This window comes from Lygodium microphyllum, chromosome 14 (genome assembly GCF_053477565.2).
Source record: "Lygodium microphyllum isolate KBCC chromosome 14, Lygodium_microphyllum_v1.1.10, whole genome shotgun sequence".
In the NCBI taxonomy this organism is placed as follows: domain Eukaryota; kingdom Viridiplantae; phylum Streptophyta; class Polypodiopsida; order Schizaeales; family Lygodiaceae; genus Lygodium; species Lygodium microphyllum.
This window is the reverse complement of record NC_141148.1, coordinates 14,628,523-14,770,934: the sequence shown is the minus strand read 5'-3', so window position 1 is coordinate 14,770,934 and position 142,412 is coordinate 14,628,523. Positions and strand designations below refer to the sequence as shown.

The 142,412-nt window shown below is 42.6% G+C and overlaps 3 protein-coding genes across 4 annotated transcripts; 2 read left to right on the top strand and 1 right to left on the bottom strand.

The window, feature by feature from the left end:
• The first annotated feature begins 24,819 nt into the window (after positions 1–24,819).
• LOC148025344 (uncharacterized) lies at positions 24,820–81,238 on the top strand. The gene is made up of 7 exons (XM_087692384.1): positions 24,820–25,211; positions 60,985–61,011; positions 61,169–61,267; positions 61,432–61,555; positions 80,123–80,477; positions 80,607–80,661; positions 80,755–81,238. Exons 1-7 carry the CDS (start codon positions 25,086–25,088, stop codon positions 80,827–80,829), a joined length of 861 nt encoding a protein of 286 aa, XP_087548510.1. The 5' UTR covers positions 24,820–25,085; the 3' UTR covers positions 80,830–81,238.
• On the top strand, positions 61,819–62,608 carry LOC148025345 (uncharacterized). The gene is made up of 3 exons (XM_087692385.1): positions 61,819–61,974; positions 62,110–62,136; positions 62,279–62,608. The coding sequence occupies exons 1-3, from the start codon at positions 61,885–61,887 to the stop codon at positions 62,507–62,509; spliced, it is 348 nt and encodes a 115-aa protein (XP_087548511.1). The 5' UTR covers positions 61,819–61,884; the 3' UTR covers positions 62,510–62,608.
• A 2,214-nt stretch (positions 81,239–83,452) lies between the features above and the next one.
• LOC148025343 (1-acyl-sn-glycerol-3-phosphate acyltransferase) lies at positions 83,453–85,184 on the bottom strand. 2 transcript variants are annotated; one of them, XM_087692381.1, is made up of 3 exons: positions 84,607–85,184; positions 84,193–84,228; positions 83,453–84,090 (listed from the first exon to the last, which is right to left on the bottom strand). In XM_087692381.1, the coding sequence occupies exons 1-3, from the start codon at positions 85,031–85,033 to the stop codon at positions 83,915–83,917; spliced, it is 639 nt and encodes a 212-aa protein (XP_087548507.1). In that variant the 5' UTR covers positions 85,034–85,184; the 3' UTR covers positions 83,453–83,914. The 2 variants fall into 2 exon arrangements, with proteins under 2 accessions (XP_087548507.1, XP_087548508.1); XM_087692382.1 differs by having other exon boundaries at positions 84,193–84,210; positions 84,607–85,180.
• Between the last annotated feature and the right edge of the window lie 57,228 nt (positions 85,185–142,412).

Here is a 142,412-nt window from a genome sequence, read left to right as displayed (position 1 = left end):
CCTATTCCATTCCCGTTATTCCATATCATGAAATGACAAAATTTTGATTAAGCCATGCATATCACACATTGATTGTTAGAAAACTAGCATTGCCATGTATATTCCGACCGACGAAAAAGGTCGAAGCCGGATGAGATAGCAAGACAAAAGAGAGGTGACCCTCTCTTGCTATTTAAGACTCCGTAGGGGTGTACAACTTGGGTCGTAAGAAACTTTGCACACCTTTCGGAGTTTTAGAGCCCATTTAGGTGCCCGTCATGCCCTTTTATCCCTCACCATAGGTGGTGGACCACAGAAGACCACTTGGGAAAGAGTGGATGAAGATTTGAAGACTAGCGGTACCAAACAAGGCAGTTTGTGACATCCTTGAAATATATACAGGTCTTTCCAACAGGTACCTATCAATTGCAGGTGTTTCTTGGATACCTACAAGTGCCCTACATCCCATCATTGATCTGTTAGTTGTTTCGGGGATCTACAAGTACTACAGGACCCATTTCAGGGTGAAACATGGTTTCCACAGGGTGTTTATAGGTTGCAGGAATTCATAGGACAGGTTCAGAGTTTCTATTGTAGGAATTTCTGTCACGATCTGATTTGGGAGCTTGATAGCTACATTTGAAGAGGGGATATCAAACTTCGATTTGAATAAAAAAATTCAGTAATCAGACTCCGGGAGCAAAAGTTATATCAAATTTTCTGACAGGGGGTCTAGTGGGACTGCACTTAGACAAGCTGATAGGGGTGCATTGTTTGAGTTCATTTTACCCATGTAACCTATTGCAAGCTGAGATCTTGCTAAATCAGGAGTATCCCTACTATATAAGCTTCCTTTGGATCAAGAAACCATTGGCATTGGTGAAATACTAAGCAAGTTATTGACAGTTTTCTTCCCCACAGTCATCTTTGACAGCACCTATCCATAATGGCCAAAAACAAAAGAAAAGATCAAGTCATGGAGACCATTCAAGAAGACATAAGAGAATATATCAATGATCAAAACAAGACAAATGAATCCCTCAATCATGATCAACAAGATAACATTGTAAGCATTGGTAATGCTCATAGTGCACTAGTGGGTAATGATGGAAATCCCTTGTCTCACGAACCTTTTGAAGACTCTATGCTTTCAAGAGAGATGTGTATGCTAAACATTAGAATGCATGATCATTATGAGCAACTATCCAAATCCTTGGAAAAGGGTTAGAACACATCCAACAAAGTGGACGAAGGACTTCAGTATAGTTGGTCAAGTTTATGAAGAGTGGATTTGAAGATGTAGTAGCAGCTATCGAGGACTTGAAGACTCAAACCACATCCTAAAGTGGACAACCAACAATCAAACCACTGCCATGCGTTCGACACTCGGACCTATGACCTCATCCGATTTTGGAAATTGGATGCTCGGACATACCTTGTCCGATTTAAAAAATTGGACATACTCAAATCGAACATCCCATAATTGGACATGAAAATCGGATCATTCAGAATTAGATAGCTAAATCAAACACCTGTCAAATCGACCATTCGATTCTTGGAATCAAACATTGCAGAATCGAACCAGATTTTGAGACATCAAAATTGTCAAATTTTGTGTATTCGGGTCAACGAAGAGTGCAACTTGCAACACGAGAATTCACCAAAATCCTTACAAGAAAATCTAACCCTAGAAATCACAACAGCCAAATGACTAATAACAATTCTGACACTCATATCACTGTATTCGACATGCTTAGAACTGTAGGCTAACCAGCAGACCCCAATTTGACCTTGAATGAGCTAAACAATAAAACAGAGACCCTAATCACCAATAAGAACGGCCAAGTGGAATCAATAAATAAGATTTTGGTAAACGTCCTAACCAAGGTAGTCTTTGCTTCATGCAACGACTGGGATAACAAGCTAATGGCAGCCTTATGGGCCTATCAGACAGCCTATAAAATGGTTGTGGGACAAACTCCCTTGAGGTTGACCTACGGAATGAGGCAATTCTACCTGTAGAATTCTTCGTTTCTAGCTTAAGAATTGCTATTCAAGAGAGATGGGAGGGAAAGAATGCATGGATGGAATGTCTAGTTGAGCTAGAATGCTTATTGAAAACTCGACTTCTAGCCACCCACACGCTAATCTATGAAAAGGCATGACGCAAGAGCTAGTTTGACAAGCACATCAAACAGCAAGATTTCAAACAAAAATACTTAGCATTGTCGTACTCGGTCAAGGATCGATCAAGGGACATAAGCAAAAAATGAAGTTTAGGGGGTTAGGAACTTTCAGAGTTCGCACCATAAGCTAAATCGATAATGTAGAACTAGAAACCCTAGAAGGTGAGGGCATAGGCTTCTTCAATGGTAGCCACGTAAAGAAGTACTACCCTCCCACACATCCACTACATGAACCCCTAATGCTAGAAGCCCTTCTCAATGCACGAGTAGCCACCATTACGGAGATTGAAGATGCGAATGAGGAAGCCATAGCTCCGACTTACCTACGCATTACCATTACAGCCCAACAAACACATGCCATTGATGCATTGATTGATGAGGGCACTGACTTTAATATCTTGACTCATGATCATTGGACTTAAATTGGCAAATCACAGTTACAACACACTAATGCTAAAATCAGCCCATTTGGGGGCCGATCATATGCTCTTATGGGAAAGTGCAAAGTTGTAGTCTTTATCGAGTCTAAAAGCTTGCCCATGATCTTTTATGTGCTACCAAACACGAAAGATGCAGGCACGAAATTGTTGTTACGACAAACCTTTAAGAAGCAATCCCACTGTAATGTCGACTACCAATCATAGTGAATTCACCTGGCCATCAGCAACATCCAAATCGTCATAGCCTTCAGCAAGGGCTACATGGCTCCATCACAGTCCGCAAAGCCATTAGTTAGAGAAACCCACCATCAAGGCTAAGGAGGGGGGTCATGATTCATCACCACTTGCCAAACCTTAGCACCAGCAAAAAGTCAACCACAAATCTAAAACCATTGAACACCAGTTCAGATGGTACCAAAACATCCAAGATCGTCACCTAGGAGCACCCAACCATGAGCTCGCAAGGCTAGGAACCTTCTGTCAAAACCTAGGAGGCCTAGAAGAAACTATATGCATCGAGGAATGGTCAAGTTGCGAAGGGTCCCCAAGATCTTATTGCAAGCACAAGGCTATTACGAGGGTAATACTTGGGTTCGGGTACCTAAAGCCAAGATGGCCATGGACACTACTCAAATGCCACTCTCAAGCTTGACCACACGAAGCATCAAGACAAATTAAGCATCCACGCCACAAAAGTCTCTAGCTGCAGGGCCCATTGCCCCTCCAAAACCTAAATCCATCGAGACTCAACAAGTTTATCAACCCAAACCCTAGCCCGCTACTCCTAAATTGCCTCAACCTTGCCCTGCTAGTACCCCAACCGTCGCCCAAGCATCTAGTAGGGCGCCACCCACCGCACTTGCCACGCCTAGTGCACCAAGGCCACAACCCCAGCTAGAACCGCAACCTACCGGCCTTAGACCCTCTTACCAACAGAGATCCATTCTAACCTTGGTTGCTGACTTAGCTAGGAATACATGCGACAACTCGGTTGCTTGCCTTAGGCGCTAGGATGCCACATTTACCAGGCTTGCTAAAAGTTATGATTAATTAAACTTAGGTCTTTTAGACAAGCCTTTAGGAATGACAATGTGAACGCTACCTTGCTCATGGGAGGAATCTGAATTTATATTTGTCAAAGCTTCCTAGGTAGCCAAGGAACTCATTGCCACCGAGCTTTCCATTGAACAAGCATGCAACCAATGCCTTATTACATCTTATGACAAGAGCAAAGTCCTTGCCACACAGACCAGGAAATTGAGAAGTTGAAGCATCTCACTGACAATGACTCCTGTTTCTTACGCAAATGGTATGCTCTTTGCCTTCAATGGGAACTATAAGGATGCCAAGTCATGACAAATGCTAAACAAAGATGCGCAATCAAAACCTCAAAGTATGACCCGACATATGTAGCTCTAACTTCCTATATGGTGTTGACCACCGTTTGTAATCGACCCCTTGAGGACCACATCAGAGGGCATCCCTATTTAGATCAAATCCTCACAAAAGAGGAGCTCCATATTGCTGGTAGATTCGACTCCGGTGATTTTCTTCTTGATGTTCTCACTTACATCACACAAGTAGGCATCAAACCCTACGACATGGATACAACCCCAATTTTATCCTTGGCTCATGCAAAAGTAAGCACATTAACCATACGCGGAACGCCCTTAACCCATAATCCTAAGAAGGCTTCTTCTTATTTCCTCAGGGGAAGGAGGTATGGTGGAAATAAGAATAAAATCCAAAAGCAAAGGAAAATAAATCAAAACCAAGTCATGGTTAAGAAAAAGGGTCATAAAATTTGGAATGTATGGATTGCTTGAGGGAGAAGTTTAATTCTATAATTAAGCATTTCAATTCGTAAAGCATGTAATCTTTTTCCTCTGCAAATAATTGTTTTGAAAAGCACTAATGGTGAACATGGCTTCATGACAAGCACCCAGCATGGCAGGTCAAGAGGAAGCCAACAAATTGTCATTTTCAAAAGAAGATCAGGCAAAATATGGCCTTACCATGGAAATAAAGGGCCTTTAACCAATTCAAGTTCAGGCATGCCTTGAACTTGGGGGATGTTGCCATGGAGGAGCAAGCAGTGAAACAGATTGTCGAACAATGCTATTTGCAAAAGCACATGGAGGCAATTGACCAATCCGATGACTACGAGAAGTGTGCAGAATTCCTCCGGACCTTTGGTAGGAACCACGGCACCATGATAGTGTGAGAAAGAGAAACTACCTGCCAAGTCTAGATCAAGTTAACCCTAGAGTTTGTGGAGAAAGCATTGGGCCTAGCCAACAAGGTGAAAAGGTGACCGAAGAGAGATGTGTATGCTATGTTAGGAATGGACAAGGTGATGGTCCACACAAATGATGGCATTAGGTTGGCACACATCCCCAACCCCAAAATCAAGCTCCAGGTCAAAATGATGCACGCATTGTTCTCTAGCCATATGTACAACTCAATAACAGAGCTGAATCAACGTGCCTATGTTGGAGAGCATTGCAGCAAGATCCCTTAACAAAGTGAACCAAAATGGCTTTGTGCGAAAGACCATTGAGTCTTCAACAAAAGAACTAGCAACAAGAGAAAGACATGCAAGAGGAAAGTCCCCTACTACCAATGCAAAAATAAAAGTGTCATCCTCAAAGGCCTCTACCATCAAATTCGGTGGGGTTTTGACAGCTATAATAAGGGAAGCATTGGGACAAGGTGAAGGAGGAGAAGGAAGTCGGAGAAACACCAGAGAGGTCACCTCCTCACCATACCTCACCACAAACAGTAGCCACACTCCAGTGAAAGAATGACAAGTGATGATGAGGAAGGAGAATAAGAAATGCAAAGTAGCCAACAAAAATCCAAAAAGCCAAAGAATAAGGATTCACAAGAGAAGGCCGAGGAGGAAAGTAGGAAAAAAGAAAAAGCAGACTTATAAAAAGCTAAAAGAGAGTCTAAGAAGAAAGAGGAAGAGAGGAAGAAGAGAGAAAAGGAGGAGTCAGAGAGGTTGAAAGAAGAATTAAGAAAATTTGAGGAGGAGATAAAAAGAAAGGCAGTTGAAGAAGAGGAAGAGTTGAAAAGGAAGGAAGACGAAGAATATGGCTCTGGCAACACATCTCTCTATAGAGCAACATTGCAGACAGGACGAGCCGAGTGCCATGAGCCCACCGTCTAGAGATGAAGGCCTAGGCTCAAGCATGCAAGCGCTAGAGATCATGCCATCCGTAGTGAAAGAAGGCAAGGGCAAGACCCTAATCGATACCATCCCTACTCTCCTAGTACCCGCCACCCCCACAATCATATCTGCGGCCAAAGTGGATGCTAGCAACCTCATGCGCTGGGTACATTACTTTGTTAATAAGGAAATGGCCCAAGGGATGGGAGAGGCACCCTCATAATAGGAACTAAAAGACCAATGGCAACTAGCAGATGGTGAGTCTAGGCATGATTCCAAGAGGCGGAAGGTGGAAACCTCCACAACCTCCATTCCCATGATAGAGCTACCACCTATGCAAACTATGATGAATACATCAAGGAGCTTCTCTCGTAGCTAGAGAAGGCAAAGGAAGATAAGAAGATAGCAATGGCTGAACTAGAGGTAGAAAAGGAGGCCATGGCTGTGTTCCAATATAGAGAAAACTTGTGAAGTAGCCATGTGCCAAAGGGAGATAAGTGAGTTGAAGGAGCAGTTGCAAGCCAAGGATGAATTAGAAACTGATTGGCAGGTAAGGCTGGATGAAGAGACTCAAGCCCTAGTGAGCCTATGACGCCATAATGACGAGCTCATAAAGATTTATGAAAACCTGCAAGGGGAGATGGAAAAGGTCCATAAAGCCATAGAAGAGTTGGAGGAGGCAAGAGAGGAAAGGGCACGAAGGTAGCGAGAAGAGGTAGAGAATTTGAAAAAAGAGGTAACCTCGAAGCAGGAGGAGCAACGGAGGCTGAAAAGAGAGATTGAAGATCAAGTGCAGAGGTTGATGATATTGGCTCAAAGGTAAGGAGAAAGCTTTGAGGAAATGAAGAAGAGAGTAGAGGACTGGGTGAACCACAATGAGAGAAGAGTCAAAGCTTTGGCACGCCGTCTGGCTCATGTGGAAAAGGACAAAGTGCTAGCTGAGAGGAAGGGAAGGTCATTGACTCCATAAAGAAGAAGTTGGGGATTGCATGCAGGTCCCTAAGAAGAGGCCTGCAGATACCAGCGCAATGCGTGGGTGTCCGCCTTGGCCTTGAGGAGCAAAGAAACTATATATTGCAAGGAGGCTTGACCCCACAAGAAGTTGATGCACTAGGGTTCGTTGAGGGGGCACAACAAGAAGACTAGCAAGGAGAAGAGGCTAGAACAAGCTTTGACATGGGACCTCATGAAGAAGAACTTATCCCACAACCTCCTTCCCCATGCCTAGAAAAATAGTAGCAGCATCATCATGTAGACACCTTTGCTGAGAGAAAGCGGAGCTTAAGAGGAAGAGACAATAGATGGTGGAGTAAGCAAAGCAAAGATTGAATGCCAATCTAGCACTGGTACCAACCGCACCTATCCCACCAAGCCGAGATGACTGCCCAATAATCTTTAATGCCAAACTTGTGATTTGGGAGCAACAAGAGACCACTAGGGGGCCCTTTGACTTTAATTTCTGATTCCCCATCAAGTTGCACAGAGAGTACTGCCAGTCAAGGTGGTAGAGGAGGTAACTAATGTTGGAAGTGGGCTAGGAGACAAATGGACCTTAAGGATAGAGCACAATCCCACCCTATGGGGGACTGAGGACACAGATTTTTGGTAGGATAAAGTTTTTGAAGTGCCCAGGGCTGTGAAGGGCTATGAATGCCAACCCACATAGAGGAGGCACATCTCTTATGTAAACATAGATGCCTAGATGGCTTTTTGTAACACCCTACCCTTTGAGAGGAATAACCTTCATGCCATACTTGAGAAGGGTAGGAGTGAATTTTAACCCAAGAATCCACGACCATAACTTGCAAAGTATTGTTACGGTGGATTATAGTAGCTTCTCCATGATACTATTCAATGTGCAGTGGTTCAAAGTGGTACTTGGAGGAGCTGGAGCAACAGTTCGACGAGGTCCATCTGGATTTCTCGGAATAGATTCCGAAAAAAAATGGACGGATTTGCGCAACACCTTTGTGTTGCCGGCCCATTGTGAACAGGTGCATGGACTCATTTGTTTACTAATTGTATTACGACATGGTTTATGTCACAATGGTTTGAACTCTCTTGTGCGTGTTTGTGAATAGGTAATCTTCTATCCAAACCCCTGACAACCTCGATGGTGGTATGTTATACCTTCAACTCCCTGAAGCGCGAGAGTATATGATCAAAGCGATGTTCTAAGCATAGATGAAGATAATATGCAAATAGAGGGGTTGATATTGCAAGGGGTGGAGGCCGTCGAAAGCTTGGAGCCAGCATCGGCCTTAACAATGATGGAAATACAGGAGTCCAAGAATTCTTTGAGAACGAGGTGGACTCATTCTTTTGTGGTGACATGTCTATCGACTTTCCAGTGTATGTAGAGTTGTGTCGAGAGATTAACATGGGACCATAGGATACTTCATACTTGGAGCATCCACTTACTCAATTCGTTGACCAATCACTTATAAGGGTACATAAGATATGCATTTTAAGTGAGATTTTTTTAAATAATTTATATTATTGTGCTTTGTATGATTTAAATTGAGTATTTTAACATCATTTTTTGTCTGTGTAGGTGACATTTTCAGGATGAGTCGAGGGATAAGCGATGAGGAGTTACAAGACATCTTCACACGCATGTCTCCAAACCAGATCACAGGATTCAGAGATATGGCAGACTAGGAGCTGTCTCGGTCTTCATCAAGGCGCTCTGCTAGATCTACTTCAACGTGATCGAATGCTTCGGCTTCGAGCAGAGGAGCTTGACTCTCACGACTTGGGCCAAAGGGAGAGAGTGCTTCGGGGTCAGGGGGATGCTGCAGAGATACAGAGGCAGTGAGCCTGCAATCGACACGGGATATAGGTGCGACTCCTCACTCTTGTGGCCCTTCCAGGGAGCATGGCTCAGGCTCAGGTGGATGATGCGGAGGCATGGACACAGTGTCTCCATCTCATCGTTCTGTTGGAGTTGCGTCACCTCAGGGATTTGTCACACCTGTGGGGACGGGAGGAGGGTGATGGCTCGCATGAGAGAGTTGTGCCAACAAGTTTTTCAGCACAATGTCTTGGATCATTGGAAGAACATACCGGAGGGGAGCAAGGACTACATAGTAGCATCCTTGCACGAGGAGTTTCCTGTGCCAACCTCAGTAGATAGATTCTCTACGAGCTGGATGATGGATTGTATGCGTGCATACATGTCACATAGACGATCCGATGCACGCAAGGCAATCAAGAGTAGGGCTGCAAAGCCCGAGTGGTTAGATGTAGACGACTGGCACTGACTGAGGGAGGAGGCTACAGATTCTCCAAGATGTTGGAGTTAGTAGCGCGAGGCGGTGAGGGCACGACTTGAGGCCGGAGTGGTCCATCATCTTGGGAGTGGCGGCCACATGACATATTTGGAGGACTTTGTAAGTTTTTCTTTTGTTTTACTTGTTTATTGTTTTGTAATATTCTTTGTACTGACAATCATGTTTCTAACAGTTAGCATTTTATTTTCTTTGCAGCACTCTATTACAAATCACGATCCGATTGGCCTTGAGACTCGATATGCAGAGAGGCATGGTCTCACTTCATTGATCAACCAATTGTATAGATGCGGCTGCCCTGTAAGTCACTCATCTTTCTTGTCCGTAGTTACCATGTTTAATTAGAATGCATTATTGTATGGTGGACTGATGTGTTGTCTCTTTTTCTGCAGAGTCCGTTCAATGCTCCTTTGCGGCGAGATGAGCTTTCGGGGAACGAACATATGTAGCTCGCCCTTGGATCCCTAGAGCTCACACACCTTTATTTTTGAGTCACGTGATCTATGTAGACATTTTCTATGTATTAACGATATCTTGTCACGATTGTACCAATCGCTTATTATGCGATTATATATTTATTTCATGTATCAGTGTTATGATTTCAGTATACATTGTTTTTGTTTGCAAGTGCATTGTACATAGTGCAGAAACTATTTTGTATGGCTCTAATAGCTCCCCTGCCACAATTTTTTTTCCTTATTACCGTCGCTATTAGCATCGCAAATTTTATTGCTCGCATCGTTATTGGTGTTGTTATTTACATCGCAAACCGTCACTATCAGCGTCGGTATTAGCGTCGCAAATATTGACGCTGATAGCGACGGTGATACCGACTGTTCTATGGCGTCGCCAATAATGACGCTTTTTGCGACGACGGGGGCAAATTTTATTATTTGCATTTTCGTCGCTTTAAACATCGGTATAAGGCCTATATCTTGTAGTGTTATCAATGTAGCAGGACATTCATCCACTCAAGATATTGAAAAATACAACCATTGATATGATGCACATTTACTATTTTATTTTAAAAAATTCTTTGATAATTTCTACTCTTAAAAAATTACTCGTAAAAATTGTCATAAATAAAAAAGACTTATATTCTCTCAGTTAATTTCATTAATTACTAAAGTCATTAACTTACTAAACCATAAGAAAAAATGTATTAAAAATTATTTAATTTTAATAAATTTATAGTAAAAATTTTAGATTTAGCATACATATATATCGCACATTTATAATTAATTAAGTAAAAATTAAAAGAGACTTTAAATAATAAGATAAGTTATAATAAAATAGAATGAATAATCAAAACTTAGTTTTTTGAAAAAAGGTGAGAGGAAGGTTTGCATTTTCTACAATAGAAGGATGGACCATCTGGAAGCACTTAAAATCTAGGATAAGCGTGGTCTCACCCTATTTTGTGAAGTCAAGTTTCTAGTTTCCCAAAACTTTGCTATATGTGCAAGCAATGTTGTCACTTTGCTCATGCATGCCCACAAAAGCAAAAAGTTAATGTCGTGTCCTCTGTAGATAATGGGTCTTCTACTATAGCTCAATGAGCTGAGAAGTCTATAGAGAAGAATGAAGTTAAGAAGGCTGATTAGTCTTCTATTGCTTTCTTGCAAAAGAGCATGGCAAGAGGCTTAAGTAGTAGCGAGGAAAAGAATAAAAATGCTAAACGAAATGGGGGTAAAGCTCTTGCTACAATTAATCCCAATAGAATCGAGGAGGCAAAGAGTGATGGCAAGAATGCTAGCAAGGAAAATATCCCTCTAGGTATAGGTTGGCATAAGGTGGAGAGAAATAAGTTAGGTAAGGTTTCTATTAAGTAGCTAGCAGGAGCAATCAATCCTTTATTAAGATTTTTGCTCCTTTAGGCAACCTAGCAAAAGCACGAGCCTCTCAAAAAAGTATCCATTCTCTCCTAGAACACTAGAGGGATGTGTTCCAAGGAAGATCTTGAGGTGAACTCTTTGATCAAATGTTGCAAAGCAAATATTGTATGATTTTAGGAAACTAAGTTAGGCCCTAATACACTCATGGAGTGTGGTATAGAGGGTTAATCTTTTTACTAATGACATTTTGTGTGGTAAGGGTGGCATGTTAGTAGCAACTAAAGAGAACCTTGGTCCATGTTTAATTCTAAAGGATCATGAAAGATCAATACTACGGATCAAAATTAGAGTGAATGATGGTCTCTTGGGTTGCATTGATATGTATGCTCCTAATGTGTCCCACTTATGTGAGCAAAAGTAGCAAGCATTAAGCGATCAACCTCTAGGCAAATCAACCATCTTCTTTGGTGGCCACCGAGAACATGACTCCAAGTGGAAGATAGATCACATGGTAATGGAGGCATGATTGAATCAAAGAGAGAAGCTTAGGAAACCCTCACTAAGCACTTTTAGTTGATTGATGATGCTACGACCTCTCCTAATGGCATAGGTAGAAGCATATATTGGCATAGCAAGTATCTTGATCCAATCTAATGAGGCACTAGGATGGACAAGTTCTATTTCAACAATGAGGCACAGTGGATGTACCGAGATCAAATTATTGGATATTATCATACATCCTATTGTCTGATCATGTATAAGTGATGATCACCTATAACCTAGTATGCAGTAACAGAACATCAAAAGGGCCACCACCCTCCATGTTGAGTACTGTTGAGTTAGTTGCAATGGAGCTTCTATATAGAGATGCAGGTTGAGAGAGAGAAGAGACAAAGACACAAGATTTGTGGTACTGAAGAGTGTACCTCAATAATGATTTTAGATAGATATATGTACTATGTACAACCTGGCCCTTATGGGCAGACACAAGCACTGCCCTTTATCCCAACAACCTCCCCCCTAAAGGCAATGTGCCAAAAGGTAGAGGAAAAGAACCAACTAAGTCTAAGTATGTACAAAGCTGAAGAGACTATACCTATCCAATACCCCATCATCTACCAGCAATGGACAAACCTCTCTATTGGAAGACCTTTTATGAGAACATCTGTAGGGTTATCATCAATGTGCATCTTGACTAGCACAATGGTCTTGCTGTCAAGTACCTCTCTGATGAAATAATACTTCACATGTATGTGTTTTGTCTTTGCATGAAAGACAGGATTTCGTGCTAACATGACATCACTCTGACTATCATAGTGGAGGACAAGAACCTCAGTAATCCCAAGTTCAGCAACCAAACATGACAACCATAAGACCTCTTTGCATGCCTCAATAGTGGCAGCCACATACTCTGCCTTCGTAGTAGACAGTGCAACACACTTTTGCAGCCTAGATATCGAAGAGACAAATCCCCCTATGAAGATAAACACGTACCCTACTGTGCCCTTGAGGTATCTCATAATACCTTTCACTGCTTCCTAATGCTTCTTGCCAAGGTTTGCCATGTACCTTCTAACCACTCCCATTGCAAAGGCGATGTCAAGTGTAGCAACCATAGCATACATCAAACTGCCAACAACTGAAGCGAATCTTGGCCATTTCTTCCTTCTCGTCATCAGATGTAGGGTTGTCCTTTGCATTGAGTTTCATATATGGAGGCAATGGAACTCCGATTGCTTTCCCCCCTCCATATTGAAACGTTGCAAAATCTTGGATACATACTCCTACTGAGATAGATAGAGTAACCCCTTCAATCTATCTCTGAGTATCCGCATCCCAAGAATGTGATTGGCATCACCAAGATCCTTCATGTCAAAGCTGGCATGAAGACTTTGCTTCAATGAATCCAAGGCATGAGTATCTCTACCCAGCAATCAACATGTCATCAACATACAAAACCAAGATAATCAAGCTGCCATCTGTTGCCTTCTTAGTGTACAAGGAGTGAGTAACTTGACTTCTTTGAAAGCCCTAAGACTACATGAAAGTATCAAACTTATGATATCATTCCCTTGGTGCTTTTTTTAGTCCATAAAACTCCATTTGAGCTTACAGACCATCTTCTCCTTGCCCTTAGCAACAAAACTCTTAGGCTGTTGCATATATATGTCCTCATGCAGATCACCATGTAAGGAATGTAGTCTTTACATCCATATGTATGAGTCCCATATCTTTAGCTACAACCAAGCCCAAAATGGTTCTTAGATTAGTCATCTTGACTACGGGAGAGAAGATATTGTCAAAGTCAATTCCATGTTCCTGCTTGTATCCCTTTGCAACCAACTGTGCTTTGTACTTTGGCAAAGAACTAGAAGTGACCTTCATCTTGTAAACCCACTTGCATGGAAGGGTTTGCTGCCCTTTAGGTAGCTGCACCAAGTCCCAAGTAGAATTCTTTTCAAGAGATTCTATCTCTGACAGCATGACCTTGAATCACTTCTTGGTGTCGGGTCTAGTAATTGCTTCGTTGAAGCACGACGGTTCACCACAATCCGTCAACATGACATAATTTGTAGCATACTCTGTGCATCAAGAATAAACCTATTTGGCTACCTTGAAGGTCGGGTTGACCTACGTAGTGAAGGTTCTGCATTTACTGGTTGTTAGGGCAAATTTGGATTTACAAGTTGCTATCCTAAAATATGGGCCTATAATTCTGCATGTACAAGTTGTTGTCTTGAAATACGAGCTTGTAATTCTGCATGTACATGTTGCTGTCTTGAAATTCTAGCATGCTGTCTTGATTGTTCAGGCTATTCTAACTGCATGTTTTCAGGTTGAAACTGTGGTGTATCATGGACAATACTTTGCTAGTCATTTCAAGCACCATTTCCTGCATTTTCAAGAGTATTCACAGTAAATATACGTTGTTGTCCACTGGGTACAAATGGTTGTCTAAAAGGTACATCCTCCCTAAAAGCAACCCTCTTGACTTCCTCAGTCTTCTCGGGCTGCTTATGCATGCAATCTTCACGGAAAATGATGTCATCGATGTGCACTATCTTTCTTTTCTCAAGCTTCCAAAGTCTATACCCCATCTCACCCTCGTCATTGTATCCTAGGAATATGCATTTACAGGACTTTGGTTCCAGTTTGTTGCATTCTTCTTTTTGTATGTGCACAAAAGCCTTGCAGCCAAACACTCGCAAATGAGCATAAAAAGGTGGCTTGCGTGACCACTCATCCTGAGGGACTCTCCCTCCTAAAGACCTGTTTCGTGACCTGTTAATCAGATGAATGGCTGTCATAACAGCCTTTGCCCAAAAGCCATGGGGTAATGCAGCATGAGACAACATCGTCGTACATACCTTATCATGTATGGTCCGATTCATGCACTTTGCAACTCCATTTTGGGGTGGATTATGAGGGGCAATGAGCTCCCTCTTTATCCCCTTATTGTCACAAAATGCGTGAAAGGATTTGGACACATATTCCCCACCGTTGTGAGAGCGAAGACACAAGTGTCTTATCAATCTGGTTCTCAACCAATGCCAATAATTTTTGAAACCTGTCAAGCACTTCTTCCTTGCTACGAATAAGGTAAACCCATAACTTCCGAGTAGCATCATCGACAAATGTGACAAAGTATTTCTTTCGTCCTAGAGATAACCCTGCCATCTGACATACATTAGAATGTACTAACTCTAAAGGCAAAGATTTTAGTGAAAATATACTTTTTGTAAGATATCTGTGCACTTACAGATCTTCCATTTTCCATCACCAAAGGTGGTATAAAAACCATCATCATCTAGCTGATCAGTACTAATCAAGCTCTTCTTGAGTTGTGGTACATGCCTTACATTTTGAAGAGTGAAGACAAATCCATGCTGAAATTGCAGTTGCACACTGCCAATGCCTGCAATGTCACATGCATAATTGTCCCCAAGATGGACAACACCATGTGGACCTCCTGTATAGTTTGTAAACCACTCACAGTGAGGGGTGACATGAAAAGAGACACCTGAATCCAAAATCCAAGTGTGCATGCCATCATCCATGTCGGCTATCAAAGCATGTGCATTAAAACATGAAGAGATGAAGAGTGTATCATTTCCACCGTCGCTCTCATGGCTAACTATATTCACCTCTTCGATCTTTGCACTGCTCTTCTTAGTAGGCTGACTCTCTTTCTTCTCTTCCTTGTTGTCATCCGTTTTCTTACTCTTCCCTTTCTCTTTCTTCCATTTATAGCAATCACATTTGAAGTGACCCTTCTCGCCGTAATGATGGCATTCAACATCCTTATTATGTGATTTATTGCATCCCTTGCTATCAGATTTGCCTTTCTAATGTGATCTGCCTCTAGTATGCAAAGCATTGAAAGACTTATTGGATGCATTGTTCTTTCAATTCATTTCTTCCATGAGTAGAGCACTCTCTACATTAGCATACAAAAGCATAGCATTAGAATTGCTCATAGTAGTCCTAAAGGTATCCTAGCTCTTTGGCAGAGTGCAAATCAAGAATGTAGCTTCGAACTCATCATCAATATTGAACTTCAAAGCAGCAAGCTGGCTGAAAATGGAGTTAAACTCACTAAGGTGAGTAGACATTGCAATATCCTCTTTCATACACAAATGTATGAGTTTCTTCAGCTAGTAGACTTTGCTTGCAACACTCTTCTGGGCATACAATTCTTCCACTCACTTCCAAATGTCATAAGAAATATCCAACACTTCAATGTTAAACAACAATGCATCAGAAATCGATAGCTCAATGGTTGAGCAAGCAAGCTCATTCAACTCATCCCATTCGTCCTGCTCTACATCAATTGGTTTTGTTCCCTTTACTTTAATCGGCCTTGCTTACTTCTTTTGCAACAAGATATTATAGCATTGCTTTTGCCAAAGTGCAAAGTTGTTTGCTTCTTCAAGCTTCTTGATATGCATAATATGATTGTCACTTCTGCTAGCCATGATTCACATCCAAATAACCGTATGACAATAAATGACAGCTAATGCCAAGCAATGGAAGCTCCAAAATCCACTCTGTAGTATGTTAGGAATATCCCTAGGTATGTAGGAGCAAGAACATACATCAATTTGTTGCCCAAAATGCCTCAAAAAGCATTCAATGACAATAATCATACCAATATTCTGACAAAAATAGAGTAAAGTCTTGAAATTCTTGACAATACAGGTGGCTGTCTTATAATTCAGGAGTGTAGCCCTAACATTCAGGAAAAATCTGCCGTGAAAATTCAAAATTGAAATAACCTCTCAAACGACTGAGATTGAGCTCAAAAGATCATGCAAAGCTGCTCAAAACATCACCATAATATTCTTGCATAGAAACATATCAAATTTCTTATCAATGAGGTATGATGTCCTGAATATGTAAGAAATTGTCCTGAATGTACAACAATAGAATTGTAGGTAAAGTTTATAAAAAAATGAGCTTTAATCACTGTTCAAAAGCATTCTGGAATCAAATCAAAGCATGTAACATCAACCATAAGCATGAATATATGATTTAGAATGCTCGAGACCAAGTCGAAGGAAGACATAATGCATATGCAACCAAAATGTCATTCAGTCCTATTATTCCAGCAACCAAATCTATGTCAAAACCAAGCAAAATGATGACTCTAATCACCCCAAAATGATCTATAATCATGGACATAACATGTCCAAGTCATGTAGCACCAAATGGACATTAGATAGTCATCACATAAGTGAATCCTAAGCATTATTTACTCAAGAAATAGTTGCTGCCCTATTTTTACCCACAAATATGTTTGAAAAATGAGCCAAATCCTTGCCAAGATTAGCTCAAAATGGCCTCAAGTCAATGCCACATGGTTTTTGTGACGACACTCCCCTGGTGCCATCCTAGGGTAGGCAACGCCCACCCCGTGGAGCCTGCCTCATGAGGGATCACCCTCTTATCGTAGCCCCACAAGAGTGCGGAAGCGTTTTTGGAGGTAACACGGAACGCGACACAGAAGTTGAAGGTAACACGTAACGGGCAAGGTAACACGACATGGAAATGAGGTAACTCGATATGTATATTATGAAGTGCAACGGAGGCACAAGAATAATTATAAGAAGCCAAAAAGGCTTGAGGGACAAGAAATCACAGATAGAGGGTGGACACTATCAACATGCATACCACGACGCCATCATGTGGGTGAGGGAGGAGTACTACCCTCATACACACCTCTCCTTAAAAGAATGACGTCCTCGTCAAAGTGTGCAAATGGAGGCACTTGCACCAAGAGCGGTGTGCTGAGACTCAAAACTTCGGGGGTCTAAACATGTCTCACTATCAAGATAGCCAGTGTCTACCCGCTAGACCTAACCTATGACCACAAACTTGGGGGTCTTTGTCGACTCAAGATCAAGCTGACCAATGTCTTCCCACTAGGTGCCATGCCCACTGACTCAATTACATGTGTGGAAACATGGTCTTGTTGACTCAAAGATGATCATCCACTGACTCAATTTACACTTGTGGAATGATCCCAACCTGGTTGACTAGGAAGAGAAGTAATATTGGAAACACTTCAATTCAACCATTTGTTGATGAGATTTACAATCACAGAATGGAGAATAACCAAGTTAAGACAAGTTGTGTTCACTTGAAATAACTGAAGGTCCTGACAGTATGAGTGTGCAGAAACTGTCAGTGGACTGAAGAGGCAAGGCGTATAACTCAGCTGGGAGTGTGCCACGCCATGAATGCGAGGGCCCATGAAGAGGCGCCCTTAGTTTGATGGCCCCAATTGGCCAAATCTGTCAATCCAGTCTGAATGTGGATGCGCGAGGTGCACTTTGATGGTGCACCTCCCCTTAAAAGAATTTGGGCCAAGTAAGCCCAAGCTTTCTGATTATGGCCCCAATTGGCCTGATCATTCAAGCCTTGAATCATCTGGAAAAGAAGGCCCCAATTGGCATGATCTGTCAATCCTTGCTTAAGATAGTAGGTGCGTTGTGATGACACACCTCCCCTTGAAAACAGTTGGGCCAAGTAAGCCCAATATTTTCGAGTATGCCGCCGTCTTGCGAAGGTGGCATTTTTGGTGGCGCATAAAGCACCCAATAAAGGAGGGATAAGTGTTCCTTTATACTCGTGGCAACGCGAGTGTCTAGCACTCGTCCTGGCGACTACAACGCCAAGTAAACGAGAAGCAGCCGTTCTTTTATACTCGTGGCGACACGAGTTTGCAGCTCTTGTGATGACGCCTCCAGCGCCAAGTGAAATAGAACTAGCCGTTCCTTTATACTTGTGGCGACGCGAGTTTCCAATCCGTATAATGACGCATAAAGCGCCAAGTGAAGAGGAACTAGCCATTCTTTTATACTCGTGGGGCGACGCGAGTGTTGGACTGCTCTCCTGGCAGCTTGCAAATAAGCCATTCTTTTATACTCCTGGCGACGGGAGATCTTTATCCTTCGAAGTTGTACTCTATTCAAGTACCAAATAGTAACCAGATAAATGGCCTTTCGTTTAGGCTCCTAGCACAGGGAGCTTGGTATCTTTTCAGGCTGAACCTGAGAAGTGCCCATTTCTTTATTCTCCTGCGGCAAGGAGTCTTCAAAAGAACAAGTGCCCGTTCCTTTATTCTCCCGCGGCAAGGAGTCTTTGACAGAAAGTTTATCCCAATGGGCCGTTTCTTTATCCTCCTCGCACTAGGAGTCTTCAACATAATGTGAAGCAAGGTTGGCCGTTTCTTTATCCTCCTGGCACATGGAGTCTTGATCCATCGTAACATTCTTTCTGGCCATTCCTTTATTCTCCTGGCTCAAGGAGTCTTTGAAAAGATCATCAATAAGCATAGCCATTCGTTTACCCTCCCGGTGCAAGGAGTCTTCGAAAAGATAATCAATATGCATAGCCATTGCTTTATCCTCCCGGCAGAAGGAGTCTTCATTTTGACGTGTGGCCATTCGTTTACCCTCCCAGCGCAAGGAGCGTTCGAAAATATGATCAATTTGCATAGCCATTCCTTTATCCTCCCGGCGCAAGGAGTCTTCAACAAAATTTGTGGCCGTTCGTTTATCCTCCTGGCAAAAGGAGTCTTCAACACAAAGTGTTACCGTTCGTTTATCCTCCCGGCATAAGGAGTCTTCCACATAATCTGTGGCCGTTTGTTTATCCTCCCGGCTAAAGGAGTCTTCTACATAAACTCTCGCCTTTCGTTTATCCTCCCGGCATAAGGAGTCTTCGACATCCAGGATGGTCGTTTGTTTATTCTCATGGCTAAAGGAGTCTTCACGATAAGATGTCACCGTTTGTTTATCCTCCCGGCCAAAGGAGTCTTCAAATATTTGCACATGGTGGATGGCCCTATCTTTATCCTCCTGGGTCAAGGAGTCAAGGAATGTGTTCACAATATCTTGTATGGCCCTTTCTTTATCCTCCTGGGTCACGGAGTCTTCAATACTGCCATTATTTGTATGTAACATGTCGGCTTCTGCCTCATACTCGTCAAACACGATCATGACCTTCGGCAGCTTAACGATACCATAGGGAGGGTCACCAATCCGCGAACTTGCATCCGGCTCCATCTGGTCCCTTTTTCCCTTGAGGGCTTCACCCCATCGCAGCATAACCTGGTTCATGTCGGTCTTCTTCGACTTTGGATTTTCAGTATCCCATAAGTGATCTTCAAAATTGTCATAATCTGAACTTGGGGGCTCGGTTTCTGCCTTCACCTCTTCAAACCTGACTATGGCCTCGGGCAGCTTTATGGGATGATCAGCAACCCGCAAGTTCGAACTCAACTCCGTCTGAGGGCTTGTTCCCTTCAGGGTGTCAGCCCCTTTGAGCATAACCTTCGCCATGTCATTCTGTTGTGAAGAAATACAGACCGCTCTCCCTTGCTGAACATTGTCTTGATGATCTGCTTCTGACTTGACTTCTCTGTTGTAAGATCTGCATTCTACTATGCTTCGTCTTGTTCTACTTGTACTGCTTCTTCTGCCACATTGGACTCCGAAGAGTCATATTTGTACTCGCTGGAAACATAATCGCTTGAGCTCGAACTCGGATATTGACGATATGGTTTAACTTCATCCTGACTTCTGGCCGTTCGTTTATTCTCCCGGCTCCAGGAGTCTTCACTCTGTGATCTGGCCATTCGTTTATCCTCCCGACTCCAGGAGTCTTCAAAAATGTCATAGTGGAATATGGCCATTCGTTTATCCTCCCAACTCCAGGAGTCTTAATAGAGAAATTGGTCATGCGAGTTCGAACTCAACTCCATGCCATAGGGGGGGGGAAATTGATTGGGCTTGGGCTAAAATTGCCTCATCCACGATATTGCATTGTTCCAGTATCAATCCATCTGATAATAGATGCGACTCTAAGGTCGTCTTTTCTTCAGCACATTCTTCTATCAAGACATCATGAAACAAATAACTAGGCCCAAAGGCCATTGGTAAGCATACTAGAGCTTGACTGGCCACAGTTTCCTTTATACTCACCCGTGCCACCACGAGTTCTTCACGCTGCTCTTCTGTATCTGAATCCGACCCAGAGATCGCTTGCCATTCTTGATATTCTTCAATAAGCACTCCATCTACCATGTAACTAGGCATACTGGCCCCTTGTATGTATAATGGAGGCTTCTGGGCCACGTTTCATTTATACTCGCCCGTGCCGTTACGAGTTCTTCATACTGATCCTTCATATATGACTCACTACCCACTACTGATTCATCCTGACCCAATGGTTGCTCATAATGTCGTTGATCACTTACTTCTGTGGTATGGCTATCCTGTGTGTTTTGATCATAAATTGAGTCGTCACGCCAGCTTTCTGCTCTCCAATAATACTGCTCATAGTCTGCTTCTTCTTGACTAACCCTTTGCTCATCTTCAGCATGGGAATCTGTATATACTGAATGCATACTACCAGGCTGTAATTGGACGGTATCCTGAGTTTGTCGATTGTGTGCTGCCAACGCTTGGTTCATCCTTTCTACCATCTGAGGTAGTATTCTTTGTTATTCGGGAGTTAATTGGCCATGTGATATCATCTGTTCGGCCATAGCTATGTGGCATTCTGTTGCAGATAAAAATTCTTGATCATTCAAGAGATCTTCTACACCGCTATCACTTTCTGTCTCCAAATCTGTATGTGACTTATGCATAGCAGCACACTGCCCTTCTGACTGACTTTCTGACTCGTATTCACTATCAGAGGGGTAGCCTTGAACACCTGCTGGAGCCTGGCGTACTGGGGTTGTGTCAATTTGCCGCTTCTCATCTGGCATACCCCCTTGTGCAATGATGTCACCGTACTCTTCTGTCATAAACATTTTCAATTTGCGCTCCACCATCGCGAGGTCGAATGCAAGCTTCTTCTTGTGCTCTTCAGACCACTCGACCATGTTATCATTGACTTCTTCAAGCTTGATTTTGAGGTATATCTGCTGTTGCTTAACAAGCTTCAACTGACTGTGTAGATCTACTTCTTCATTCTCCGAAAAATGATAGCCACCTTGCAACCACTTTACTTTTGTGGCCTAGAGAACTCTTCTTTCATCTTCAAAATCAAATCATTGAGCCAAAATTTTATATTTTTTGGCATAAAAATCTTCAATTCGCCGTTTTTTTGGCCTCAATATGAGTTTTATCTCCTTCTTTCTGCTCATTTTCCATTTTTTCACATAAAAATCCTTAATTTGCCGTTTTTCGGCCTCATTTTTGGACCAGTGAGTCAAAATCTTGTGTTTTTCAGCATAAAACTGCTCATTTTGCTGTTTTTTGGCCTCTTTTTGGGGCCTATCTACACTTTCGTGCTCATTTTTCACTTTTTCAGCACCTTTCTTCTTTTTACCCGTCCTACTTTGCCCAGGCTCACTCACACGGGGGTCATTACGCACCAGCCGAGGAGTTTGCTCTGATACCAAGTGTGACGACACTCCCCTGGTGCCGTCCTAGGGTAGGCAACGCCCACCCCGTGGAGCCCGCCTCATGAGGGATCACCCTCTAATCGGTAGCCCCACAACAGTGCGGAAGCGTTTTTGGAGGTAACACGGAACGCGACATGGAATGCGTCATGGAAAGCTGAAGGTAACACGTAACGGGCAAGGTAACACGACACGGAAATGAGGTAACTCGATATGTATATTATGAAGTGCAATGGAGGCACAAGAATAATTACAAGAAGCCAAAAAGGCTTGAGGGACGAGAAATCACAAATAGAGGGTGGACACTATCAACGTGCATACCACGACGCTATCATGTGGGTAAGGGAGGAGTACTACCCTCATAGTTCCCAAAGCATCCAGCATTAAGATACATCCAAATAGCTATCATATGAGCATCAATCTCAAGAGAGTAGATGTTGCCTTGTTTATTACATATTTGAATACTGTGTATTTCAGACTTGAAGCTGAATGTATATCAGTCCCAAGTGTGATACTACACTTCAATGCTCAATGCTAAGCATTAGATGCAAAGTTTGGTGTACAACCATTATGCCAAATGAAGAGGAGCAGGATGTAGGTCCTGAGCATGATGAAAACGAGATCTGCATACCCACGTTGATGGTGCCTTTAGCCTTGAAGAGATTGGAATGTTGGTCTAGGTGTTGGAGATGATGGGGAGGGTCCCCAAGTGGCCAATGATGGCTGCCAACAAGCTCAAATGAGGAGGGAAGCTTCAAACTTCAAGAATAAGCTTCAAACCTTGTTGCCCTTTCTGCAAACTCTTCACAATGAACTCTTCTTCAACTTCAAGCTCTTGCACTTGAAGAAATGCCGAGCTCCTGATTGCTTGAACCAAGCTCTGATACCACTTTTTTGAGTTAGCTGCAATGGAGCTTTTGTGTAGAGATGTAGGTTGAGAGAGAGAAGAGACAAAGACACAAGATTTGTGGTACTGAAGAGTGTACCTCAATAATGATTTTCAATAGGTATATGTACTATGTACAACCTAGCCCTTATGGGTGGACACGAGTGCATTGCCCTTTATCCCAACAAGTACAAGCTTCTGAAGGCATGAAAAATACTTAGCTGGAGTCACGATGGCATGGGAAAGCCAATGATAGACCATGTAAGAAATTGGGAAGCATGCATTAATAATATCAGTTGCTTCAACAAACAAAATGGAAGAAAGCAGGCCCAACAAGGGTGTAAACAGCTTGAATTGGCTTAATAATGCATGACTAATTCGCTTGAGTCTCTATGGCACTCTCCTAGTGATGTTATAGTATGCATGATATTGAAGGCTTAATAAAGAGCTATGAATAGCACAAGATTGCTACTCTTCAAGTGCAAATCAAATCTGGAAGATTGATAACAAGGGAGTTCCCATTTGTAGTGTATCTTGCCTCTCTCAAAATGAAGCAAAAGATGGAGGCACTATTCATGATCAAAGATGAGGAAGTGAGGGTAATCATAGATGAAGATGGCATCACTGCTATATTTCAAAACAATCTCTTAGCCATTGTGAGCAAATGGTTTGATGGGGACACTTAATATCTTCCAAAGGTGTAGTCCTTTCTGGATTGTATGGAAGAGGAGGTAGATACTGACATGGTTTTGAGCCTTCTTCATCCATTCTTGGAAGAGAAACTATACAATATAGCCAAAATAATAAAGAAAGGTAAGGCCCCTAGCCCAAATGACCTTTCCATTGAGCTTTATTTGTGTATCTAGGATGTTGTTTTGGGGATCTCTTGAATCATTTTTGAGCAACAAGGCTCCATGTCTCCATCTCCAAATGAGGGAGCAATCAAACTCATTCCCAAGGGAATGTAGAAGAGGAGCCCTAGCCAATGTCACCCTTTGACCATGGTGAATGCCTCGTGCAAACTTATGACTAAAACATTGGCCATTAGGGCTAAATTTGTTATTGCCAAGCTTGTAAACAACAGGCGGTATGGGATTGTGCAACAAAGGAATATCCACAATGCCATTATGAATGATATTTTTGGTATGGATTTTGCATTGGCCAACAAGTAGGATAGCTTACTTATCAACATGGACCTGGAAAAGACTTATGATTTAGTTTACTAGGCATTTATAATTGCTGTATTGGACAATTGTGGATTCAATCAAATGTTTCATAGCATGATTGGTGCCCTGTTCTTGAATGCTTCAACTTGTATTTCTATTAATGGGTACTATTTTGGAAGATGTGAATTGAGGCGCAACATTAGGCAAAGGTGCCCAATTGTTCTCTATTGTTTCCTTTGGTAACACACTAGCTACTTTGTAATGTGGATGCTGCTATAAGAAGGGGTGCCATCAAGCCACTTGTGCTCCCAGATCGACAATATTTTTGTATTCAAATGTTTGCAGATGATAACTCTAGTGTTATTAAAGCAGAACTTGAGTCTATCAAGAGCATACTACAAACGTATGAAGAATGTGCAATGCTTTTTTGGCTCCAAGATAAGTAAGACAAAAATCAACCTCTTTTATCTATACGGACAAGAAGTTGACAACCAAATATCAAATTTGTAAATTTAGAAATATTTCCCTTATATGTTCCTTTCGTGGAAGAGACAAGGAAAATGTGATGTAGCTATTTTGGGATTGCATTGAGTTGTAGGCTTTACGGAACAAAGTTACAAGTGGCACGAGAAGAGTTAACATTCATGCTATGAACTGAAACAACTATTACTAGGGGATAGAGGCAATATGAAAGAAATATCAAAGAGAATTTGAGAGCACTCATAGCCCAAGAGACATGGTTTGTTAGGAATGAGGTTGTTCATGGAGGTGCCAACCAACTAAAAAGGGTCTTAGCAGCTCATAGCAAAGAGGTATTTGCAATAGCACAAGCTTTGCTTAAGAAAACGTCAAAAATAAAAAGAGGCCTTCAAGCCCATTAGTAAGCTCTTCAAGCAGCTTATCTATTAATAAACTTCAAAAGTACAACGATCTTCAAAGTTCACAGATCTAAAGGGGGGCGAAATATCAACTGACGTGCCCCTCTTATGCAATTTTGCTTTTATTTCGTAATAAATGCATTGGCAGCACAGGATTGTCTTAAGGGAAGACCCTGCAAATCGCCATTGAAGCGTGCAAGGAATGGGCAGGGGAGCTGTTGGTCGGGACAAACGAAAGCCCCTTCTCTGCCCATAGGGATTGACGCCTTTTGTTCTGGGTTTCTCGAGGAGATTGCTACAGGTCACTAAACTCATGCTTCTGCGCAAGCCCAACAATGCTTGGCTTGACAATTGGGTCCCCTGCTTCCTTCAAAAGTCACGCGTTCTTCGGTTTAAAAGCAGCATTCTTCCACGCCTCTGCTATCTGCGAGCAGAAATGGGCAGCGAGATTCAGAAAAACTGTATGCTTTTTATGCTCGTTTGGCAAAATTAGTTTGCTTTCCTACCTTCTCACTTTCTTGGTGAATTGTGGTTTCTTTTAATCCTTTGTCATTGAATCAAGCCGAAAAGCTGTATCTTATTTTATTTAATTTCGTAGCAGCTTGTGTATCAAGGCAGCATGCCTAACTTGCAAAACAGTATCCAAGAAACCCATGTTGACAACCAGTATCACTTCAGGACCACTTACAGCTGCTCTCCATCGTACATTATGGGCTGCAAATCTCATTGGGCTAATACTGCAAAGCAAGAGTGTGCCCTGGGTTTGTAGTGGGTCTTTTCCGAGGCTTATAAACTAGCAAGTACATATTCCACTTGGATTGACCCCAGGGTAGCATCTGATGCTAGAATTATCAGCCGTTCAGAGGAGGTGCAACATCCTTGGTCATTGACGATAGGGGTCTGCAGCATTGGCCTCTAGGCCACTAGGTGTGATCAATACTAAAGGTCAGGGTGGTTAAGCAGCTTGTTTAAGTAGCACCTTGGACTTTAGTTGGTGATCCCATTTAGATTCCTGGATGGTGTTACTGGGAGCACATGCTTAGTTGATCTTCTAGTTGTGAGCCGTGTCCTGGAGTCAATGTGGGATGTTATAGAGTGCTGACAACTTTTAGTCAGTTTACATTCATTTTTGTCCAACATTGCCAATGTGTTATGCCTGAACATTTTTGGTGCACACTTATGATTTTCTGTGCGTAGACTCCAAGGCTATTGTATGCTTGCCCCTTTGATTGCATGTGCTATGCCTGAGCGCTTTTGGTCTCACACTTACGATTTTCTACGTATAGATCCAAAGGCTATGTATTCTTGCCCCTTTGGCTGCCCCATCACTTTGGTGCACCCTCATTAACACCAATGCCCGGATTTACATGCACACTACAGTTCTTGGGTTCATGTCAGTGTTTCTTCTGCTGTTGCACTGTGTGAGATGGTACTACAGCAAATAGTATCCTTGCCAAAACTCACATTTTACTTGCTGCTGTTGCTGTGTTTTAGGCTCAAAAAGATGCATTACACATTAGATCTTCATTAGCTCTTTAAAACAGCCCAAAAACATACGGATTACCAAAGTTTCTGTGTTCACAAGCCCAAACCCTAATTTCAGGAGGTCCACATCTACAATAGAAAGTTACCCAGCCACTCAGTTCATTCCATTTTTGCAGGTTCACTCATCTGACTCCAGCTGCCTTGTCTTCTATAGTGGTTGGCAACCTGCATCTTGCTGCTTCCCAGCCATTTGGCACCCTCTCTACCACTGCGTTTACAGCTGCAGCAGGTCACCTTGCTGCCCAGCTCTTCCCAAATCTGTTTTCAGCCTCCATTTGCTGTTGCAGGAGGCTTCCCAGCATCAGATTTGTCTCCTTGAGCCGTTGCTCAGCTGCATACTGCTGCATGTGACTAGCTAGTACACTGCTGCGTTTATTAGTTCTAGCCCTCCACACTGCTGCGCTTTAATTTCCAGCTTGCTGCCCTTACATTTTCAGCATCATCTCAGCTCTTAACTCTTCAATGGAAGAAGATGATGAGGGCAATCGGCCACATAGGGTGTGGGTGGAAAGGGCCCTCCACGGATGCACTATGTGCACGAGAGCTTCGAAAGAAAAAGGCATCTATAAAGGCTCAATCGGAGCCCTTGAAGGAGACATGGGTGAAATATGAATGCACAATTTTATGTGATGAATGGTCAAATATGGATAGAAGGAATGTATATAATGTTTTGGTGTTTGCACGCAAAGGCACTGTATTCATTAAGGCCATTGATATCTTTGTCTTAGATCTTACCATCATATGAGCTTTTATTTGGGAGGGTCATTGTGGAGATAGGAGTTCAAAATGTGGTGTAGAGGTGGTTACAGAAAACGGAAGCAATTGTGTGCTGATGGAACGTATGCTTGAGAATGAGTTTTCCAACATCTAGTATGGACTCCATGTGTATCATATTGCCTTGACTTGCTCATTGAAGATGCCTGGCAAATATCTTGGGTGGATGACATTTTCAAGACACCAATAAGCACGGTAAGATTTGTGAAGAAGAGGCCACGCGTCACTAGTATGTTTCGAGCCAATAGCACACTTGAGCTGTTGAAGCTCTTTGCCACTAGATTTTCTTATATGTTTATTGTATTGGAGAGGTTGATATGGACTATCCAAATTTGATATGGACCATGTATGTCAGGAGTGCTCACATGGGATAAAAACAATGAGGATTGGTGGATTGAGGTAGATACATTGGTGAAGAGTCTCACTCCTATTTATAGTCTTGTGCATCATTAATATAGAGGGAAGTACTTTGGGCCTTCTATACGAGTATATGAATAAAATTAGCAAGACCTTGTTTCGTAACAACTTCTTACCGTAAGACAAATAAGTTACTATTTAACTTTTACATATATAATATGAATAATTGTTTAGTGTTAACGACTTATTAATGATTATTTTAACTTATTTTATCTATGATTCATTATTTATCGCTCTCAAGGATTGATGAGATATATGTAGTATGGAATGTATGATGGGATTGGTCCCATAAACCAATTCATGCTGTTGCATATGTATTGCATGCCCTTTGGCGCAATGAAGAGCAATACAGTTAGAGGAGGGCTTTGTGAAGTATATGACGTGTTGTACGGGGGATAATCTAGATATGGTGAAAAGAGTAGAGGATGATTTGTTAGTATTTTGCAATCATTCTCTTTATTTTGGTTGACTTATAGCTAAGCTTTGAGACGTAACTTCAGCCTATCTCTTGGTGTAAGAAGTACGACAGTTGTGTTCCTACTTTGATATGTGAGTCATGACTTTTATGTTTTTATAATCTAATGCATTATACAATTTAGGTTCTATAATCTATTGTCCACTTAAATGTTGATTTTGTAGCTTGTCTATTACCTAACCTCAATATTTTAAATTTGAATAGAAATTCATTGTTATTTGTGTTCTCTCGAAAGATTATAGTTTAGGGCTTGTCGGGAGGAATTGGAATACATGGGTTCTTTTCCACACCGAAAAAAGAGACAAGCTTGGAATAGCCCAGTTAGTGTATTTGGTATTTTATCATTACAATTTTCAGTTTCTTGAGAGTACAACTCTGTTTCCTAAGTCTTCATAAGTAATTAATTATATTATGTATAATGCAAGTTTTTAATCTTGTCATTGCTTGAAAGTTGGATTGTAAGTTGTAACATGTATGAATAATGAATATATTGAAACTTATTTTATATATTTTATAAGTAAATGTTGATAAAATTGATATAGAGAAGGTGCGTGACATCATGGAGATAGCACAGGAGGAGCGAGATATCTACTCTATGCTCTATAAGAAGTTATCAGCATTAATCTGTGAGACTCGGTGCATAGAGGAGAGCTAAAGCGATTAGAGCGAGAGCCACGTGGTTGTGTAACACAAATAGAGTCAGAGCCAGAGTCAGAGGTTGAGGTTGAGACTACTTCATCGTCTTCTTGATCAAGGTTCTTGGAGTCGAATGAGGAGATGGTGTACGGATCCTTGGAATCTGGATGAGTCACGACTTATAAACTTTGGAGATTGGAGTCATGGTATCTTAGGAGTCAATTTAGCATTGCAAATACCAATCACTAGTGGCATTATACATGCTCATGATGGTATCATGATTATTTATTGATGTTGATACTTAGTAATTATTAGTATTCACTAGACTTTAGAAAGATTATTAACATGATAGAGTTACATGCATTTTAATTTTATTTATTATGCAACTTGGTTTCATTGTTCTTGATGTCAGTCTAGTCCAGATCCCATAACAAAGGTTAACTATAAAATCCATAGCAATGCTCTGAGGCTTATCAAGTATAGGCAAAGGATGCAACAACAAGCCAGAAAACTTTTACCTATCATACTTGACCTTATGGCACACAATGCATAGCAATTCTTTGCCAAGGCTTATCAAGTATAGGCAAAGGATGCAACAAGAAGCCTGGAAACTTCTACCTATTACACTTGACCTTATGACACACAGTGCATGTGTGAACAAACTGCTCTATATCATATCTCAAAGTTGGACAATAGAAAAAGTTCATTGCCTTCATCGTGGTATCAATGCCTTTATGCCCTATACATGGTGAAGCCTGACTCTCTTATCATCACTTTTGGCTTTAACTCCTTTGCGAAATATAATTGCCCATGCATCATGAGAAATCTATCCCTAAGCATAAAATGCTCATGTCTTTGGTCATTGCAAAGTTGATCATATATACTGATGTTTAAATCAGCAGCGTATTAATCTTTGATGGCATCCAACTTAGTGTGATATGCCATGGTATTTCTTTCTCATAAACTTACAAATTGTTTTTAGCACCATGGAAAACACGGCTCTCATAGGCCACAATACGATGATCTTGCATTAAACAATCCCAATGCTGTTACCACATGGATCACATTGCACTCCAGAAGGCTTTCTGAGATGAGGCAGCACTAACCGCGGATCCAAAGTCATATTTTCTTTTAGATTTTCAAATGCCGAAATTTCCATTGTTGTTCATTTGAAAGTCACTCCCCTTTTTTTGCAAAGCATGCAATGAAGATGTAATTTTAGCAAAATTGTGAATGTGTCATGCGCAATAAGGACATATCCAAAAAACTAAGAACCTCATGTACATTTTGTAAATGTGGCCAGACTATATTGCCTTTACCTTTGTGGGATCCATCTGTATCCCATTGGCTGATACAATTATTGAGAAACCAATTTATTAAATACATTTTCCCTATTTCATTTCTATTTTTATTTCCATTTAGAGCCCCAAAAAGGCTTTATTTGGATCATTATTTAGTGTTAGACCACCACCCGAGAGAGCAAGGAGGCTAGTTGAGAGACTTTAGTGGCACCACTCTGGACAAAATTATCCTTATAATATGGCATTGGCTTTTCTCATTCTTCATTCCACACATTCACTCCTTTCGACACTATCACTCTTACATATTCTTCTTTCCTTTCTCCATCCTCTCCACTGCCATTCACACCCCCCAAGGAGGACATTACGGTTCGTGGCTTCTACATCTATCTTCACTTGGTGTTTGATAGCTTGCATCATTTGGCATCAGCTCTCGTCACTTGGCATTATCATTAGACTTTCGTTTGCAACAGATTCAGGCCGTTTATAGTAGATTATATCCTCTTTATTAGCCCTACATCAGATATCTACATTTTTGTTTTTTCTTCACTCTTGAAGGGCTGCCCAAAAGTCGCATATTTGTAGCTACTACACAAAGAGATCTTCATTAGATTTTCTTGCGTTTGCTTCTCCATGTGGCTGCCCACTAGTCGCCTTGATAGAAGCCATCATCTTGGAGAGTCTTCTATATATCTTTTATGTTTGACAGTTTTTGAGGATTATATTTTGCTCCCTCTATAGTTGGTTGTTCTTTTCTTTACCATTCAAGATTACTTTTCATATCATAGTGTTAGAGGACTATATTTCACTCCCTTCACTGTGGAGAATCTCTATAGATGCTGCCACCCGATCTAGACAGGACAGTGCAATTATCTTCAAAGCTTTGTCTCCATTGTATCAGCTTGATTTACTCAGCATGTTTTAGTGATTCATCATTCATAATCTTTTTCTTCACAATAGTCATATTTTGACATGGTATCAAAGCGTGCTTGTTATTTTGACATGGTATTAAAGCCAGAGGCGCTTAAAGAGCCAAGAAGATTCTCCGCATTTGAGCAGGTAAAGACAGGTTGTGAGAGTGGCAATATCTTTTGATTATCCCCCCATTTCCACTGCATCATCGAGAGTTATAACTTATCCTTCTCATCTTTTCCTATTGCAACAAGAATGGTCATATCATCGAAGACTTAACGTCTTCAGCTTGCCACACCATTGGAGCACATGCGTCTTCCACCAGGCACTCCTTGTGCTACATCGCCTTTTTGGGCCACAAAGATCGTTCTGTATAGGCTATTAGAGTATTATGCTTAAGGCAATAAGGTGCATCTGATGTGCACTAAGTCCTTATGAGCGAAAGGAGGATCACTAGGCACCATGATTTCCTGGGGACTGCTGCAATGCACCATAGAGGTTTCTCTCCACCTATTTTTAGGCCCAATGGCTTCCACGGCCATGACTTATGGTTCTGGGGTTTGGTCTAGCGAGAGACAATGATTGTTGAATATTGTCTTCTTATTAGTCCACTTGTAGTTAGTCTTCCTTCCGTAGCCAACATTGAAAGATAGCCAAGACTTTCGATTTTTGCTTTATAGGGTATGTCAGATTTTATGTGAGTAATCATCAATGAAAGTAATGAAATACTTTGCACCACCTAAGGACTTGTTGGGCGGCATGGGTCCACAAACATCAGAATGAATAAGAGCCAGAGGCTCACCCATGCACATAATGCTAGACTTCTTATGCGAGTTACGAGTTTGCTTGCCATAAAGATAATGATTATAAAAATTAAAACACTTATAATGAAGGGACGAGAGATACTTCGAACAAGTAAGCATTTTCATTCCCTTTAATGACATGTGCCCAAGAGAATGATGTCATAATGGTATATGTGGTATGACAACCATTGCCAAAACATGGTCGATAAACCTAGATACAAGGAGGGGATAAAGAGTGCCAAACTTGGCACCTCGTGCTGGGACAAGATTCTCACGGGTAAGCTTCCATGAGGAAGCACCAAAAGATACAACATAACTTGTATCATTCAATTGTCTAGCTGAAAGCAGGTTTTTATTAAAGCCGGAATATGGTGTACATTATACAAAGTAAATATATTGTCCAAAGAAAAGTGCAGTTGGATATCTCCAATACCAACAATATCCAATGCTAGGTCATTACGCAATGTGATAGATCTTATTATGCTGCGACACAACTGCAATCACTGAAACCAGCCTTCTTTCTTGGAAAGGTGGTAATTTCTTGATTAAGCACTTAGCTACCTCAATCGGCAAATGAATATTATTGGAAATACACAAATTACCTTAATAACCTCGGACATTGGACACCTTGTTGGCCTCAAAATTGGCGCTCTTTTTGGTATTTCTTTAACTTGATTGCTAATGGAACGAGTACAAGTTGAGCTTCATAATCTCCTTTGCTGTTCCAAAAACCCTCTTTGTTGTAGCAACAATCAACAATTAATTTGAGCCAATTGCTCTTTGATTTTTCACCTAGGATTTACACAAATGAAACCACCAACTAGCCAAATGCTATCCCAAATTTCAACGAATGTGTTGGTATCTAAATTCCCTGACAATTATACAAATTTCAGGTGCTGAATTCGGTGTATGATGCCTTCTATCACGAGGAGGTGAAAATTTGATGCTTTGCTTATGTTTAATTGACATTTGATTAAAGGATTAATCAAATGTGCAATTAAAAGATGCACATGTGTTGCACATGTGAGGTGCAAGCTACTTTTTCACAGTTGAAGGCTCAAGGACCATGTGAAAAAGATGGGTGTCAAAGGCAAAAGTTGTAACAAGTTACACTTGTTAGATTCTACGTGAATTTTGGTGTCAGTTTGTCCCTAGGACCATTAATTGGCCATTAAGTGTCAGTGGTGATACTAGGGACTAGGCATTAATTAATGGATTAATGCTTGTCTAAGGGTCAATTAATGCATGGGACCACTTTGGGTTGCAAATGGCCTAGCCAATTAATTTTTGGATGGGCAAGGTCAATTTTTTGGGTATGGATTAAGAGTTGAATTAATTTTCAGAATTAATTAATTCTGAAAATTAATTAAATGGCTGGAATTGCTGAAAATGGATTAAGAAAGCTGCCACTTGGCAAAACTTTCCCATGCAAGTGGGGGAAAGGCTAAATAGGGCTGAAGGGAGAGGGAAATCTCGTTTTTTCATTTTGGAGTTGTTGGAAAGAGGTGTTGGACTGTTGCTGCCAGCTTCTGGGGCCATTTTCTAGCCATTGGAGACCATTTTGGTGATGGAGATTACATATTCTTGACCTTGGGAAGCTGGCAATTGCTGCTGATGCACTTTCTCCTGAAGATCACAGCCTCTGATACTCCTATTGTTGTTGGTGCATCTGTTTGGGGCTGGTACAGTAGGGCAGCAGCTGATTTTGATTAGTTCTTCGCGACAAATCTCAGAATTTTCTCTCTCTACAGAATTCTCTCATCTCTTTCAGCCTATGCTCAGCCATTCTCAGCATTTCTTAGCCATTCGGAGGAGATCTCAGCCATTTTTGGTGGGCCGATCTGTAATTCCTGCAATAAACCCTAATTTACAGCAGAAATTAGGGTTTAGCAGCCACGTTGGGATCTGTGCCAGAGATTGAAAGCTCAAGGGACTGAAATCAGCAGCTGACAGTTGAAGATTATCAAGGGATTTCAAGAGCCAGCCCATCTTGAATTGATTTGGGGCAGCATTTGGCCAGCCAAGGGTCAAATTGGAGAAGAAGTCCTGGGTGAATCAAGGGGCAAATGACCCAAAAGGCTTGCTGGTTATTTATGACAGCAAGAGCAATTGGTTAGCAGGAAGAGATTGAAGAATCTCAAGTTGTACTCCTTCCAATTGAATGAAAGCTAAAGAAATACCGCAAGGGGCGCCGGTATTGGGGCCAATAGGGAGTCTACTGTCCAAGAATGTTATTGTAAAGTGTGTATTTCATTTTATGTGCATCTATTTATTGCTATAATTAGCTCTTAAATCAGGTTATCACCACCCATTCCAAGAAGGAAGGTTGGTTTCATGGTTCCATTGCCGGGATACATAAAATCTCTTGATTTGGTGGGCCTGAGGCACCTGATTGCAAGCCAAGGCTTTGTGCTAGTGCTAATCTTTGTGCTCAGCTGAGAAATTACAGTAAGATGTCTTCATACAGTGGGATGCAATCAAGTAGTAATGATGCCTCTCATGATGCACATTCTCATGGGAATGAAGGAAATGCAATGTCTGATCTTGGACAAGGCACAAATCATGGACAACATGCTGAAAATGTGGGTGAAGGCCAAGATATTGGACCCTCAATGCAGAAAGAGGATGATGATCAACAAGGGGAAATGGAATTCGATAATGCATTCAAGAATCGAATGAGGGCAGCAGCCAATATCTTTGCTGAATTGGCAAAAGATCCTCAGTTTACTCGGTTTTTGAATACTCCTACGAAAGACAACAAGGGCAAGAAGAGAAAATCCTCTTCTAGAACTTCGGGACAGCAAGATGTACCGAAGAACAAGCCAAAGCCTTCTCAAGATGCTCCTAAAGATGCTCATGGTGAAAAGCAGTTGGTGCCAGTTGGGCAAGAAGTGCAAATGCAAGTTCATGATATAAATGCTAATCCTATGGTTTTTGGACAGCAAGGTTTGCATGAGAATTTGGGACAGCCAGCTTACTTTGGTGGTAGCACAATTTTTCATGCTATGGTGGGTGAGCGACTGAATGTGGGAATGTATGGCACACCTCCCCAAAATTTTCAGCAACCAATGCATGGCTTGCATAGCCCCATGTACTCGGGTATGGCTCATGGAATGCATAATCCGATGTATGGCGGCATCGGTATGATGCTTGGTGTGCAAAATCACGCATATGGGCAAGCATCAGTACCCCATCGTGCTTTTGGGGCTCAAGGAATAAGTGCTGGTCATGCAAGTGCTCCGTTTAATACTGGCTATCATGGAAATTGCCTCTACACTAGCGGATACACTATGCCTTTTTGTGAGCTTGTTGAGGCCTTTTTATGCTGATGTGCCTAAGGATGTATTTGCTGAAATTCAGTCCAATGTAGAGGAGCTGAATGAGATATTGGTATCCGAGCAGATTTTAGCACATAAAGAGAAAAGGTCAAATGTAACGCTTCCATAAGCTATTGGGTGAAGTTTCTGTTGGGAATAAAGGGCCATCGTGTCTTCTATATGTGCACGGGTGTGAACACACCCTTAGCACATTGTACTTTCATATGTATATCTATCTAAAATCTAAAGTGGTACTCTTGTCATTGTACCGAAAAACGTGTTCACTCTCTACTTTGCTCACTCACACACTCTATCTCTCTCACTGCGCGTAAGGTTTGTCTACCTTGATCTCCGTGCCTAACCTTGCCCTACAAACTGGTATCAAAGCTGACAAGAGGTAGTCGATAGAAGCAACGCGCAAGTTGCAAACAGGCTCATGTGTTGCAGTAGTCCGACGAGTAGTAGACGACAACTTGCAGTCGTCACTATAGGGCACACGACAAGTCGTGGATGCTGGAGAGTAGGCGACTGTTGCTGCAGGCATTGCGGGCGACCAGTTGACGGGCGATCAACAGTAGCTGGTGGCGACTACAAACTGGTGATGGGTGCGATAGTTGCATGGTGAAAGGCGACAGTGTGGTAGGCGTGGACCAGTGGGTGCGACTTCTGCAGGGAACAACGACTGCACGACGGGCGACGGGGCGACCACCTGACGCGCCATGAGGGACCGGCGAACAGGTGCCGTGTCCAACGGGCGTCATAGTGCACGACTGATGGGTCCATTGACCCGTCAGATTTTCTCAAAATTCAACCTTTTTTTTCTGAAAATTGCTTCACCCATTGACGGGGTTTCACACGCGTAAGCACAAGATCTCAGATCTGTGCAAAATCGGCTCAGAAATTTGGGGCTTTTCTCGAATTTGGGATCTCAACACAGAATTGGACAATCTGACTCAGAAATTGCAAAGTCGGTGCACATTTGCCCGGGAATTTTGGGGCTTTTCACATTTTAGTGAAATTCTTTCAATTTCACTGAAGTTAGCGCACACAAGACTTGGAAAATTTGGGGATTTGTCCAGATTTCACGCGAGCAAGATGCAACAGTGATATTTGTCTCAGAAATTGCAGGAATTTGTGACATTTTGTCCCTGACATTTGGGGCTTTTCATGTACATGTACAAATTGGGCTGAAATTGACCCAATTTCTCGACATTGAGGCACGTTGGACCCCGTCCAATTTGGGGCTTTTGCGATTTGGGCAAAATTTGTGCAGCATTTGGTCATTTTATGTACATGCAGGTTGAATTCCTAGCAATCTGGACATCAACACTTGGTGAAATTTGGGGGGTTTGCTGAAATTGCTTTATTTTGGGTAAATTGGACAGTCCTATGCATGACAGAGGAAATGCAGATGTGTGTTTGACGCTTTTGAGCACAAAATTTTGGGGCTTTTGACCGTTCGTGTCGAATTTTATGCCCGTGGGTACATGTACAACAGAAATTGCAGCTGAAATTTTGGGATTTCTCATGTAATGTGATGCACATGCCCTTTGGAACAGCTGTAATCAGTTGGATAATGCTGTAGCACTTGGTTTGGTGCTTCTGAAAACTGAATTACAGATCTGAAATCTGTACTTCTGCGTGGTCATTTATTTCTGATTGGTACTTGTTTGTACCTTGGTCACTTGGGTGACAATTTGGGCCTGCATTTACTGGTTTTTTGGTCACATTTTAGCTGAAAACCATGGCTGGCAGCAACGACAGCAGTAATTTGATGCATATAAAGAAGCTTGAAGGCGCACATAATTTCGCAGTGTGGCAAAAACAGTGCTACAATATCCTGTTACAAAAGAAGCAGGCAAAGTTGATCAAAACTAAAGGGGCAAAGCTTGCGGACATGGATCAGGACGATTGGGATGAGTTGAATGAGCTTGCACGCTCAACCATAGAGCTATCGATTTCTGATACCTTGCTTTTCAACATTGAAGGTTTGGATTCTGCATATGCTATATGGACTAGACTGGAAGAACTGTATGCACAGAAAAGTGCTGCAAGTAAAGTGTATTGGCTGAAAAAGCTTATGGATTTGTGTATGAAAGAAGGTACATCAATGTCTACTCACTTGAGTGAGTTTAACTCCATTTTCAGCCAGTTGGTTGCCTTGAAGTTCATGATTGATGAGGAATTCAAGGCTACTTTCTTGCTTTGTACTCTACCAGAGAGTTGGGATACATTCAGAACTGCTATGAGCAATTCTAATGTGATCCTTTTGTATGCTGATGTAGAGAGTGCTCTACTCATGGAAGAGATGAATCGGCAAAACAATGCATCTAGTAAGTCTTCCACCGCTTTGCATACTAGGGGCAGATCACAGCAAAAGGGCAAATATGATGGCAAGGGACGTAGTAAATCACGTGGAAAAGATGTTGAATGCCATCATTGTGGCAAGAAGGGTCACTTTAAACGTGACTGCTACAAATGGAAGAAAGAGAAAGGAAAAGGCAAGAAGATAGATGACTGCAAGGAAGAGAAGAAGGACAGTCAGCCTAAGAAAAGCAGTGTAAAAATTGAAGAGGTAAATGTAGTCACTCATGACAATGACAGTGGGAGTGATGTACTCTTTGTCTCTTCACATTTTGGTGCACATGCTCTACTTGTAGATACAGATGATGACATGCATACCTGGATTGTTGATTTAGGTGCTTCCTTTTATGTCACCCCTCATCATGAGTGGTTTTCCGCATATACAAGGGATCGACACGGTGTTGTCCATCTTGGGGACAACTATGCATGTGAGATTGCAGGTATTGGCATTGTGCAGTTACAGGGTTGTGTTCCGGGAAGAAATATCTTTTGGACAGCAAAATGTGCCCGCTGTACAGCAGCAAATACCTGCTGTAAATGAACCTTTAAATGCAGGAAATGATGCTGGAAATGATTAGCTAGCTATTGCCCATGAAAATGAGCCATTACATGTGCAAGAACAGCCAGGACAGCAAGCTGTTAATGTTGATTTGCAGGCTGAAATGCCAAGACAACATGCTGAAAATGGAAATTTGCAGGAACAGCCAGCAAACAATGACCATTGGGTTAGGAGATTGTCTAGGGCTACACCTGACAGATTTGTTCCTGGTGCAATTAATGTGGCTGAGTATGTCATGTTGATAGACTGTGGTGAACCGTCTTGCTTCAAGGAAGCAATGGACAGACAGGACAGCAAGAAATGGTATAAAGCCATGCTGCCAGAGATGGAATCTCTTGAAAAAAATGGCACTTGGGACTCCGTGCAGTTGCCTAAAGGGCAAAAAACCCTTCCATGCAAATGGGTTTACAAAATGAAGGTCACTTGTGGTTCCTCACCAAAGTACAAAGCAAGATTGGTTGCAAAGGGGTACAAGTAGGAGCATGGAATCGACTTTGATGAGATTTTCACTCCTGTAGTCAAGATGACTACATTGAGAACCATTTTGGGCTTGGTTGCAGTTCAGGATATGGAGCTCCTACAGATGGATATAAAGACTGCATTGCTACATGGTGATCTGCATGAAGATATATATATGCAGTAGCTTGAAGGGTTCGTTGAACAAGGGAAAGAAAAAATGGTATGTAAACTCAAAAGGAGTCTGTATGGGCTGAAACAAGCACCAAGAGAATGGTATCATAAGTTTGATACATTCATGTAGTCCCAAGGCTTTCATAGAAGTCAAGTGGATCACTGCTTGTACACCAAGAAGGCGGCAGATGGTAGCTTGATTATCTTGGTTTTGTATGTTGATGACATTCTGATTGCTGGCAGGGATACTCATGCCTTGGATTCATTGAAGCAAAGTCTTCATGGCAGCTTTGACATGAAGGATCTGGGTGATGCAAGTCACATTCTTGGCATGCGAATACTCAAAGATAGATCTAAAGGCTTAGTCCATCTATCTCAGCAGGAGTATATCTCCAAAGTTTTGCAGCGTTTCAATATGGAGGGGGGAAAACAATTGGGGTTCCATTGCCTCCATATGTGAAACTCAGTGTAGAGGACAGTCCTACATCTGATGATGAGAATGCTGAAATGGCTAAGATACCATATGCTTCAGCTGTTGGGAGTTTGATGTATGCTATGGTTGCTACACGTCTTGACATTGCTTTTGCAGTGGGAGTGGTTAGCAGATACATGGCAACCCCTGGCAAGAAGCACTGGGAGGCAATGAAAGGTATTATGAGATACCTTAAAGGCACAAAGGAGTTGTGTATTTGCTTTGGAAAGCAGAAGGTATCTGTTAGCCTGCTCTTCTTCAGTCTCAGTCTATCATCTCCTGGTTGTGAGCTCCTGTCAGAGTCTGACAGGAGACTGAGGAGCTCTGTCAGTGCATTTTTGTTGCTGCCCTAGTCAGCATGCAGCCCTGGGTTTGTTACAGCCCAAACTGGGCTGTTTTTGTCCAGACTGCCCATTTTCTGGGCAGTCGGCCAGATCTGGCCAAAGTCGGCCAGATCTGGCTGGTCGGCCAAATCTGGCCAGGTCGGCCAGTTTGCTGGCCTGGGGGCTATTTATAGCAGCCCCCCCAGTCAGTCCAGTATTGTTCTCCGCAGGTACAGCACTGCTCCCTCCGTCTCCGTCTCCGGCATTGGTGCTGCCACTGCTTCCAGTCTGTCCTGGTTCCCTCACTGACGCTCCGGGCTGCGTGCAGGGACTGTTCTGTCCATTCCAGTGTATTCAGCATTCATCTCAGTCAGTGCAGACTTTCTTCCTTCATTCTTTGCTTTCTCTCTCCTCTCCTCTGTGTTCGTGTTCTTCCGTTGCGCACTCTCACATGGTATCATCGCCTGATTGAGAGCACGGAGGACATACCTTCAGGAGAGAAATACCTTACTGCTGCTGCCAACAGATCCACAACAGCCAGGCGACTGCTTCAGGAGGCTGTACAGCCTGCGTTTGCTGCCCACGCTGACTGCAGAGGCTGCCACGTCATCCAGCGACGCAGCAACCCTGCGTTTTCCACCAGGCGGCCTCTCCTGCTGCTGGGCGACCTTCCTACAGGCTGCGTTTTGCTGTTCTGTAGGTCGCTTTCACCTCAGGCGGCTCTTTTCCTGCTGGAGACCTCTGTCCGGGCTGTTTCCTGGTGCTGGTGGTCTCTTCTCTGGTGTTCGACATCGGTTCTCTTTGCGTTTTGCAGATCCAGGTGTTTGTAGGCACTCTCTGCCTGCGTCTTGGTGGTTGGTGACCACATTGCTGGTCCTATTTCGACAGCGGCACAACTTTCTTTGGTATTTTGCAGATTGGAAGATGTCTTACCAGTTTTCAGGCTTTGAAGACTCAGAGGATGAGCTTCTCTCTCATCATTCCTCTGAGCGGAGGCGGGATTATCGTGAAGTTTGACATCGGGAAGAACCTCCTCGCACTCGTCCTTCTTCAGTCCATGCATCTCAGAGGGTTCCATCTACTGTGAAGGTTTCTTCAGTGAAGACTACTTCAGATGTGCGGATGCCTTCCTTGATTCCCTCTATACAGGTGCCGATTTTCCCTTCCTTTCCGAAGGAAGATAAGTTGGATGGTTCCATCTACTCTCTATGGTCCTGCAAGGTGGCTTGCATCCTTGATACCTTTGACCTTTGGGAGCTTGTTTCTTCGCCCATCGTCCGACCCCCCGTGGATTCGTCCGATGGCACTTCTATGGACCGTGCAGCCTTATGGGATAGGCTCAACTCTCGAGCCCGTTCTTTTCTTTTTATGAGTCTACACGATTCTGTTCTAGTACATGTTCACAGGTTACAGACCGCGGCGGAAGTGTGGACAAAGCTTGCGTCTTTGTATCAGCACAAGACATTTGCTCACAAGATTTCCCTGGAGAAGAAGTTGCGGATGCTCAGTCTTGATGGTTCTTCTTCCATGAAGGAGCACATCACGAAGATGGAGGATATGCGAGGCGAGCTAGCCTCTCTTGGTCGTCTGATATCGTCTGAGGATATGGCGATGATTCTGTTGACTCAGCTGCCATCACCCCGTTATGATGTCTTCTACACCAGCCTCATCACTTCGAGGACCCGTGAGACACTCCTATGGGAGGAGCTTTCCCCGCTTGCCTTGGAGCATGACGAGCGACTCAAAGAGGTGGAAGCCAGTGGCTCCACCAAGTCATTTACGGCCGGCACAAGTGGCGGCAAGAAGAAGAAACAAAAGAAGGAGAAGGCCAAGGACAAGAAGGAGGAGGACAAGAAGGATGCGAAGGAGAAGAAGCCCAAATGTCCCCATTGTGGGAAGGGCACTCATCTCGAGGAGAAGTGTTGGCAGAAGTATCCCCATTTGAAGCCTAAGGAGAAGGACTCGAAGGCGGCCCCAGCCACAACAGAATCTGCGTTTGTGCATCTCTTTGTTGAGGAAGACACTGCCCTAGCTTCTACCATTTAGGAGAAGCCGTGGCTCGTCAATAGTGGAGCATCTTCACATATGACCTTTCGTCAGGATTGGCTTCAGGATCTTCGTTCCAGAGGGGGTACAGTCACCATTGGTGACAATTCTACAGTTCCTGTTCGAGTCGTGGGGACTTTACCTATGTTTTCTGACAGGCGGTCTTCCTCCGCCAAAGTTCTCTATGTCCCTGATTTGGGTTTTAACCTATTATCTGTGCATGGCCTTACTCAGTTAGGTACCCGAGTCATTTTTACACAGGATGCAGTCACAGTGGAGGATGCTTCTACAGGTGATGCTCTTTGGACAGGTACACAGGAGGGTGGGCTTTATACGCTCACAGCCTTGGCTGCGTGGACTTCCCATGAGCTTGGGCTGCTTTGGCATGCTCGGTATGGTCATTTGAACCTCGATTCTCTTCGCCGGGCTTCTAGGAGGAAGATGGTGGAGGGACTTTCTGATTTCCCTCTTTACACTTTGTGCCCTAGCTGCTTGCGGGGCAAGCAGCACCGGCAGCCTCACCCGCAGGTTGCTTCTAGGCGGGCTACTTCTCCGCTTGAGTTGGTTCATACTGACCTTTGCGGACCGATGGGCACGGCCTCCCTTGGGAAGGCTAAGTATTTGATGCTGATTGTGGACGACTTTAGTCGTTATGTGTGGCCTTATTTCTTGGAGTACAAGAGCGAGGCGTACTCCCGTTTCTGTGAGTGGCAGGTGTTTGTGGAGACCCAAACAACTTCCAAGGTTCGTGGTGTTCGAGCTGATCACGGTGGCAAGTTCACTTTTCACCTTTTCTCTCAGTTTTGCAGGGATCATGGTATTCGGGTGGAGTATTCCTATCCGAACACACCATCAGAGAATGGTGTGGTGGAGCGTGCGAATCGGATCATGATTGAGATGGCCCGATCTATGCTGGGGCATAGGAGTCTTCCTCATTTCCTTTGGGGTGAGGCGGTGGCTACAGCGGTGCATATTCGCAACCGCTCTCCGACTTCGGCATACAGGACATGACTCCGTATGAGGCTTTCTTTGGGAAGAAGTCTTCCGTGTCCCATTTCCGCATCTTTGGGTGCGATGCTTTTGTCCATGTGGACAAGAAGAAGAGGAAGACGAAGTTCGACTCTAAGTCACGAAAGCTTATCTTCGTTGGTTATAGTATGACCACGAAGGGATATCGGCTCTATGACCCGACGACGCGGACGGTTGAGGTGAGCAAGGATGTGATCTTTGATGAGGCTTCGGCCTCTGAGGATCCGATTGATGGTTCTATTACAGATGTTTCTTCATCCTCGACGGACCCCCCCCCCCCCCCCCCCCACCTTCTCTCCCTTCCCTTCCTTCCAGGATGCCCCTTAGCACCCCCCCTATTCCTCCTCCTTCGGCTTCCCTTTCCCCTTTGGTGGATGTGCCTTCGTCTTCTACGAGCTCTTCTACCGCCACTTCGGGATCTTCATGGGATATATAGCCTTCTTTAGATGCGGAGGAGCTACCTTCACTCGGTGAGGGGGCGTCCCTCTCTGATTTGGGTGCTTTACAGGTTTCGGAGACCCCCCGGTCTCCCTCACAGCAGCAGGAGTCTCTCAGGATTCCTTTATGGTATCGCCGGCTCATGCAGGATTCAGGTGTTACTCACTTTCCTGCTTCTTCTTTAGGTCCACGTCGATCAGCACGTTTACAGGCCCAGCGGGACAGTTTACTATGTGTGAACTATGCTCTTATGTCACAGATTCTTCAGGATTCCGAGCCTTCCACTGTGGAGGAGGCTCTTGCACAGGATATTTGGAGACAGGCTTTGCAGGCCGAGCTCGATTCCATCGAGCGAAACCATACATGGGAGGTTGTTCCGCGTCTCGCGAAACGGAAGGTGATTGGTGTGAAATGGGTCTTTAAGACCAAATATCTTGCAGATGGCTCCTTGGACAAGCATAAGGCTAGGCTTGTTGCCAAGGGTTTTGCTCAACGTGCAGGGTTGGATTACTTTGAGACTTTTGCTCCTACAGCCAGGATGTCTACCATCCGAGTTCTTTTGGCTCTTGCTGCTCACCACCGTTGGCCTGTCTATCAGATGGACGTCAAGTCTGCTTTTTTGAATGGCGTTCTTGAGGAGGAGATTTATGTTTCACAGCCTCTTGGTTTTCTTGTGCAGGGGAAGGAGGATCATGTCTACCGGCCGCGGAAGGCTCTTTATGGCCTAAAGCAGGCTCCTTGTGCTTGGTACCAGCGGATTGACCGCTTCTTTCTACAGAGTGGCTTTGCGCGCTCCGCTTATGATCCCAACCTCTACTTACGGGTTGTGGATTCTCTTTCGGTGTTCCTTATTTTGTATGTGGATGATCTTATCATTACAGGGAGCGACACTCAGCAGGTGGAGCATACACGGTCCATTCTTCAGCAGGAGTTTGACATGACGGATCTAGGGATCCTTCACTTCTTTCTAGGTTTGGAGATCTATCAGATGGTACAGGGCATTTTTATCTCGCAGCACAGGTACATCTCCGAGCTTCTTTCGGAGTTTGATATGGCTGATTGTCGGCCTATCTCATGCCCCATGGACCCTGAGTCCAAGCTTTTGACAGCTGGAGTTCCTCTTACCGATCCCACCCGTTACAGGTGCCTTGTCGGCTCTCTTATCTGGCTGCTTCACACTCGGCCGGATATCTCTTTTGTGGTGGCTTTATTGTCTTCTTTTATGCAGACTCCTACCCAGGATCACTGGCAGGCAGCCTTGCGGGTTCTTCGCTATTTACAGGGGACTCGATCCTTCGGGATCATGTATGGAGATGGGATTACCCTTTCTGGATGGAGTGATTCTGATTGGGCAGGTGATGTGGATTCGCGACGATCCACTACAGGTTATGCTTTCACCCTTGGATCTGGTGCTGTCTCTTGGAGCAGCAAGAAGCAGCCTACTGTGGCACTTTCTTCTACAGAGACTGAGTATCGGGCCATATGTTCGACTGCTATGGAGGCAGTTTGGCTCCGTCGCTTACTCGCGAAGATTGGCTTTTCCCAGACCGGACCTACGGAGCTGCGCGTGGATAACCAGAGTGCTCTTGCTCTGGCCAAGAACCCGGTGTTTCATGCTCGCACGAAGCACATTGAGGTTCAGTATCACTATGTTCGAGAGCGGATCGTGGATTCGGAGCTGGTGGTGGTCCTCAGGCTTCTTTGCTTCATCACATGCGGTTCTTGGGTCTTCAGACTCTCCCAGGAGTTGAGAGGGGGTGTTAGCCTGCTCTTCTTCAGTCTCAGTCTGTCATCTCCTGGTTGTGAGCTCCTGTCAGAGTCTGACAGGAGATAGAGGAGCTCTGTCAGTGCATTTTTGTGGCTGCCCTAGTCAGCATGCAGCCTTGGGTTTGTTACAGCCCAAACTGGGCTGTTTTTGTCCAGACTGCCCATTTTCTGGGCAGTCAGCCAGATCTGGCCAAAGTCGGCCAGATCTGGCTGGTCGGCCAAATCTGGCCAGGTCGGCCAGTTTGGCTGGTCGGCCAGTTTGCTGGCCTGGGGGCTATTTATAGCAGCCCCCCCAGTCAGTCCAGTATTGTTCTCCGCAGGTACAGCACTGCTCCCTCCGTCTCCGTCTCCGGCATTGGTGCTGCCACTGCTTCCAGTCTGTCTTGGTTCCCTCACTGACGCTCTGGGCTGCGTGCAGGGACTGTTCTGTCCATTCCAGTGTATTCAGCATTCATCTCAGTCAGTGCAGACTTTCTTCCTTCATTCTCTGCTTTCTCTCTCCTCTCCTCCGTGTTCGTGTTCTTCTTCCGTTGCGCACTCTCACAGTATCTATTGTTGGCTTTACGGATGCAGACTATGCTGGTCATGCGGACTGCAAGAAGTCCACTTCTGGGTATGTGTTTACTTTCACAGGAAGAGCAGTCTCTTGGATCTCTAGGCTACAAAAGTGTGTTGCATTGTCTACTACAGAGGCAGAGTATGTAGCTGCCACTGAGGCATGCAAGGAGGCTTTATGGCTTTCACGCCTGGTGGGAGAGCTTGGCATCATAGAGTTACGTGTTTTCCATTGTGATAGTCAGAGTGCTATCATGCTAGCACGGAATCCTGTCTTTCATACAAAGACAAAGCACATACAGGTGAAGTACCACTTCATTAGAGATGTACTTGACAACAATAGCATTGAGCTTTTCAAAGTGCATACAGATGATAATCCTGTAGACTTTCTCACGAAGGGTCTTCTAGCAGAGCGGTTTGCTCATTGCCGACAGATGATGGGAGTTAGATAGATATATTTATTTCAGCTTTGTACATACTTAGACTTAGCTGATTCTTTTCTCCTCTTAAGGCACATTGCCTTTAGGTGGGAGGTTGTTAGGAATAAAGGGCCATCGTGCCTTTTATATGTGCATGGGTGTGAATACACCCTTAGCACATTGTACTTTCATATATATATCTATCTAAAACCTAAAGTGGTACTCTTGTCATTGTACCGAAAAACGTGTTTACTCTCTACTTTGCTCACTCGCACTCTCTCTGTCTCTCTCTCACTGTGCGTAAGGTCTGTCTACCTCGATTTCTGTGCCTAACCTTGCCCTACAGTTTCACAACTGTTCACCAATGGATACTAAATGGATGGAAGAGGATGACTTGGTAGACCATCCTCAGTTGTTGCAGCTTTACCTTGATGCCTTTTAGGTAGAGCCGATTTTGGATCAGGCTGTTTCAGGTTCAGCAGGGCAAGGGTCTAGAGTACCACCTGATACTCAAGAGGAAGGTAGCACTTCCACTCCTCCAAGAATGGACTGCTCTCGTGTATAGTGGATCTTGGATGTATTCAGCATGCATCCAAGATACTGTGCTGACAGTATGTCTGCCACGAGGTCACTATTCAGTGTACTAGTCATTGTGGTATGTATGCAGATGGGTATGGTTTTCACTGTAGCTCTGAAACTGTACATTTACATCAGGTTATGATCATGACAGACTGATTATCCAGTGTTGGTTTTCAGTGTATGATCATTAGTTTCAGTGGTATTCAGTTGGTTCTATGGACAGCAGCATGTGTATTGAATGTCATTGACAAGTTAGCCATGGTTTTGGCTCGATTTATGCTTTACTATGATTGTGTAGCCAGCACTGTTGAGAAATAAGAGTTTGGAATGCATCCGATGAGTTTTTAGCAACAATTCTGGACTATTGTTGAGCTTTATGCTATGTTTATGTTGGCTGGAAATTTTCAGCAAATGGTGGGCATAAGAGATAGTTAGCCAGTAGTGGCCAATGTTGTGCTGACTATGATGCCTTGTGAAAATTCCAGTGCAATATTGTTTGCTTTGACACATTACAGTGCAATCGAGGACGAGGACGATTGCAAGGATTTCAAGGGGGTGGTCTCTCATGAGGATGTGAAAATTTGATGCTATGCTTATGTTTAATTGACATTTGATTAAAGGATTAATCAAATGTGCAATTAAAAGATGCACATGTGTTGCACATGTGAGGTGCAAGCTACTTTTTCACAGTTGAAGGCCCAAGGACCATGTGAAAAAGATGGGTGTCAAAGGCAAAAGTTGTAACAAGTTACACTTGTTAGATTCTAGGTGAATTTTGGTGTCAGTTTGTCCCTAGGACCATTAATTGGCTATTAAGTGTCAGTGGTGACACTAGGGACTAGGCATTAATTAATGGATTAATGCTTGTCCAAGGGTCAATTAATGCATGGGACCACTTTGGGTTGCAAATGGCTTAGTCAATTAATTTTTGGATCAGCAAGGTCAATTTTTTGGGCATGGATTAAGGGCTGAATTAGTTTTCAGAATTAATTAATTCTGAAAATTAATTAAATGGCTGGAATTGCTGAAAATGGATTAAGAAAGTTGCCACTTGGTAAAACTTTCCCATGCAAGTGGGGAAAAGGCTAAATAGGGCTGAAGGGAGAGGGAAATCTCGTTTTTTCATTTTGGAGTTGTTGGGAAGAGGTATTGGACTGTTGCTGCCAACTTCTGGGGCCATTTTCTAGCCATTGGAGACCATTTTGGTGATGGAGATTGCATATTCTTGACCTTGGGAAGCTAGCAATTGCTGCTGATATACTTTCTCTTGAAGATCAGAGTCTCTGATGCTCCTATTGTTGTTGGTACATCCGTTTGGGGCTGGTACAGTAGGGCAGCAGCAGCTGATTTTGATCAGTTGTTCGTGACAAATCTCAGAATTTTCTCTCTCTACAGCATTCTCTCATCTTCTTCAGCCTATGCTCAGCCATTCTCAGCAATTCTTAGCCATTCGGAGGAGATCTCAGTCATTTTTGGTGGGCCGATCTGTAATTTCTACAGTAAACCCTAATTTACAGCAGAAATTAGGGTTTAGCAGCCACCTTGGGATTCGTGCCAGAGATTGAAGGCTCAAGGGACTGAAATCAACAGCTGATAGTTGAAAATTATCAAGGGATTTAGGAGCCAGCCCATCCCGAATTAATTTGGGCAGTATTTGGCCAACCAAGGGTCAAATTGGAGAAGAAGTCTTGGGTAAATCAAGGGGCAAATGACCCAAAAGGCTTGCTGGTTATTTATGACAGCAAGAGCAATTGGTTAGCAGGGGGAGATTGAAGAATCTCAAGTTGTACTCCTGTCAATTGAATGAAAGCTAAAGAAATACCGCAAGGGGTGCTAGTTTTGGGGCCAACATGGAGTCTACTGTCCAAGAATGTTATTGTAAAGTGTGTATTTCATTTTATGTACATTTATTTATTGCTGTAATTAACTCTTAAATCAGGTTATTACCACCCATTCCAAGAAGGAAGGTTGGTTTCACCTTCACCAATTGGCATTGGTCTCGAGGTGGTTATCAAACCCTAACTTCTAGAGAAATTTAGGATTTTTAGCAGATCTCTTTGTTGTTTACTAAATTTTTTTGAGATCTGCTCAAAATGGCTGAGAAATGCTGATATCTCCTGAGAATGGGTTGGAAAAGGTGAGAGAAAGCCGAGATGAGAGAGAAATCGGTTTTTCTTCATGAGAAAACCCTAAATTCTGACTGTTGCCTGTTCCAGCTTGCATTTAATGCACTCAGCTATTGCTAGGCACCTCCAAATTGCTGTGACCTGAACAACAATGCTATTGCTAGCCCCTAGAAGGTGACTCCTTAATGTCCCCTACTTGCTTAGGTTCCCAAATGGCCATCTTCTGCAAGCAAATTGTTGTTCTCTTATTAGAAAATGGACTAGTGGCTTTCTCTCTCCCTTCCCTAAGTTGTAAACTTATTGAGTGACTAAGACTCAATCCCCAAAAACGTTTTCTTAGTTTGCATGGGTGTTTTTGCCAAATGACAGCCTAATAAACCCCTTTTTCAGCATTATCTAGCCATTTAATTAATTTTCAAAATTAAATAATCATGAAAATCAATTTCAAGCCTTTTGACCTTGCCCAAAATTAAATGTGCCCATAGATAATTGAATTGGCTAGACCATTTGCAACCTGGAGTGGTTTCCAATCTCTGTTGACCCTTAAACTGACATTAAATTGTTAATGCTATTTCCTAGTGTTACCACCAACACTTATTGGCTAAATAATTGCCTAGGGTCAAAATTGACACCAATTGACCCCCAAAGCCCAATTGGCATAACTAACCACAAGTTTTGCCTTTGATATCCACTGCATCCTTAGGATCCTTGGCTTGCTATCATGAAATAATTGCCGTGTGTATCACATATGCTAAATAACCCTGCACATTTGATTAATGACTTAATCAAATGCTATCAACAAGATTAAAGCATCTCAAAATTTCACGTCCTTGTGACAAACGTCTGCCTTGAAATTGGTGCAGTCATTCTTGATTACATTGCATTGTGCCAAAGGAAAAGCATGCTGCACTGGAATTTCCATAAGGCATAACAGTCACAACATTGTGCACTGTTGTCCAACCATGCCACTTGCCCCAAATTTGTTGAAAATTTCCAACCAGCATATACATAACATAAAACTCAAAATTAGCCCAAAACTCTTGCTAGAAACTGTTTGGATGCATCCATAACTCATGTTTCTCAACTATTCCGACTATCAACCATAGAAAAGCATCAATTTAGCATAAAATATGGGTGAAACTATCAATGGCATTTACTAACATAATTCTGTCCATGGAACCAGCTATAAACCATTGAAAAGTGAGCATAATCTGATCACTTGCTGATTTAACAACTCATCACAAACTGCTACAAATGTGACCTCAAAGTGATCGATCACAAACTCATTGCAAAAACTAACCAACAATCAATGCAAAAACTGATCCCAAAAGTGACCATAAACAGTTCTCGAATTGATAAAAAATTAAGCTAAAACTGATTAGAAATTTTTGTCTCAAAATTGAGTCAAAATTCATGCCAAATCGATCATAAGCTGATGCAAAAGTATAGTTTTAGTGCTCCGGTGAAACTCACACTCATTTACATACATCTCATAGTGACTAGTACACTGAGTAGTGACCTCATAGCAAATATAGTGTTAGCACAGTATCTTGGATGCATGCTGAATACATCCAAGATCCACTACAGATGAGAGTTGTCCATAACTGGAGGAGTGGAAGTGCTACCTCCCCCATAGCATCAAGCAATACTTGGGACCCTTGCTCTGCTGAATCTGACAGAGCCTGAACTAAAGTTAGCTCTAATTGAAAGACATCTAGGTAAAGCTGAAACAACTCAAGATGGTCTGTTGAGTCATCCTTTTCCATCCATTTGGTATCCATTGGTAAATAATTCTGAAATTTCACCAAGTATCTCTTGAAAACTTTACCTTTTAACATTTCTTTCCTTATGTGCCAAAATTTGCTTGGGTACCAAAATCTCATGCAGCTAGCTTCTCAACCTTAGATTGAATTTCAGCAGATATATTCTCTGGCATATCACTATGAAAAGACCTCAATAAACTGACATGAAAGGCATTGTGTATCTGCCAATGTGGAGGTAATTTCAGCCGATATGCCACATCGCTGATCTTCTCCAACACCTAGAAGGGCCCATAGTATCTCATACTCAACTTCGAATACAATCTTTCTCTTCCTTTCATCTTTTTCAGCCTTGCCTTTTCAAAATGCAGCAATACATAATCACCCTCTGCAAACTACAAAGCATGTCTCTGGTGATCAGCTGCCCTATTTTACTTTTCTTGCGATCTCCAAAGTGCATATTTTATCTTTGCATAGGCTACATCCGAGTTTTCCACATAACGATCAGTCTCAAAGATCTTATCCTTAGTTTGTAGAATAGGTGGTACCTTCTTGCCACCCTTAGCCACGTCAAACGGAGCTTTGCCTGTAGAACTATGCACTACGTTGTTGTAAGCAAACTCAACCAAGGGTAAATACTGCTTCCACTATATCTTGTGGTTTGAAACATAGCACCTCAAAAGATCTAACACTGTGGAATTGGCTTCCTCAACCTGACCATCTGTCTACGGATGGAAGGATGATGAGAATTTCAGCGTGGTACCCATATTCTCAAATAGTCCCTTCCAAAATAAACTAGTTATCCGAGGGTCTTGATTACTAACGATCGACTCTAGTATACCATGATACTTAAAGATGTACTGTAAAAACAATCATGCCATTTAACAAGCCTTTATTTTTTTCCTCACCGGAATGAAATAAGCTTGATTGCTAAACTTGCAAATGATAGTCTATATCTCATCATTTCTTGTAGGTGTCTAGGAAGCTAAAAAATAAAGTCCATTGCAATGCTCTGCCAAGGTTTATCTGGAATAGGCAATGGCTGCAATAAACTTGGCATATTTTGTCTATCATGCTTTTGTTGAGAAACCCTTTACCCTTCACCCACAGTTTGCGTTTTTGTGTTTTGCGTTTAGGATTTGCATCCCCAAAAAGAGGCGCCATCCTAGACTAACTGTGCCTACTTATAGGCCACTCTCTCATTCATTCCTAACGGCTGATTCATTCAGTCCGCCACCTCTTCTCTCTAGCCTCTCCACTACCCTCACACCCCTTCAGGAGGACATTGCGGTTCTTGGTTTGTGGTTGTCTTTATCATCTTCCTTGTGCTACCACACCCTTTTTCCCTTGTATCAAATTCACACCATGATTCAGAACTTCATCATTCCATTCATCAGAGTTTCTTCTCTCTTCTATTCTCCTCTTCTCCATGTTTGCTGAGTTCACTCTGTGTTCCTCTCCGCAAACTTTACTGTCTCGCTTGTATGTCATCTTTTGACATGGTATTAGAGCTAGATCTGCTCAAATAGCAGCAAAGATCTTCCACTCCAGTGAAGGCAAAGTCTGGTGGCGGGTTCGACATCCACTTCTTTTCTTCTGCTACTATGTTTTACTACTGCGTTTTACTGCTGCGTTCTATTGTGGCGTTCTACCATGGCATTTTACTGCTGCGTTCTAATATGACGTTTTACTGCGGCATTCTATTGCTGCATTTTACTGCGACGTTTTACTACCGTGTTTTACTGCTATGCATTGGGAGATATCATTTTTCTCTCTCCCACCCTCTCTTCTCCAGTTTGCTACTCCAGCACTATGGCGTCTCCACCGACAGATTGCCCTTCTACTAGGTGCTCCTACTGCGGCACGAATAGTCATCCCACCCAAGACTGTCGACATCGACCTTTGCTCCCTACCCCTTCGCAGTAGATGCGTCTTCCACTAGGCACTCCTTGTGCCGCCTCCTTTTTGGGCCACAGATATCACTCTACATCGGCTATTAGAGTATTATGCTCAAGGCAATAAGTCGCACTCGATGCGCACTAAGTCCTTTTGAGCACACGGAGGCTCTAAGACCTTATGAGGCGATAAGCCCTCCTGGAGACCACCCCACTACGTGGAGGTTTCCCCCACCCACTTCTGGGTACAGTGGCTTTCACGACCCATATCTCCACGGTCCACTCTCCTGAGAGCCCGCAACTGTTCACCACCCTTGGGTCATCCTGAGCCTCCTTCTTCCCCACCCTCTTTCACTTAGGTTCGAGAGGCCACTTCTGGGTGCTTTCTGGCTTCTCCTTTTGAGCCCCAGATACCTTCTTCGGCACAACTGGCGGCACTTTGTCATTTGATGCTTCGCAGTCCGTGAGCCATGAGTGGTTGGATTCCCTTTCTCTCTTAAATTGGGATTTAGAGGGGGATTTTCTTACTTCGCCCTTTGAGGGGGCTTCCAGATCTTTTTCAGCTTTAGAGAGGGCTCCTACTTTTCCTTTCGATTTAGAGAGAAACTCTATGTGCCATAAAGTTCTTCACACACCACTGCCTTTCACTTTCGAGGAGTGACTCTCTTTTGAGCAGTTGTAACCAGCCTTCCTTCCATGGATGGGTGGTAAATCCTTGATTGTAACTATTGATCTTGGATAATGCACACCCAATTGGCCCCAAAATTGGCGCCCCTTTTGGTATTTCTTTAGCTTTATTAAAGAAGTTGACTTACAATGGGATTCTCCTGATTCCCTTCGTAATCCAAACTCCCGTTGCTGTCCAAAGTGACCAACAAGTCTTCAATCCATTGTGCCCCTTGATCCGGGTACTCAATTAGCCTTCACCCACTTCCTAGACGATAGAAATACCCCAAATTCAATGGCTGGCTAGTCCTCCACCTGAATTCAGCTGAAATTTACCTTCAACCTTGTTGTATCCAAGTCTTGGACCTTTCAATTTGTGGCATGCTTCCTAAGGCTGCTGCTAAACCCTAATTTTTGTTGTAAATTAGGGTTTACAATAGAGAAATTTGCAATTTCTCGATCTCCAAGGGTCCAAATGCTGAGATCTTCGGAGCAAGGCTGTGAAATGGTTGGGAGATGAGAGAGAGAGAGAGCTGTAGAGAGAGAAAATTCAGAGTTTTGTCGCGAATAATGACTGAAAATTAGTCAAATGCAGCTAAATTAGGGTTTACAGCAGAGAAATTTGCAATTTCTCAACCTCCAAGGGTCCAAATGCTGAGATCTTTGGAGCAAGGCTGTGAAATGGCTGGGAGATGAGAGAGAGAGCTGTAGAGAGAGAAAATTCAGAGTTTTGTTGTAAAGAATGATTGAAAATCAGTCAAATGCAGCTGTTGCCTTGCTACAACAGCTTGTAGATGCAAAGAACTGAAGAAAATCAGTCATTTACAGCTGTTGTCTTGTCTCAACAGCCTGTAGATGCTACCTCCTGCTGTTGATTGGTCTTCTCCTGCCCTTGGCAACCTTAGAAGATCCTCCAATGGCTGCAATTCAGACCGACAACCTCTCCTCTCTCTCTCTTGCAGGCTCAATTTATAAAAATTCTTCTCTTCAGCCTCTAAAGACGTTTTTTAATCTTGCATGGGCATTTTTGACAAGTGATAGACTTCCTAAATGGTTTTTCCAGCATTTTTTATAATTAAATATTAATTTTCAGTCTTTAAATATTGAAAATTAATCTAATAATTATTTCGATACCTTGAAAAATAATCTGACCAACCAATAATTAAATTGGCTAGGCAACTACAATTCCCGAGTGTCTCTGCGTCATCTTTGACCATCAGATTGATGTTAGGTACCATTAAATACCACTTCTCTAGTGTCACCAACTGACACTTATGGCCAAATGGATGGCCTAGGCCAACAATTGGCACCAGATACCACCAAGTACATGTGCGACATAACTTATAGCAACTTTTGCCTTTGACATCCCGTGATTTCTTCAGGTTCCGGGCTTGTAAATTTACTTTAACCCCAGTTGCACCTCACGTGTGCATGATTTACTTAATTATGTGATTAAAAATTAATCCACATGTTAAGTGAGGTTTCTAAAATACATGTTCTCATGACAACGGTCATTTCCTCTACTTATACCCAGGATCTAGAGCACCTACTTAGATGGGCTCTTGGGTCTTCAGCAATCACTTTGGTGGCTAGACCTTCGTATTTCTTCCAGCATGGAGTCATGGAGCTGGTGGCTTCTTTCTCGAGGTTGAGTTTCGGGTTCTATAGCTTATCCAGTCTCCTGACTGTCTTCAAAGGTCTCCTTTAAGGTGGTATTCTCATATTACAGGGTGGATTTTCTTCGTCTCCTGCTCAGCATGGAGCCACCTCTCGAGATCAAGTAGGGGCATATCCTTATGGTTCTCGGCACCACACAAAGTCAACATTACTCCTATGCATTGCATGTTTTTATCATCTTTGTACTAGGGTGCTTGGGTAAGTGAACAATCTCCCCACGAGGGACACTGTCAAGTGGCAGTTGTTGCATGAGCATTCTTCCACATGTAGCATTGCATCTCCACCTCACTCTTCTCTTGTTCCCCTTTCTAGGCCTGAGAGGAGGTGTTGAGAAACCCTTCACCCTTCACCCGTAGTTTGCATTTTTGCATTTTGCGTTTAGGGTTTGCAGCCCCAAAAAGGGGCGCCATCCTAGGCTGACTGTGCCTATTTATAGGCCACTCATTCATTCCTGATGGTTGATTCATTCAGTCCATCACCTCTTCTCTCCAGGCTCTCCACTACCCTAACACCCCTTCAGGAGGACATTGTGGTTCATGGTTCGTGGTTGTCTTCTTCATCTTCCTTGTGCTACAACACCCTTGCTCCCTTGTATCACATTCACATGATGATTCAGAACTTTATCATTCCATTCATCAGAGTTTCTTCTCTCTTCTCTTTTTTTCTTCTTGTTTACCGAGTTCACTCCGTGTTCCTCTCCGCAAACCCTATTGGCTCTCTGGTACGTCATCTTTTGATAGCTTTATTTTTTGACATACGATACATGCCATGACAAACTGTTCTAAATCATGTCTCAAAGTTGGCCAATAAAAGAAACGCTCCATTGCCTGGACCGTGGCATCAATACCTTTGTGTCTTGCGTATGGAGGAGCATGACTTTCAGTGATACTTTGGGTCTTAATTGCTTTATGACACAGAGTCGTCCATGCATAATAGAAATCCATCTCTTAGCATAAAGTGCTCATGCCTCTAGCCATTGCAAAGCTGATCATAAACTTTGAATCAGCAATATATTGCTCTTTCATGGCATCCAACTTAGTGTGATAAGCTATGTTGACGGCTGAAATTTGTGGCTTGCATGATAGTGGGTCAGCCACAACATTCTTTTTACCATCAATATGCACAATCTAAAAATGAAACATAGAGAGAAAATTTACCCATCTCATATGCTTCTCTGACAACTTTGTTTGCGTCAAAAAGTATCTCAAAGTCTGATGGTCTGTCTACATTGTAAAATCTGCCCCCAACAAATAATGTTTCCATATAGATAGTGCATGAATTACAACTAAGAGCTCTTTCTCATAGACTTGCAAATTCTTTTCAACACAGTGGAAAATTCGGCTCTTATAAGTCACAACTTAGCCATCTTGCATAAGAACAATCCTAATGCTGTTACCACACATATCACATTAAATTATGAATTGCTTTCTTAGATCGGGCAATACAAGTACAAGATTGAAGTCATCTTTTCCTTCAACTTTTCAAATCTTGAAATTTTCAATGTTGTCCATCTAAATGGCACATTCTTCTTCTGCAGAGCATACCATGGAGATGTGATTTCAGCAAATCCATGTACATACTTTCCATGGTAAGAACATAAACCCATGAAGCTACGGATCTCATGTATATTTCTCAAAGGTAGCCATGATTGTATTGTCTCAACCTTTGCAAGGCTATGTGGGGAGGGGGGGGGCTAGGCTATTGGTGAGTGGAGGATGTCGGTGTATGGGGCTCTTCACCTCCTGTGGGAAGGGGAGGGATGGGTCACTTGTATTGGATGGGAGTCAGGGGGCCTGATCGGCGAGGGAGATGGTGGGGAGTAGGAAGACCAAGGGACTGTGGGGTGGTCGGTGGCACGAGGTGGGTGTGGGGGGGGGGTCCTTGGCTTTGGAGGGGGGGCTTGTGGGCTAGGGTCGGGGGGAGGGGCTGTGGGGAGGTGGGTGTGGGGGCTGTGGGTACTCGGGTGAGGTAGCCTATGACACCTCCATGTGTGGTGGATGTGGAGGCTTGTGGTCTTACCGGGTGGGACGAGGAAGGAGGAGGGGTGGGACGAGGGGAGGGGGCTCCCTGGTGCCGTGGCTGTGTCTGAGGGGCTAATTGCGCCCCCCCCCCCCCCCCCCCCCCCCCCCCCCCCTGCCATCTCCCTCTCTGTTATCTTTGGACCCGTGTAAAACCATTAGCGTCCACTTGCGGGCCTGTCGCCGGAGTTGCCTTGGCTCCGAAGCACGTGTAATCTACTGCCCGATGCCCAAAGTCATGGCAATGCAAGCACTGCCCTAGCTACCCAGTCACAATAATTTGTTGCCTGAAAGAGTATCCGCCTGCCTCAATCTCCGAAAACTTTGGTATATTCTTTGTATCTTTCATTGCCACCCATACCTTTGGGACTCTTGTGGTGTCACTGTGTCCGTGAAGGAGGCAGGAAGGATTGTACCGAAGAGCTGTCCAAAGTCCTTCACTAACTGGCGATACTCTACCGCCAATCCAAGAAAGAGTAAGGTGACCGGATGTCTAAGAAACCTATTATGAAGTGCAAATGCCTCCACTGTGAAGCCACTGTACCAGGGAACCATGTAGATGACCCCCTTCATGGAAGCATAGGGTGAGTTATCCACTAGCTCAAGGGTTGCGTTTGCAGAGGTGAGTTGAACCATGAAGATCCCTTGACCCATGAGAACTGCCTCCGCGATCTGCGCTGTACCAATGCGTAGCGTGGAGTAAAGCCAATTCTGAAGCTGGGCCCTAGATGGGGAGGGAGCAACTAGAGGGGAGGAAGGGGGGGGATTGTGTTGAGAAACCCTTCACCCTTCATCCACAGTTTGCGTTTTTGCGTTTTGCGTTTAGGGTTTGCAGCCCCAAAAAGGGGCGCCATCCTAGACTGACTGTGCCTATTTATAGGCCACTTTCTCATTCATTCCTTACGGCTGATTCATTTAGTCAGTCACCTCGTCTCTCCAGCCTCTCCACTACCCTCATACCCCTTCAGGAGGACATTGCGGTTCGTAGTTCGTGGCTGTTTTCATCGCACCCTTGGTCCCTTGTATCACATTCACTCCATGATTCAGAACTTCATCATTCCATTCATCAGAGTTTCTTCTCTCTTCTCTTCCCTTCTCCATGTTTGCCAAGTTCACTTAGTGTTTCTCCCCGCAAACCCTACTGTCTCGCCGGTACGTCATCTTTTGACATGGTATCAGGGCTGGATCTGCTCACCTGGCAGCAAAGATCCTCCATTCTAGTGAAGGCAAAGACCGGTGGCGGGTTCAGCATCCACTTCTCTTCTTTTTCCGCTGCATCAATATCTCGTTTTTGCAAGTTTCAGGTGTTTTCAGCTTGCTGCCCACACCCCTTTCGTGGAGGACATCGCAGTCTCAGCTGTCCCTTGCTGTCATCTACAGCCTGGCGCCTGTTTTCAGCCTTCCACCCACAGTTTGCAGCTGTTTACAGCAAAGCGACTGTTGCTGATTACTCTCCATTTAGAAAACAATCTCGTTTTTGCAGATTTCAGGTGTTTCAGCTTGCTGTCCACACCCCGTTCGAGGAGGACATCTCAGCCGAAGCTGTCCATTGCTGTCTCCATCAGTTGACGTTTGATTTCCAGCCCTCTTCACGCAGTTTGGAGCTGATTTCAGCCAGGCGACTGTTGTTCCTATACAAACTTGCTGTTGTACAGCCTGCCATGTCATCACAGTCTTGCTGCCTACATTTTTAGTATTTCTCCTACCTGCGTTTTTAGTATTTCTCTCCTGTTGCTTGCGTTTTTAGTCTTTCTCTCTCCTGCAAGGTGTCTTGCTTGCGTTTTTAGTCTTTTTCTCTCCTGCAGGTTGTCTTGTCTGCGTTTTTAGTCTTTCTCTCTCCTTACCTACGTTTTTCTACTGGTTGGAGTCTCTTATTGCTGGTCACATTCTCCTCCCATTGACAGCTCACTTCCAGCCCTTCCACTATCCTCCCACCCCTTGAGGTCGACATTGTGGTTCGTGCTTCACACTGCCCTCACACCCCTTGAGGCGGACATTGCGGTTCGTGATTCATGGTGGCTGACCTCTTCCTTCTTTAGCAAGGCACACTGGCATCCATGGCCTCTTTACCAATAGATGGCCAGACTACTGAGTGCTCCTACTGTGGCATTACTGGACACACCACCGATGCTTGTCGACTTCGACCTTGCTCCCCACCTCCCCCCGGAGTATATGCGTCTTCTACCAGGCACTCCTTGTGCCACCTCTCCTTTCTGAGCCATCGAGATCGTTCTGCATCGGCTATCAGAGTACTATGCTCAAGGCAATAAGACACGTCTGATGTGCACTAAGTCCTTTTGAGCACATGGAGGATCGATTGGCGCTACGACCTCTTGGAGATTGTCGCAACGCCAGCGGTAGTCTTCTCCCACTTATTTTCCGGTATAGTGGCTTCCACGATCTATGGCTCTGCTGTCCGCTCCATAAGAGACAGTGATTGTTTGATACCGTCTCCTTGTCAGTTTGCTCCTTCAAGAGACAATGGTTGCTCGACTCCTTCCTCTTCTTCGGCTACCGAGTCTGCTCTAGTGAGAGATAGCGACTGTTGCCCACCTCTTGCTCATTCCGAGTCCCAGCCTTCCCCACCCTTGACTACTTAGGTTCAAGAGGCTACCTCTGGGAGCTCTTCGGCACCCCAAATACCTTCTTTGGAACGATTGGCGGTACTTCCTTCATCATCAGACATTTCGGAGTCCAAGATCGATGAGTTTTTGGATTCCCTATCTACTTCAGAGGGAGATTTAGAGGGGAATGTTATTTCTTTGCCCTCAGAGGGGACATCTACTTCTTCTTCGACTTCAGCGGGGGCCTCTCCATCTCCCACATATGAGGGGGAACCTACTCCACATGAAGTTCTTCACCCATCCTCTACTTTCTTGGGGTGGCTGTCTTCGACCAATCATCTCTTCTATTGATACCTAGGATCTTTAGGTACCACCTAGATTGGGACCTTGAAGGTTCAGCCGCGACTTGGTGACGAGGCCTTCGTATTCTTTCCAGCATGGATGCACGGAGCTAGTGGCTTCTCTCCCAAGGTTGAGTTTTGGGTACTCCAGTTTACTCTATCTACTGTTCTTTATTGCAGGTTCTCCAGTTCACTCTATCTACTTCGGGTTCTCCAGTTCACTCTATCTACTCTATCTACTGTTCTTTACGTCTGACATTGCTTCTATGCATTGCATGTTTTAATCATCTTTTTATAGGGCGCTTGGGCAAGTGAACAATTTTCCCACGAGGGATACTGTCCAAGTGGCACCTGTTGCATGAGCATTCTTTAAGATGTAGCATTGCATCTCCACCTCACTCTTCTCTTGTTCCCCTTTTTGGGCCTGAGAGGGGGTGTTGAGAAACCCTTTACCCTTCACCCTTCACTTGCAGTTTGCGTTTTTGCGTTTCTGCGTTTTGCGTTTAGGGTTTGCAGCCCCAAAAGGAGGTGTAATCCTAGACTGACTGTGCCTATTTATAGGCCACTCTCTCATTCATTCCTTACGGCTGATTCATTCAGTCCGTCACCTCTTCTCTCCAGCCTCTCCACTACCCTCACACCCTTTCAGGAGGACATTGCGGTTCGTGGTTCGTGGCTGTTTTCATTGCACCCTTGGTCCCTTGTATCACATTCACTCCATGATTCGGAACTTCATCATTCCATTTATCAGAGTTTCTTCTCTCTTCTCTTCCCTTCCCTTCTCCATGTTTGCCGAGTTTACTCCGTGTTCCTCCCCGCAAACCTTGCTATCTCGTTGGTACGTCATCTTTTGACATGGCGAGGAAAGGGAGGAAATGCTATTTTTTGACTGTGGGGGAGGTGCTGGACACCACTGAAGGCGGGCTCGCCATGGGCACAGCGCGGGTGGTGGGTCTGTTGGGGATAGGGCCGGGACTACAAGGTAGAAGGCGGGATTAGGCAGAGAGGGTGAGGGGGTCAGGCGGAGAAGGCGGGGGATCAGGGTGGGGAGGAGCTGACGTCAGGTAGTGGCGGGGGAAACTGGTGGGGGTGACACTAGGCAAGGGTGGATGAGGCAGGGCAGCGCAAAGGGGGCGGGGGCGACGTTCAAGAGCGGTGCTCCACAGGGGGCAGGCGCACCACCGGGGGGAGGGGGGACTAGGCGGGGGAGTAGCGCGCCACGGGACAATAGGCAGGGCGCACTGGTTCGATGGCAGGAGCGGGGGATCAATGCAGTGCGGCAGTAGGAGCTTCACTCCCCCAAGTGATAAGTATGTGCATTAGTGAATTAGATATACCACTTGCTTATATGAGAGAGGGATTGGCTGGCTCAGAAGGGCAACTGCACTCGAGGTTTCTATAAAGGCAGCATTTGGTGGAAATATATGGTGATGTTGGCTTGCTCAACAACGGATCCTATGGAGCCACATATGAAAGTTCTCTTCGACTTTTCACACTATTGGAGCCGTTGACACACATGGACTATGGCGAATGCATTCATTCTTGATTCCGCTTTTGGAGTCTAGAGTTATATTGTCCGTTTGAAAGGCCTTCTCCATTGGCTGCTTGACATCATTGAGCTAGTAGATATTCTTCCTCCACAAGATTTGTTTTCTTGGCACATTGCAGTTTCTCCGGTTCCCTTGTTGGTCATATAGACAGTTTTTACGGTTAGTTATGTCGTACTTTTGAATTTTGTGTTTTGGTAGTTAATATAATGAGAGAGAGAGAGAGAGAGAGAGAGAGAGAGAGAGAGAGAGAGAGAGAGATGATGTTTGCAAATGCTACAGGGTTATGGATGCAGCAATGGATACAAGGTATCCCTCCTCAACCTTTCATGCATGTCCATGGGTAAACTTTGACTAAATAAAAGTCAACTAGTTATAGATATACGCTGGTTTAGTGCTGTTTTGGTTATCTTACAGAGGAATGCATTTTCTGCAAGTAAAATGCTGAATAATTTGATGGACCTAGGAGTACAATAACTACCTAAAGAGGAAAAGGAGAGCTGTTGCAAAGAGAGATTTGCTTAGATGGCGGACATGTGAAATCTTTATCAGAAACTTTGATGAGGTATAGTGTTATGTTTTCCAATGTGTGTAGTGGATGCTATACCCTGTTGCCTCTATTTTAATCTCACTCATATTCTTTGAGCCTTACATTGGTTCACGCTATTGTCTGTTGTATGTGCGTATTAAAATATCTACGAGATAATGACATAATCACGCTGCTTCCAGCTTTTCTGGTCTCATCGGCCCTGGAAATTCTCCAAGCAACAACATGAACAAGACCATAGTAGAAGGTACCAAACCAAGGGGGCTCAGGAACACACGGAACATTTTCGTCGCAAGAAACAAAAAAGTAAATTTGTCTTTTAACATTTGGGAATGTCTTTCATTTATGTTCAAAAGAGAGAAGCATGAGCCATCACTACAATTCATTGAGCATATTTGTGATCAAGGTTCACTAATAGAGCCTGTGGTGGTGGATGTGATGAAAGGGATGCTACATTTGTTTTGTCACTGTTTACGTGCCGATAGTTGTTAATTCATTGCGATGTCCCAGAGCTTAGAAGATCAATTGTGTGATCCTCAAGTTAAATGAGAGTAAGTACATAATGTTTCAGTACATACAGCAGTTATAATTTGTTTAAAAGAGAAGTTTAAGTGATCACTACAAATTTTTGACCTATGTGTGATGAAGATGTACAAGCAGAACCTGTGGTGGTGGATGGGATGTCACATTCAATCTGTCTGTTTTGTTATTCCGTAGCAATTTTGGTATCAATTAAACCATTACCTCTTAATTCATGTAACATCATATTTTGTAGAATATTCAATGTACAATAAACTTTTCTCATGAGTGTTGTATGATTCATATGGCCTGATTATGATCTGCTGGTATATTCTATGCAGGTCTTAAAGCCTCCACTTGAATTGGGTGTATGTTCGTTCTTCCCCCCCCCCCCCCCCCCCCCCCCCTTTTAAATTTAAAAAATTTGGGGCCAAATTGAAATGAACTGTCTTCTTTATGTCTGATACATGGACTTATGGAGGCTTGACTTCTTCAGGGTGATTGTCTCAGGCATTCACCCATTTCATGCACAAGCTTGGGTTTTTACCCTGCATAGTTCATCTTGATGCAAGTAGCCTCAATCCTAGTTTGGAGCTTTGCGCAGTAACTGAGAATCCATTGTCGTGGACTGTCAACCTGCTATATGGCAGCAGCAGTTCCTATCACTGTTTCATGAAAGATGCACAAAGACATATTCCAGGCCCAGTGAAGGAGAGCAAAGCATCACCAGTCAAAATGTGAGAAGCTGCATGTGGAGGTTTTAAGTAATACAAAGCTACAACGGGTACAGACATGGCATTAGGCTTGGCTTGAGTGATTTCTTCCTTTCCTCTTTCTGAATGCTCTGGGGCAGCATCACCTTGTATGTTCGCAGGGTTCAGTACAAGGGCATCCAACCATTTTCTTGGCGATGTAGATGCTACAAAAAATCAATAGAAAGTGACAAGTCAAAGGCAAATTTTACAGGTATGACGCAACTATTGAAGTGCATATTCAAGCCAGAGTGGTAGATGAGCATGTAGACTAGCCTAAGGTTCACTTCTGCTTGACAAATTTACGGCAGTTGGCTTCTTGAAGGTGGTCCGATTTGAAGTGGGATAGTAAGCATGTAGACTAGACTAGGGCTCAAATCAGCTAAGGGCTTCAGCATAGTGGACTCCTTGAGGGTGGTTCCAACTTGAGATTGGGGGTCTGTGGACCATAATACCCATTTTTTGTGGTTGATATCTTGTGGTTCAGCTTTTGAGTCTGCTCAAGTATATTAGATACCCATTTAAAGGGAAGCATGTTGATTGGATTTTATATGAGGATAGGACTAATGCCCCTACTTGCTAGGGTAAGAGATAGATCCCAAATGTTTGTAGGCATTCAGTGATTGGTCATGGATAATAAGAGATGATGGATGATCTTGACATAGCGACATAGGATAGTTTTTGGGGACTAAGGGAGGAACGGGATTGAGGATATGAATTGCCATCCTTGCCACCATGAGAGGGGACTCTAACGTGAGAATGAGACGAGACTAGTATGGTATGGGGACAGAAAGCTAGAAAGGGGCCATCCCATGTCACTATGTATTTGGAGCCATGTGCCAATGAAGATGATTCTAAACATGAATTGTATATTCATGGGAGTATTGTCTTTGACAAACCTTGCATATGCTTATGCAAAAGGATTTGCAATGGATGACAAACAAAAACCCCAATCATGGTTGATGCATACAGTAACCAAAATGTGAAATGTACATGAACTCTTAATATCTTTTTTCTAACTTTAGAATAGATTTTAACATAAAAACATTTTAATTTTGGTATCTCTAGCTCTGGGCATCATAACCATTGCACTGGTAGTGAAGGACATGGGCATGGACATGTAGTAGGCAGAGTCTCTGCGTTGTGACACAAGGGCAATGTTAAGCTAAAAAAGGTGCATTACGCATCAAATCTTCATTAGCTCATTAAATAACCTGGAAACTCAAATGCACTCAATGTGTTTCAACGTCCCATAAGCAAACTCCCCACTTTTTGGTTGGTTCCTCATCTATAAAAAGGGTGTGTTGGGTCACTGGCATCCCTTCTCACCATCAGCTACACTGTGTTCCTCTCATCCAACTCACTGCTGTGGTGATCCTTGGCTGGTACCCATCAATTTGGGGACTCCTATAGGGTGTGTTTCACTCCAATTTTCTGTTGCCATCATCTCTAGCGTCTGCAGCAGCCATCCTCAGCTGTCACCTTCCTTTTGGAGAGTCGTGCATCAGCCTAGCGACTTCTGCAGGCTGTGTTTTGCCTCAGCTTGCTGATGTCATCAGTTTTTGCATCAGCACGACCTGATGAGCTTGCATTTTGTTGTGTACAGCAGGCACATGATAGCTAGTCGCACATTGCATGTGTTGGGCACCCTCATCAATCTTGGGCAGCACTTGTTCTGCCTTCTCCTGCTGCCATCCTACTGATCTACGCTTGGAGGACAGCTGTGTTTTGCTCCAGATCATGCTCCACTATTGTCACCTTGCTCATGGTGGACCATCTTGCTTTGACTACACTGAAGGATGACACTCTTTTTACCTCCCTTAGCCTACGCCCACGAGAGCCATTGGTTGTTGGACAACTCTGCCCTTGAGTATTTTGTACACTTTATTCACTATTCATTCAGTTATCTTCTTTTTGTGTTGTGTGTTTCTGCATTAGTGTTTGAGTACTTTGTGTTTCAGTTGTGGTTTGTACACTTAAGTGTTTTCTTTTCCAAAACCTAGCATATCTCCACAAGTAGGACCAAAGAATGGGCTTAGAAACTTTGAAATAGTATGTTTCTAAGGTTAAAACAATGAAACTTTCATTAAATGAAACTTTGGCCAAAGTTAGGGCAGTTACTTATTAATTGAAAATTTGGGCAGCCATTTGAAAATCTGGCTTGTCCCAATATTAGTAAATGAGGTGAAAATGTGGAATAATGTTGCGTGATTCTTAGGCAAGTGAAACTTGCCATTTTATGTCACAAGTATGTGTCTTTCCAAGTTCAGGATTAACATGTGGTTAACTCCTAGTTCTTTTGGTAGGTGAGACATTGCATTATTTGTGTAGGACATGGGCATGGCCATTAGTGGCAAGAGTTCAATAGTGGGGAGTAGAGACTTATTAATTAATTATTGTGCGAGTCCTAGGTGCACATTTAAATTATTGGGGCCTTTTGACCCTTAGTGCCAAAGTTTCGATTAGATTATTAAATTTGGGCCCCAACACCAAATTTAATCATTTTTTCGAATAAATATCATTTTTGGTGCAAAAACGTGGGAAAAGCCAGGAGGCAATTTTTGGACAGATCATGGCAGTTTTTGCATTGTCATGGCAGGTTGAGAGCACAGCCACAATATCTGGCATCAGGGTGGCAACTTTCGTAGCAGTCGTGGGATTAAGGACAGCCAGTTGTGGCAGCCTGGACTGCAACTTTCGTAGCAGTCGTGGGATTAAGGACAGCCAGTTGTGGCAGCCTGGATGCATAGTCGCCAGTCTCTCTTCTCTTCTGTGTAGTTTGCTGTAAGGAACCGGCTGTTTTCTCTTTCCATTCAGTGTAGACTTGCTGTCTAGGATTGCATGTAGGATATGTGCAACGCTTTTTCTTACTGAGGGTATCAGAATTGGTGTTGACAATGGTCTTGATCTTCATGCATATACTTTTTGAGCCATTCATGCAAAAATTGAGGCTTCCATGGCAGATCTGATCAGTCTTGGAGGCTGTTAGTCAGGGTTGGTGAGAGCTACTGGTGGCTTAGTAAGCAGGTAGGCTGGCCTGATCAATGAAATGCAGGTATAAAGCACAAGGTGCTTGTTAGAGATTGCTAGTGGTTGAAACTTTGAGCAAGAGCAGTCTAGCTCACACTAGTTTGTGTGTTTTATTTGTTGAAATGTGATGAAGTTAAGTGCTTGTAGATCAATGATTAATTATTACCCTTTGGACATCACCCTTTTGCTTTACAAAGGTGAGCTTGTGGTTGTCTGTATGTAGTGCTAGCATTTAGATCATATTTTGACAGTGAAGTTCAACAAAGATGTTTGAGTTATGATTTGTGTGAGGATCTGAGGTCATCCAAGTAGGGGAAACCATAACTTCTTGTTGATGGATGGACAACTAGTTGAATGAGGTATGCATGTGAATATTTCCGAGCCTCATGAGCCAGACAAAATTGAAGCTGAAGAGGATGCATCATTTAGAGCATAGTGATCAATGCAGTTGACAAGTTTGGTCAGCTTATAGATGCAATGGGACTCTTACTCAGTTGATGAATAGTCCCAAATTTGCTGAGTTATTGGATCCTTCCTTGAATATTGGTGGAAAGAAACAAGGTGCATAGATAAAGGAACCAAGTGTGGCTCAATGACAGGTAGTAGATCCTATGGAGAATAATGGATAATGTGCTATGCCTACTATGCTTGGTGCTCCTTTGAAAAATCCACTCCAGTGATTGCTGCCTTACATGTACCCAGGATACTTTGGGGGTGGTTTAGTATTTTAGCCATGCAAGCTGATGTGCTGGCTAAAAAAGGTTTACTTGGGGACCCACCGCACAGTTGTAATGTATGGTAATGCAGGCATGCAGCAAAGTTTTCAAAGTGGAATGTGTGGAAGTGAGTAGGGCATTGCAGGCATGCAGGATGTGCAAGTCAATGGGTTTGGTTTGGTAAATCAAACAATTGCTGGTAGTGCTAGCAATGCACAGTTTTTGTAGCCAGTGGTTGCATTTTCCCTCATGACCAATAGTAGTATATGGAGCATTTGCATGACCAGCATTTATACCATGAGTCTCAAACATAGTGGGTTGCATATATGCATTGTCAAACTTGCCACTTTGTGCCTTGGCATCATGCCGATGTTGCTATACATGGGGTTATGCATATTACCAGCCATACTCGGATATGTTGGGCCTTACACACCATGCATTGGTTGTTGCATACCATAAGGAGTTGGGCCATACATCCCCGTATGTAGTCCTTGACCCACCATAGCATAGAAACTAGTGCTACCACCGAAGTACCATGGCTGCCACATCCCAAAGCTCTTTGAAAACAATTTCCTCTTCTTGCCTTTGTTGCCCTCTTTTAAGGTGTACAAAAAGTGCATAAACAAAGGATTTTTTGCTAATTGCAGAATCATTTCAATTGCCATCCTTAGCCTAGGTTTAAATTGGTCATTAAATTCCTCTTTCTCTTGTTGGTCATCAACTTCAAGAGACCTAGAAGGACCCACATTTTGGTCTAAATCGACATTATCAACTTACTATCCGTGTTGCTATCAAGAAATGTGTGACGGAACGGTACACTTTGATATCATGTCAAGAAATGATTGCTGTAAAGGCAAACCATAGAGTATGATTTGCGGGAGAAACATAGAGTATGTACGACAAATAGTGAGAGAGAAGAGAAACTTAGAAAACATAGAAGAAGATGATGATGAAGCAATGAATCATAGTAAGTGAACAGAGTTGATACTGTGGAGCCGAAGCTCTAAAGATGATTGTAGTATATTGTTTGAATCAAGCGAGAGCACGTGAAGAAACCTTGCACTGAAGAGGAGCTAAACATAGTCCTCTTGGCAGTGGGATGTCGAAGATATATGTTGAAGGTGAAGGACAATTATCGAGGGAGTGGAACACAGTCCCTAGATGCCATCGGAGTTGAGAAAGAAATCACTAACTACGAACGTGTGCTTTGGAAGATGAGGATCAACAAGATGTCTTTGCCAAATGAGAAAATCCACCTCCTAATGGAGCATGAATTGCAAAAACATAGGTGTTTGAGGTAGCAAGTGCTATCAGAGCCATCTTCGATACCAGGGAGATGTTAGATTGCGAAGCACAACCTGAGAGGTTGATGCTAGGTGGAGAGCACGGTCGCTATGAGGGAGGTGATCTGGCAGCAAAAACGCAGGTGCATGTTGATGCCAAATGGAGATGATGGTTACCTAGTGGAGAAAGAGAATCTACGGCCAAAAACATAGGTATGATGCCAAGTATAGATGGTTCCTAGGTGGAGGAAGAGAATCTGCAGCAAAAAATGTAGGTATAATCTAAAATTAACCTTTCTCCTTGGATGGGGTTGTGGTAATAACTTGATTTAACATAATTACAAGTAATTAATTCACATAAGTTGAAAATGCACACTTTGCTACTTTAATCTTGGACGATGGACAACTTGTTGGCCCCAAAATTGGTGTCCCTTGCAGTATTTCTTTAGCTTTTATCGCAAATAGATGGAGTGCAACTGAGATTCTTTGATCACCTTTGCTAATCCAAGTGCTATCTATTGTCATAAATGATTAGCAAGCCTTCAAACTAATTTGCCCCTTGGTTTGCTTGGGAAATTGGCCTTCACCTTGCTTCTTGTAAGACAAATTTAGTCCCAAATTGAAATCGGCTAGGTGGCCTTTTAAATCTCTTTGAAATTCTTCAATTTAAGCTATTGGAATTCAAGTCTTAGGGCTTCAATTTTAAGCATGTATCCCGAGGTAGTTGTCAAACCCTAATCTATGCTGTAAATTAGGGTTTACAACAGAGATTTTCCAATATATCAATCTCTGATGACTCAAATGGCTAGATTTTACTACGATTAATGGAGAGATGACTGTGGGATAAGAGTGTTGTAGAGAGAAATTTCAAAGTTTCATTGGGAGAAATATTAAAAAATTGTTGCTGCCTTGCTTAAACAAACATGGAAGTTGTTTCCTACAGCTTAGGACCACTAGAAAGGTTGTTGCCCCCTCCTGTATTTTGTCACTTGCACTAGGACCTTAGGCTGCTCTGACCTATATCTAGAGAACTCCAAATCGTTGTCAACTAGTGTAGGGTTGGTCCCTGGTGGTTACAAATCACATCAATAGCATCTTCTTGTTCTCTAGGAGCGTGTTTCTCTCTTACAATTGTTGGAATAGACTTACACCAACCCCCAAAAACGTCTTTCCCACTTGCATGGGTAAGTTTTACCAAGTGGTAGCCTTCTAATCTCATTTTTCAACATTGTCTAAGTTATTAATTTTGTTAGGCATGACTTATTACAATTTTTGTCTTTGGCATCAAAATTGATGTCTCAAGGTCTTGGGTTCCACATTATGAAATAATTAACTTGCATCTTACATGTGCTAGATACATTTGTACATTTGATTAACTTTTAATCGAATGCTAGGCAAAGCAATAAAAATTTTCACATCCTTGTGACACAATCTAACACTAGATGGTGGAGATGGTGGCCAAGTGGAGGAAGAGAATTTGCAGCCCAAAACCCAGTCTAGAAGGTGAAGGAAATAGGGTGCTTGGTACAAGGAGAGATGAAGACCATGAATTGCAATGTCCCCTTGGTGGGGTGTGAGCAACAGTAGAGAGATGGAAGAGAGTAATAGTATGTCAAAGGAATGAATGTGGGGATGAGTGAATGGGTGGAGTTAATGCCGTATATATAGGCATAGACTGTCTTGAGTGTCACCCATTGAAGTCTATTGGGTGGTCTCCAACTCTCTCTCAAGGCATTCAGAAAGTTTTTTTGGGGTTGTATATGGAAACCAAAAATAGAAATGGAGGAGGGAAATGACATTGAATGATATAGTTTCTCAAGAGTAGTATGCCTTGTCCAAGATTAGGCAATGTATTTGCCCCAACACTTTGTAAAGTTCTGAGATTGAGAGGCATTATCCTTGCTTGATTCCATCTCACTATATGAAGACATTCTTATCATAAATGCTTAGCTGATTATAATTTCAGCACTAAAGCAATAGTTATAACCTTTAATCAGGTGTCTTACACCAAGTCAAGGGATTTGAAGGTATCCCAGAAATGGAACCATGAAACTAGCCTTCCTCCTCGGATAGGGTGGCAATAATTTGATTTAATGGTAATTACAGTAAGTAATAAGTTCACATAAATAGGAATGCACAAATTTTCACTTTAATCTTGGATAATGAATAGCTTGTTGGCTCCAAAACTAGTGCCCCTTATAGTATTTCTTTAGCTTTTATTGCAAATGGATGGAGTACAATTAAGATTCTCAAATCTTGTTTGCTAATCCATGTGCCTCTTGGTGTCAAAACTGATCGGCAAGCCTTCAAGCCACTTTACCCCTTGGTTTACTTGGGGATTGGCCTTTACCTTGCTCTTTGAAAGATAAGTTAATCCCCAAATCTGATATGGGTTGGCCGGCCTCTTGGATTTCCTTAAAATTCTTGAATTTCAGTTGTCTGAATTCAAGTCCTAGGCCCTCAATTGTGAGCACGCATCCTATGGTGGCTGTTAAACTTTAATTTCTATTGTAAATTAGGGTTTACAATGGAGATTTTCCAATCTCTCCACATTTGATAACTCAAATGGCTAGATTTTATTGAGATAACTTGAGAGATGGTCGTGGGATGAGAGAGAATGTTGTAGAGAGAAAAATTTTAGAGTTTCATTGTGAGAAAGGCTGAAAAATTGTTGTTGCCCTACTCAAACAGCTATTGAAGCTCTTCCCTACAACTTAGGACCACTAGAAAGATTACTATCCCCTCTTGTATGTTGTCACCTGCAGTAGCAGAAGGACCTTGGACTGCTATCACTTGCATGTGGAGGGCTCCAAATCGTTGTCACTTACTGTAGGACTGGTTTGTTGGTCGTTACAAATCACATTAGTAGCATCTTCTTGTTCTCTAACATTCTGCTTCTCTCTCACAATTCTTGGAATAGACTTCCACCAGTCCTTAAAAAAGTTTTTCCCATTTGCATGGGCAAGTTTTGCCTAGTAGCAGGCTTCTAATCCCATTTTTCAACATGATCCAACTTATTAAATTAATTTTTAGAATATCTAATTTTAAAATTTAATTTAATAATTATTCTAGCATCCAAAAATAATAATTCCAACAGGCAATAATCAAATTTGTCTTTCAAATATCATTGAGCAGTTATTATTATCCCTTAGATTAGTATTAAGTAATTAATTAATTCCTAGTCTCTAATGTCACCATTGACATTAGTGGCCAATAAACTGGTCTAGGCCAAAATTTGACATGGTGCCATCTAGCATATTTATGACGTAACATATTACAACTTTTACCTTTTGTTGAGAAACCCTTTACCCGCAACTTGTGTTTTTACGTTTTTGCGTTTTGCATTTAGGGTTTGTAGCCCGAAAAAAGGGCACTACCCTAGATTGATTGTGTCTATTTATAGGTCACTCTCTCATTCATTCCGCTGATCCTAAGTCCGTGACTCCCACTCTCTCTTCATCAGTCTTCTAACACTCTCTCTCTTCCATCATCTCTCTCTCTCCTCTCCTACCACCATCTCCACACTCCTAGTGTCAGCCTGCATCTCCAGTTGGTTGCGTTTATGGTGGCACTGTGCTTCTCTTTAGCTGGCGTCTATCCTCCATTGTTAGCGACAGCATCTTCTGTGCTCTTCCATCATCTCTCTCTCTTCCTCCTGCCACCATCTCCACACTCCTAGTGTCAGCTTGCATCTCCAGTTGGTTGCGTTTACGGTGGCACTGTGCTCCTCTTCAACTGGCGTCTATCCTCCATTGTTAGCGACAGCATCTTCTGTGCTTCTATACCTTGCGTTTGGAGTCCACACTCTCTTGGTGTCAGCATCCATCCTTTTGGCGGCTCCACCTTCTTGTGTTTGGCTGCCAGGGAGGTTTCTCACCATTTGGCGTCTCTCTCCAGCAAGCATCGCCTTCATTAGAGGTAGTTGCACCTTGCGTTTGGTTCCTGGCTGCTTTCCACCCTTCTGATGTTACTCCACAGCTAGCGTTTCACTCCTAGAGGCGATCTTCGTTTGCGTTTTCAGCATCTGGCTCATCCTCACCACATGGCGTCACTCCCAGCAGCTAGCATCACCTCATCAGGCTTGCGTTTGTGGACAGAGGCTTCATCGGCTGTCTCCTTGCTCGTAGGTACCACTCTTCATCCCTATGTTTGCAGATTCAGAGGCTCCTTACCCTTCGACGGTAGTCTCCTTGCTCCAGGCAACACCTCCTCATCCTGCGTTTGCAGACTCAGAGGCTTCTTCAGCAGTCTTCTTGCACTCCAAGGCTTACTTTGTGCTACGGCACCCTTGTATAAGATTCACTTCATCAGCATGATTAATCTTTCATCATATTCTGTGTTTCTTTTTTCTCTCTGTGTTTGCCATACACTCTCTCTATTTTCCCTCGCAAATCTACTGTCTCTCTGGTTACTTAGTCATTTTGACATGGTATCAGAATTGGAGGTGCTTAGAGAGCCACAAAGATCCTCCTCATTAGAGAAGACAAAGACCGGTGGCGGGTTCGGCATCAACATTTGATTTTTCTATCATTTCCGCTGTGCATTGGGAGATATTCTTTTTCTCGCTCCCACCCTCCCTTCTCTAGTTTGCCACCCCAGTACCATGGTATCGGAATTGGAGGTGCTTAGAGAGCCACAAAGATCCTCATCATTAGAGAAGACAAAGACCAGTGGCGGGTTCGGCATCAACATTTGATTTCTCTATCATTTCCGCTGTGCATTGGGAGATATTCTTTTTCTCCCTCCCACCCTCCCTTCTCTAGTTTGCCACCCCAGTACCATGGCGTCTCCACCGACAGATTACCCTTTTATTGGGTGCTACTACTGCAGCACGAACGGTCATGCCACTGAAGACTGTCGACTTCGACCGTTGCTCCCCACCCCCTGGAGTATATGCGTTTTCCACCATGCACTCTGAAACTGGTCTATGACTCACATAAAGTGGTAGTTCCTTCGATTAACACCTGGTCTTTTCACACACACACACATACACACGCAAACAAGGACCTCACTTCCTCGCTCAACACCAGATTGGCCCCGAAGACTGGCGCCCCTCTTGGTATTTCTTTATTAATTAAAAGATGGAAAGAAATGTTCCAAAATACATAACCTGTGAACAGCTGGTTTTCATATTTTCAGAGTAAATCGCAGCTGCATAAGGACAGTACAGCATGACCAGAACAACATTCCTTTTAGGAAATTATTTGTGACCATAACTCAATTATTCATGTGCAGAATTGCAATCTGTAGAACTCTGTATTTACTGTTTTTTTACTGTCCAGCATTTCCAGAACAACATCCCTTTTAGGAAAGCATTTTTTGTGACCATAACTCAATGATTCATGTGCGGAATTGCAGTCTGTAGAACTCTGTATCTATTGTTTTTACTGTCCAGCATATCGAGAACAACATCCCTTTTACCCTGGCATCATTCCAACATTAAAACAGTCCCACAAACAACACTAAATTAGAGCTGAAAAACCCTGTTCCTGTGTGGCATAGTCATCACTTTCTTTAGTTCTTGCATTGGAGAAGCCAACAGCTGCTTCTGAACCTGGACAGTGAGGCTCTTGTCTGAGTAGAAGTGCAAAGAAAACATAGAACTGTACCTTCGATGGAATCAGCCCATCATGCATATCATTTCCTTTGAGAATAGAGAGAGAGTTGACCAGAGGGAGCAAGCTCTACCTCTGTACATGAGTCAGAGATGAAAAAGTACTCTCCATAGCTGATGAATTTGCAGCAATCTCTCCTCAGCTTCTTAAAACTTCATTCTCAGATCTGCCCCTCATGTCTATTACGTTTTTTAAAAAAATGTTCTCTCTCTCTCTCTCTTTCTCTCGGGAATTTGTGCCACATGGCATACATGTAACAATTTATCCGTTTAAACCTTCTGGTCTAAAATTCTCTATGATCGGTGCAAAATTTGACCTCGGTATAGACTAAAGAATTAATCCTTGTGTAAAAATGAAGATAATGACGCGAACATATTCTGGGGTCCAAATATAGTAACTTCCTAAATTTTAGGGATGGTGACCCTTGCATTCCTCAAGTTGTTCTGAGCAACTTTTATCATTGCAACCACATCAAAAAGTGTCATGTGGCTTAGTTACGGTGACTTTTATTCCGTGAATATTCTCACATGTGCATCTTCTGTCTTGGCCAGGCTCATTGTCTTGCACGAACTCCAGTGGCTAAGCACACAGTCCCAAACCATTGGCATTCTATTCTTGAGTGCCCATTCAATATGAAACCAGTCCTAAGGCTTAGACAAAGCATTAGTCCAATTTGTCCCAAAGGTTGCCTCTTCTGGCCATGCAAAGGTCTAGGCTTAATCCAAGAGAACTCTGGGGGTAAAAAGCAATAGCAACTAAAGAAAAGAAAAGAAAAATATTTATATAAGTAAATAAGGAAAGCAACTGCAAAAAGTATCACCACTTGGTGACACACTCCTTGTGCCATCTCTCCTTTCTAGGCCACAACGATCGTTTTGCATTAGCTATCGAAGTATTATGCTCAATTCAATAATCCGCAACCGATGCACACTAAGTCCTTTTGAGCACACGGAGGCTCTAAGACCTTACAATGTGATAAACCCTCCTGGAGACCATCTCATTGCGGGGAGGTTTCCCCCACCCACTTCCAGGTACAGTGGCTTCCACGGCCCACATCTCCTCCACAGTCCACTCTCTTTAGAGCCTGCGACTATTTGCTATCCTTGGCTCATCCTAAGCCTTCTTCTTCTCCACCCTCTTCCACTCAGGTTCGAGCGGCTACTTTTGGGTGCTTTACGACTTCTTTTTCTGAGCCCTAGATACCTTCTTCGGCATGACCGACGGCACTTCCTTCGCCATCAGATGCTTCGCAGTCCGTGAGCCATGAGTGGTTGGATTCCCTTTCTCTCTCAGATTGGGAATTAGAGGGGGATTTTCTTACTTCGCCCTTAGAGGGGGCTTTGCAGTTTTTCTTCGGTTTCACAGGGGGCTTCTATTTCTACTCCTTCCGATTCAGAGAGGGACCCTATGTGCCATAAAGTTCTTCACATGCCACTACCTTTCACTTTCGAGGAGTGGCTCTCCTTTGAGCAGTCATTTCCTTTGCTCATACCTAGGATCTAGAGGACCTACTTAGATTGGGGCCCTTGGATCTTCAACGACGACTTGGTGACCAGGCCTTCGTATTCCTTCCAGCATGGAGTCACGAAGCTAGTGGCTTCTCTCCCGAGGTTGAGTTTCGGGTTCTACAGCTTATCGAGTCTCCTGACTATCTTCAAAGGTCTCCTTTCTACTGGTATTCTCAGATTACAAGGTGGATTTTCTTCGTTCCTTCGTCAGCATGGAGCCAATTCCCGAGATCGAATACGGGCATATCCTTATGGTTCTCGGCACCACACAAAGTTTGACATTCCTCCTATGCATTGCATGATTTCATCATATTTGTACTAGGGCGCTTGGGCAAGTGAACAATATCCCCACGAGGGACACTCTCCAAGTGGAAGGTACTGCATGAGTATTCTTCAGTATGTAGCATTACATCTCCACCTCACTCTTCTCTTGTTTCCCTTTTTGTGCTTGAGAGGGGATGTTGATAAACCCCTTCACCCGCAGTTTGCGTTTTTGCGTTTAGGGTTTGCAGCCCCAAAAAGGGGCACCAACCTAGACTAAATGTGCCTATTTATGCCACTCTCTCATTCATTCCTTACGGTTGATCCTTCAGTCCGTCACTCCCACTCTCTCTTCGTCAGTTTTCTGACACTCTCTTTCTCTTCCATCATCTCTCTCTCTCCTCTCCTACCACCATCTCCACTCTCCTAGCGCTAGTCTTCATCTTTAGTTGGTTGTGTTTATGGTGGCAGTGTGTTCCTCTTCAGTTGGTGTCCATCCTCCATTTTTGGCGATAGCATCTTCTGTGCTCCTACACCTTGCGTTTGGAGTCCACACTCTCTTGGTGTCAGCATCCACCCTTCTGGCAGTTCCATCTTCTTGTGTTTGGCTACTAGGGCAGTTTCTTACCATCTGGTGTCTCTCTCCAGCAAGCGTCACCTTCATCAGAGGCAATTGCACCTTGCGTTTGGTTCCTAGTCGCTTCCCACCCTTCTGATGTCACTCCACAACTGGTGATTCACTCCGAGAGGCTGTCTTTATCTGCGTTTTCAGCATCTAGCTCATCCTCACTACTTGGCGTTACTCCCAGCAGCTGGTGTCACCTCATCAGGCTTGCGTTTGCAAACGGAGGCTTCATCGGCTGTCTCCTTGCATGTAGGTACCACTCTTCATCCCTGCATTTGCAAATTCAGAGGCTCCTCACCCTTCGACGGTAGTCTCCATGCTCTAGGCGACACCTCCTCATCCTGCGTTTGCAGACTTAGAGACTTCTTCGGCAATCTTCTTGCACTCCAGGGCTTCCTTTGTGCTACAACACCCTTGTATCAAATTCACTTCATCCGCATGATTAATCTTTCATCATCTTCTGTGTTTCTTTTATAGAGACTAACAAAAGCAGTGTCCTGCAAAGTTGCCCCATTTCAAGCGAAAGTGCAAAGGATGCATGCCAGAGCAATTGAGGCGAAGCCACGCAGGCCTTTTCTTGGCCGTGTCCCATAACATGCATAAACGGTTTCGATTCATAACCCTTAGGCTTGGGGGAACCAACACCGTTTCCACAACTGCCATCGCATCCTTTAACAATGGCCAATAGACCGCCGGACAATTTTCCACTTCCACCCACACCGGGCATTCTCGTTGAAGCAGGCGCTGGAAGTCTGCCATAGGGCGCCATGGCACAGCATGGACCAAGCGCGACCAAAGAATAATGGCAACTTGGACAGGAGCTCAGCCTGACGTGTCTCTGATTTCAGCTGCACCTCATAAAAGCCGCGGGGTCCAAGGAATATCTCCTCAACACACTCCCCTTGCAATAAATGGTGCAGCCACTGGTGAATATGGGAAAGCACTGGGATCCTGCCAGTGAAGAAAAGTATAACGGCACGGTCATAAAACACCGAAAAAGACCGCAAGACTGATTTCGGTTCCACCGTGGCTTCAAGCACGTCATCAATTCCCGAATCAGAAAAAGTTTCATGATTATGCTGGACATAATTGCCAAGCAGAGTATTGGCAAAGTCCAACAAATGCTCCCAGTCAATCTCTTGCGAATCCACAGGATCAGAGGCAACCTGCGCATAGGAACGTTCCTGAGGGCCCATTGTCTCGTCAGAAGTATGCTTGGAGCATTTGCCCGCAGGTGGCAGTTCAGAACCCGAAGGCATCTCCTCCGTGCACGGCACCATATCCTCCGGCTCCTGTGTATTAGAATCAGGGCCAAGGGCTGCCACCGTCCGGTCTAGAAAATCCATATCCATGCCAGCCATACTGCTGTCGTCTCTCTCTGTCAGGGCGCGCAGCCAAGGGCAACGTCGCAGGGCAGGTCAGCCGCCGTCACAGGTCAGCCGACGTCTCGGGACCGCAGGGCAGGTTCGCCGACCTCACAGGTTCAGCAGGGTGGGTCAAATGAGGGGCCTGGCGGGCGCACCGACACAGGGAACGGAGGGCAGGTCTTCGTGCAGACGCAGGGACTGGCGGACAGGGAAATCGACACAATCGTGCGCGCGGGGTCTCGCAGACGGGCCAATCAACATCAGGCAGGGGTCAGACAGGGCGCGAACCAGGATGAGTGTGGGCGCACGCAGGCGCAACTAGGCGCAAATTGGGTCGGACGAAGGCGGGCAAAAACGGCGCGAACCAGGGCGGCCTGGTCCGAACGGGCGCGGATGGGTCAGGCAGGGAAGCGTGCTTGCAAACGGGCGCGCACCAGGGCGGATCCGCGCAGAGGCCGCAGACGACGACGACGGGACGGGACAGCAACGAACCAGGGCGCACGGGCGCGAACAGGCGCAGAGCCCGCAGACGACAGCAGGGTGAGTCAGGTGACGGAGGCGAGCCCGACGACGGGAGACAGGTCGCGCGGCATCCCGACGGTTCCCGCCATCACGTTCTCTCTCTTCTCTCTCTCTCTATGTTTCTTTGCTCTCTCTGTGTTTGCTATACATTGTGTTTTCCCTCGCAAACCCTATTGTCTCTCTGGTCAGTTAGTCATTCTGACACCTTTGGTGCGTCACCAATTGATATTTTTGGGGTCTTGGGTCCCCGTTGTGAAATAATTAACTTGCACTTCACATGTGCGAGTCACATTAGCATATTTGATTAACTTGTAATTAAATGCTAAGCAATAAAGTTTCATGTCCTTGTGGCATTGCTAGTAATAGCTGAGGAAGGATGAGAATAGGTTGGAGGATGGGAAAGAATGCTGTGGAGATAGAAAATTCAGACTTCCTATCGCAAGAAAATGGAAGATCACTGATGATCGACTTTGGCATGCCATGATACTTAAACATATGCTGCAAAAATAAGTTGGCCATATGATCAACCTTTATCTTCTTGCTCACTGGAATGAAATGAAAATGCTTATTGATGGTGCAAAAAATGGTCCATATCCCATCATTTCCCATAGGTGTCCTAGGAAGCTCAAAGATAAAGTTCATAGCAATACTTTGCCAAGGCCTATCAAGAATAGGCAAGGGTTGCAATAAACCCGACATCTTTTGCCTATCATACTTTACCTTCTGACATATGATGCATGTCTTGATAAACTGCTCAACATTATGTGTTAAAGAAGACCAATTCTTCACACAAATTAGCATCTTGTTCAATCTCCCTTTGTTGAGCTCAAGTCTCCATTGAAGTTTCATCATCATATCATCATAATCTCTCTCTCCCCTCTTCCTCCTCCTTTTGCTTTTCCTCACCTTCTCTTCCTCCTCTCTCTCTATCTCTCTCCCTCTCCCTCTCCCTCTCTCTTACTTTCAAGTTTCATCCATACATATTGCACCATCCCCTCTCCCTTTCCCAAATTCCTCTTCCCCCTCCCTCTCCTCCTTTCTCCTCATTCTTCTCCACAATGCATAGGCCTCTCAATTAGAGGACCTGAGTGGAGGATACTCCAATTAGAGAGCTTGAGTACGATGGTGATGGGAATGTCTTTAGTGATGGTGACTTTGTTGAGCCGTCTGAGGCCTCTTCTGGTGAGGGTGGCTCTCCACCTTCTGATGCCTGATGCTGAGTCATCCTCATGAGTCATGAGTCATTTTGTATTTTGTCATTTTGAGTCCTTTTACGAGCATTGAGTAATAGCATATCCCATGGCAACTATCTTTTGGTATCTTTTTGGAGTACTCCATAGAACACACGACATGACTCGAGTTTCAACTCTCATGTAGGCTTGCAATTGTTTTCTAAACTCTAATTCATGAAACTTTGTGCTTTCCATGATCTATCTTTTAAGTTGAATATTTTTATGTGTTTAGGCTGATCTTATACATAGTTTTATGTTTATTTATTTGAATGACGTATGAAACAACGTATTTTATTCTTAAAACTTTTGTGTATGTTCCAGACTGTACATATTCCCGTACTGAATGTATCGTACTAAGTGTACAGAACCACCCTGTTGCAGACCGACTCTTCACGGAATCTGGATGTGCTTTCTCATGTAGCTTGGATTGATTCTTGTATCTTTCCAAGCTTGATGAAGGCATTCTTTTTGAAGAATGCAAGCGGCAAGCCTACGTGTAAGCTGGTTTAGATGGAAAAAAATGATATACCATCGGTACTACATGGAATATACAGGCTGATAACCATACAATGCTAGTGTCCATACAGGCGTTGTATGGTTATCAGCCTGTATTTTGGTCTTTTGCTTGTCTCTCTCAAGCTGAGTCCTTTTCACAGATGGTCCCAAAGAGAAACTATAGTGAACTATGATAGTAGAATAATTGTCAAACTCAAAAGGATGCAAAGAGAGGAGGGAGGATAGGCAACAGGTTCAGCAAGAGAGGACAGACGAACAATCTGAGAACTGAAGGAATAAAGAGCCTGTACAAAGACTTGTTGCTGTACATGAAGGCTTTGGACAGAGAGATAGGATACTTAACCTGTTCTCTCGAGGGTCCACTATTCTCGTAAGGGTCCATACAGATGCAGAGTCTAGCAGAAACCATTGTTTCTAACAAGCTCGCAGAGACTGAAATACTGAGTGCTCACTTGCAAGTAGCATGCCCAAGCCATTTAGATCCTGGATCATTAGTTTCCACCACAGTGATTGTTATTGCCAAGCTGCAGGTGTATGTGTTCATGGCAGCTTTTGGCGAAAGTTGAAGGACAGAATGCGAGATGAGATATGCTGAAAGTTGGAGAGTGCCTTGTAGCTCACCATTCGCAGCTTATTGCTATACTCTTGTTACCCCCACTCCACCAACCTATGAAATTAGTTAAAAATTTCGATGACTAGCAAGTAAGTGTTCTGCAAAGTAATAAGAGGGAGCTGGTGTCTGCAGTAGGTATGAATTGAATAATCATGTTCCCAATCAAAACCAACACTGTATCATACTTCCACTATGTTGAGCTTGCTATGTTTTCTTCAATTTGTGTAGGATTACAATCTCAAGGTTTTGAAATATTGCATACATTTTCTCAGCATAGAATGTTGACAATTGGAATCTCATTTATACAAATGCAGAGCATGGGCAAGCAAATCCATGTGGTCATGATGGCCAAGAATCTCCTAATGAAGAGTCCCGAAAGGATCCGTTTCACAATTTTTGGCAGAGAGTAAACAATAGCTATTCTGAGTGGTGGGGTTTCTCCAGCTTTTCTTCTGATGACTTCCGCTTTTCAGACCAGCATCCATTTTCAGACGAAGGAAAATCTCAATTTTCAGAGGAATGGAAAAGTTATACTAGATCGTCCTGCTACAATGAGTCCACGAATAAGACAAAGGTGAAACCCGAACCTACTATAGGGTTGCCTGCTGATAGGCGTACCCTTGGATTGTCTCCATCTGGCTCGTTGACAATGGAGGAGTTGAAGAAAGCGTAAGCTCTGTGTGCCTCGTCCCAGTTTTCCTATTATTGGCTTTCTGCTTCTGCAGTGAAGGCTTTTAAGTTTCGCAGAGACGAGACATGATTGCAAGACGTAATTAAAAAAATGGGGATTTTCTGCAGATTCCGTACGTCAGCGTTGAAATGGCATCCTGATCGGCATGATGGTGCAGCAAAGGTAATGCACAGGCAGGAGTCAGGTTCTCTGTCTAACACTCGTGAATAAAGAAGCTGGTCTCTGAGGAAATTTAAGTGTGTGTGGTGTGCACAGGCTACAGCTGAGGCAAAGTTTAAGGACTGTGGTGCGGCCTATAAGTCGTTGCTGAATGCATTGGCCAGAGCTTGATCGCGTCATCATCATCATCATCATCATCGAATACAGCTAAATGCTCAACATTCTTCTCGTCACTGAGCGAGCGTCCCGTCCACCCCACCGTACGGGCTAGCTAGTAAAAAATAAGCAAAAAAAAGAGGCCATTTATTTGTTATATTCAAGATGTCTGCAACATTGGAATCTCCAGGAGAACTTGAGCGATAACAATGTATTGCCATTTTTCCGCCTGCCCCACAATTTACAAACCCTCTCAGTGGTAGTTTTATTTTTGTCTTAGAAGGGCAGAGAAACATAATAATAAAGGAAAGAATGAAAGAAGAAACTGTAGTTGGCTACAATCTAGAGTATTAGTGGTGATGAGACCATTCCTCTTTTTTAGTGTGTCTCTCTTGTTTTAAAATCTCTCTAAACTATTTGTATTTCTTGGGTGCATTTTACACTTTGAATTACAATAATTCGTAAAGTCGAGAGAGAAATTGTGTTGACTTTATTCTTGGGTGCATTGTACCCAACATTCGACTATTCGTAAGTCACAGAATATTTTGAAACAAATTGTTCAACTTTGATATATGATGATTTGCCAAAAATTTGCTTCATTTAAAAATAGGACATAGTTGATGATTCTATAAGGTCCTAGAGTGACCTGACAAAAATTTGAAACAAGGACCTTATGGATGAAGATAAAACCAACCTAGAGTAACCTGACTAGGAATACGTTTCTCACCAGCATGTCTACCCTTGTATAAATATACGTGTAAGTACACATTTTGAAGGCTCCTCTAATGTGCCTGTGTATATACATACACACTTACCAAATTGGTTTTGCTTTGTTCATAGTTGTAAACCAAAACACCTATACATGTTATATTCGTTTGTTACTATCCATTACCCTTTCTTATATTCGTTTTGATATTATAAATACATTAGAATGATCAAACCACTCGTTTTCATCTCCAAATAGGCTTCACATTCAACACATAATGTGTATCTAGATAACGTGATTGTTCAATGCTTAACAACTCTAGGAGTGCCAACTTGAATGGTCTTTACATGTTGCACTTTTGAAACCGTTGATATTGAGGCCCCGTTTTCTTTTTGGTAGGTCATTGGACTTCGCTCATCTTCATTTAGGTTTCTTGTAGTGAGCTTACAAGGTTGCATACTAAGCAAATGCATTGCATTACACACAATGCAGCTTCCAATACAAACCCTATTCACTTGGTCAAACTTAGCACAAATAACAGTACCGGATGGAGTATACTCCAATTATTATTATTTTGCTTCAATAGTAAAATTTCATGTTAATTGGAAAATTTTGGGCATATTTTTTTTACTAAATTCATTCCAAAACACTTCAAATTTTTAGGGCATGCACTATTTAATGCTTAACAAGTAAGATGGTCAACAAAATTTAAAGCTTAACACAATTAGCCAAGCTTTATGATCACAGCTCTTCATTTCAATGTGGTAATTAGCCAAGCCTTGCGATCACAGCTCTTCGTGTCAATGTGGTACTACATATCACAAGAGGCCAATTAACCACCATTAGAGCTCTATAGAGATTTGATGTAAATCATGAGCATTTGGCCCATTATATCGACTTGGGAAGTTTGACTGACAAGAAAAGAATTCCATTGGATTTTCTATCGTCTGACTTATGCTATCCTTAAGTACAGGGCATAATTTAGATCATAGTTGTAATCCTTTATGATTCCTTTAGTACGACTAGATTAAGCTAGACAATTTGTGAATGGTTGTCTTGGTTTATTTAGAAACTCCAAAAGTTTAAGGTTGTTTTTTATACTTAACACACAAGATAGCCTACAAATTCTAATAGCATGACAAATTTTTACATCTCTTCAATCAAAATGGTTTTTGATAAACCAAAAGGAGGCCCAAATGCACAAAAACAAGATATTTCCATTGGTCCATCTGATTGATGCAACCCTAAAGTACAATATTGTTTATAATCTTAACTATGTCATCTACTTTAGCATTGCAAAAGCCAAATGAACGTTTGTGGCAACTAAGCTTGCAAAGTTGATATGATGAGAACCCAATGCATATGATATGGTAACTCTACAGAGTTCCGTAACTTTCTCTGTCTCCTTGCTTTGAATTTAAAGAAAAAAGGTCGCACATAAATCAGCCACCAATCCTACTTCTGAATAGCCATGCGGGCGCCACCCATCCTACACAATCATACGTTCATACGTAGACGTTCTTGGCAACGTAGGGAGAAAACTATGGAACTTAAAAGATGAAGGACGTGCCCCAATTCCCCTACCTGTCTGCTTTAGGTGGCGTATGGGAACATAGGGAGGGAGCTGTGGTTGAGACGAGAAACACGGCCCTATCCCACAGAGATGAACTGCTTGAATCCAGATCTTCGACTTTACTGCAGACCCAATTCCGCTGCCTACAGGACAGACAATCCTGTGATCGCTTTCGGCAGGCATGTTGGTTCAAGGTTGTCGATATCTGAGAAACCCTGCATCCTCACTTACAGGTTACTTGCGTGTCCAGATAGCCGTTTCTTGCAGCAGGCTCTTAAACAGGCCTTGGCAGTTACTTTACTACTAGATGTTTCTCTCTTTGCTGAATACCACATTAAATAGCAATCGATCCTTCGCTGTTTTGAAAAACATTCCACCTCCTTTGCTTAACGTTTGACCAAATTAGCCAGAACCCAACTTGGGAATGGAGCCGGAGTAAAGAAAACTGCTCCAAATACACTTGTGCTCCAGAATAGGAACTAGCAGAAACCGCGCGGGCCAAGCACTATCTCTTGGCATGAGAAAAGAAAAGCCCCATACATCCAGTCACCCTAAAGAGGAAGAGAGTAATCGAGGTTCTTGCATTTCAAAGACCATCTTAGTCCCACTTCCGCGGTCGAGACAGTAACCTCAACTTTTGAGGCACGAAGGTTAGTCTCGATACAATGAATGATGAGAAAGTAAGTACATTTTGCTTCTTTGAATTTCTGAAGTGTTTCGACTTGACCGAGGACCGAAAAGAAAATAAAAATAGTATTGACAAAGTGCCAGTGTATTTGATAAATGGGCAAAGGCCAAGTTATGCAGCGCTCCGATAATCTTTAATCATCTTCTGTTGTTTCCGCTTCCTCCTCTTGCGCTTCCTCTTTAGCAGAGCCTAACCGAAGAGCTCCCCTCAGACCCAGCACAATGAAGAGGTTTGTGAGAGTGAGCATCGACTCTGCTCCTCCGTGAAGCCAATCCACATTCGCAAGAGACGTCCCATACTTCACTTTTGCTGCACGGACGGAAAACAGAAGCTTTCTAAATTCTAGAAGACTTAACGTGGAAAAACGGGAGAACAGGAGTGGTAGTATTTTGAGCATAAACAATGGCGTACCGTAGATGCCGGCAGGGACTGTGAAGAAGCCAATGTCCGTTGCAGCATGCAAACAAATGCCAGATCAGTTCGGAGCGACGTACAGGCAAATAAGCAGCGACACCCAGAGAGAGAGAGAGAGAGAGATAGAGGGAGCCGTTTAACAGAATCCAAATTAATGTGAGAAACCCCTCCCTATCCAACAAGTCCTTGTCTCAAGCATCAGGTGTAAGCCTAGATATCTAGTGAACCGCATCTCATGTGATCTAGTGAACCGCATCTCATGTGATCTAGTCAACCGCATCCCGTTCTATCTAGTCAAATGCATGTCCTGCTTAGTATGTATCTAGCATGCTAATACAGCTATAGGTAATATCAGTACATATGTTGAATGTGAAAGAGAGAGAGAGAGAGGTGTGCGATGGGGTGTCTTACTGGTGGCGGCCACAAAGACGAGAAGGAAGTAGAAGCCGAAGAGGGTGAGCTTGGGAGCAGACTTGGAGATGGTGATGTGGTAGAGGAAGCCAAGATAGGGGAAGAGGGAGGCCGCGAACAGCTGGGACGCGATGCTCTGCGAGTCCACTCCGGCGTTGGGCGCCCAGGGGTCTACCAAACCACCCACGGCTACCTCTACCCCTAGGAGGACATGCTGCGGCTGAAACCCGTCTGCAAGAAGCTGCTGCAGGCTGCAACAACACCCCCCCGCGTGATTGGATCTCTTCTTCCTTCTTGTTCCTCTTCTGCCGCTGCTGCTGCTGACAATGACGACGCTCCTCGGTCCTCTTCCATTGCTACTAAACTTGTGACACCAATAGATGACAGGAGACGAGCCACAAATGGACGGTGAGGCAACGCCTTGCATCCTTCTCTCTCGTTGTTTAATGGATTATGGAAGCCTGCATTATCTATCTTCCTTGGGCGCCCATGCTTCCTTCTCGTCCGTCCCTTGTAGTGATGTAGACTAGTCTAGTCTTTTTTCCGTATAGCCCTCGCTCTGGGGTCTTCAATTTTCGTTTGTGACCCGCCACCGAGGGCCAAGGCCATTTGCTTAATATATATAGTCTTTATCTTATTGGTTAATATATAGTCTTTGCATGTATATTTACTATCTATTAAAAAAAGTTAATTTAACGTCTCGCTTAAAGCACCAAAAGCTTTCCCAAGCCTTGGGTGTGTGCGTGAGTTTCAAAAGGTTTAAGGATTAAATTCCACTTTTGGGCGGCTCTCAAGTGCACAAACCTTCCGCTCGAATTGACAGATAAAGCCTGTTGTGATATTTCCATTGAAAGGCGAAAAAAACACATTATTTTTAAAAACGCTTTTTCAAGCCTAAAGAAGCTCTCTCATTATTTGATTGTTGCAAGTGAGCCTTTTACAAAAAAGTGGGTTAAATTTTAAAATATCGCGTCTTTCTTTTTGCAGTTGGCACACACACTCTCTCCTATCCACAATGTGCTTAGGATTCTAGAGGATGAGTTTGCAATTCAATCTTCATGTATCACCTTCTTCTACAAGCTTCAACAAGACAAGTAAAAACCTCTCTCTCTCTCTCTCTCTCTCTCTCTCTCTCTCTCTCTCTCTCTCTTTGCCTTGTTTGTGAGAAATTGCAGCATTGAAGGTGTTGAGAAGGATGCATTGTTGCAAAAATGACGATGTTCTAGGTGCAAATATACTCTCATATTCCAAAGTCAATGAAATACATATATCATGTCTTTCATTAAGAAGGCACCCATTTAGACAACAACAAATGGAGCTAGTAAAGACAAGTTTCTAAAACATCATGCATAACATAGATACAATCCAAACAACTCCAAGTTTTCGAGTGTTGTATTGAATGAAAGTTATGACTATGGTCAAGGGGAATAGCCAAGACAATAGATCCTATTGCTGCCATAATTCACGGCGACCAGAGATATCATTGGGATCACATAAGTCCACTAGCCATAGTCCTTCCCCATCATAGGTGATCTCAACAACTATGAATCTATCCAATTCATTTGTCTTAATTCAAAATTGGCTCTCCCAGCTTCTTTGTGACTCTTATACTCCATCACATACAAAACATCCTAACTATTAGACTGAAAAATATGCCACATAGCATATTGTTTGCTATAAGAGTAAATGACCTGAACATTCCATGTTGCCACACTTCATGAAGAGCGGTAGGGGAATCAAGTCTGAGGTTTCCTTCCACGTATGTATATGCATATGAATGTTGAATCTCTTCTTTCTTTTCAATACACTTTGTCGTAAAATGCCCTAATTGGCCACAAGTCTAGCAATGTCTTGCAAAAGCTCCCTATTCGAGACAAAGCACAAGGAATGCATACCAAGAGATTTCACATGCAACCAAGTATGATGCTTCTAGGTAGTAGCATGCACATTCTATTTCTATTGGCAAGAGCTAGAGTACTAAGAGGAACCAACACTTTGCCAATCTTAGCTAAGGCATTAGACAAAAGAGGCCACTACATACCCAAAAAACCCTTCACTTCCATCCAAATTGGGCATTCTTGTCTGAGTAGTTCTACAAAATCCAGCAATGGCCTCCATGGAACAATATGCACCAACGTGCAATCATAAAACAATTGTAGCATACATGAAAGTATGTCACAATGATGAAGGGATTTGAACATGACCTCATAAAACCCCCTCGGGCCCATGAGAATGACCTCAACACTATCCTCTTGCACAACTAATAACCATGATCGTACAAAAGACAACATAGGAATTTTGGCAATAAAAAATATAAGTTTCTCTTTTTCATGAACAGAGATAAAGAAACACAGCACCCTTGTATGCACACTAGTATTGAAAACATCATTCTTAGTAAAATCTAGAAAATTATTGTGATTATATTATTGTTAACCTCGATACGAGATGGAAAAAAAGAAAATTCAAAATAAGGAATAATACGAAAAAAGCCAGCCCAACAAACGAATAAGAGAGGAAAGACCAAAAGTGCAAAAGGTCAAGTCAAAGGTGAATGCGCTTTTTAAAATGCAAAGGTGTCACCAAAAGTTTGTAAAAAGAGCACCAAGTTCCCTCCTGTGCAAATTGTAAAATCTAGAGGGGCATAGGTGAAGGGATAAGGCAACTAGAAGGGAATAGGGAAAGAGGACCTTGGCAAGATGCCTGGTGATTTAAAAAAGGGGATGGATGCCCAAGGGATTTAGGGCTTGTATATAACTCAAAAAGTGAATGAGAAGCTCATTCTTTGGTGTGTGGTAAAAGTGGCTTCTTCTTTCTCTCTTCTTGCTTGTATGTGCTTATGCTTGAGAGAGGGAGTGTAAGAGTGTGAGAGAGTGAGTGTGTGAGGGTGAGGGATCGTGGTGGAGAAGCTTTTCATCTTCTCCTCTCTTCTTCTCTTCTCTTCTCTTCTCTTGACCCGTGCTCAACTATGGAGGATGGAGCTCAAAGGAGGAGGCATGAGGTTGCTTGAGATTACAACTAGGATCATGGAGCTATTGGAGTGCTTGCGGGAGGAGGCCACTCATTCAGGCATCAAGGTAAGCTCACTACACCCGTGGGATCAAAGGTGCGTTGGCTAGGTGAGAGATAGCCATTAGAGCTCTCTTGAAACACTTGAACAGTAAGCAGTTCGTGGGTCTTGGTGGTTGAGTGCGAGCTCCCACTACATTTTGGTTTCATTGTCGGGACCACAAATTCAAGCTTGAGCACTTGTGCACTTCAAATCGAGCATCGAAGTAGGGTTTTTATCCTCGAACCAATGCTTGATGCAGGTAGGAGATTTCATAGTTTAATCTTCAATGCAAGTAAGTATTTTGGGGTTTTGATGATTAGGCAAGTAGGATAAATCATTTCAGTTCTTAAGTTGTGATTTTTGTTGCATTTAGAGTAGGATAGGATTGAGAGATCGAAGCAAATTGCTTTAGGGTTACTGTTGTAAACCGGCCCAAAACAAGGCGCATAAATAGGGTTGAAATCCATTGACAAGGCATGAGCACTAACGGGGCAATGATCGGGCATTAGAACAAAGGGTTAAGACCCAAGGAAAGGGGGTAGAAGGCCCATTTTTATCTTTTGCACAGAGAGAGAGAGAGAGAGAGAGAGAGAGAGAGAGAGAGAGAGAGAGAGAGAGAGAGAGAGAGAGAGAGAGAGAGAGAGAGAGAGAGAGAGAGAGAGAGAGAGAGAGAGAGAGAGTGTGTGTGTGTGTCAAGGGCCAAAGCATGGATTGATCATCGGTACGTGTGTTTTTTAGCTGCATCAAGTATATACAAATCTAGCCCCTTGTCTATTCTTGCTTCTTGGAAGTTTGTGTGGCATGGCATCCCCAAAATCGTAGCCATTGATTCAATTTTTGCATCGAATGGAACCACGACCATTGGAATTGGATGCAGCTGACAGAGTCTGATTTCCATAATTGAACTCGGAATGTCTGATTGTGGATAATCGAACGGCCCAATGTTGGAAATCAGACCACTCAGACTATCGGACACCACATCCGATCAAACACGTGACTCATCCGATTCGGACAATCGGACTCACGAGAATTGGATGCCCAAAATTGGACAGCCTGAAAATCAGATACATCGAAATCGGACAAACGAAAATCGGACCACCTACACTCGGATGTTCGATTTTGGGAATTGGTCACTGAGAATCAGACCCTGTCAAATCAGACCAAGGGTGGATGGTAAAAATTGACTGATCCAATGCATCCCGGGCAACACAGAGCACCTTTCGTGTGGCGAGAAAACCTCTCGGTAGTCTTCCAGGGATGGCTCATGGAGCCTCCTGACTGCGCATAGTGGGACCCATAAACCTAGAAGTAACACTAACTGACTTGATTGACCTGCTTAGAGCCACAAATCGACACGTAGATGCCGATTAAGATTTGATCGAGTTGAAAGACACAAGAGAGACCCTAGAGACCCCTGAGAGTGGCTAGCAACTGAGCCTGGAAGCATACCTAGCCGAGAACGTATAAGGGAGTGAGAGACCTGCATCCGTCATCCTGCATTCGCACCCCACAACTATTTTTGACACTTGGAGTACACTTAAAAAAATTGAAAGCTTGATTTCGCACAATACACGAAAAGAACACCATGCATACTAGGAGTGTACATAAGTTGAGGGTTATTTGTAATAAAGAAAGGAATACACCCTGAAATAATATGCAAAATGAACCCACCAATAGGAGATGAACCTCAGACCTAGATGGACAATCAAAAATTCTGATCTGCGGGACCAAGAGAGAGACTTGATATAGACAGCCAAACGCATAGAAGGATTGACTCCATTTGAGGCACAACACTGCTCAACCTAACCAACCACAACAACAAGTCGGTGGAGCAAGAGGCCGCAGATATGGCACGAACTAGTGTGACTCATGGAAGCGATGAGCTCAACTTGGGAGATTTCCTAGTCGAAATCCAACAAATGTTGAGTAAATACGATCTCCAAACCCGAATGGACCACCATGGTAGATCATCAAAGGACATCATCATAGATCTCGAGGAGAAGAGGAGATTAGCATTTAGGGCACTGTAGAGCATCACAGCCTACAACTAGGAACAATAAGCTAGGAGATTGCGGTAGGACATAGAGATGCAAGAAGTCCTATTAGCTCTAGCGAATAAGAATTGAACAGGACTGAACATGGAGAGAGAGATAGAGCGCTAGAGGCGAACTTAACACTGAGTGAGCTTCTTACGAAGTGGCTCATTGAAAATACATCAGTAGAGTAGAGCACAGCAGCCTTAGCAACCTCATTGCTTGTAGGATAAGGAGTCACCCAGGGCTCCAAGAGCCAATCAAGCAACAACCCGTATAGTTTCGTAGAGCAATTCGAGCAGGTCCAGGAGGCTAATGGCCTCATCGATCTTGCTCAGTGTTCGCAACCTTTGGCCTATGCCTAGGCGATAAGGGTAGGACATGGTACACGAGCTTGGAGGCGGTAGAATGCAACAACTTCAACAACCTCAAGAATCTCTTCATTAAAAGATTCTCTGAGAGACTGGGTACGCCGAAAATTTCATAGTTCGGTTGATGAATGTCAAGCAGAAAGACAAAGAGGACATTAGGGACTACATTACTCTCGTGCGGAGTCTCTATAAGAGAGTCCCGACTAACGAAAGACCCACTGAGAGAGCAGTCTCCACAGTATTTATTAGTGGAATACGTAGTGAGGAACTCTACAAGGCCTTGGCAAGGAACTCGAGCCTATAGAGAGACACACTAGCTAGGGTCTTTGAAGAGGCTATACGAGTGGACAACTAGCTCAAGGAGAGAAGCTCCCATAACTCTAATCGAGATGAAGCTAATGATAGATCCTCGGAAAGGTTCACAACATCTACTGAACAGTCAGTCCCAAGTGCCCAAGATAAAGGGAAAAGCATTGACCAGAGTCAAGAGCTAGCAGAAATGAAGATGGAGCTACCTAGATTGCAAGAGATGATAAGGAGACCTATGCACCCACATGTCCAATGTGTGCACTGTGGGAGAAACCACCTACCAGCAGAGTGTCAAGACCCTCGGTCTTGGCCTTGCATCAATTGTAGTAAGTTTGATCATGATCCCATGCATTGTAGACTTCCATACTTGCAACCTTACAACCTGCCTTACTTATGGAGTTGGCCATCGAACTTCTTTGGGAGGGGAGCCCCATTGGCTCTTCCAATACCTAATGATGCAAAATCAACTGTCACCATGATGGCCCAATCCACTACATGGAGGAGCCAAATGATAAAGAGGCATATGTGAACCCTTACGTCTCATATGATGAAGAGGGCAATCCGATCCTTGTGGACTATTGATCAGTGCTGTTGATGGTGTTATGCAGAGGCAAAGGTAGAGGCCTAGGAAGATAGACCCAAGAGCCACTTGCGGTCACCCGTCGGGGCACATTTCACCACGTTGCCTCGAGAGGGAGCAAGCTAACCGAGAAAAGGTTGACCTCAGATGTGCAGAGTATGGAATCATACACCTATTTGTCGATTTCCCTAGACGAAAACCATCCTCTAGTTCGGCGATCATGCCATCAGTACCATTGGGGTTGTTGAGAGTTAAAACACTCGACGGAGAGGCTACACCCATCCTGTTGCATGTTATGACCCGAGCACAGACAAGGTGGGCCAGCAAGTCACTACCAGGGCTTAGCAATCTAGATGTAACCTCAATAGGAGAAAAGATTCGTAGGTGAAGGAAGAAGAAAAGCAAAACAAAGGTCACGCTTAAAATGGGGAGTCCTACGACACTACCTGCAGGGAAGAAAGTCATTGACGTAGAGGCAGAAACATCTGCTCCGAAGATTGCAAAAAAAGGAAGTGCTAAGATCGGGGAGTACCTTAATCCGAAGTGCCAACTCGAAGCCAGAGATAAAGTCAAGAAGTGGGTGAGAGAAGCCCAAGAACACTCAAATGACATTGAGCCCATCTTGGAGGATGAAATCGATAATCTCTCTAGTGTGAGCACATCAGTTTTACCTACGTGATTGAAGCCAAGAGACATCATTGCATCTCAAGTAGCGCTGAGAATAGACGAAGCTTGAATGCCGCGGGCCAGCAAGCTAGCCAGGGCCATTGGCCAAGGAGCGCAGAATCAGGAGATAAGCAAGCAACTAGCAATCTTCTTACGACACTACTAACCACCTCAATGACTTTAAGCTTACGAGACTTGCTTAGATAGCATTCAACACTGTTGCAAGAGTTGAAACAATGGGTGGAAGGTCCACTTCAGTAAGAGACTATTGACTTGCATGACCATGATGTAGTGATGCAAATATTGAGCTTGACACTGCACTCAGTGCCCAAGTTCTTACATGTCAACACTTTATAGGAAGGCACGGAGATGCATGCAGTATTGCTAGTTCTAGCACTAGGAGACACAACAAGGAAAGGAATCGTAGACACGGGGCATGAGTGAATGTGCTTAGCCACACGGTGCTCCAGGCTTGGGGTGACCGGCTTATTGAGAACACTAGGTTTAATGTCATGCTGGCCAATGGGATGAAGGTCAAACCGTTCGGAGTGCTAAAATATTGGCCATTAAACATCACAAGAGTCTAGTTCTCGGTAGACTTCATTGTCATGAAGGGAGTTGACTGCGATATCGTGGTAGGCTGACCCTGGATGCGGAATGCACGAGTCATAGAAGATTAGGGCAATGGTCTAATCTTCTTAGGAAATCGAATGGAAGTAGTGAGGGTAGAAATGGATACTTGGAAGACTACGCCAATCGACCTTGACACCATCTTAACTTTGCTGAAGGGTGACACTCAGGCTAGAAAATATTATGGGCCACTAACCAAGTATATCCCTTGCCCTGGTGAGGACGAGCATAATTAGATGCATGTGCTAGCCACTATCGACCTGTTATTCTCAGACAAGGAGGAATACGAACAAGCTGCTAATGCAATCGGTGAGCCCAAGGACAAACCCTCAGCACCACTATGCATGATGGCCAGAAGGCGTAGTGAATCGCCCACCCCTATCACATTCCATATCCCGAACAACAAACGAGAGCTCCACGAGATCTTAGAGCACTTGGTGGATGAGCTAGCTGGCAACCTAGCCACTAACCTTAAACCCTTCAAGGATCTCTTAGTCAAACCTAAGTGGAGGTGGACCAAGGTGCATGATCTGAACTTGGTGTACAATGGGGCCTTAGTCACCAATGAGAAAGAAATGGAGCATCGAGGTTGAAGAGGTGACAAGTAGACTGATGAGGACAGTTCACATGATGAGTATGAAGACTGCTACTCTATGAATGAAGACAGTGAAGAGGAGACTGACACCATAGAATATGACATGGATGGTTGAGTGATTGAGCAGATCAGAGTAGACTCAAAGCCGTATAGTGCCAACGCATCTAGAATCAAAAGAGGAGTCTTTTGAACTGAGTGTGATAGTACTTGGCTAGTAGACCATGTAGGGATGATAGACTATGAGCAAGCATGGGTAGTTCAACCACGTGCCATGCCCCTATTGAGAGCGAAGTCACCATCAGAGCTACAACCACTAGGAGACACTCCCTCTTCTAGTGAAGAAGACATAGAGTTTGATTTTGAGTCAGAGGTAAGCTCAGACAACGACTCTGAGATACCTCAACCCCCTAGTGCAAAACACACCAAGGGAGACCTACTGGTCCACTTGAGGTGCTGATGATGATTGGCGGAGGAAAGGAAGAGACAAACTAGGGAGTTGAAAGCTAGAGAACAGAAAAAATCGCAAGACCTACTAAAACGATTCATGAAATTCACGAAAGGTGATAGGGTAGTGATCTTGTTAGGAGCCAAACGAAAAGGGAAAGCGAGTGAGCCTATAGAAGGACTTGCCACCAAAGTAAAAGAGGTTAATTTTGTTGAGGAAGGGGAGACGCCTCGACCGGTCTTTATAGCCGATGACTTGAGCGAGTAGGAAGAAGCAAGACTCATTACTCTCCTACAAGAGTACATAGACGTCTTCGCTTGGTCACTCGACGAGCTGAAAGGAGTGGATCTGAGTATAGTAACTCATAACATCCCCATGACACCTGATGCAATGATGGTCAAGCAATGATCATGTTTGAAGAATCCCAAGCATGCTCATGCACTCAAGGAGGAGATAGACAAACTCTTAAGAGCAGGATTCACCTATGAAATTGAGCACATGGACTAGGTTTCGCCCATTGTAGTTGCCCTAAAAAAGAATGAAAAAATCAGAGTGTGTGTTAACTATAGGAAATTCAACACTGCCACAAAGAGAGACAACTATCCATTGTCGTACACGGTGCATATGCTCGAAAGAGTACCTAGCAAGGAAGCCTACAATTTCTTGGACGGCTTCTGAGATTACAATCAGGTGCAAGTGCATCCTGATGACATGCATAAGGCTGCATTCGCTATTGAGGGTAAGGTATGGAACATAAAAATAAATCCTAAATCTCAATCAACGTCCAAAAGTGGAAAAGAATGGATCTCAACCAAATCAATGTGCCAATACTGGAAAGGATTGCAACCAAATCCTTCAATGAAATGAACTTGAATGGTTTCATGCGGAAGTCCATCAAAACTTTAGCTAAGGCACTGGCTACAAGTGGAAGACCTGCGGGTGGAGAATCCCTGGCCTCCAAGGCAAGGAAGAAGTCATTGTCTAAGGTCTTGACCGTTGGATTTGGAGGGGTCTTGATGGCCATTATATCAGAGAGGCATTGGGGGAGGCACAAGACGACGAAGGAGTTGGTGAAACACTAGACAGGTCCCCTCTCCACCACCACAAGCATGAACAGTCTAGTGAAAGAATCGTGAGTGATGAAGAAAAGCAACAAGAGCCACGGTTAGGAAGTCGAAGAAGGGGACCCCCCAAAGGAGAGCGGAAGAGGAGAGGAGAAAGAAGGAAAGAGATGACTACCTTAGGGCCCAAATGGAATCCAAGGAGGCGAAAGAAGAAAGAAAGAGAAAAGGAGACGAGGCGAAGGAGCTCAGAAGGAGAGAAGAAGAGGACATAGCTAGGGCCATCTTCTTGTCAGTGGAGTAGCCCTTTAGAGAGGAGGAGCTGGCTACCATGAGGCTGCATGGAGAAGAACGCCTAGGGACAAGCTCCCAAGTACCGAAAATCATGCCACCCCCAGTTAGTAGAGGGCAAGGGCAAGGGTTTAATTGACCCCATTCCACCTGTCCTAGTGCCTACCACCCCAATCTTTGCACCCAACCAAGAAACTTCTACCACAATATAGATGCTAGTAACCTTATGGCATGGGTGCAGTTTTTGGTCAATAAAGAGATAACTCAAGGTGTAAGTGGAGGAACCCTAGTGGTGGGCACAAAGAGACTAGTAGCTGTAGATGTGGAATCACAACAAGATCCTAAGAGACTGAGGGTAGAAGCATCCATGACGACTATCTCTATAGTATTGCCATCGTTTACAAACTATGATGATTATGTTAAGGAACTTTTGTCCCAACTAGAGATCAAAGGAGGAAAAGAAGATGGCTGTGGCGGTCGAGGTTTACAAACTATGATGATTATGTTAAGGAACTCGTGTTCCAATTGGAGAGAGAAAAGGAGGAAAAGAAGATGGTTGTGGCCGAGCTAAGGAGGAGCAAGAGGACAGTTGGTGAAGAAAACTTAAAGATGAAAATCAAGAGTTGATGGGGCTTCAAAGGGAGTACAAGCTCCTGATCCTACAACAAGAAGAGCTGCAAGGACAAATGTAGAGGGTCCATGATGCCATGGAGGAGCTCGCACAGCCAGAGAAGAAGAGAGGACCCAAAGGTACCAGGAAAACATGGATAAGTTGGAGAAGAGGGTGGATGTGGAGCTAGAAGAGTAGCAAAGACTAGAAAGAGAAATTGAGGAACAAGAGAGGAGAATAAGGGCCTTAGCCCAAAGGCATAATGAAAGCTTGGAGGAGATGGAAAGAAGAGCATATGAATAGGTGCTAGAAAGAGAAATTGAGGAAGAAGAGAGGAGAATAAGGGCCTTAGCCCAAAGGCATAATGAAAGTTTGGAGGAGACACAAAGAAGAGCATATGAATGGGTGGGCAGGAGTGAAGGAAGGGTGAGAGACTTAATGAGCCGGCTGGCCCTTGTAGAGGGTGACAAGGTGTTAGTAAAAAGTAGGGAAGAGGCCATGCAAATAAGTTTGGAAGCCCAAGAACATGGCTTCCTCAATACTCTCTTAGATGCCACAAAATTGAAAGAGGAGGAGGCCGTTGAATCATTAAGGAGAAAATTGGAGATCACCCGTAGGGCTCTGAGATACAGGCTACACATCCAAGCACAAGTAGTAGGGCCCAAGGAAGTGATGTCATTCTACAACACCCTATCCTTCGAGAGGAATAACCCCACCTACATGCCATATTCTAGAATGGTAGACTTCCATGGTTGATATGATTTCCCAAAAATCTACAATGTCAATGCCATTAAGCTCTAGGAAGCGCTCACCTTCTCTAAGCAGGACTTGTATGCCTCCATTGATCACTTCCTCACTAAATTTAGCTCTTGCATGGACCTCACCTTATTGACAACTTGTAATTACATTAGGCTCCTTAGAATATTATTAAGGCAAGCCGCTACTTCGCAAGAATACCACCTCTCGCCACTCTTTTTTTATCTCAATGCCGGTATAGATAGCGGTGCAATGGCTAGGCTAATGATGCACGCTACCCTCTTGCCATCTTTTTGCATAGCCCTCTTAGAGGACATGAGTGACAGTCGTTTCACTAGCTGTAACCATCCCTTTTTGTCCACCACCCCTCTTAATGTTCGAATGAGCCTAAAAGGGTACATTATGTAGGGGAAAAGCTTTCTTAGTAGGTCTCTTAAACCGCCTACTTCTCCCTCTCATGACCACGATGACGAAGACTAGTGGCTTCTCGTCATAATTTGTTTAAAAAAAGAGAAAAATAAAAAGAAATACTGCAAAAGAAAGAGAAGAGAGAGGAGGAAAGGATGAGAACAAGACAATAGAGAAGAAAATCACAACCAAAAGCAAGAAACTCATGAGTGCTACGGTCACTGCACCTAGGGGTCCTCAAGTTAGGTGCACTTGGTGGCTTCAGTTGACCGGCTCCATCCCTACTAACCCCCTAGCCCATTTCGATCCCCTACTTCACGCTTAAGGCACATTAAGGGCAAGGCACACCTAGGGAGGTCAACCTTGCCTATGGTTAGACCTGTCTCCCTAAGCTGCACCCACCGCACCTTCCCACTACACGAACTGGGTCCTCAACTGTGGAATAACACCCGACTTACCTATGGCGACCGAGCTCCCAGTTCCACTAGCACAAACACAATGCACTGCATAGTAAGGTAGACACATTTCCTAAACCGTGCACTTTTCTTCTCCTCATAGATTCCTTCAAATGCCCCTCACCAACGACATCGAAGGCCCTGCCATATACTCGACATCCCCTCAACCTCCACCATCGCCATCAATTGATAAGCTTCTCTCCCATGACCAACCTCCACAAGGCCCCATCATCAACTCACACGATCGCCCTTCGCATCGTTGAGCCTCACTAACAAAAACCCTTAAGCGCCATGAGAATGGCCCGTGACTAGGAGGGGGTAATGCTAACCTTGATGCGAGAAGGAAGAAAACAAAATTCAAAATAAAGAATAATGTGAAAATGTCAAAGGCCAAAACGAATAAGAGAGGAAAGGCCAAAAGCACAAAAGGTCAAGTTGAAGGTAAAGGCGCATTTTAAAATGCGAAGGCATCGCCAAAATTTTGTAAAAAGAGCGCCAGGCTCCATCATGTGCAAATTGTAAAATCTATATGGGCATAGGTGAAGGGACAAGGCAACTAGAAGGAAATAGGGAAAGAGGACCTTGGCAAGATGCTCAGTCATGTAAAAAAGGGGATGGGTGCCCAAGGGATTCAAGGCTTGTATATAAACTCAAAAAGTGAATGAGAAGCTCACTCTTTGGTGTGTGGCAAAAGTGGCTTCTTCTTTCTCTCTTCTTCTTTCCTTCTTGCTTGTATGTGCTTGTACTTGAGAGGGGGAGTGTGAGAGTGTGAGGGAGTGAGTGTATGAGGGTGAGGAACCGTGGTGGAGAAGCTCTCCATCTTCTCCTCTCTTCTTCTCTTCTCTTCTCTTCTCTTGACCTGCACTCGGCTATAGAGGATGGAGCTCAAAGGAGGAGGCATGAGGTTACTTGAGCTTGCAACTAGGATCATGGAGCTACTAGAGTGCTTGCGGGAGGAGGCCACTCATTTGGGCATCAAGGTAAGCTCACTACACCCGTGGGATTGGAGGCGCATCGTCTAGGTGAGAGATAGTCATCAGAGCTCGCTTGAAGTGCTTGAACAATAAGTGGTTTGCGGGTCTTGACGGTTGAGTACAATTATACATACTCCCCTGAGCAATGTATTTGCGAAATCCAAAAGGTGCTCCCAATCCAAGTCATGGTACGAATTAGACTTTCATTTTTATATAATGAGAGGGAGTTTAGTATGACTAATATAACAAGATTTGTGGAACCATTTTTTTAAATTTAAAAAAAGCAAAACGTTTCTTCTTTGGGGGGGTTGTAACGAACCTTTGAATCATAACCTATCCTGAGGCACCAAAATGGCATAACAGAAAGGCACATAAGATATATCAATAAGGAATCCTTTGTATTCATGATATAGAAAGATACAGCATTGAGGCACATCTCAAGACTACACCCTTGTGATGCTGCACATGCAAGGCTTCACGATATTGAGCATAGAAAATCACATGTAGAAGCACATCCCAAGTAGACCTTGGGTGGCTACTACTCCCTATATAGGTGTGGTAGCCATGCCATGGCATATCTAGGTATTTTTGGTAGCCCAGGTATGCCATGGTGTGGCTACTAGAAACACCTATATAGAGCTTCTAGGTATGCCATGGCATGGCTGGAAGCCTAGGTATGCCATGACATGGCTACCAGAAACACCTATATAGAGCTTTTAGGTATGCTATGGCATGGTTGCGAGAAACACCTATATAGACATTCTAGGTATGCCATGGCATGGCTGCTAGAAATACCTATATGCCATGGCATGACTACCAAAAACACCTATATGGAGCTTCTAGGTATGCCATGGCATGGCTACCAAAAAACACCTATATGCCATGGCATGGCTACCAGAAACACCTATATAGAGCTTCTAGGTATGCTATGGCATGGCTGCTAGAAACACCTATATAGAAAGTAGTAGTCACCCAAGCTGTGCTTCTACATGTGATTCCCTATGCTCAGTGGTGAACCCTCACATGTGTATTGTCTCATGAGGGTATAGTCCTGAGATGTCCCTCAATGTTGTATCTTTCTATATCATGAATACAAAGGATTCCTCATTGATATATCTTGTGTACTTCTTCATAGCTTCAACTCTCTCCAAGACATTTCAAATGGTATGCTGCATGCCTCTATCATGCCACGACTCCCTCTCAACTTTGTTGGCACAGTAGATTCTCTTTCAATTTTCAACAAGTATCACATCTGGGGGGACATGGTGCATTGCGCCGTGTCGTGTCATGTTATGTCACATTGTGTTATGTCAAGGTCATCGTGTCATGTTGCATGATGTGTTATGGTAGGACCTTCTCCATGTCCATGAGCTTGCTCCCCTCTCAAGCTACTATGCTCCACGCTAGAGTTGCTTTGATACCAAGTGTAACGAACCTTGGAGTCATAACAACCTGCCATGAGGCACCAAAATGACATAGTAGAAATGCACAAAAGATATATCAATGAGTGTTAACCCCAACACGAAGAAAGCAAAAGGAAATAAAAAAAACGCAGGGCAAAGGCGGAAAAAAGGTATCTTGATTGAAGAAAGAAGAGGAGAAAAGACCAAAAGCGCAAGGGCAACCTTAAAAGTCCAAGGTAACTGTAAAAGGGAAAATGTGCATTTTAAAATACAAAGGCGCACCCTAAAATCTTGTAAACGAGAGCAAAGCGGTGGAAAATATGGAAAGCTAAAATAAAAGACAAAGACAAAGGCCAAGGCAAGAGAAATGGAATGCAAAGGCGCACAAGGAAAAGCGCAAGACAAAACTTGTGTAAAAGAGTGCAAGCGCATCGCAGTTTAATTCAAGGAGTGCCGGCGGGCTCTCACCTATGCAATTTGTAAATATAGATGGGCAGTGGAAAGAAAGCTAGGAAGATAGAAGGACAATGGGAAAGAGGAAAGAGGGACTAGGCTACGACTGGCCATGTAAAATAGGAAAAAGGGGATGACCGCCCAAAAGGGATTTAGGATTTTGTATATAAAGTTGAAAAGTGAATGAGAAGCTCATTCTTGTGTGTGAGAAAAAGTGGCTCTCCTCTTCTTCTTCTTCTTCTTCTTGTTCTTGCTTGCTTGAGCTTGTGCTTGAGAGAGGGAGTGTGTGAGGGTGAGGGACCATGGGGTGGAGAAGCTCTCCATCTCCTCCTCTCTTCTTCTATTCTATTCTCTTCTCTTCTCTTGCTCACGGTGATAGAGCTTGGAGCGTGGAGCTTGAGGATGGAGCTTGCTTGAAGCTTGCACTTAGATCGTGGAGCTACCAGAGTGTGCGGGAGAGGAGGTAACTCAATCGGCATGGAGGTAAGCTCACTACACTCGTAGATATGGATGGCGCGTTGGCTATGTGAGAGGTAGCCATTAGTGCTCGGCTTGGAACGCTTGAAACAATAAGCGGTCCGTGGCTCCAACACCCGGCACGACGAATTTTGTGAAGCTCGGCGAATAAACGCACTGTGCCCGGCGTGTCCGAGTGACGGCGATTCTGGGCTGAGTCCCAGGATCGGCCCTCGGACCGCTCAGCCATTTGGCCCTCGACCCACTATACTCGGACCACTCGACTCGGCCATTGGCCACTTGGTCCTCAAACCATTCGGCCACTACCATTCGGACGCCCATGCGCGGCCCATCCGAATTGACCACTCGGACTACCTTGGAATTCGGCCTCAGCCCACTCGGCCCTCCAGACTCGGCCTCGGCCCACTTGGCCCTTGGACAACTGGGTTCGGATTGGTCGAATTTGGTATTCTGACAGTTACATACGGCCCTTTCTACTCGACCCTCGGACGTGCTGAATCGGGCACTCGGACCTTGCAATTCGTACCAGTTGGGCCGAGTAAAAAATTTTGATCAAACTCTTAGAAATTTGACCTGACTCGGTTAGAACTTAGCAACACAAATTGTCAAAAGCCCTTAGGATGCTCAGACTTGATTCTGGCACACGGAATAGGCAAAATCGTAGGGTGCAGCCGTGTAACAGCTAGAAGTAGGGAGTTGCGAGACCCAGGGACTTAGACGCAAACTGCAAGTGGTAAAGCTTGATTGGACCCAAAAGACAAACGAGGCAATAAATTAAAAAAACTCTGAAACCCGAAATTGACCCCACAGGCTACATAGAGCTAAAGGCGCATCACAGATTCATCATTGGGCTGAAACTTAGAGCAAGTAGTTCAAGATTTGGCTATAAACGGTCTCTTAGATCACGTATGGCATTTACCGTAATGGCCCTACGGGCCGGGAGGGACTGCCCCCCTAGACCCTTGCAGAGGGGGCAAAGGGCTTTGCCTCCTCTGCACCTCCCCCAAGTAGGTTGGAGAGAAAACACGCGCCGTGACAGGTCCTCCAACTTATACCCTAGTGTAGTAATGGCTCTACACGAGCATGGATTCTCACTTGCAAAAGAACAACCAAAAGACCGTACCCGAATAGAGACAAACAGAGACCCTAGACCCTCAACGGGCCAATCTAGCCCCATCAAGGGCAAAAATGCTACACCACAAGAACACATGTACATTGTGTTCAAACTACATCTAGTTAAAGTAGAATGCAACATCATCAAGCTATCAATACAAGGATGACTAGACATGACAGTCCTGATGATAGATGTACCTTGAGCAGCGCCGCACAAACGACCCAAGACCTCAGTAGAGAATCCATGTCTGACTATGCCGTTAGGGACTCAAAGGCATGTATCAGAAGGCTTGAGGCTGTAAACCAAGACCCGGAAGATGAAGACATAGTGCCACCTGCTTATCTGAGGGTCAAACTCACTGTAGAAAGAGAGCATAGTGTTGATGCTCTCGTTGATGAAGGGGCAGAATTCAATATCTTAACTTATGAAGCATGGACTCTACTAGGTCAACTAGAGCTCAAATCGGCTGATGCAACTCTTAATCCTTATGGGAAAAACCCACAAGCACTTCTAGGAAAGTGCAGAATCCTTGTAACTATTGAAACAGAAAGCTTGCCAGTCTTGTTCTATGTTCCTCCACATAGCGAAAATTGTGGAAAGGAAATTCTCCTAGAAAGGCTCTTCAAAAGGGCAACGAAGTGTGAAGCTGACTATATTGCACAGAGGATATATCTAACACTACCAGGTGTGAGGATAATCACAACTTTTAGCAAGGGTGACCTCACCAAACCTCGAGGGAAGGGCAAGGAGCATTCTAACATACCAAGCAAGCCTAGTAATGAGAGTAAGGAGTTATTGAAGGAGTTGATACAAGTACAGGTCGAACAACGAGAACCAGTGAGCGAGGCCATGCTTGAACCAAGAAGGTCAAGAGACAATGCCAAGGACTGGCTTGGGACTTACAAATATCGTAGAAGACCCCAAAGGACGCCCAAGCCTTGTAGGTGAAGGCATCGGTGGAGGGCCAGCACAACGCCGCGATGGATATCCAAAGCGTTGCTACGTGCCCAAGGGTATTACGTAGGTAATGGATGGATTTGGGTACCAAAATCCTCGGCTAAACCATCTCTATCAGCAGGCTGAAGGCAAGATTACATCAAAAGCAACGAAGCACAGGAGGAAATCTAAGAGAAACTCTAGGTCTCGAGGCAAGAAACCAGACATGAGTGTTCGAAAGAAAGAGCCTCAGCCTCGCATGCTTAATAAGCAGATGTCATACGTGGCCATTGAGCGTGCACAAAAACCATTAGTGCCCAAAGAGCCTTTGACTTCCCAAGAGAATAATGAGAATCATAGGCACAACATCGCTCATGATAAGGCTAATTGCTCAACAAAGCTAATGACAGAATCGTCGAATAATCACGAGCAAGCCATTTAGTCGGTGCCAAATCCGCCTAAGAGTCCTATATCTCCTAAGTCCTCTCTTTCCAAATGGACCCAGGAAGCACAACAGTAGTCGTCAATGGCGGTTGCTCACTCCCAATCTCTGTCTCCATCAAAGCTTCCGAATATCCAAGAGGGGAAACATGACACTGGCCGTAGCTCTTGGCCCAAGGATATGCTCGTGCAACCCAATGTGACTAAATCAACTCTCGATCAATCTACACAGGTGAATGCTCAAAGGGCAACAAAAGACATGACCACTTCTGATTGCCCTAGGGACTCAACACTGCGACCCACCAAGAGTAACCAGCCCACTAGAGTAGACGCTACTACTTCCAGTCAGGGATCACAGTAGTCGCAGCCCTTGGCCGTGATTATGCCCCTTGCGGAATGCATCCTTAGCAATCCACCTGCGGAGGAGGTGCCGCAACCAGTATCCTTGACAACTCCAGCCCTTCCAAAGCACCTAAAGCCTAGGCTTGAGGAGAAACCTCTCAAAGGTGTGGCCAAGGAAATGGTGCATCGAACCACTTAACCTAGCAAGGCTATTTAGTAGGCCATTGCTATATCCCATGAGGACACACAAGAGAAAGGAAATGTTAAGGTCCAACCAAGCACAACAACGGTTGACCTAGTCTAGGGTCCTGAGTCGTTGAGAGATGCACCTTCACTAACGAAGAAAAAGAGGAGGAAACAATGAAAACAACAATAGCTGCAGGTGGTTGAGGACCCCAAGAACATTGAGACAAAAAGTGCTGGAGAGTTGATGAAGAGAGCATCGAGTCCACCCACCAATGAACCCATTGACGCTTGCCCTAATTGCGGTTAAACCTCAGACACATTTGTGTGCTCTGAAAAATCCAAGCAGTTGTTACCATCAATGGCTGCTTGCAACACTCAATCCCGCTGACAATAGAACTTGCATTAACCAGTCAAGAGTGGATATAATGCTGTCATGACAGGGTAACAAATCTATACTAGTCACACCAAGGAAAAACATGACGCAATAACGGAGCCTCAGGAGAAACACAGAAACCCCAAGAGCGTTAGACAGCCTAGCGTCGACCGATCATGCTCATCTAGGCATGAGCCCCTAGCTATGCTAAAGCCTAGGCAAACTCCTAGAACCTTGCATGAGATAGAAACCGAGCAAGCCCTCATTAAACATACAAGTGCCGCATAATGCTTAACTGAGTTGGATGCCAAGCTCAAGGTATTCACATGTGTCTATGTCCTGGCAGACATGCACGCATTCCCTAAAGAGCAGCTTGGAGAATACTTGCCATTTCCCTTACCTTGGGAAGAGCAAGAACATCTTGACGAGCACTATAGCAGGCTCTTGCATGAACGCATGCTACTCATCTTGGGAGAGGAAGCCGACAAATTGCGCTTAACTATCACATTCAATGATGCTCTCTGCCAACCAAATCTTTTGGAAATAGAGCAACTAAAGCGATTGTCAAAGGGCCGAAGTCAATTTGAACAGCGTTGGTGTGAAAAACGCGTTGCAATGGCCAAACTAGGAGCTCAGATCATGACAGTCTTTGAGGAGCAATTGGCCAAATGGCGATCTCAAAGAGACCCAACCTATGTGGCACCAACTTCCCTTCGAGTGCTGACTGCCATTCGGGGTACGGACTTGGTTGAACCGAGCCAAGAAAACTCTCTGTGTGATAAGGTTCTCACTGAGGAGGACTTACATGTTGCCAGTAGACTTGGGTAAGGTTCCATGCTACTCGATGTGGCAAAATATCTATTGGTACTGAGTAAACTGCCACGGGTACTAGATGCGCGTGCCATGCTCCAGTACAATCCCGAGTTCTACAATTGGTTTCTATCCTCGTGAACTGACATGGATTCGTAAATATGCAGATATATAAACAATGATTTTTGTGTCACCCTGTATAGACACTATTAACACACACAAGCAATAATAGTCAAATGTAGATAGAAGAGTTGGGGCCAATGGGCTAGACTTATCCGGTCCCCCTCTCACATGACCATCTCCACCTTCGGGCGAAGGGCATGCATCCCACATTGCCACCTTGGAAAGCCCTGACCAACATATGTGATGATGTAACCAGGGTGCAGTCCCTTTCTATACACCTTTCCCTTTCCAGTCTATCCTTCCGAGGATGAGTCCCGCTCCAAATCCATGACCACCAACCGATGTAACTCGATGTGAGCCGAGATCTACTAATGGCAGGAGGCTAAGTCAACATCATCATGGGGGCCATTCTGCTACAACGAGCATAGCACGTTCCACCCCTCCTCTTCTAGTCATATGCGTTTGATGACCCATATTGAAATTCCTCCTATGCGAACAATCTTATTCCGTATCAAGGCCTAACCCTTGGATTGCATCTTGCAGGGCCCCCACAAGGAAAACATGGAGAACCACGGGCAGTTGGCTTGCAGAGACGCTCTTAGCAGACGACGCGAATATGCAGCACGTGCCCCTCCACCGGTGCGCTATGTGCCCACCCTCAAAAGGTATGCGAAGAAATGGGGCCCTAAGCAACATCGCCCCGGATGAAGGCCAAAGAATCCTCGGGCCAGGAAAGTCGAAGCTCAACGAAGTGTGCAAGACGTGGCAACACGAGTTGCACAAACCCCCAACGTACGCTCAAGCACCAGATGCTCAAGGGTAGAAAAGGTGGCCCGGGACAGGGAAGAGTTCAATGAATTATTTAAAGGCATTTTGGAAACAGTGGCGGCCCGAGACTACACCATTCATGTCCCGGTCGACATGTGCCCTGCTCGACCTCACGGAAGTCCCGCTCTAGCACCACCCCAATCGCTTAACCAATCGGACTCACCTCGCCTAGTACAAATCGACTAAGTCCCTATGATGTACAAGTAGCTTGACAAGTTATCATGACATAACTTTTTGTCTTTTGATGGGTAAAAGGAAAACTCCCCATTTGTACAACTTCTTCTGTCTATCGCTAATGTATGCCACGTCTTTGACAAGCAATCGCATGGGCACTGCAATTAACATCATAGCATTTCGAAAAGTCATGTCTTAACATAACTACATCTGTTGAATTACTTAACAAAATCAAGCATGTGCTCTCACGAAGTGATAAGTGGATGCAAGGTAACATAGGTCTTCGTGCAAACGTGTCCAATGCCTAGGTCACCACAAAACCAGCAACCGTGCATGGACCGCAACAAAGCTACGCTGTTGAACTCGAATAGTCACCCTTGCGAGTGCCCCCATCGCACGAACCAACGCATAGTCATGGGCTACACTCTCTTCTTGGGCCAAGCTCTACAATAAGCTCACGACGGGTGTCACTGCAATCGCACTGATATCGCAACAATGGCTCCCCTAACAATGAGGCTAGGGCAAAATCATCACGATCATATCCATTTCTTGAGTCTCCGAGGCTTGACATCTCCCGACCCATTGAAAGGCTCATAGCCTCTGCATATTGCAACGGTTGTACTGTGGCAAAAAAAAAAACACGATCACAGCACCGCACCTAGGGATCCTTAAATTAGATGCGTCCAGTGACCTTGGTCGGCTGGCTCCCCGTCCCTAGTCCCTTAGCCCCCTAGCATCACCCACAATAGTTCAGGGCACATCAAGGGTAGGACAACCCTAGGAAGCTTGTCTTGCCTATGGTTAGACCTGTCACCCTGAACCATTCACACAATTCCCTCTTACACTCTGCCTTACAACCATGGCAATCAATTGGGGCACACCCCGCATGAATGGCCATGCACAGTACACCATTCTCATCGCACCGGCCCCATGTCTACCACCTAAGGATAGTACACTATCCCTGGGTTCTATCCTGCTACGTCGTGCAATCACAATGCACAGGATGTTGCACCCACCTTCACGCGTACTTCTTTCTATCATAAACCACTTTGCTTCATCCACACGACCTTATGAGCAACCAAGCCGCAGTCTTCTACCTACGTAATATCTAAGTATGCACGAGCACTCATATAATATCTGCACAAAAGTCTATACACAGTTTGGGTCCTCAAGTGCAGGACACTACTCCAGGCTTGCTTAGAGTTCGACCTGTCTCCCAAAATAATCCAAATATGTCTTGTGCACGCTATGAAGACTAGCACTACCCCTTAGGGAGCGACCACCTAAGAGGTTTTCCAATTGCAGGTATTAAAGCTCCAACGAAAGCGTCGTCCCCTCTACATCAATACTCAACTCTAAACTCTTGTCCTTTACTTCATCATGCCAATCACCAGCCAATCGGAACAGCACAGTGCCACCAACGCCCTTCCTTTGCACCAACATAAGAACTCCTCCAAGGCAAACTACAACCCTTCCACCCACGTCTTCGGTGCAAGCTCCGCATGCTACCTTCGACGCAAAGTGCCATGGGACTGGCACTCGTCTAGGAGGGGGGTAATGTTAACCCCAACACGAAGAAAGCAAAAGGAAATAAAAAAGACGCAGGGCAAAGGCGGAAAAAAGGTAGCTCGACCGAAGAAAGAAGAGGAGAAAAGGCCAAAAGCGCAAGGACAACCTTAAAAGTCCAAGGCAACTGCAAAAGGAAAAATGTGCATTTTAAAATACAAAGGTGCACTCTAAAATCTTGTAAACGAGTGCCACGCGGTGGAAAATCCGAAAAGCTAAAATAAAAGATAAAGACAAAGGCCAAGGTAAGAGAAATGGAAGGCAAAGGCGCACAAGGAAAAGCGCAAGACAAAACTTGTGTAAAAGAGCGCAAGTGCATCGCAGTTTAATTCAAGGAGTGCCGGGCTCTCACCCGTGCAATTTGTATATATAGATGGGCGGTGGAAAGAAAGCTAGGAAGATAGAAGGACAATGGGAAAAAGGGCGCTACGGCCGGCCATGTAAAAAAGGGAAAAGGGGATGACCGCCCAAAAGGAATTTAGGGTTTTGTATATAAATTTGAAAAGTGAATGAGAAGCTCATTCTTGTGTGTGGCAAAAAGTGGCTCTCCTCTTCTTCTTCTTCTTCTTGCTTGCTTGAGCTTGTGCTTGAGGGAGGTGAAAGGTGAGAAGGATCGAAGCTTGCACGCGAGCTATGGCGGGAGAGCAAGAGCAAGAAAGAGAGAGACAAGAAATGGGAACTCCAACGGTCACAATGTGTGACCGGGCCTTCCTTTATTCAAACTGTCACTAAAAGAATAAAGAATAAAGTGACGTGACGGGCGCCTGCCACCTGCAGTGTGCAGTGGCGGGTACTGTCAGTGTAGTAATACACGGGGCGGCACGGCGGAGGCGCCTTTACCCCCAACAACGCGAAGATGACGCCATTATGCAGGCTGGAAATGCCCAAACAGTCCAAAACTGCTTGCTGTTTTACTGCAGAAACTGCCCAAAAATGACCAAAACGGGGTCCAAAGGGTGAGCAAAGTGTGCCAAAAGTTGCTGCCCACTTAGCACTAGGTGCGGTACACCAAATCAGGATATTTCAGCATGAAAAGTACACCTCAGTCCACCAATAACTGCTTGCTGTAATAAATTGCAGGTATGCAGTCTAGAGAGCAAACTGTCCCAAAATAGGATCCAATGTCAAGCAAACAATGCTAGGTCCAAAGCCGGCATGAAACGGACATAAGCAAGGCCAATGACAGTGAAAAGAACATGAGCTCAACACCAAGCATGTCAAAATAACATCTGCCAGTGAAAGGCACACCCCCAGACACTCTAGGCAAAGTGTTCCTGTAACTGCCAAAACCTGACACAAATAGGTATCTGCTCAAAGAGAAAGATCCAAATATGAGACTCAGCTCATAAGCATCCTGTGAACCAAGAGTACATCAACGCATATCCATAAAGATCGGAGTATGATCCCAAAGTCTAAATGTGTATGTAGCTGCTCAAGACATAAACTGCTCCAAATACATGTAAGTGCTCCAATAGCATGCAACTGTCAAAGGTCAAGAAAGCATGTAAAATGCTCCCACTGGCACAAAAGGCGTACAAAGCGAGCTCAGAAGCTCAAACAACCCAAGAGAAAGCACCAGTGATAAGTGACCATGTCAATGCATCAAGCGCATCCGAGAGAGCATGACATACATGAAGCACCGGTCGTATTAACCATGAAGCAATACATAAGCCCAAATAAGCTCTCGGTCAACTCAATGACATCCAAATAGCAACCAAGATCAGTGATCAAGTAAGCCGGGAATGCTCAAATACATCCAAATCCAAGCTCCAAATGTCGGTATGGCATACACGAACCAAATAGCATATGTCACGAACCAAAGCATGTAATGCAAAAGCCTAACTGTCAAGCAGAGACATGAGGCATAGGCGGTCCACGAGCATGCCGAGTCGGTCCAAATGCCAGTGAAGACGGAGCTAATGCGAAGCTCAAAAGCATCCCATAATCTCATACATATGCTCCAAGTCGTCCCCAAATGTCAGAGATATCATGCCAAAGCTCAAAGCATACATCCGGTATCGGTAGGTAAGTGCCAAAGCATGTAAAGTACCTTCAGCCCACTGTTATTCCAGCATGTATTTACTGTTCTAAACAGTAGATTTCAGCCCCAAATTCAAGCCAAAATCATGGTCAAACCAAATGCATACATCCCCAATACATCCGGGTAGGAAGTAGACCGCATACGGGCATCAAACAAGGTAACCGGAGTAGAGTATAAGCATTAAATGCCAATGCCAAGTGTGGCTGCCCTGTTTCCAGCACTGTATAACAGTAAATAACAGTCCCAAATCAGCCAATATTTCAAGCCAAAATCATGGCATAATCATGTGCATACATTCCCAAGGCACTAGGCATCATGTAGACTGCATACGGGCATCAAATAGCACAACCGGAATGGAGTATAAGCAACAAATGCTAATGCCAATGGTGCTGCCCTGTTTTCAGCCTGTTATGACAGTTTATGACAGTCCCAAATCTGAAGAAATCAGCCCCGAAAGATCAAGACCAATACCCAAAGCTTGAATGACATCAAACATGAAGTCTATAGCCCTCTTGATCAAGGTAGAGAGCAAGAAGCAATGGCCAAGTGTGGAGCTGAAGTAGATGAGTGCTCACAGCCTGGAAAAAAATGATGCAATCTGCCCTGTTGGTGCTGAACTTGCTGTTGCTCCACATGGGCTGAAAAGGGGGTAATGGGGGGCTCAATGATGGCCCAAGGTAGGCACATACCAAGCCATGAAGGCCCAATGCAAAGGGGAGGGAAGATATGAGCTATGGAGCTCAAGAAGAGTGGCTGCCCTTTGTTCCTGCCCTGTTTCAATCTGAGAATACACTCAAATGCCTGCAAATGCTGAAGCAATACCTCAAGGGCAAGGCCCTGATGAAGCTCAAGAAGGCCAGGATGGAGCTCGGGAAGCCGGGGAGAGTCGGGAGCTCAAGAGGTCGGCTATGGCTGCCGGGATGGAGACCCAATGCGTGAAGTGAGTCGATGCGAAGGTCGGGAAGCACCGAGTCGAGCTCGAGCAAGAGAATGCCAAGCTCTGATACCAGTTGAAAGGTGAGAAGGATCGAAGCTTGCACGCGAGCTATGGCGGGAGAGCAAGAGCAAGAAAGAGAGAGACAAGAAATGGGAACTCCAACGGTCACAATGTGTGACCGGGCCTTCCTTTATTCAAACTGTCACTAAAAGAATAAAGAATAAAGTGACGTGACGGGCGCCCGCCACCTGCAGTGTGCAGTGGCGGGTACTGTCAGTGTAGTAATACACGGGGCGGCACGGCGGAGGCGCCTTTACCCCCAACAGGAGGGAGTGTGAGAGTGTGAGGGAGTGAGTGTGTGAGGGTGAGGGACCGTGGGGTGGAGAAACTCTCCATCTCCTCCTCTCTTCTTCTCTTCTCTTATCTTCTCTTCTCTTGCTCGTGGTGATGGAGCTTGGAGCGTGGAGCTTGAGGATGGAGCTTGCTTGAAGCGTGCACTTGGATCGTGGAGCTACCGGAGTGCGCGGGAGAGGAGGTAACTCGATTGTGGCATGGAGGTAAGCTCACTACACTGTAGATATGGATGGCATGTCAGCTATGTGAGAGGTAGCCATTAGTGCTCGGCTTGGAACACTTGAAACAATAAGCGGTTCGTGGGTCTTAGCGGTTGAGCGAAGGAACCATTCCAAGCCGAGCACTAATGGCTATCTCTCACATAGCCGACGCACCATCCATAACTACGGGTGTAGTGAGCTTACCTCCATGCCGATCGACTTATCTCCTCTCCCGTGCACTTCGGTAGCTCCACGATCCAAGTGCAAGCTTCAAGCAAGCTCCATCCTCAAGCTCCACGCTCCAAGATCCATCACCGCAAGCAAGAGAAGAGAAGTGAAGAGAAGAGGAGAAGAGAGGAGGAGATGGAGAGCTTCTCCACCCCACGGTCCCTCACCCTCACACACTCACTCCCTCACACTCTAACACTCCCTCTCTCAAGCATAAGCTCAAGCAAGCAAGAACAAGAAGAAGAGGAGAGCCACTTTTTGCCACACACAAGAATGAGCTTCTCATTCACTTTTCAACTTTATATACAAAACCCTAAATCCCTTTTGGGCGGTCATCCCCTTTTCCCTATTTTACATGGCCGGAGGCCCTTTTTCCCATTGTCCTTCTATCTTCATAGCTTTCTTTCCACCGCCCATCTATATTTACAAATTGCACGGGTGAGAGCCCGGCACTCCTTGAATTAAACCGCGATGCACTTGCGCTCTTTTACACAAGTTTTGTCTTACGCTTTTCCTTGTGCGCCTTTGCCTTCCATTTCTCTTGCCTTGGCCTTTGTCTTTGTCTTTTATTTTAGCTTTTCGGATTTTCCACCGCCTGGCACTCGTTTACAAGATTTTAGGGTGCACCTTTGTATTTTAAAATGCACCTTTCCCCTTTTGCAGTTGCCTTGGACTTTTAAGGTTGCCCTTGCGCTTTTGGCCTTTTCTCCTCTTCTTTCTTCGGTCAAGCTACATTTTTTCTGCCTTTGCCCTACGTCTTTTTTATTTCCTTTTACTTTCTTCATGTTGGGATTAACAATAAGGAATCCTTTGTATTCATGATATAGAAAGATACAACATTGAGGCATATCTCAGGACTACACGCTCATGATGTCGCACATTTGAGGGTTCACCATTGAGCATAGAAAATCACATGTAGAAGCGTATCCCAAGCAGAGCTTGGATGACACTCTCTATATACATGTTTTTGGTATGCATTGCATACCTACAAAGCCCTTATTTGGGGGGGGACTAGAAGATCTTCCCTATCTTCTCAAGTGCATGCCTTCTTTATTCCTCTTGTCATAGCTTGTTGAGACCCACAATGCCTAGCTGCCCTTTGAATGTCATCATCCTACTTGCGAACCATCATGGTTGCCAGTTGTCATCGCCTCCACAATTCTGCTGAGCAAGATAGGCTCTACGATCACACTCACTAGTGCTGCCACATCTAGTAGCCACTACAAGAGCCATAATAATGCCATCCCATCAACACCGCCTGGACCCCAATGAGATCCACTGCAACATGCACAAGGCAAGCCTGATTATCTTTGTTAATAGAAGGCATATTGTACATTTTCTAGATAAGAGAGAGTACGAGAAATTCTTAGTAGCAAGGACCTTGCACCAATTCTAACATGTTGAGGTTGCCAAAAGGCTTTGCAAAAAGGAGTTCCAAGGTCTACAACAATAGACTATCTTTGTTGCCTTTTTGCCTCCACCACTACTCTAAACTCCACTTCCTCCATCTCATCCCCTTACACACCTTCTTTGCTAACGACCCGTGCTCACCACATCTCCTCCATATCGGCCTAGGCATATAGATAATTAGTATTTTAAAGCTTACTATGCCTAGATAGTGTTAAATATGCTTACATATAAAAATATATAGATATATCTTTATATATACTAATATGAATAAGCATAGGTAATATGAATAGTGTAGCATATGAAGAATTTATATTTTATCTTTTGTATACATATCATGTAAAGATTTTTAGGGGTTGCCACAATGCAAGCATCCCCCCCTTCTGGAAGCTTCGGGGGTGGGCCATGTGGTCATAGTAACATAATATGATGTCTATTTACGGACTTTTAATGGCTAACAATACTCTTGCTGCATGAAGTGTGTCTTAGGGTGTAAAGCACACTTTATTTTCATGACATCGTGCTTTCCATGGCCTAGGCATGGACCACCCAATCTTATAATTGAAGGATCTACCAGACCTGAATCCCAATCTTATGGACTTCAAATCATGATCCCAAACCTTTTATGTATTCTTTGATTTTCAAAATACAATAGACCAAGATTAGGGTAAGGGGGCCGATAACATGACAACCCCTAACACCAATGCACTCCCCTTTTCAAGTGAGTTAGGGAGTTCAGAAGCTACTGGAAAAGAAGTGATATGCTTCTAATCAAGGGGAAAATTTGGCCTCATGATCCCAAACCTTTTATGTATTCTTTGATTTTCAAAATACAATAGACCAAGATTAGGGTAAGGGGGCCGATAACATGACAACCCCTAACACCAATGCACTCCCCTTTTCAAGCGTGTTAGGGAGCTCAGAAGCTATTGGAAAAGAAGTGATATGCTTCTAATCAAAGGGAAAATTTGGCCCCCCCCATGGATGATGGAGAGGTTATGCTGACAATGAAGGCAAATTAAGGGGTGAGGTTCTGTGTGTGTGTCTAAGAATTGATTATATGCTGACAATGAAGGCAAATTAAGGGGTGAGGTTCTGTGTGTGTGTCTAAGAATTGATTATAAGCAATATATTTAAAATAGAATCATCAAGAAAGCCAATAGCAATTGTAGCTTCTTTTTCATTCTTCATCCTTCTCCTTGTCTACTCAATTGGACCATGTTCAATCATTGGCCAAACCTCATCCTTGCATCAATGTTTGAGAGGATCTCAAAAATGAGATGATGAGGAGTAACCTTGATCATGGTAGGGCATAGAGGCTACAATACAATACATTGAGTACATACGAACACATATATGAATGATAATGTGAGATATTAAAGATACTCAAATCATTATTTATTTTTATAAATATCAAAATTTTTTGGCACCAGAATTTTTTAATGAACATTGAAAAATTTGAGGTTTAACTAGTCATCATAGAATCCATAAAACAATTTTGATGCTTCTATACATATTTTTGTTTGTTGGAATTTCTAGTGAATTTTTTTCACAAACATCACAAATTTCAACACTGTGACGATACATATAGAAAACATTCATTTCTATGCAACATTTACAAAACCCTCTTCTTCTGTAAGATCCGTTAGAGAGAACAACAAAAAATGAAGAATATTCAAACTTCAACTCGTAAGTTACAAGAATCAATCTCGAAGCCAAATTTAGTACTAATAATGGCCTCAAGATTGCTCAAACTTCCAACATAAAGGACAATGAAAAATTCACCTATCCACTCGTGATAGAGGTAGTTGAGGAATATTGAGAGGGAAATAGACTTTAAAGTAGGAATTAAAAATAAAACTAAAGGATCTCTTGAAGTATTTTACAAAGTTCACAAAGGTGGATTTTGTTATCTCTCATGCTTAGTCTAAAGTGATTGAGCAATACTAGTGAATCAATTGAAGAACTCACCAAATGAAAAAGGGTGAATCTTGTAGAAAAGGGAGAAACACCCAAACCTGTGTGAAAAGCCAAGGACCTCACTATGTAGGATGAACAAAAAGTCATTCAACTACTCAAAGTGACCATACCATTTCAACGACTCCCAACAATAAGCTCATGAAACAAAGACTGTGTTGTATGAATTTGAGATATGACATCACATTAGAGAAGAGTCTAAAATCCAAATTCATGTATAAAATTGAGCATTCTAATAGAGCATCACCCAAAACAAAACCAAAGCATATGTATAATCCAAAAAGGTAAATGTAGCCACTTAAAAGAGACCATTATCCATTGCAATACATGGAGCATAAAATTGAGTGCATGAGAGGCAAAAAGAATTATAGTTTTCTAAATGGTTTTCTAGGTCAAGTGCAAGTCCACATGGGCAGTAGGCACATGATAACCTTTGCCATAGGATGAGAATATTTGTGTGTATAGTCATGCCTTTTGGTATATGTTGGCCACTTTCTAATGCTAGTAATGTATAATTTTAAAACACATTCAGTAAATGGATTGAAGTGCTCACATTGATGATGTTTATATCAACTCAAGCTAGAAAGAGCACTTACAAAAATTAAGGCTAGACTTTGAACACTATTGACAATACCAAAACTCTCTAAGTCCCTAAAATGAAATGTTGGTGAATCATGGACTTAGTATGGGCCATTTAGTACCCAAGAATAGCATTGCAATTCATACAAATAAAACATGAGTTATCATGGATTTACCCACACCAAAAAATCTGAAGGGAATAGAGAGCTTTCTATGCCATGTCGACTATTATAAAGATTATATCAGGTATTATATAAACTTGTATTGAATAATGCTTCCATAGCAAGGTATTAATATAAACTCTTGATTATCTAGGAATGTATTGAAGAATGGCAAGGTAGGTGTACAAAGATTTGGAGCTTTTATAACAACACCAATCTTAAGAGCCCTAGATTACTCTCACATTCCAAGCATACATCGACACATATAAAGTGGAAACTAAGTAGTATTGTGCCAACCTAGTCAGTAGTACATGGATTGTCCAATAAGCTCTTCTAGTAGATAGCTAACTAATACCAAAATAAATTATTCAATTAGAAAGAGAAGAATTGGGAATGGTAGTTAAGAAACTTTGGCACCACATACTTGCCACTCCATTTACCTTCTTGTTTGGACCATCAAGCTCTACTATAAACAAGTCATGCATTATAGGAGATATAGTGAGATAGCTTCTACTTATGGTAGAATTTAACTTCACTATGATTGTGTAAAAAGAAACAAAAACATTCTCTATCTCTCAGAGTGATTGGGATAACATGTCCATGGTAGCTATCAACTTGCATGACAATTACGAGCCAAACCTCATTCCAACATACATATGGTATGGATGTCATTATGCTTATCAAGTTCTTGAATCCTAGTTTAGAAAAAGTAGTGCAAGAGTAGTGGGAAGGTACAAAATCTTAGGCTAACTAACTTACAAAACTCTAAAAAATGTAAGAGAGGTGCACCTCTTATCAACCCATGCTTTGGTTGCTTAAAAGGCCAAACAAAAGGCCTAGTTTCAGAGTAGTTTCATAACCATGTACATTAGAGAAACTTTGGATAGTATTTCTTTGCTTGATTAAGGGCCATAAGAACCCTACCATGTCTATGTTAACAACAAATTTGGCAATGTGGAACTTGGAACCTTTCAAGGGGAAAGGATATGACATTTCAATAGGAGTTGAATCAAATAATAATGCACTTCAAGTCACTTGGAGCATGAACCTCTAATGTATAAAATTGATATTCTAGTTAAAACCATCCACACTTGTAGAATAGACTTAGGATGAACAACTAGAATAGCAAGCAATAGTCAATCAACACACTTTTTCAAGTCACTCCATTCACAAGTCCAAAATAAAGCATGGAATTTTCGTATTAAGGCCATGATAATCACTACTTGAATCTAATAATGAATTGATCATAACTTACATACCTTTGACATAGGCTAATAATCAAAAGATATGTTAGCATTAACGTTCTTATTTATTGACAATGAGTCCAAATTCAACAAATTGCTATATTATTTTTGGGACCCATAAACTCATGTTCATTATGGATACCAAAGGCAAATTGTACTCTTTTATGTTCTTTTGATAGAGAAGATGTTGTGAAAGAGATCCTTTTGGGATGACTATTCAAGTGTTAAGTAAAGTGCAATATTGATTATCTTGACAAATTCAATTCACTGGACATTTCTAGAAGCTTGAATTATCTCCACTTTTAGTTTTGGGGAACTTGTAGAAGGAAAATACTTTGACCCCACCATTCACAAACAAAACTATCAAGGGGTATAAGGACTTGTTGCAAAAGCTGCTTAATGTGTAAGGAAAACAATTGCACCATATGATGAGTCCAAACTATCAAACAAGAACAACAAATTCACTAAATACTAATGGAAATCCAAGGAAGGCCCAAAGGTGGCACCACAAATCAAGACCTAGTCTTCCAAGGTTTTTAAACTCAAGTGTAAAATGTGTATTAGGCCAAAAAGAAACCCCAAATGGTGGTGCACCTTATCATGGTGGGTATCCAAGGCCCTACTCAAAGAACAAGAATACAACTAAAGTAATCATCTGTTGTAAATTCCTAAATGCACCAAAAAAATTAGACTACCATCATCATAGGATACTAACCCCAAACTAGTTCAAAAAAGCAACAATCCAAAAATTTGAGGCAAAATCTTAATGTCAAAGGGACATTGCACTTGCTAAGAAGACCATTCCCAAGCAACCTACAATGTTGTACAAACATAGAGAATTGCTTAATGTGCATTCAAACTAACCACAAATCCCATGTATTTCTCAAAACATATTCCTTAAGCTGAACAAACCAACAAAAAAGCTTCTAAATCGACAACCCAAAATACAAAACATCAATAACTCCTATCTACTAGTAATGCTACTCCATCACAAGAACCTAGATTTCCCATACCAATACACAACCCCTTATGGATCCAATCGTAAACCATCAATATGCCACTACAAAGTATGGACAAGGATACATCATGATCCAAGAAAGAAAAGGCAACTAAGCTAAATTAGAATTTGGACAAATATGTAGAGATGCAACAAGTATTTAGAGAGGCAAGGGGTAGTTTAGAGAGGCAAGGGAACAAACCCACCATCGAGTGAGTATGTACAAACCCAACCCCAAATGGCACAATTACCAATTACAATCAATCTATAAAATGGCTAAAGAACTACTAGAGGGAATGTAATTGATAGTAATAGAATCCTTTATCCAACTTGACACCACATTAAAACTCTTGCTAAAGGCTGGAAAATGTTTGATATCATTCTTGTGGAAGTTGCTTGTGTAGGCAGTCATGTTATGACTAACATCATGTAGTGACAAGCCATCAAACACACCAATATGACCCTACATTTTATACAAACATCTCTCAAAGGTCAATAATACTCATGGGCAATCAAGACTCCCCACCAAAACTTCACCACTAGCTCTTGTTGGATAAGGTTTTACTTAAAGAAGAATTGCATGTTGCAAGTAATCTTGGTACACCTAATGTACTCATAGATATCACAACATATCTTTGTGTATAAGTATGCAATGTATTTTACTTAGACTCCTTTTCTGACCTTAAATACAATCCAAACTTCTACAATAGGTGGATATCTAAAGCTTGGGAGCCATCTTTTGTTGACTACAAATAAAAACACATTGTCTATTATACATAAATATATTCTAATCCAAAAAAATACCATGCACACTAGAAGGAGCTATTGAAAAATGAAGTACAACATACCCCTATAATGCTAGGAAGCATTGCGACCTTTATTGGGGGGGGGGGGGGAAGGTAGGTACAAGGTAGATGGTAATCGAACTTAATTTTTCAATTCCACATTTTCTAATGAATTGGTTTTTTCCCTTGTACTAGAAAATACATTACAAATAGATATTTTATAGTTGTGCATGATATAAACAAGTATCCCCACTAGAGACATAAGAATAAAGGCACAATCATCTTCATTGTGGAGCAACAAACCATTCTAACCAACAACCATAACTATGGAGCTTTTGAGAGCTAAATATAAATGGGTGAGCAAACTTGATAAGGTAATTGTGAGAAATGGCATGACAAGAAGAATAGTGCAGTGTGGCCTCGAGATCTATGTAGTCGTGATGCGAAGACCAATTAATGATGGTACGTGTTGCAATCCATTAGAACCTACAACCTAAATGCATAGAATGGGTTCAACTAGCTATCCACTACCAATGGAAGACCAAGTTATGACATCACAATCACAATAGTCCAAGTGGAAGAAGCACTAGGAATTAGGCAAAGACTTGCTAAATGTGAAAAATCTAGAAAGGCAAAGACAATCATGAAAAATGGAGCAAGTTAGATATCAACCAAGATGGAATGTTGCTCAGTGCTATAGTGGATCAAGACTTGCACCTCAATGGGCAAACCCCTACATGCCATGTTCACGTACATAAGGCCAAGTTCATGTGCCACCAAGTTTCCAAAAGGTGTCATGGATGGTACAAGGGATTAAAAGAAATGTTAGATAGAACCTAAATGACCTACGGATTGATATGGCCCCCATGAAGCAATTATGAAGGTGGAAAAGGTCCCCAACAAGAACTTAGATGACAAACTAAAGGGTACTGAGGCCAAAATATCTACCAATAGGCACACTCTTATCAAGCTCATTAATATAGACTTGAATAGCAAAGCTACCAATAGCCACATCTTCTCTTCTACACGACTTTAGCCAAGAAGTTAAAGCACTCACATACAAACATGCTAAAGAAAATTTACTAGAGCAAGCAAAGTTCATAGGCTATGCTAATCAAGAGTGAAAGAAAAGGGAATTTTGGATGGCTACATCATCTCAAATGGCTTCAACATCAAGTGAACCACTAGGACATTGACATCACCACTACTTGACTATGAAGACCCATGAGAAGTTGATCGACCCATGGAGAGAAATGGTGAGGAATATCAAGATTAAATTGATAAAGGGGCACAATAAGAATTAGAAACATCCATGTATACTTAAGATTATTATGAGAAGATGATAAAGATTATGAAGATCAAAACATAGAGAATATTGGATATTATGCTATCTATAGACTTTCCAACAATAGAAGAATGAGGAGAAGACCATGAAGAGGCACTCCATTACTTTCAAGATTGTTACAAGGTTGATACTACCATCGTGTATGACTTCAATGCTCACAATAACCAAGGCTTAGGAGGATCCAACCTATCTGCATCATAGATACACTCATCAAGATATGGGATAACATTATCCTAGAGATAGACAAGTATATTTGATTCACTTCTCTATACTATCCCATCATAATGGGTTGATGTAACCTTAAAAGTCCATATCCTAGATGACACAAAAAAAATTATGACCTACAAGAGCATGGAAGATAAAAATTTCCCAAGATCCCCAACATGCATGCGACTAACCCAAAAAATGTATACCTATTCTAGTGTGAAGAAAAATTAAGTAATCATATTGTAAGCTTCATCAATAAATTCAATAACTTCCTTTACTTGTCCTTCATCACTAGTTGCAACTACTTGAGGCTTCTGATCAACCCTCACCTTCTTTTACCAACACCTTTCATTAATCACATATGGTATAGACAATGCCTCCTTTCTACTCGAACTATCATTTGATGCATGATATTTGGTATCCTACTAATCATTCATTTCTTTTGCCACATTGATAAGTGGCCTCTTGCTTATTCTTCTATGAGTAATTGATCTATAACATCTGACTTTATCAATGGGGGTGATCCCAAATCCCATGTTTGTACCTACAGTTGTCAGATTTTCCCTCGAAAGGCGCATTGAATCATTAATGTCTGGTGGTGGTGTTTGATGCCAATGCAGAATGGACTCCTATATGTCTAAAGTAGTGTCCATAATGTTGGTGCTATGGTGCTCCTTCCCTTGCCAATGATTATGCATGCACACAATTTGCAAGGTGGCATCCTTCACCACCTCTTGCATCCCTCTGGAGTTGCATATCGGGTGTGAGCAATGATGTTCAACATTGCTAGAGGCTTCAACCTCTTTAGCTTTGTCAAGTTTAGGAGGAAATGTTCTTGGTTCCAATGGTTCTTGTCAAAAGAATTCATCCTTTAGCACAACCTAGTTGTATTCACAACCTCCTGGCTATAATGAGGGCCTAGAGAATTTGACTGCACTATTTACACTATTAATTCTTCCTGGCAAACTCTTCTAGTTTGAGTCCCTTGTGGTTGTTTTGTCTATCCCTTATTTCAAGAATTTGGTAGTTATTGAACTTCTTCCAAACCTTTGATGGATACTTACATCCCTTTTCCTAAATCATATGGGATCACTAGTATGCAAGATCTACATGTCCGCATTCCGTAGTTTGAGGTAGCATATAGTTTAAATTACCCGATGCAAGTGGATATAGCCCAACAAGCAGTAGCATTGAGACTACCATGTGGAAGAATGCTACAACATAGCTAGTAGAGGACCAAGGGTGGCATATTTATGTAGACACTAAAATCACGTTTTGGAACTATTTTTAGCAAGCTAAACTTGATGCTCATAAGGTGGAATGCTTGAGAGAATCAAGGTCCCCAAACTCATGTTGCTAAGTTGCATGTCTTACTCTAACAGATCATTAGCAATGCACCAAATGGAGAAACTATTTCTAGCAAGATAAACTTGATGCTCAGAAGGTGAAATGCTTGAGAGGATCAAAGATCTCGAAACTCATATTGCTAAGTTACACTCTTACTCTAGCATATCATCAACAATGCACCAATTGTTGGAGAAAAACACCATCCACATGTCAAGCTTGAGTTGACTACTTCAAATTGCTGTAGCTACTATAAAATTTTAACAATTGCTCCAGAGAATTGATTGAATGGTGTTTCAAACAAGAAATTAAAGATGTCCACAAAGACGTCTAGTAAGAGCCACAAATCCAATACTAGTGAATTGGATTTAGATATGGACCTAGAGGAGGAAGTAATAGTGAGTAGGAGGAAGCAAAGAAGCCCACAAAGTCCAAAAAGAAGGACAAGGGCTAGAAATCCATAGAGGGTGCTCACAAATATCTTACGAAAATCCTTATTTTCTCAAAAGGTAACAACCTCAAATATTTGGCAACAGATTATGCTCTAAACTATCAATAATGTGTTATTTATGACTCCCACTCACAATAGAGATGCGTAGTTGCAAACTATGCAACCAATTGCCCTAGGAGCCAATTGGAATACATCAAGGAGATCTTCCATGATAGTAGTGATAGGTGCAAAGCATGAAACCAATTTGTGCAAGAGCCAACTAGTAAGAACTCAATATGAATACTTTCACAAATTGGAATGCATCACGGACATTTGCCATGATAGTAGTGGTAGTTTTGAATGCCTAGTAGGATCAACCTTTGTCTAGCATGTCACCATGAAATATGAATCAAGGAAGATGAGGTCGAGGACCCCTCAACCCTATAGTAAGACTTGCTACTTTTGCATGCATGATTAACAATATGACTGCCCCAAAGCACATGCTTATGATGCTCAAAAGTACCAAAATAATGAAGGTAAGGCTCTCATCCTTTGATTCATGTGGTCGAAATTGAGGAGCTACTTGACCATTAGTTGATATGATCATTCACTCTAGGGAGAGAGCAAAAAAATAGTCAATAGGCAATCCAATTGAATTTTTCTAGCCCAATCAAGAAAAGATTCAATATTAGGTGGAAGTGTGGTCAATAATGGAACTAGTTGTGATGTCAAAACTAGGTCTGATTTCATTTTTGGATGGAATTTCAATGAATTCACAGAAGGAGAATATGTCATCCCAGGCACAATGAGAATCTCAAGACCATAAGTCCATGTTGATATGTTCCAATGATGGATGCTACCGTGTCATCCTGTTCCATAAGCATTTCTCTAGCCAAGTGTTGAATCTAGCTCCACCATTTCGAAATTGTTTGCTAAAGAATTTGCAATCTACTCTTCCAACATCTCAAGTGCTAGATGTGGTGGCCTCAATAGCAAGAACAATGGTGGATGTCTTACAAAAGGCACAATATAGTCCATTTCTACTTAGACAACTATCTAATCCAACTATCCTAGTAATTTTTGTTCGATGTCAAGGTTGGATTATTAATGAAGTTGTATTGGGTGAACAATGACTCAAGAGTCAATGCCATTATTATAGCTATCTCTCGAGATTTTTGGCTCATGGGGTGGGAGCCAACCCCATTTTTGGTTTGAATGGAAAATCGGTAGAGTGGGTATGACCTTTGGGTGTGCTCTACTCTTCGATGATAGAAGTAACCAACTTTTCTTTTGCTAGTCACTTTTGTAGTTAAAAATGGAAATGGAAATGGAAATGGGATGATTCTTGTTTTTTTTTGGGCTAACATTGGCTTTGGCAAGCTCATGTTATTTATAATTGGGATGTGGATTACCTCACCATTTAGAGAGGCTATCATAAGATCAAGTTTTCCCTTAAGATACCTCCCCTGCTTCCTACAATATGCCCTGTCACATCTACAATAATAAATACAATTGAAGGTCTAGAGGATGGTAGAGCCAACTTCATTGGCTAATTACTTACACATTGGGCAACAATATCTCCATTAGGAGTCACTGATTTTGAAAATAGCAAAATTTTCCAACCCTACTTGTATTAATGTGGTGGATGATTCTAAGGTAGTTGCACTAGTGGCTTCTAATGTGGTCAACATTTTATAGTAAGAATGGGAGTTTTAAGCTCAAAGTAGAAGGTGACCAATGTAAAAGAAGATATATAATCATGGTTCACTTAAGAGAAGGGGAAATGAAGCTGATCAACATTACTGCCAATCTAAACAATTTTTTGAGAGCAACCAGTGATCCTACTAAAGAAATTTAAAGATGTATTACCGAGGACTATAGTGATATGAAGGGTTTGGATCCACAATTCTATTAGCATCATATACTCTTGAAACTGGATGCAATTCTTATGTATATGCAATACTAGGATGGATCCTATGCCAAGCTACTTAAGGATGAATTGGATAGGTTGCTCCACATTGGTTTTATAGCTCTAATGGCTAAGGAAAGGTGGATCTCTCCAATTGTCATAGTATTAAAGGAAAATAAGAAGTTATGGATCTATGTGGATTAACAAAATCTTAACAAAACTACTATTCTATATCCTTTTTCCATACACACAACCACATACATCACACCATAAGTGCACATTTTATCCATAAACACTGTAGTTTCGTACATTATAGGTATCACTTCTCCCCACCAACACATACACTTATTATATACCACCCTTAGCTCAACACATCCACACTCATAGTGTAGGTATATATCCTTAGACTTCTCTAGATACACAAATAGAATTAAGCTCCAAACACCTATCTTTGCCCAACTTAGACTTTAGAACCCGAGTTGGTGAAGTAAGGAGCCTTTGGACGCATCCCGAGATGTAAAAGAGTACAAAGTAAAATGTTCTAGTGAGCATAGAAGGCACCTTGAGAGCTACATCAAGAGCAGTTGTAGAAACAACAAACACAACAAGAGATGCATAAACATTAGGACCTCTTCTTCTTGAGCAAGTTGCCACCATAAGCCCTATATGGACTTGCTCATCCCTTCACGACCTAGATGGTTGTGAACCTTTCCTAGTAAGAAGCATTCTCCTTAATACCAAGTTAGTAAGTTGTGATTGTGTAACACATACACACACATAACCAAAGGGAAAAATGAAGAATAAAGAACTAAAGGTAGTATTGATTATATATGTCCGAAACTAGGGAGACACATAAGGAAATCCTAGAACCCATTATGTTTATCTAGCTTATGAGGGCAATTTAGGCAACATCCCTAGTATTGAGAGTGTTAGCTAAAGAGGTCAATGTCTAGCCCAAGCTCAAGTTAAGAAGTGTCTTCCTTGGCATAGTGAATCGTGAGTTCTACCCCCTTGCTTGACCTATTGAGCCTGATTGAGACAACCTAGATAGCTAGAGAAAACCTTAGCACCATGCCTAAGAGAAGCTCAAAATTCAAAAATTTGAGGTTTGACCCCATAGATTTCCAATAGATATCCAATGGCTCATCACACAATATGACCAACACATCACAATAGAGCACATAGGGAGACAAGTGGAAGATAGACTGGCATACATGGAAATGAAAAGAATAATAGGTAGGGATCTCTTTTAACAATTTTCTAGGTTCACATGATCACAAAGTTTTTATAAACTTAGAACAAAGAACTAGAGAAAATCCAACAAATTGTAGACCTAGTAGAAGGGCTTATACTTGAAAAGCAAGCAGAGCATGTTGAACCATCAAACATAGACCTCACAACCTTAAAACTCCTAAAATCAAGTGGCTACATTTGACATACTGATAGCAAAAAGAAATAATATCTCTCTCATTGCTTCAATTTTAATTGAATTAAGAGTAATGCATGGCTCAAGAGGCTAATTTAAATCCCCATTATCATAAAATAAGTTGACGAGCACAAAGTGGGTGATGATGCATATAGTGTCACCGAATAGTTTGAGCATGTTTATAAGGTTAATAACCTTTAGGATGCTAACAACATATCACAAGACTTTGGGTTATGCTTAGGAGAGAAGGACAAGATTTGGTTTATGAGTCTTGAAAATGCCAAAAGGAACAACTTTAATATGCTCAAAGACTTGTTCATAAAGAGATTCTTTAAAGCAACATACTCAAATAACCTTATTATTAAAGGCATAAATGTTAGCCAAAAAGGCAAAGAGGAAATTTGAGACTATATCACCCACACATGTAGTCCCTCTAAGAGTATCATTGCAGTTGAAAGATTCGATTCTAAAGTTGTAGCCACTATCTTCCCTATGGGATCAAGAAAAGGGAACCGTACAAATCTCAAGCAAGCAACTCTATCTTGAGACATGACACTTGCCTAATTTATGTGAAGAGGCTATAAGAGTTGATGACATATTGAACAAGAGAAACAAGAAAGCAATATAATGAGTTGGCATTATCATGATTCACAATGAAAGCTCTACTATCCATAGTGAGAAAACAGTTTTTGACAAACATGAGAAAGGGAAAGGGATGGGTCTCTCTCACAAGGTGTGCAGTCTTAAGATGGAGCTTGATAACTTCTAAGAGGTATTGAATGGATGGTGTTCAAGACCTATAGTCAATTCTGTGCATTGTGGGGGCAACTAGCTTCCTACAATGAAGACTTCCATACCCCCAATGAAGACATGATGTAGCCAATTGTAGATTTCCATGCCCCCAAACCCATTACCAAAACCCCTAGATGACTCCGTATGGTAGAGGAGCTTCCTAAATTTATTGGCACCTAACAATTAGAGATAGTTGACATAGGGATACCAAGAACCCCCTATAGCATTTGCAACCTTGCCACAAAGTGATGCTTCTACTATGTGGAGGAGCCAATACATGAAGATACATTTGTGAGCCCTTATGTCATACAATGAAGAGAGCAATGTGATTCTTCTAGATTAAAGCTCGATTCTAGTGATGACATTAGATACATTGGTAAGCCCTTATGTCATACAATGAAGAGAGCAATGTGATTCTTACGAATTAAAGCTTGATTCTAGTGATGACATTAGAAGATACATTTGTGGGCCCTTATGTCATACAATGAAGAGAGCAATGCGATTCGTATGGATTAAAGCTTAGTTCTAATGATGACATTAGACAGAGCAAGGGGCCGTGGATTGGGAGGTCTCTAATAATCTATTGGAATTGTGCTCACCTTGGGAACATCTAGTCTTGATGCCCAAAAAAAGATCAACCCATAGAGACAAGAAAGAAGAAATTTGCAACAAGTCTACTATTATACATTATCTTGATTGCCTGAAGTGGAAAACTTCCACTAGGCAATCATCCCACTTAGTCTCTTTAGAGTAGAATCCTTGGATTAAGACTTAGTTTTTCTTAACATTATGACTTGAGCTTAAGCAAAGAAGTAGGAGTGTGAATATTAGGACATAATAATCTAGAGACCTCTTTGATGCAAAAGAGAGTTGAAGAAAAACGTAACTTCAAGAGTAACAAGGCTATCATGCTCACAACTAGAAGACACATCATTTTCGCAAAAGCAAAAACATCAGCTCCAAACACCAAAATGAAAGGGAGTGCTAAGATAGGAAAATATTATGACCTTAACCATCATATATAAATCATGTGGAAAAGGTCAAAGCTAGGGTAAAAGAGACCCATGTGCACCTTAGGAATGCAAATATTGAGTTAGATCAAGATATGAGCAACTTGAACATGAGCCACATGATGAAGGGACGATAGATAATGAGCTTGATAACAATGATAAATCTGATGATGAAGTTGTAAGCATAGAGAATAAAATACTATACTAGGATGGGTGTGTAATAGAACAAATTATGATATATTTAAACCATAGGAACATAGTATGCTCCTCATTCATAGAGGGGTAGTAAAAAAAATAATGATTGGACTTGGCTTCCATACCTTGAAATGGTTTATTATGATCAAGATGGACTCAACCAAGCCAACTAAGTCATGATATATGAGATTGGGATAGAATCTGGGATAGAATCCAAGCTATGATCTTTAGGTGAAACATCTCCATCTAGTGAAGGATGTGATTTCAACTCTAATTCTAGGATAAGATTTGAAAGCAATCAAAAGATTCCCCAATCTTCTAAAGCTAGATGCACTAAGGGAGATCTACCAATTCACTTGAGATATATAAAGCTGAAGGCATAGGAGAGAGGAAAAAGGGTGGACTTAAATGAAGAAAGGCACAGAAACCTCAAGATCTTCCAAAACAAGTCACAATTAAAAAAGAAGAAGATTGTGTCACAGTATTTCTAGGAGCAAAATGTGAAGGATAAGCTAGTGAACCTATCAAAGGACCTACCAAATTTAAGAAAGTTGATTGGATTGATGAAGGGCAAGAGCCTTGACCTATATTTATTGCTAACGACCTAGTCAAGGAGGAAAGGCTAAACTTGTTGATCTTCTAAAACAATACACTATCTTGGCCTAGTCCATAAAGGAACTAAAGGAAATTGATCCTAGCATTATCACACACAATATACCTATGGTCCTCCTTGGTACCACACTAGTACAAAAACCTATGTAATAAATCCTAAACATGCACATGATATTAAGGAAGAAATTAACAAGATTCTAAGAGTTTGATTCATTTACAAAGTACACGAATTGGGTTTCACTAGTTTCCATTATGCTAAAGAATATTAGAAAGATTTGGGTGTGTTGCCAACTATAAAAAGGTTCGTAAAGGTTAATGCCACTATAAAGAAAGACAAATACCCTCTACCATCACATCGAATATATGTTGGAAAGAATAGTAGGGAAAGAAGCATACAACCTCCTTGATAGGTTCTCTAGCTACAACCAAGTGCAAGTTCATTTGAATGATAGATGCAAGATGGCATCGATTATAGAGTGGGGAGTGATTGCACCCATAGTCATGCCTTTCGGCTTGACTAATACCCTTGCTACCTTTTAATGACTCATGTGCATGATATTCAAAGACATGTTGAGGAAGTGGCTCAAAGTGTTCATTAATGACCTTATGTGTACTCGAAACGAACACTTAGAGAAACTCCAACTAGTCTTTGAAAGATACATGAAATACATCCCATCTTTTTACTATGAATACATTCCCTCTTTTTACTCTTTGCTAGTTCTCAGTCAAACATGGATGTATCAATGATAAATGGCCTTGCTACATAGTACTCAAAAGTCAAATTAATTATTGAGCTTCCTCCTCTAACAACTACAAGGATGTTTAGTTCTTCCTCAATCACATAGGATATTATATGCAGTTCATGCTATGCAAGATGACATGATCTTTATAAAAAATGCTCATTGCATTTAAATGGACCAAGGAGTATGAATGTACTTATAAGAATTTGAAAAAGACTCTTACAATTTCATCTATCCTATGAGCCCAATATCGGACACTTATCTTCCACGTACATATCAATGCTTCTAAGTTCTCCATAGGGGTTATGCCAACTTGGAGAGCATAACATGTACTTTCAATAAATTTTGCAACAAGAAGTAAGTAACTCACTAATGTTGAGATAAATTACTCAACCCCTAGAAGAGAAGGATTAGCAATGGTGTTTGTCATTAAAAAAGTTTTGATATTACCTATTTTCAACACTTTTCACTTTCTTTATTTATCATTAGACATTGCTATTTCTTGTTAAAAAACCATGCATGACTAGATGTATTATCCAATGGTTATTTATTTTGTTAGAATTAAACTTTTTTATTGTTGTTTAAAGAGGCAAATAACACTACATGGTAGATCATAGTGTTTAAAGATGCATGGTGTGCGCACTAAGGCACATGGGAGACTCACATAAGGAGACTTAAATGGAGACACAATAATAAGAAAGGTACTTCAATCTCAATTATGGTGGTATACTCTTCTTTGAGACTCACCTCACTTTTTCAAGCATTGTGAAAGTGTGACATGCACGAAAGTGCCAATCAAAAATGATAAAATGAAACTCATATCAATCATAACTTATCAAGCATTTTAAAATTGGGACATTAATTTCATTGGATCTATTCATAAATGAAGTACATCATTGTGTCTACGCACTATCTAATGAAATGGGATGAGGTGAGGGAAACTTGAAAGAACAATGCTCTAACAACAACCAAGTTCTTATGGGAGTAGGCGATCTCATGATTTGGTTACCCCATTGACATAGTGAGTAACCAAGGCACTCACTTCATCAATGAGGCAATCATTCACCTCTTGACCACATTTTTTGTCATTCACTAGAAGTCATTGGCTTACTACCCTTATGAATGGCCAAGTTGAAGCGACTAATAAGATTTTAATCATTGTCCTTATTAATACATTCTCTACCCTTAGGAGTGACTAGAATAACAAACTCATGGTTTTGCTATGGGTATATTGTGTGGCCTATGAAATTGCAATTAGATAGACCTCTTTCAAATCAACATAAAAAACAGATGCAGTCTTATTAGTTGAGTTTTTTGTTCCTAGTTTACAAATAGCAAGTGCAAGAATGTTAGGAAGATAAGGAGGCTTGGCCATTTATATACATGCATTCAATTGCAAAGCTGCTTGTGGGAAGACATGGTTTGACAAAATTTCAAGTAAAGGGACTTTGAGAAAGGTGACCTAGTGTTACTTTACACCTATAAGGGACATAAATAGAAAATGAAATTCAAAGAACTTTGCCCTTTTTGCGTATACCAATTTAGTGGAACATGCAATGTGGAGCTTAAAACTTTGGAAAGAAAAGGATTTGAGTTCTTCAATGGAAGCAACATCTAGAAATATTACTTGCCTACCCATCTGCTACATGAACCACCTATGCTATTATCACCAATAGTTGTATGTGCAGTGAATATCATAGAAAGTAATCCCAAAGATGAGGAGGGTCAAAAGTTACTACACAAAGAGAGCGCACCCTTTATGCTCTCAATGAATAGGGAGTTGATCATAATATTTTGATGCATGATAGTTGGGCACCAATCAAGTAATCTCAACAAGTGCCACCAATTACCAATATCAACCCATATGGACATAAACCATATACCCTACTAGGGAAGTGCAAAGTTATGCTAATCATTGAGATTAAAAGCATGCCTATAGTTTTGTAAGTACTACAAAATGTAGAGAAAATTGGAAAGGAAACTGTATTGGGTAGAACTTTTAAACAATAGAGCAAGCATGACATCAATTATAAATTCATACACATGGCTCTATTCAACATGAAGATAATCTTGACCTTTAGCAAAAGTAATATTCTGTCTACGAAGCAAGCTCTACAATCAATGTCATTAGTAAAATCAAATGACATCTCTAGTGGAGGGAGTAAACCCTTACTCAAGGACTTATTGAAAGCACAATAAGACAAAACAAAATACTATGACCAAGGCATTTGAACCTAAAAACACCCAAGAGAAGTGGATTCCAAAAGCGAAAATTAAAGGCAATGAGGCTATTCCTCTCACAAAAAAACACAAGTGAATCTACTTCTTGTACTCAAAGACCAAGGCACCACCAATACTAGAGAAAGATCAACACCAAGTTGCAATGGGTCCCTAAGATGTTATTGTATTCCCAAGGATCATAGGTTGAAAACAAGTGATTATGGATTTGGTAAAGCTTCTATTCCAGTCTACTTATTCCCAAGCTACAAGAACAACCTTGATAATAGCTCAACCAAACCATCCACAACTACTTTGCCAAATGAACAAATTCTAGGTGAAGACCCCTAAAACTGTAATGAAGGAACATGTTAAACATGTTCACAAAAAGAAGAAACATATTGTGCCAGCAAACAACACCTTGACACACTATTGCTACCTCCTACTCTAAACAAAAGTAGGTGCTCCAATTGATGAAGACAAGACCACCACTAAAAATGAAGAATCAATCAAGCATCCAAAATCATCAACACCTCCATAGATTTTAGGTAATCATAACCACGATGCATGTGTTACTACATCCATCCCATCTCTAGGTTTCAGGGAATCACCATCGATTGTGGAGCTAGCCACCAATATGGCTACCAACACAAGTGAAACTATAGTCACAAGCATCAAACTATTGATTAATTAGGAAACCTAGTTAGAGTAAGTTGGCATTAGTACCATGCCATGTAATTAGTTGAGATGCATAAGATACTAAGACCATTGGATTGACTAATTAAGGTACATTCTCATGTTACATGAGTCTATATTGGAAGAATTCTATATTATAAAAGTAGGAGTGGATTAACCTTTAGCTCATGATGGATCTAAGAGGCTTTTCCTTTATATTGTACGATGTATTTTTAGTGCTTCATAGCTACTATGTAGATTACTTATCATGCTTATGTGATAATCTTGATTGTATAATAGATCAAATTACCTTTTGGGATGATTAGTATGCATAGAGCAACTCTTGATTGTTCTCATGATATAAAGATGGTATTGCTATATCGCTAGTCAATTATTGCTCAAATGATGTATATTTATATACACAAGATAATATGGATGGATAATTGGTTCCTCTTATGCTTTAACTAATAAGTAATCCTTTAGTTGATAAAGGAGATAATCTATGGGACCCTCTCACTATTAAAAATATGATATTCATATCAGTGTGCTTACTTGGCTTACTTTTGGACTTTTGATTTGATATATTTGATGGAATTGACAATACTCTCTATTAAGTTTACTATGAGGTTATTTGATATTGGGGCACTTGATTTACTCCTTAGTAGTTTGCTTTTCAAAATGGTGGTAAAGGGACCCCTAAATAAGAATAAACTTGGTCTAAACCATTATAGAGTATATCTTGCTTGTTGTACTATAATGTTCAATGTTTGGGGGTCACATGTGTATCACATTCCCTAAACAAGTATTCTTTCCCTCTAATTAAATACCCAAAATCTAAGCACTTTGCTTTAAAACCTTCATGACCTATTGGATACTGAGTGATGAGGAAGTTTACTAGCATGGGGTTTGCATTTATAGAATAATACTATAATTAGGGGCCTTAATTATCTAAATTTATGAAATGTTGCCTTAGGTTGTCCTTGATAAGGAGTTTTTACTTATAAAAAAATGATAGTATCCTTCATTTTTGAAATGTATTTGAAGGTATTTGATCTTTGAGATGTATTTAAATCTTTATTGTAGGATTCATTTATTTTTATTCTAAGAATATGGACCCTAGCCTACCTTTCCCTGTTAATGCTAAATTTACTTTAAAAAATTTAGTTGAATAGGCCATACTCAATGATTGGATAACTAGATTTACATATCCTTTAGTGTTGGGGGTAAAGGTGCTTATGCCTTACACTAATAGTACTCACATACCCTCACACATGTATACTAGGTGGTGAGTGCCCATCACTATTACTTCATTGTTTATTCTTTTAGTGACATTTGAATAAAGGGAAGGCCGGTCACACACTGTGACTGTTGGAGTTCCCACATCTTGTGTGTGTCTCTCTCTTACTCTTGCTCCTTCCACCATAGATCTTGCTTGCGCTTTATGCTTTCACTTTAGGGCTCACTCCCTTCGGCTAGTATCAAAGCCATCTTCCCTGAGAGCTTAAGCCTGAGCCAGCATTGCTTTAATTTGTGGAGAAAAGCTTTAGTTTATAGTTTCAATGGTAGCGATGGATTCTTCACCTTGAGGTATGCTTTGAGCTCTACTACCTGGCTTCTTTTCCCCTTTGCAACTTATTCTAGGGCATCTCTCAGTTTGTTTGAGCACCTTAGAGTGATCCCAAGGCCTCAATACCAGTAGTGGGAGTAGCAACATGAGCAACATCAATAATCTGTTACTGTTGCCCAGTCCCTTATAGTTTCAACTCTATCCTCCAACTCCTCGTCATGGGGAGTCCACCTTATAGAACATGTAAGATACCACGTGAGTTCAAAATAAAGGGTATATTTATTATGTTGACTTAAAATTTTCTAAAAATAGAAGGGGTTTATAAATGTATTCATTGTAAATTCACATTAGGGATCATTTTATTCCAAAATTCTCAGAGGCACAATTGGGGGGGGGGGAGAGGGGATGTGCATGAGATGTGTCTATTTGAGAGCCCCAAATAAAAGCCCTGTCTCCTTTACCACCACCCTCTCTTGTGATATACAAAGTGTTGGTTTTAAAATCACTAGCATGTTTGCTTGGGATCTCCCTACTTCATAAGGAGCCTCTGCCTCTTTCAACATCCATTGTTAGCTATTAGTTTGTACCTTTCTCATTCAAACCAAAAGCATATGGTCTATAAGAAAAAAACTAATGCTTTCTCTTTGTAAAATCCTCAACATCAACCCTCAAATAGCGGGCAAATAGCATTGTAGCTTCCTTCCACAAAAAGACAAAAGAAAAAGCTATGCCTACAAAATCCTACCATACGGTTTTGTTGAAATAGACCTCACTTTTACCAATGGATGGATGCTTTCTTTTCTAATCACTTTATCATCCTCTACATGCTAAGACCACTTGCTTCAACCTATGAGGATACACCCTCCTCCATGATCTCTCTACAAGGATCAAATTGAAGATTGAGACCCAATATTCTCCTCATAGCTAGACTTAGGAGGGGTACAATTGCATCTCAAGACCCCCTCAAGTCTTTGGGTCCCCAAGTGCTTCAAAGATCCCCTCAAGCCCCCCTCAAGTACTTCAAAGATCCCCCGAAGTGGTGGGAGTCAAGACAATTGCAACATCAAGGTAGTTTTCCCCAATATATCTCATTACAACGTATTCAACCTTTACATCTGATTATGACATATTCAACCTCTGCAAAACATGAAATCTTGTGAGCTCTCATCGAAATATGGCCTTTTCAACTTTTGCATCTAATTATGACGTATTCAACCTCTACAAAACATGAAATCTTGTGAGATCTCATAGAAACATGGCTTTTTCTTTTGCCCCTCTCTAACCCCAAGCCAATGCAAGGTCTCTAGATGTCAAGCACAAAGTGACAGTAAAGGCCTTATGGTTGGATTGCTAGTACAATCCAACCTGGGGTTTTTAAGAGCTCACAAAAACTGTATCAATGCTAACACTTGAATTGAGTGAAGTGAAGCCTCAAGAGGAGAAAGGAGCTACTTTTCCAAAGGAGACTACTCATGTTGTGAGACTTTTCAAGGATTTTGCAAAGAAAAATGATCTATTCAAGGGCACAAGTCTACATGAGGACATTCGCAAACGAGGCTTTCTTGAAAGAAGCCCCTATGTTGCAAGCACTTTAATAACTAGGTATGCTAAATGTAGGGCTCTTGCAAAAGCACGACAAGTACTTGACGAAGGTATTATTTATGATAGATTCTCTTGGACTACACTGATTGCAAGATATGCATAAAATGGCCATAGTGATGAAGCTCTAAAATTCTTTGATAAGATGCAGCACAAAAGCCAACTTCTTGATTTGGTCCCTTTACGTGTGCATTGAAAGCCTATTAGCATAGGAGCACTCAATAAGGGAAAACAAATTCATGATGAGATTGTTAGCTGTTTGAGAAATATATTGTACTCGGCAATGCTTTTGGTGAAAATGTGTGCCAAGTGTGATATTTTGGGAAAAGCATGAGTGTTGGATGAGCTTCCTATCCAAGTTATAGTCACTTAGAATGCACTAATTGCAAGGTATGCATGGACAAGGCAAAGAAGCAATGCAATGTTTTGATAAGAAGCAACATGAGGGACACTCCCCCATTGTAGCCACCTTTATTTGTGTCTTGGAGCACTTGACAAGGGCGAAATTTTTTTGCAATGGGATCATTAGACATGCGTGGTTGGAGAGAAATGTTGTGCGCTTTGGTGGCTATAACTCCCTCTCTCTCTCCACAATAACTCACCCACTCTCCCTCTCCCCAAAGTTATTAAATGGAGAAATAATAATTTAATCTCTCTCTTTACCTCCCCACATGTGCTCTCTCTCTCTAAAGTTATTAAATGGAGAAATAATAATTTACTCTCCATCTTTACCTTCTCATGTGCTCTCTCTCTCTCTCTCTCTCCTCTCTCCCTCTCTTTCTCTCTCTCTTCTCTCTCTCTCTCTCTCTCTCTCTCTCTCTCTCTCTCTCTCTCTCTCTCTCTCTCTCTCTCTCTCTCTCTCTCTCTCTCTCTCTCTCCCCCCCCCACATTCTCATTCTTTGGTAGTAGTTTGTTGCGCTAATGGCATCAGGGCTGTAAGGTTGTTCCTCGGCTCTCCACCATTGAGTTGTAGTGCACATTGAACTTGCACGTCAAGGTACTGTTGGTGCCTGCTTGTGGACTATTGGCACATGGAGCCATTGAGTTGCAGTGTACATTTTTCCTCAGTGTGGACGGTGCCCCCATGACACCTCTCATCAAGCCCAGTTGCTTGTTGCTTATGGACTATTGGCACACAAGGAGCCATTGACTTGCAGTGCACGGTGTAGACGACACCTCTCATCCAGCCCAGCTCCATTGACAGCCTGCTCATCATGAGGTAAAAGGTTTGTATTTTTCCTTGAATCAAATCATAAAAGGAGACCGTTACTACTCTGCTTTTGAGCATGTCCACCTGGATCTACAAATAGTTTTTCCCTCATGCTAGTAGACTCTCTAATTAGATGATAGATCCCTTGTTCAATTCACCTCTGACATTCGAATTGAGTTGGCAAGACTGCATGGTAGCTTACCCTAGTACCTTCACCTCACTTTCAGTATGATTCCTTCCCTTGGGCTAACCTGGGGATGGTCTACTGGCCCTTATGAGAGCCTCACATAGATGTATTTATGGCCTGCTCTGGGAGCCCTCCATTACTGATCCCTTTTTTCCCTCAAGGTGTCATGCCTCATTTTCTCTTCTCTCCATTCTTTTTTTTCAAAGGCTAATAATAGCTTACTAATCATTTACCCTCCATAATCTCCATTAACCATTAACCATCCTTTCTTCCACCCTTTTAGACTTTCTTTCTCTCCTGTCCAAGAAACAAGCTCCTCCTTTGCATGCATCCCAAAGGCTGGTCGTACATTGCTAAGGTTTTTTGAAGGATTTAGGGACTTAAGTTTGTAACATGCAAATCTAGCACCCAAAAATCCTCCATAGCACCCTTCATGCATTGATGCATAGCTTATAAATTTACCTTTTTGACTATTAGAAAGGTTTGTCAGGGTTGCAAAGCCTTAGATGGGGAACATACATGATTATGTACATGTTTAGGAAGGGCTCGTGTGTTTGTAGTGGGTTATGTTTTTGTAGTAGCATTAAGTGGGCTATGTGTTCACTCTAAAGCAGTGTACAATGAATTTCTTATTAGCTTTTGTAGGGCTGGTGGCTTGGTAGAAAATGATTATCAGTGGCAATGGAAACTGAGCAATAAGGTTATAAGAAATGGTGGATTAGTGCCTTGTAGGGTTGGTTAGCATCCTATGAGTTGGTAACAAGCAATGTGGTGGCTATGTGTTTTGAGTTGGCAATGCAAGTGTGTAAAAAAAATGTAAATACTCATGTGTTTGTAGTGGGCTATGTGTTTGTAGTAGCATTAAATGGGCTATATGTTCTCTCCAAAGCAATGTAAAATGGATTTCTTGTTAGCTTTTGTAGGGTCGGTGGCTTGGTAGAAAATGATTGTTAGTGGCAATGCAAAGTGATTAGCAAGGTTATAAGAAATGGTGGATTATTGCCTTGTAGGGTTGGTCAGCACCTTGTGAGTTGGTAACAAGAAAATGTGGCAGCTATGTGTTTTGAGTTGGCAATGTAAGCGGGTAACAAACAATGTAAATGCTCATGTGTTTGTAGCAGGCCATGTGTTTGTAGTAGCATTAAGTGGGCCATGTGTTCATTCCAAAGTAATATACAATGGATTTCTTGTTAGCTTTTGTAGGGTTGGTGGCTTGGTAGAAAATGATTGTTAGTGGTTAGTGGTTAATGGTTAGAGGCATGGTCAGTAGTGTGACATGCGGATAAAGGATGGGTTAGGCTTTGTAGAAACCTTTAGTTGTGCTACAAGTAGATAGAAGATTGATTAGGCTTTGTGGCAAACACCTCGGCAACCTTCAATCGGTTAATGCTAGACATTTTCAGACCTTATCTCGATGATTTTGTTCTTATATTCTTTGATGACAACCTAACTTATTCTAAGGAGGAAGAAGATCATGAACCACATCTTCGCATTGTCCTGGAGACGATGAGAACACACAAATTGTATGCCAAGAAGAAGAAGTGTTCCTTCTTCAAAAGGATGATTGAGTACTTCGGATTCATAGTGTCTACTGAAGGTATATTAGTAGATCCTGTTGTCAAGGTCAAATATATTGAAGATTGGACATCCCCAACCACTATCAAGGAAGTGAGAAGTTTTCTGGTATAGGATATTCATAAGAAACTATGCCCAAATTGTAGTATCTCTTACAGACCTACTCAAAAAGCAAGGTGCCATTATTTGGACGCCAATTGAACAATCTAGCTTTGAGCAACTAAAGCATAGTTTGATAACTGCTCCTATCTTAAGGCTACCTGACTTAAGTAAGGAATTTGAAGTTGTCACAGATGCCATCTCTCTTGCATTGGGATGCGTACTAATGCAAGAAGGACATCCTGTAGCTTACTCTTCGAGAAAGTTGAAAGCCCATGAAAAGGAGATATGCTACTCACGACCTAGAGTTGTTAGCTGTGATTCACACTCTCAAATTATGGAGACATTACCTACTTGGAAATAAGTTTTCATTAGTAACGGATCATAAAAGTATTAAGGGTATTTTTACTCAGCCTGATCTTAATATGAGGCAATGACGGTAGATCAAAATTTTGCAAGAGTATGACTTTGAAATTAAGTTTAGAACTGGTAAAGAAAATGTAGTAGCAAATGCCCTTAGTCATAAAGCCTCCTCGTTATTTTTATATTAGTATTTGGTTTTTCATACCTTACAGGAGGCCAACTGCGACTTAGTTGCCCAATTGGTTGCGTATCAGGATTTTCCTATTCTTTTGGATTGTTTGGAAGTGGAATTTTGCACATAAGACCTTGCGGGTGTCCGGACACATGCCGCCAGGTTTTTCTCTTTTTCTCTTTCACATGCACTATAACACATCAATAATTGTAATTATAAAATCAACTGATTGTTGCACCCACAAAATAAATAGAATGCACATCCTAAATTTCTAATTAAAAATAATCGACTGCTAATTTATAAAAGGAATCTCATCATTACACAAGCACATAGCACCACAACCCACTTAATTTGCTAATTAAAAATCCATTCACAAGTGTACACACATAAGCACTATACACACAATTAATTTGTAATTAATAATGAACCCCCTAAAGTCACTCCTGCATGCACTTTGCACCATAGATCATATAATTTTTTATAAATGAATTGCATTTGTAGAGACTCTTAGTCCAGCCCAGCCAAGTCAGTATAAGTAGGGGTTGGGATACGAATACGACTCACCATGCATTAATAGAATAATTTAATAATGAACTATGATTAACAATGAGTCGTGTAGTTTTCACTTACCCACTTCACCACACCATAGGTATATGCCTTACGATTATATGGATTGGGATTTTTCTTGGTCGTCAGAGACAATGTCTAAATTTATTGTGATGGTTGGAGTCTATGGTTTAGTCTTGATTTCTGTATTGTGTCTAGGATACAATATGCATGGAATTTTATTTTCTTTTGAGTGTTTGATTATGGGGTTTTCGAGTGCCTATATGTATGCATCGCATGAAGCTTTCTATCACATAAGTACGTAGGTCATGTCGAATTTTTTGTAGGATTTGAAATGCTTGGGAAGGTTTGGTCTAGTTTGGTTAGTGTTTTGTTGTTGCTATTTTTGTTTCTCCTATTATTTATCTCAGTGGTGGTATGTGTGGGTTTTGTAGGAATCCTTCCTCCTTTTCTTGGTTTTGTGTGTGTGGGGATACTCTAGTGTGGTCTAAACAACATCTTCTTCCACTCCCTCACTTGTGATCCAGTATATATCGTTACTGGTTCATGATTATTCTATTCTCTTGGATGCTAACTGTATTCAAAAGGCTGGCCTTCATCTCTTTGTGGCCTTGAAGTTCCCTCCAGTGGATGCAAAGCTCTATTACTCTTTTCTAGAGTCTTACAAGAAGCTTTTGAGCTTGGTTTATGGCCTGTTGATTTTGTTTATCCACTGATATTGTCAATGAGGCCTTGTTCTTACGTTTTTGTAGCTTCCCCTATGTCTAGTGGTAATCATTTATTATCCACTACAAATATCATTGCCTTGTTACAAAAGGAAACCTCTACTCCTTTGGTAGCAAATAAGGTTATCTCTAGTTTAGGAGTATTAGTGGCACATATTTCCTCTCCTTTATGGAAGCAGTTATGCCAGCTCCTCCATGACCGCTTTATGTCAAACAAGCTTGCTTCAAAGTGTTTGTCTCGTGAACTCTTCACGGCCTCTATCAAGATCCTAGAAGGGGTTAAGATTAATTGGACAACCTTTTTGTTGGCTACAATGGATCAACATTTTCAGTGAGTCACAAAAGGTCAACTTAGTATTGTGTCCTATGGGGTTTTTCTACAGAAAATCATTCAATTGTCACCTCCTCTAGGTAGCATTCTTGTGCTTGATCCTATTCTACTTCTGCATAGTAGTCGCCTCCACTTGTTCCTTCTCCTCTTATATGGAAGTCAATTCAAATCTAGCAGACGTGCCCCTACCAGAAAAATTTGAAAGAAACGCCGCACACAAGGTACTTCTAATCCTATACCTGTTCCAATTCCCGTGGTACAAATTCTGATCCTGAAGTGTGTGGTAGCTCCCTTCCCTTGTTCTTGTCTTGTACCAATCTCTTTGTAGCACAATGAGAAGGACAATTGGATCCGCAGATTCCTCCTTCCTTGCAAATAGTACTTTATGGATCTATGCTTTCACAACTACTTTGGAGACTTCCATGACTTCATGTCTTCAGACAATCTATATGGGAGTGTATACTTCATTGCAGGACAAGGTGGATTCTTTGACTAGTTAGCTTAACAAAACTCTAGTAGATTTAGCTTTTGAAAAGACTACTTTGAGTGATATCCACACACAAATGATTGCAGCTACAACTTTAATGGATAAACAACAAGTCATGATTAAGGAATTAGAAGCTAAATGTGTCCTTATTCAAAGAGAAGGATGATGCTCTTGAGAAAATGATAGAAGCAGTTCGTAAGCTTGGTATCTGGGAGGGCCAATTGCAGCATTCTCAAGAAACTATAGAATCGCAAAAGAAGTTTATTGATGAACATAATCAAAAAATTGCTATTCTTTCTGTTCCTCCTCCAACCCCCATGATGTCTTCTTTGTTGTCCAAGGAAGAGCTAGATCATTTGCAAAAAAAAGGCTAAACTATGTGATGGTAGAGTGCCTTCAGTAGCATATGAATTGTGTTTAGGAAGATTTTGTTCACTATGTTGAATTCATGTCACCTCCATCATCCTTCTGAATTCAGTATCAACAATAGCAACACTTTGCATTGTACATCTCCTTGAGTAATGTGGACTTAGAATCTCTAGAGGATGGGTGGTTGAACATGTGGTCAGCCGATTTACTCAAAGCTCTCTACTTGCCTTTGAGGCCTAGAGTTGTATGTATCTAGCCCAATCCCCAAATTTGGATTGATAAATGTAGTGGTTATCGGGCGGATCCCAAGGCATCTTAGTCTTTAATCCTTATGATCATTGTTTGTACTAGTTAAGCACAACATCAAGATACCCAATCTAATGGCATGAGCTATTAGCAAGAGTTTGGCAAGGGTCTAGAGCTTCAAAAATGATTCGCTTCTAGAATAAGTTGCTTACCATGCAATCTATCAAACATGCGGGTAGGGACATATATCCTCGAAGTGATGAAAAATGCGCCTACTATTGCGAGGATGGGAAGCTTGAGTCTTATATATTTATGAATTCATCGTGTAGCATACAATGGTCTTCTCTTGATACCCTTAATTGGGGAATTCAGTCTTTCGAATATTTGTGATGTAGTTTATCCTTTTTGAGGTTCTATTCTTGTATGGCATAACACGGGTCTAATGCACCTCATGCAGGAATCAAAGCAAGCATTTATCAATTTGCAAATACAGTACTTGCAACCGGTACTGCTATTGGATGGGTAGTGATGTCCTCGCCCAATGCCTTCGTTGCGGGATTGCCATTCGTTTGTGTGACATCTTCCGCTTGGAGGCCATTCCCGATCTTCGTCTTCCCTGGACATGAATCGCACAAGCCTTCCATGCTTTTTTTCTTGATTAGTGGGCTCAATTTGGGAAGATAAATAAACTGTGGTGGGGGATAATTTTGCGGGAAAGGGGAGTAGGTGCGTGTGGCCACCCTCTAAGGAGGGGAAGAAGAGTGGGATCTTTAGAGAGTCTCTCTCTTTCTCTCTCTTCCTCTTCTTCTTCTTCTTATCCTCTCTCTCTCTCCCTCTTCTTCTTCTTATTCTTATTCTCTTCTTCTTCTCCTCTCTATCTCCCTCTCTATTCCTCTTCTTCTTCTCCTTCTTCTCCCCTCTCTCTTCCTCTTCTTCTTCTCCTCTCTCTCCCCCTCACTCTTCCTCTCCCTCTCTCTCTCCCTTGCCCACTTTCTCTCAAAGATAGTAGGGGGCAAGGAGGTGGTATCCTTTTTTCCTTCCTTCTACACAAGGGGGTTTATATAGGTGGGGAAAGAAGGGTATTATGGGGGGGGGGGGGGGTGTTGACATGGGCCCCCCTCCCTTTGCCTTCATCCAGGTGGCCAAAATGGCCCTCCCTACATGCAGTCTATGCTGGGGGAGAAAGAGAGCTAGTTGGGGGGGGCAGGTATCACACTGTGCTCCTCCACATCTTCATTTTCATCATCATCCTTATCTTCATCAACATCATCATCCTACTCATCAACCTTGCTGTTATCACCTGACCGTCATCCCTTTTTTCTTTATCCTTGACGGCTACTACTGCGGCTTCTTTTTCCTCCACCAGCTGGTGGCGTCGACAGGGGGGATGTCATAATTTTTTTTTGATTAAAATTATTAAAAAGGGGGGATGTTTTCTACGTGGATGGGGAGATATTACATCCTCTCCCCCTTAGAGAACTTGAGATTTCCTCATCTCGGAAGAACTAGGGAAGATAAGCATTAATGGGGCTTAAAGCCTGTGGGTTAGGACCCACCATGTGTCTGCTATGCTACTCTGATCACTCATAAGCATGCGATCTTTTGAAACAACAGCTTATTGTATTAGATCTATCCAAGTCTGGATTACAAGAGAAGAGTTTATTGTAGTTACATCTCATGGAAATCTTCTAGGTTTTTCCTAAGTATCTAGTATACTCTGGATTATTGAAGCTTGTACAACTTCATTCCTTGTAAGTTCAAGTTCTCCTTGAGTCTTGTTGGGACAATTGACATGGTTATGTCTAATGTTGTGGCACTCAGAGCATCAATATTTAGGGTGCTTTGGACATTCCATTTTGAAATGATCTAACTCCTTGCAATAGAAACAACACAAAGCTTTATCACTTGGAGTCACAAGATTCCTGGTCGTCCTTGGCAGGATTTTCTTCTTTAAACCAAATTGTCCTAGGATCCTTTCAACAGACTGGATGGCATGGTCCTTTATCGCAGAATCTTTGTCTTTGAATTGTCCTCTTTT

Coding starts and splice junctions, on each gene's coding strand:
- LOC148025345 (XM_087692385.1), top strand. CDS start 61,885: ATGTGTGATGAAGATGTACAAGCAGAACCTGTGGTGGTGGATGGGATG. Junction 61,975..62,109: donor GTTATTCCGTAGCAATTTTG/GTATCAATTAAA, acceptor TATTCTATGCAG/GTCTTAAAGCCTCCACTTGA. Junction 62,137..62,278: donor AGCCTCCACTTGAATTGGGT/GTATGTTCGTTC, acceptor TGATTGTCTCAG/GCATTCACCCATTTCATGCA.
- LOC148025343 (XM_087692381.1), bottom strand. CDS start 85,033: ATGCAAGGCGTTGCCTCACCGTCCATTTGTGGCTCGTCTCCTGTCATC. Junction 84,229..84,606: donor CGTCTTTGTGGCCGCCACCA/GTAAGACACCCC, acceptor ATGCTGCAACGG/ACATTGGCTTCTTCACAGTC. Junction 84,091..84,192: donor AGTCCCTGCCGGCATCTACG/GTACGCCATTGT, acceptor CCGTCCGTGCAG/CAAAAGTGAAGTATGGGACG.
- LOC148025344 (XM_087692384.1), top strand. CDS start 25,086: ATGCTTGGCTTGACAATTGGGTCCCCTGCTTCCTTCAAAAGTCACGCG. Junction 61,012..61,168: donor GATGCAGCAATGGATACAAG/GTATCCCTCCTC, acceptor TGATGGACCTAG/GAGTACAATAACTACCTAAA. Junction 61,556..80,122: donor TCGTCGCAAGAAACAAAAAA/GTAAATTTGTCT, acceptor ATACAAATGCAG/AGCATGGGCAAGCAAATCCA.